Source organism: Dendropsophus ebraccatus, chromosome 6 (genome assembly GCF_027789765.1).
Source record: "Dendropsophus ebraccatus isolate aDenEbr1 chromosome 6, aDenEbr1.pat, whole genome shotgun sequence".
NCBI lineage: Eukaryota > Metazoa > Chordata > Amphibia > Anura > Hylidae > Dendropsophus > Dendropsophus ebraccatus.
Window position 1 is genome coordinate 42828300 of NC_091459.1, and position 121896 is coordinate 42950195.

General features: G+C 42.3%; 2 protein-coding genes and 1 long non-coding RNA gene across 5 annotated transcripts; 1 reads left to right on the forward strand and 2 right to left on the reverse strand.

The window, feature by feature from the left end:
* Positions 1-56061: 56061 nt before the first annotated feature.
* TRMT11 (tRNA methyltransferase 11 homolog) lies at positions 56062-101117 on the reverse strand. 2 transcript variants are annotated; one of them, XM_069974887.1, is made up of 13 exons: positions 100860-101117; positions 98782-98847; positions 97634-97707; positions 95112-95193; positions 94664-94756; positions 93922-94056; positions 91692-91848; positions 86678-86758; positions 83643-83807; positions 82166-82235; positions 81120-81251; positions 70457-70577; positions 56063-57321 (listed from the first exon to the last, which is right to left on the reverse strand). In XM_069974887.1, the coding sequence occupies exons 1-13, from the start codon at positions 100941-100943 to the stop codon at positions 57142-57144; spliced, it is 1440 nt and encodes a 479-aa protein (XP_069830988.1). In that variant the 5' UTR covers positions 100944-101117; the 3' UTR covers positions 56063-57141. The 2 variants fall into 2 exon arrangements, with proteins under 2 accessions (XP_069830989.1, XP_069830988.1); XM_069974888.1 differs by lacking the exons at positions 91692-91848; positions 93922-94056; positions 94664-94756; ... (2 more) ...; positions 98782-98847; positions 100860-101117 and adding an exon at positions 91406-91523 and having other exon boundaries at positions 56062-57321.
* On the forward strand, positions 100951-110718 carry HINT3 (histidine triad nucleotide binding protein 3). Its single transcript, XM_069974889.1, has 5 exons — positions 100951-101148; positions 104016-104130; positions 105160-105229; positions 108008-108134; positions 109882-110718. Exons 1-5 carry the CDS (start codon positions 101038-101040, stop codon positions 109927-109929), a joined length of 471 nt encoding a protein of 156 aa, XP_069830990.1. The 5' UTR covers positions 100951-101037; the 3' UTR covers positions 109930-110718.
* An 821-nt stretch (positions 110719-111539) lies between these two features.
* Positions 111540-119620, reverse strand: LOC138794790 (uncharacterized). Of its 2 annotated transcripts, XR_011363500.1 has the most exons (3): positions 119552-119620; positions 119361-119457; positions 111540-113522 (listed from the first exon to the last, which is right to left on the reverse strand). It is a non-coding gene; the product is annotated as an uncharacterized lncRNA (long non-coding RNA). The 2 variants fall into 2 exon arrangements; XR_011363499.1 differs by lacking the exons at positions 119361-119457; positions 119552-119620 and adding an exon at positions 118240-118325.
* Positions 119621-121896: the final 2276 nt, after the last annotated feature.

Genomic DNA, 121896 nt, shown 5'->3' on the forward strand with positions numbered 1-121896 from the left:
AACTCTTTCCCAACTCTTTTCAAAACTCTTATATATAAAACACATAAAAATAAATAAACATTATTATATATCATAAAATATAATAAAACAATAGTGTCCCCGTACTGTGAAAGGTGCAAATAAAAGAAGCCAAAAAGCATCTGGTAGCTTTGGGGAGCTGCACAGCAGAGCTATATCAGTGCAATCATGCTGATTGGTTCCCTCTAAGGCCAAATTTCACTATGTCCTTAAGGGGTTAACCAGAGACCTTCCTTTTTCTATCATGTCTTTTTAAGAGTCTTTCCACATGAGCTAAAACAAAGCTGAGCAGAGTGGAAATCTGTGAGTAGTGTAGAATTATGTGTATTTTCCATTTGCAGTATTATACGAAAAATGTGTGGCCTTTGTAATAATCAGTCAAATAATGAAATTATTCATAGAACAAAGCTTCTAACATGTCTTCTGTATTGGGCTTTTTAGCCCTCGGTGTTGGTGAGAGCTACTAGTTTTCAGAACACAGGCCAAGGGAAATAAACATAATCCTTGAAAGTATGTAAAATAACATTTTCTCACAGCTCAAAATACTTTGACATAAATATTCCACTGTAAGGGATTCAGAAAAGGCCCAGTATAATTGGCTTCATTAAGATGACAATAACACGTACAAAATGGTCAAAAGAGCTATAATAGATGTTGGATTTTAATAAAAAGTTATTAAATGGTCGGCTATTTAACCTTTTAAATGCTGCTGTCAAAACTGACGCTGTTAAAAACTAAATGCTGTTAAAAAGCGATTAATAGTCCAGTGGCGGGATTGACCACCGCAATGTCATCCATTATACTTACTGGCTGGGGCCTTAGCGATTCTCTGACACTAAGGGCCCTATTCCACCGGACGATTATCGTTCGCATAATCGTTAACGATTAACAATCTCAAACGACCGGTATTGCAAAAGACCTGAAAACGTTCACTCATTTCCATGGAACGATAATCGTTACTTATGATCGTATTTGCGATAGTTTTCTCCTCGCTATTTCTTCGCTATTGCGTTCGTATCTACTGCAAACGAGCAAATGACGTCTTATTCAATGCGAACGATTTGCGAATGTTTTGCAAACGAGCAACGATAAAAATAGGTCCAGGTCTTATAAAGAGATCAACGATTTCTCGTTCGGTCGTTAATCGTTAACTGGATTTCAACCGAACGATTATTGTTAAGATTCGAACGATTTAACGATAATCTGAACGATAATCATCCAGTGAAATAGAGCCCTAACCCCGGCTTGTCGATTGCTTCAGGGACTTTTCAGAAGCTTGAAGCAATTGAGCACAGAAAACATTGATCACTGCAGTCCATAGGTACTGCATCGATCCCTATGAGCAATCATGGTATTGCTTATAGGAGTGGTGGAGTGTTATTACATATGGGAGTGTCACGCTGAGGTCTTCGTATGGGTTCCTGTGCTGAGACGGTGCCGACAGTTTGCCTTTTGTAGCTATATTGCTTATAGGAGTCCCCTAGGGGCACTACGAATTTGTGTTTAAAAAAGGTTTTTTAATAAATAAAAAACCTCTTCCCTTATTAAAAGTTTAAATCACCCCCCTTTTCCGATTTTATAAACACATAAATAAAATAACAAACATATTTGCTATCGCCACGTGCAGAATCCTACGAACTATTAAATTATCAATCTCCTAAACTCGCACAGTAAGGGACGTAAGAGCAAAAGTAACGCCATAGTGCAAAATTGCTGATTTTTTTTGTCACATCACATGCAGAAAAAAACGCTCAAAAAGTCGAATATACGCAAGCAAAGTACCGGTAAAAAGTGCCTTGCTTTAGGGTGAAAGTTACACATGCAGTGTGAAAATAATAAGATACTAACTATTGAACACATAACAAAGCTTTTGGCGAGTTTCCTATGTGTAGTTTTGTCTTACACAGTGCCAGGCATTAATCTGATTTATAGAAACCCAATGTAGGGATTTCTTGCTAGAACTCTACAGGCTCCGGTTCCTGCACATTGCACTAACACTCAGATAAATCTGATAAAAATAAAAGTTGGACCATGTGTTGTTTTCAGTCGGTTGGAATATGAAAAGAAGAGAAATAAAAGGTCATTGGAAGAATAAAACCGCAATTGGTAATTTTAGGGAAAAAATATACATAAAATCATACTTTATATGCCGTAGCACATAAACATTGCTTACTTGGACAGTCTGCTTGCTTGAAATCAGTGGACCTCTAGGCAACCACAGTCCTTGGAATCTGCCAAGGGCTCAGCTAATGAGCCTAATATATCGTACATTCCCTATCATGGACACACACAAAGTTTGCTATATAGTTACCATACTTGAGAAACATAATCCACAGAGTTTGGAGCAATTGTTTCTGGAACATTGCAGCAGAGAACACACATTACTGGGATAAATGAAAAGTGAGAATGTTCATATCCTTATATCCAACAAAGAACCCTTTTTGTCTTCTTATTTACACATTTACTTCAATGAACTGAGCTGCAAAATCACACCCAAAAGTGGGGCTATTTCTGGCAGAAAGCGGCCATGTTTTTCTAACTCTGAATAAGCCCTAGTGGCCAAAATGAAAACTGCAAGAATGGAATTAGAATACAGACAGCACAAAGGAAAATTTACAAAACCATCATCACAGGTTCTCAAGAAATATGTTTAACATATAAGCGTGATTTGAACAATAGGCCATTTTTTATTGACATATTCCCTTTAAGGCTGTGTACTATGTAAGTATTTTGGACAGTATTTTTCAACCAGAACCAGGAGTGGATTTATGGAAACTCTTCTAAAAATGAAGATAATGGATGACCTAAGAATCAACAATTTGATAGATCCAAACCAGCATGGCTTTACTGAGGGCCGATCATGTCAGACTAATCTCATTGATTTCTTTGATTATGCCACAAAAGTGCTGGATGAAGGTGGTGCTGTGGATATCGCCTATCTGGACTTCAGCAAAGCCTTTGATACAGTTCCCCATGAAGAGCTGATAGAGAAGTTAGAGAAAATTGGACCTAATCCCTGGATAGTTCAGTGGATTTCTGGTTGGCTGAAGGATAGATATCAGAGGGTTGTTGTTAATGGTGTATATTCCGAGCAGAGACTGGTTACAAGCGGTGTGCCACAAGGGTCTGTTCTGGGTCCTATTCTTTTTAATATGTTTGTAAGTGACATAGGAGAAGTTTTGGTAGGTAAAGTTTGCCTGTTTGCTGATGACACAAAAGTGTGCAATAGAGTTGATATTCCTGGAGGTGTCAGTTATATGGAAAATGATTTAGCTTTGCTAGATAAGTGGACCATACAATGTAAAATAATGCACTTGGGGAGGAGGAATCCTCTATCCAAGTATCATATCAGCAGTACTGTTTTGGAAAAGACTTCAGAAGAGAAGGATTTAGTGGTAGTGACTTCTGACAGCCTTAAAATGAGTCACCAGTGTAACCAGGCGGTGGGGAAAGCAAATCGTATGCTGGGGTGTATAGCTAGAGGTATACCCAGTAGAAAGAGGGAGATTGTAATCCCGCTGTATAGAGCTCTGGTGAGGCCACATCTGGAATACTGTGTTCAGTTCTGGAGACCTCACCTAAAAAAGGACATTGATAAAATAGAACGGGTCCAAAGACGGGCTACAAAAATGGTGGAGGGTGTGAGGCATAAACCATATCAGGAAAGACTTAAAGATTTGAATCTGTATAGTCTGGAGGAAAGAAGGGAAAGGGGGGACATGATTGAAACTTTTAAGTATGTTAAAGGACTAAATAAGGTTCCAGAGGGAAGTGTTTTTAGTAAAAAACTGAACTCAAGAACAAGAGAACACAGTAAGAGGTTAGCTGGGGGAAAGATCAGAAGCAACATGAGAAAATATTACTTTACTGAAAGAATAGTAGATACTTGGAACAAACTTCCAGCAGAGGTGGTTGGTAAATCTACAATAACAGAATGTAAACCTGCCTGGGATAAACATATATCTATTCTAAGATAATAAGAAGGGAAACACTAAAAAGGGCAGACAAGATGGACCAAGTGGTCTTTTTCTGCCAACAATCTTCTATGTTTATATGATTGAAAACACATTGGTCTGGTGGCCCTTGGATGTGTCACAGAACATCAGAGACGAGGTCATCGTCTCCAACTGCCCCCCAAGTATGGAAGTGAGCGACCAGAGGTACAATGACATATGCATAACTTGAGACATAGGTCACTGGTCTGCTGCTCAGCCAATCCAGGGCACAGAACATTATCCTAAACAAGGGTGTAATCAGCTAAATATCTATGACCATTCAGCCCATGGATCTAAACAGACATTGGCCCAGATGTATTTTTCAGACAGATTTTGGTCTCAGACAGATAGCAAGTGGTGTTGAATAAGTATGCACGGCCAAGCATAGTGCTCGATCATGCATTGGGATGCTCAGGTAAAGGTGGCCATACACCATCAATAACTGACAGCCGAACAATGTGAATCTAACTGCAGTGCCCCAGACCCCAGACCCCATTTGTGTTGCTGCTGAAGTGTACTTTGACATAGCACAACAATATGCTAACGCTTTATTCATTGTCTTTCTTGTGGTTCTGTGTATATTTATGCTGTTTCCATTGTATTCTATTCACTGAAAGGTAGTATTTTTTGAAGAATCTGCAGGGGTTAACTGAGTGTCTTTGATATTTGCAGTTTAATAATGCCACCTTCTTGCAGAGCCATTATGTCTGGGTCACCTCCCACTTCTGGGCCTATCTGGGCCTGCCAAAAGTCTATTCATTCCTCTGAGCCAGTGGGCACTCAAGTTACCTCAGGCCTTTCTCCACCAATAGAAAGACAACCCCTAGAGTCTATAAGTGATTATACGGGTCTAATAAGGGTCATGTGCTGTCTGTTTAGACAGTGCTGTGAGTTAGTGAAGTTAAGACTGCTGTTTTCCTGAGGTCCAGAGCCATGCTGTACTAAACACTTGAGGTGTAACTACCACTGAGGCATCACCTGTCCTTGCTGCGAGGTCCATCATCTCTAAAGTGTCTTAAGTCAGGGGTTGGAGAAGTTGTAGATTGCCGAAGTACCCCCAAGCTCCGTTGTTCGTGCAGCAGCATTGCAGGAATTTCCAGTGAGTACAGTTTTCTTCATGTCTTATCCTGCAATCAAGCCAAGGATGTAAAGCGTTTTATCATCAAAGTCTAATCCTTACCGGACTGAGCATGTAGTCAGCCACAACTTAGCTTAAGTTTTATCAAGTATTCAATTCCACACGAACAAATTCCCGGCACTCCAACCGCACTTCAAATGCAAAGTGATTTATTCATGATCAGAGGTGCACTAACATACACAGAGTCAGGACGCGTTTCGGCGTTACCGCATTTCTCAACTGCCTAATACACACTGGAACGCTATAGCCTTCCAGTGTGTATTAGGCAGTTGAGAAAGGCGGTAACGCCGAAACGCGTCCTGACTCTGTGTATGTTAGTGCACCTCTGATCATGAATAAATCACTTTGCATTTGAAGTGCGGTTGGAGTGCCGGGAATTTGTTCGTGTGGAATTGTATTGGTATCCACGAGCACCGAGTCACAGAGTGCCGACAATTGGGTTGAGAAGTACGTTATCAAGTATTCAATCCTAAAGACTGTTACATTTGGCATGCTGATAAATAGCAATTCATTTTTCTAGAAATTTGCATCATAGCAGTGAACTACCTAGACCCCTAGATTAGTGTGTGTATATACAGTATATATATATATATATATATATATATATATATATATATACTGATGTACAGACATCATTGATGCTTGTGTGACACTATAATTATTTTGTGTGTATATGAGTGCTTTTTGGACCACCAAATTGTCTCTAACCATCTATTGTAATGGAAATGTTTTGTCATGTCTGCCCATACATTTTACTTTACCAAGTTAGGCGTGGAATCTGATATTCCCTCAAAGAGTGTTCACTAAAGTGTTACTAATATTATCCTTTTCACTTGTTCTGCCATGTACTTGCCACTACCGCTATACGAGGCAGTGATCCAAAAGAACAGCATCCAACACACACACATATGTGCACACTGCACTGCTTGGAAAAAATCATTCTCATAAAATTAAATGGAGAATAAGCTCATTTTGATTATCTGCTTGCCAAAATCTAATGAAAAAGTAAAAGCAGAAATCAGTTTTTATTGCTTGTGAAACATGCAGAATATCCAGTGCATGTAACTCATTTTAATTTGCTAGCAAATTATATTAGAAAAAAGACAGAGCAATGTAGAGACCTAAATCCCTCTGCTGAAATTGGCTGCCTGTTACAAAGCAAAAAGGTGGGATTTCAGCGAGGAGGGGAGCTGTTCTTGTGGAATGTTTTAGACATGCAGTTCTAAGCTGTCTCCAGGGGGAGATTTATCTAACCATTCACAGAACTCAGCAAGGGCCATAGAGCCATCAATTACTTAATGGTACTGCTCAGCTGAACCTTAGCATCCAGGTACTGTTAGGAATGTGACTTTGCGCTCCTCAGTCCATGTCGGGCGGCCAAGGAAGCGCTGAGTTTATGTCTGCTGTTGCACTGGTTTTGTGTCTGAATTGTGTTTCACTTCTCAGCCACACCTGCCTGGCCTGTCAGACTTCTGGCAGTGTAGGGGTTACTGCACTGCTAGGTCTGTTCAGCTGAGCTTGATGCTGGGATCTGGGCTGCTCCAATCAGCTGCTGGACCTGGTCTTTTTTCCTGGATAAAAAGCAGTCAGATCCTCAGTTCCCTGCTGATTATTAGTTGTTACTAGTCCCAGCTCCCCTGCTCCTTTCCCAGCGTTCCCTGTCCTAATCCCCTTGCTATTGCTCTGCCCGTGTTCTGACCTCTTGCTTGACTTTTGACTATCCGCTCTCCTTCTGATTTTGTACTGCGTTGTCTGTTTGGTTTTGACCCTGCTAGTTGACTATCCTCCATTGTGTTTTGTTTGTCTGTCTACGTTTTGTGTATCCACCTACGCAGTGTAGGGACCGACTCCGTGGTTGTCCGCGACCGTTTAGGGTCGACTGAGGCAAGTAGGCAGGTGACAGTGGGTGGGTTCAGATCTAGGGCCCACTGTCTTTTGTCTTGTCTACGCCTGCCAGTCCTGACAGAATAACCAGCCATACCATTTGGGATTTTTTTTTTTCCCATGGATCCAATGAAAGCGCTGATGGAACAGATGCAAAACCTGAACACTTTGGTTCAGGGACTTGCTGAGCGGGTTCAAGAACAAGAGGCTACACCCCGTCAGGTGACCATGACAACCCCCACACCTCCAGAACCACCTGTTCAGCTCCCTGAAAAATTCAAGGGAGATAGGAAGGATTTCCGATCCTTCAGAGAGGGGTGTAGACTATTTTTTCGGCTCCGTCCTCGCTCTTCTGGGGATGAGAGCCAAAAAGTGGGAATTATCATGTCCCTTCTGCAAGGCCCACCGCAGGAATGGGCATTCTCCTTACCTCCCAATGCTATTGAGTTGACTTCAGTTGATTATTTTTTTTCAGCCCTAGGGCTGTTGTATGATGACCCTGACCGGACTGCGGTGGCCGAACGCCAACTGACCTCCTTACGTCAGGGTAAGAGACCAGTAGAAGACTACTGCGCAGAGTTCCGGCAGTGGTGTATCCCGTCCACCTGGAATGATTCTGCCTTGCGGTATCAGTTTCGGCTGGGTCTTGCGGACCAGTTGAAGGACTTGCTAGTGGCCTACCCCCCTCCAGAGACCTTGGAGGAAACCATGACCTTAGCTATAAGGGTTGATAGACGTATGCGGGACAGACGCAGGGAAAAGGGAACCTCTGACTCGTTCAAAGCCCCATCATCTGTTGCTTCCTTCTCTAAGTCTTCTTCTCCCCTGTCACTATCTCAAGAAGAACCGATGCAAATTGGAGCGACAGATGCTAAGACCCGACGGGCCTATCGACTACAGCACAATCTGTGCCTATACTGTGGCAAGGCCGGACATCGTGTACAGGAATGTACATCCAGACCTGGATCACCGCCGGAAAACTCCAGCGCCTGAATGATTGTCGAGGGGGTCATTCAGGCGCACAGGTACCGCTCGATATGAAAAATAAATTAATGGTGCCCATTTCACTATTTTTAGGTGAAAAATGTATTTCTGGGTTTGCCCATGTGGATTCTGGGGCATCTGCTAATTTTATTAATTCTGGGTTCTGGTCCTCTCTGGGGGTATGTCCGCTTCAGCTTAAGTGCCCGCTGAGTATTACTGGAGCGGATTTTACCCCATTGGCTCAGGGTAAGGTGAAATATATAACTCCCTCTCTTGATGTAAGGGTGGGTTCTATTCACTTCGAGTCATTGGAATTTTTAGTTATGGATAATTTGTCTTCAGACATTATTCTGGGGTTACCTTGGTTGGCACAACACAACCCATCATTTGATTGGTCCACCAGGGAATTGGTCAAATGGGGATCTAACTGTGCTTCGCATTGTGTTGCGCTGAATGTTGCAGATTGTTCTCCGGTTGAAGGAGAGATCCCTGAGTTTTTGTCAGATTTTGCAGATGTGTTTGATGAAAAAGCAGTAGATGTCTTACCGCCACATCGCCCATATGATTGTGCTGTTGATTTGGTTCCAGGGTCCAGGTATCCGAGGGGAAGAATTTTTAATTTGTCTAGGCCTGAGAGAGAGGCAATGCGTGAATACATCAAAGATAGTTTACGTAAAGGCCACATTCGCCCTTCTTCTTCTCCTATGGGTGCGGGATTTTTCTTTGTGGGGAAAAAAGATGGGGGCCTGCGCCCCTGTATTGACTATCGCGAGCTAAATAAAATTACAGTGAAAAACCAGCACCCTCTTCCTCTTATTCCTGATTTGTTTAATCAGATTGTTGGGGCTAAGTGGTTCTCCAAAATTGACCTGCGAGGGGCCTACAATCTGATCAGGATAAGAGAGGGTGATGAGTGGAAGACCGCTTTTAATACTCCCGAGGGGCACTTCGAGTACCTTGTTATGCCCTTCGGATTATGCAATGCGCCTGCGGTCTTTCAACACTTGGTAAATGATGTATTTCGTGAATACCTAGGACGATTTGTAGTGGTGTATTTGGATGACATATTGATTTTCTCTCCTGACTGGTCCTCACACATTTGTCATGTCCGTAAGGTTATGGAACTTTTAAGACAAAATCATTTATTTGCAAAATTGTCAAAGTGCCTGTTCGGCGTTCAGGAGGTTTCATTTTTGGGGTACAGAATCACACCCAATTCTTTTTGTATGGACCCTCTAAAAGTGTCAGCTATTGAAAAATGGGAGCGCCCTAATTGTCTTAAAGCATTACAGAGATTCTTGGGGTTCGCTAACTATTATAGAAAATTTATCAAGGGTTTTTCTGTAATTGCTAAACCCCTAACTGATCTAACTAGGAAAGGGGCTGATTTGGTACACTGGACTCCTGAAGCCGTTCAGGCATTTGACAAGCTTAAAGGATGTTTTTCGGTGGCTCCGGTCTTGACTCAACCTGACTTCGAAAAACCTTTTGTGATTGAAGTGGATGCCTCGGAGGTGGGGGTGGGAGCTGTTCTTTCACAGGGTCCAGAGACACTCACCAATCTCAGACCTATTGCTTACTTCTCTAGGAAATTCTCCAAAACTAAATGCAACTACGACATAGGCAACCGGGAGCTCCTTGCCATAAAATGGGCATTTGATGAATGGAGACATTTTCTAGAGGGGGCTAAGCACAAAATCAAGGTCCTAACTGATCACAAAAATCTGGTGTATCTAGACAAGGCTAAGCGTCTTACTCCTCGCCAGGCTAGATGGGCTCTCTTCTTCACACGTTTTGATTTTGAAATAACTTTCAGACCTGGTTCCAAAAATGTAAGAGCTGACGCCTTGTCCCGTAGCTTTGAGACCAGCAATGTCCCTAGTGGGGAATCAGAGACTATTTTAGCTCCCGGGGTTGTGGTAGCCATTCTACAGCCCGATCTTGCTGCCCAAGTGGTAGAGTCTCAGTCCCTGGCCCCTAAGAACACCCCTGAGAATAAGCTCTTTGTTCCTCCTAACCTTCGTTTAAGAGTACTGGAGGAGACACATTGCTCAGTGTTGGCAGGTCATCCGGGCATAGCTGGCACTCAGTATCTGTTATCACGACATTATTGGTGGCCCTCGTGGGCTCGTGATACTAAGTTGTTTGTAGAAGCCTGTGAGACCTGTGCCAGGTCCAAGGTACCTCGCAGACTCCCCGAGGGTCTGCTTCAACCCTTACCACTGCCTGCGAGACCTTGGACTCATGTCTCTATGGATTTCATCACCGATTTGCCCCCTTCCAGGGGGAAAACGGTGATTTGGGTCGTCATTGACAGATTTTCCAAGATGTGTCACCTCATTCCTCTTAGTAAACTCCCTAACGCTCGTACCCTAGCTTCCCTGTTTATTAACCATATCTTGCGTCTGCATGGGGTCCCTGAAAATATTGTATCCGATAGGGGCGTACAATTCGTATCGAAATTCTGGAAGGAATTCTGTGGTCGCTTAGGTATAACTTTGTCTTTTTCCTCCGCCTTTCATCCGCAATCCAATGGTCAAACCGAGAGGGTCAACCAATCACTGGAACAATTTTTAAGATGTTTTGTTGCAGGGTCACAAGACAAGTGGAAAGAGTACTTGCCTCTAGCTGAGTTTGCACTTAATAACCGAGAAAGTCAATCCCTCAAGATGTCGCCATTCTTTTGTAATTTTGGGTTTAATCCTAGATGTTCTTCAGTACATGCTGCCGAATCTGTTAACCCTTCTGCTGAAAAAATCTACAATAAACTGTGCACAGTTTGGGCCCAGGCTCTTCAGAACCTGGTTAAAGCCCAAGAAAGTTTTAAAAAACAATCTGATAAAAAACGTATATCTGGCCCAGAATATATGGTGGGGGATAAGGTATGGCTCTCTACTAGAAACTTAAGGTTAAAAGCCCCGTCTGGTAAACTTTCTCCAAAATACATTGGTCCTTATGTAATTATGAAAATCATTAACCCTGTGTCTTATCAGTTACAATTACCTAAGAGTTGGAAAATACATGATGTCTTTCATAAATCACTGTTAAAGAAATATGTTAACCCTGTGTTGCCGTCTACTTCCCCTGCTCCCTTGGTCGTCCAAGGTGAACTGGAATACGAGGTGGAGAGAATTCTGGATTCTCGTTGGGTCCAGAGTTCTCTACAATATCTTGTACACTGGAAGGGATTTGGTCCGGAAGAACGGACTTGGGTGGCGAGCAAAGACATGCATGCACCTCGTCTGGTTAGACAATACCACATGCGTAACCCTTCCAGGCCGGGTCCTTTGGGTGAGGGTCCTGAGGCCCCTCATAAGAGGGGGGGTACTGTTAGGAATGTGACTTTGCGCTCCTCAGTCCATGTCGGGCGGCCAAGGAAGCGCTGAGTTTATGTCTGCTGTTGCACTGGTTTTGTGTCTGAATTGTGTTTCACTTCTCAGCCACACCTGCCTGGCCTGTCAGACTTCTGACAGTGTAGGGGTTACTGCACTGCTAGGTCTGTTCAGCTGAGCTTGATGCTGGGATCTGGGCTGCTCCAATCAGCTGCTGGACCTGGTCTTTTTTCCTGGATAAAAAGCAGTCAGATCCTCAGTTCCCTGCTGGTTATTAGTTGTTACTAGTCCCAGCTCCCCTGCTCCTTTCCCAGCGTTCCCTGTCCTAATCCCCTTGCTATTGCTCTGCCCGTGTTCTGACCTCTTGCTTGACTTTTGACTATCCGCTCTCCTTCTGATTTTGTACTGCGTTGTCTGTTTGGTTTTGACCCTGCTAGTTGACTATCCTCCATTGTGTTTTGTTTGTCTGTCTACGTTTTGTGTATCCACCTACGCAGTGTAGGGACCGACTCCGTGGTTGTCCGCGACCGTTTAGGGTCGACTGAGGCAAGTAGGCAGGTGACAGTGGGTGGGTTCAGATCTAGGGCCCACTGTCTTTTGTCTTGTCTACGCCTGCCAGTCCTGACAGGTACTATTTTAAGAGTAATGCTGCGTTTACACGGAACGAATTTTCGTGCAAATTTGCGGATTCCTACGATAATCGTACGTGTAAACGCAGCGAACGATCGAACGACGAGCGAGAAATCGTTCATTTTGATCTATGAACATGTTCTTAAATCGTCTTTCGCAAAAAATTCACAGATCGTTCCGTGTAAACAGTCATTTACCGATTTTTCCTATGTGCGAGATAGGCTTAAGCGATCGCAAAACAAACTTTCCGTACGATATATCGTTCCATCTAAACGCTGATCTTTATATATAAAAAATCGTAACTTCGAAATAGTTAATCATACGATCGGGCGAATTATCATTCCATGTAAACGCAGCATAACTCTGGGTAGTTATCTATGGGTCCGTAAAGGGGTTAGTGGAAAAAATACCTCTCAGTTCGTTTCTCTTGTATCCATTGCAGGTGTCAGACTGACAGACTGAAGCTTCTTAAAGGGGTACTCCAGCGTGGGAGCACTTTTGCGCTGGGACCCGGGAGGAGGCGGCCGAGGGAAAAGATGTCCACTCACCTCCCCGGTTCCAGCGGCGGGTCCCACATCGCGGCGCTCCGGTGCCCGATTCCCGGCCGCTTCCTGGTGTCTGACGCGTGCCTGCGACGTGACGTCTCAGGTCCACTCAGCCACTCAGTGAAGGAGGCGGGATCCGTTTCAAGTTCGCTCAGATCCCGCCTCCTTCACTGAGTGGCTGAGCGGACCTGAGACGTCAAGTCTCGGGCCCGCGTCAGACACCCGGAAGCGGCCGGGAACCGGGCACCTAGGCGCCGCGATGTAGGACCCGCCGCCGGTCCCAGCAAAAAAGTGCCCCCACGCTGGAGTACCCCTTAGTTCACATAGTTCCATCAGCTTTGTCCATAAGCCCCATTGCGGCTTGCCCATTATTGTTAGGACTTGAGCTCACTGGATTTTTTTTTGATTCATTGGTTGTTTAGATTCTAGCTATTCTTTTTATCTGTCCTTTGACCTTTTCATAAACTGTTCCTATCATTAAAAAAAAATTATAATTTAAAACTTAAAAAAAACAACAACTTTTGACCCATAGCAGAGACAAAATCTCTAGATATATCTGGGAGAATAAACAAGTAAGGGTATGTCCACCCGGATCACCCACCACAGATTCCGGCCGCGCGCATCTCCACTGGTCCCATAGGCTTCTTTCTATGGTTCGGCAGATTCCGCTGTCCGCCCACAGATGAACCCACTCATTCTTCAGGAAGACGGTGGACTCTGCCAAAACAAAGAATGAAGCCTATGGGACCAGTGTAGATGAGCGCTGCGGCGAGCTGCAGAATCCGTGGCAGGTGATCCACCGGGATTCTGTAGTGTGGACATACCCTTAGGGCTATTTCCACAGAATGTATGGATTGGGAAAGCCCTGTAGTGGACTCTTTCCCTGCCCGGAAAAAATCAATATGATGCCAGGAGCAGGGAGAGTGTTTGAATCTCCGCAGCACTTTATGGACACAGCTGCGTGGCTGCCTGATTACAGTGCCATAAAGATTCAAATACTTTCCCCGCTCCCGGCATAATAGTGATACATGATGCCAGGGAGGGGAGAGTCCACTACAGGGCTTCCCTGTCTGTAGGATCTATGTTTCAAAGAATGTGGGAATAAGCCCTTAGGCTGGGGCTAAGTGACGGATCACTGTCACAGTCGCAGAAAATTCATCCCTTGAACTGGGGATGAAGGACCCTATTCCACGGGAAAATTATCCTTTGAAAAATCGTTGGTCGCTTGATAGAATTTTGACCTATTTTTATCGTTCATTGTTTGTAAATTGTTCATGCATCGTTCGGTGTAATAAGACGTTGTTTGGCCAAACGCAGTAGCGACGACAGGACGACCGCAAGAACAATCATAAGTAACAATCATCGTCCTGTGTAATTGGGTGAACGATTTCAGGTTGTTCGCTATAGCTGTCGAATAAGATCGTTTATTGTTTACCCCTAGACGACCTTGGACGTAGGGTTACGTCATGGAAGTCTGTCCCCAGACGACCCATGACGTAACTCTACGTCCTGGGTGTTTCTCCCGCTATGAAGCGCGCTCCGGAGCGGAGCGTGCTTCATAGGAGGTGGGAGCCGGCTGCAGTGAGCAGCCGGGACCTCACCGGTAATGACACGCTGCAGCGATCGCGCTGCCGCGTGTCATTAACCCCTTAAACGCCGTGGCGCGACTGCGGCGTTTAAGTGTAAGTGACAGGGGGAGTCCCCTGTCACTTACCGATCGGGACCCCCGCAGTGTGACTGCGGGGGTCCCGATCGTTGAAACGGACCACCGGAGGTCTCTCACCTGCCTCCGTGCGGTCCGATCGGCGATCTGCTACACTGAGCCTGCACAGGCAGGCTCAATGAGCAGAGCACCGATAACACTGATCAATGCTATGCCTATGGCATAGCAATCATCAGTGTAGAAATCAAACTAATCTATGTACAAGTCCCCCAAAGGGACTTCAAATGTGTAAAAAAAAAAAGTTCAAAACACTATTACACTACCCCAAAACCCCTCCCCCAATAAAAGTTGAAATAACCCCCCCCTATCCCATTATATAAATAAAACATATAAAAATAAATAAATAGATAAACATACAATATACCGTAGCGTGCGTAATTGTCCGATCTATTAAAATATAACAAGCGTCATTGTGATCGGTGAACGGCGTACACGAAAAGAGGGGAAAAAGTGCCCAGATTACCGATTTTATGTTACATTATATATTTTAAAAAATCTATAAAAAGTGATCAAAACGTCCGATCTTCACAAATATGGTATTAATAAAAACTAGAGATCATGGCGGAAAAAATGACACCCCATACAGCCCCGTAGGTGAAAAAATAAAACCGTTTTAAGCGTCACAATAGGCCCATTTTATTAATATTTCATTGCCAAAAAAAAGGATTTCATAAAAAAAATACATATATAACATTAGAGAATCTGTGTAACCTGCATATGGTTGTGTTCGGACTGACCTATAGAATAATGGTATCATGTCGCTGTTACCATATAGTGCATTACGTAGACACAGGAACCCCCCAAACGTTACCATATTGCATTCTTTTTTACAATTTCACCTATTTATATCTTCATAAATAATATATTTGGAATTCCATCATACATGTTATGGTAAAATGAATGACGCCATTACAAAGTACAACTATTCCTGTAACAAATAAGCCATTACATGGCCTTGTAGATAGAAAACTGAGAGTGCTAGAGCTCTTAGAAAGGGGGAGGGAAAAACGAAAACACTAAGATCAAAATTTGCGCGGTCCACTGGGTCATTTTGGGCCTGGTCTTCAAAGGGTTAATCGTCGGAAAATGTTAGAAGATCTGCTGACAATCTAAGGCATATGGGGGAATCCAGACTGTCCCCAGTGACAGATGTCAAAGAAACCACAGATCAAGCAAGCTGCCATGTGTCCGGCAGCAGCTAGTCCACCTTTTACCTGTTGAACAATAATGTTCAGTCCAAAGCGTCTCTTGTGTATTGCTGCCTTTAATGTCACAAAATGGGAACATAGTACAGAATGGTTCCCCTTTATAGTACACTGAACTCAAACATGTTTTTTTTTTTCACTTTGGAGATTTATAAGAATGTTTTTCCAATACAGTTTAGTTCAGTACATACATATTATAACATACATAAAGCATAATAAGGTTTGAATGGTATCACTCTCTTATTGTACTGTGGTAAGAGTTTTATATTCGCTATTTCAGTGGATGTCTGCCTTATGTAAATACAAAGTGTTAGATCGCCCCCTGGCTGTGCTCAGAATGAAATATTGCATGTTTATCATAGCATCTAGCTAAATAACAGAACAAATTGTAAATTTCTGGTCATGATGACCCTGTTTTTGATACAAACAATATCTTGGCACCTTGCTGTATTTTCCTATCATAGGTTAATTTATGTGTCCAAAGGTAAAACTGAACAGCAACAAATGAAAGCGAAAGAGATGTAACAGGCATCAACTATCCAAAGAACATTGCTACATAGGAATGGATATTCATCACACAGTAATGCTAATCTATACATTATTATTGTTTATTTCTCAATGTCTATTTAAATGAAAAGCTAGAAGTAATACTTCATATTGTGTAATGCCATAGTGCAAACAGTGTCAGTAACATCCACAGTACCCTCCAGACTGTCCAGCTACATAAAATTCCTACTTGCTCCAATCTCCTGCCTTAGGCGGAATTCACATGTAGTATTTTCATCAGCACCGAGAATTGCAAAGGCAGAAGAGCAGATGGTGCTACTAATAGAAGTGCTGTGGGAGGGGAGTAAGCAGGGTGGGGGGGCTGAGGGAAACCAATGCATTCTGAGACTTGTAGTACTGAGAATTTCTACTTTCTCCAATCTCCTGCCTTAGGCTGTCGGAGGGCTGAGGGAAAGCAATGCATTCTGAGACTTGTAGTACTGAGAATTCTTACTTGCTCCAATCTCCTGCCTTAGGCAGGATTCACATGTAGTATTTTCATCAGCACTGATAATTGTAAGGGTAGAAAAGCAGACAGGGAATGAAAGCAGCATATGCCTTTTATGTGGTTAAGGTATGTCTCTTTATACAGCATAGAGCAGAAAAAGATATGGGAATGGCTTGTCACAGTTAAAGTCTCTTAAAATGTCATATTTGCAGTAAGACAGACTGAGCTGGTAGAGTGGTGGCCACTGGTCTTGTAGTCCCCCAGTGGTTTGGGTGAGAGAGGGAATAACATGTGTAAGGTGGTTCTGACACACAAAAACACAAAAAAGTAACAGCTTACTGCTTACTGGAGTACTAATGTAGGGCCAGCTGGGAGAAGTGGTACTCTAGGGACAGTATGGTATCACAGTAACATGAAAATAGTAGTTCTGAGTGAAAATAGTTGTTAAAGGGGTTGTCCGGCGATAAAAAATTATTCACAGAATAACACACATTACAAAGTTATACAACTTTGTAATGTATGTTATGTCTGTGAATGGCCCCCTTCCCCGTGTCCCACCCCCCCCCACCCGTGTACCCGGAAGTGTGGTGCGCTATACATTACCTGTCACGTGCCGACCACGGTCTCCGATCCTCAGCAGTGACGTCTTCTTCGGGAGCCCGGCGGATCTTCCCGAGTGCCGGCCGCTCAGCCAATCGCGGCTGAGCTGCTGATGACGTGGCCGCGTCATCAGCAGCTCAGCTGCGATTGGCTGAGCACAGTTATGCTCAGCCAATCGCGGCTGAGCTTCGGATGACGCTGCAGAGGGTGGCCGGCACTCGGGAAGATCCGCTGGCCTCCCGAAGAAGACGTCACTGCTGACGATCGGAGACCGTGGACGACACGAGATGCGGTGAGTATAATGCACCACACTTCCGGGTCTAGCGTGGGTGGGGGGAAACACGGGGAAGGGGGCCATTCACAGACATAACATACATTACAAAGTTGTATAACTTTGTAATGTGTGTTATTCTGTGAATAATTTTTTATCGCCGGACAACCCCTTTAAGTCCTCTCTGTTCCTCCATATAGTAGTTTGGCCTTCTGTGTCTCCATATAGTAATTAGGCTCCTCTATGTCTCCACATAGTAGTTAGTCCTCTATGTGCCCCTATATAGTTGTCAAAATGCTATGTCCAGATGCCAACTGGGAATTATTAGGAACATATGAAACCCACATAACCATGGTTATGAAGTTTGTTTTTTCACTTTGTTTTGGAAGGGTTGTTTTTACACTTTAATGATGTTTGTATGCTCATTGGAAGGAATCAAATCTCTAGTAATGAAAAAAAAAACAATAAAACAGACTAGTAATAAAAAGAAGGGATAAAACACCAAATAAAAAAAGGCCTATACTATTACAGAATGCCAGAAAAATGGCAAAGACAGCTGAAAGTTTTATGAATTTTTCTTGTGTTTTTTAGACCAAAAAAGACTAAACAAAAGTTGTCTTTTGGAAGCCTTAACTTCAATCTTCATGTCAGCTTCATGTTCCAAACACTGTTAGATATTTGTTAGGGCAAGGAGACACATAGTACCTTTTGTATATTTGTCTGTGCTTCCAGAAAATAGAAAAATGCAAGTTTGAATGCCTCCACAGGAACATTAATGGATTCTGCATGGTAGCACTGATTTGTCCATACTAAAAATCTTTATATAAGCCAGGTTAGTGGTGAATTTGCTTCAAAGTGATGCTTACAAGACTGGAGATCCAGTTCAAGTTACCTGCAGTGACAGCCAGCAGTTACACTTTGGCTGAACCCCCCTCCCCCTTATTTAGGTAGTTTCCCCCAGAAGGTAAAAGATTCCCCTATTAGGTAGATGTCCCCAGTACATAAATAATCCCTCCCCTAATTAGTTAGATAATCCCTTTATTAGGTAGATGCTCCCTGTAGGTAGGTAAACCACCCCCAACTAGGTCGAAGCCCGTAGTAGGTAGGAAATTCCCCAATTTGGTAGATGCCCCAAGTGGGTAGACAATTTCTCCCATTAGGTTAATGCCCCCATTACCTAAGTTACAGTATATACCCATTAGGTTAAAGGCATAAGTATGAAGGGGATCCCACCATTAGGTTAAACCCCCCAGTAGGTAGATAATTCCCCCATTAGGTTTACACCCCTAGAAGGTAATCCTAGTATGGGTTAACCCCCCCCCCCCAATACATAGATAATCCACTCCCATTAGGTAAATTCCCCTACTAGCTAGGTATTTAAAAAAAAATGCAGATTGGTAATCCCCCATTAGGCAGCTCAAACACCAAAATACAAAACAATAAAAGTCCCACCCTTCCCACCACTCCAGCGCTGAGGTCAGGCCTTCCTCCTGCGCCACTTTGTGCCCCATCAGAAAAATTTGGCGCCAACAGAAATCAATAACCCAGCCCCCCTACACACTCTACGCTACAATAGTATGCAGTATGCTCTTAAGCTTCCCCTACTAGGGTCTGCAAGTAGCAAGAGAGTTATAATGTAAAGGGGATCTGTCACCCCACTTGCATGCAGTTTCTTCAGTTGGATAATGGTCTCAGTACTCAGTCCGGGCATGGACCATTATTAGTATGCATGGTGCAGGAACACAAGCTGGAGGAAGGAGGGAGGGAAGGGGCACTTGAGCAGCTTGCCCTGCCTTCTTGACACTTACAGGACAAGTGTTACTGACATAGTTTGCTTTTATTTTACTTTGTGTGTCCAACTACTCACACTATGTTAAAGATGGGCTCCAGACATAAAAAAGACAGTGCCAATCATCATGACATAATTTTTATTCTTCTGCCTTCATTTGATGTGAAAAGTACTTATTATTATTATTATTATTATTATTATTATTATTATTATTATTATTATTATTATTATTATCATTTAAATAATAGAAACTCCTTTACTAGCAGCATGGACAGACACTATTTCATTGTTTTAAACACTACCATGCATTTCAAGCATTTTGCATCCGATTTGTTATTCTATTATAACATGCAATTTTTTTCTGGTCTTTCTCAAGTCCTATAAAGAACCCTATTGGAAAAACTTCACACCCAGAGCATGCTGCACAAAATAAGAAAAATTCAAAAAAGCCACAAACAATGCGCTGTGTGCGGTACATTTTATATTACATCATAGATTTCAGTGCAACATCTAAGCATAGCACTTTTAGTTAATAATAAATGCACACTAAGGCTATATTCCCACTACATACTGCTCAGACAATGACCGTTGTTGTCAGAAAATGGACGGAATTAATGTTCACGATCATTCATTCCGGCCGTTATTTTATGATAAATGTCTATGCATTCAGTATACTGTGTGGGATATTTTGTTCCCTCTATGTATGTGGAACACTGATATTTCAGTCTTGGTAGCAATTTTATTATATTTTGCTTTTTTTATACTTGATATTCAGTTATCACCTATATTGTGATGCAGTCTTGCTATTCAGACAAGTACTGTAGGTTCTATAAAGCAACAAAGTATTACAGCTGCACACAAAGAAGAGGCAGACAAATACAATCTCAGATTTATTGTTAGTAGTACTCTATCTATCTTCTGTAAGAATACTGTGAAAATACTAGGTAGACTTACTAGAAACATAGAAATATAAAAGATTGTTGGCAGAAAAAGACCACTGGGTCCATCTAGTCTGCCCTTTTAGTGTTTCCCTTCTTATTATCCTAGGATAGATATATGTTTATCCCAGGCGTGTTTAAATTCTGTTATTGTAGATTTACCAACCACATCTGCTGAAAGTTTGTTCCAGGTATCTACTACTCTTTCAGTAAAATAATATTTTCTCACGTTGCTTCTGATCTTTCCCCCAACTAACCTCTCACTGTGCCCTCTTGTTCTTGAGCTCAGTTTTTTTTACTAAAAACACTTCCCTCCAGAACCTTATTTAGTCCCTTAACATACTTAAAGGTTTCAATCATGTCTCCCCTTTCCCTTCTTTCCTCCAGACTATACAGATTCAAATCCTTAAGTCTTTCCTGATATGGTTTATGCCTCACACCCTCCACCATTTTTGTAGCCCCGTCTTTGGACCCGTTCTATTTTATCAATGTCCTTTTTTAGATGAGGTCTCCAGAACTGGACACAGTATTCCAGATGTGGCCTCCCCAGAGCTCTATACAGCGGGATCACAATCTCCCTCTTCCTACTGGTTATACCTCTAGCTATACACCCCAGCATACGATTTGCTTTCCTCACCACCTTGTTGCACTGGTGACTCATTTTAAGGCTGTCAGAAATCATTACCCCTAAATCCTTCTCTTCTGAAGTCTTTTCCAACACGGTACTGCCGATGTGATACTCGGATAGAGGATTCCTCCTCCCCAAGTGCATTATTTTACATTTGGAAACATTAAACTTCAATTTCCAATGTTTGGACCACATATCTAGCAAAGCTAAATCATTTTCCATATTACTGACACCTCCAGGAATATCAACCCTATTGCACACTTTTGTGTCATCAGCAAACAGACAAACTTTACCTACCAACCCTTCTCCTATGTCACTTACAAACATATTAAAAAGAATAGGACCCAGAACAGACCCTTGTGGCACACCACTTGTAACCAGTCTCTGCTCGGAATATACACTATTAACAACAACCCTCTGATATCTATCCTTCAGCCAACAACAAATCCACTGAACTGTCCAGGGATTAAGTCCAATTTTCTCCAACTTCTCTATCAGCTCTTTATGGGGAACTGTATCAAAGTCTTTGCTGAAGTCCAGATAGGCGATATCCACAGCACCACCTTCATCCAGCACTTTTGTGGCATTTCATCCATCAGCATGCTATCATAGTTCTCACTTTGCCCAGGAGGCCTATAGATAACCCCTGTCCTAATAACACATCCCTCCTTGGACTGCATGCAAACCCAGAGAGTCCCCAGCTCTTTATATGTATTTTGGATGAGTGTCGATTTAAGACTATCCCTAACATAAATGGCTTCCCGCCTCCCCTTCTCTCTGCTCAGTCTTTCCTGTAGAAAATATATCCCGGTATAGCTATTTCCCAATCATTATTAGACTCTTTGAACCAGGTCTCTGTTACAGCAACAAGGTCCAAATCATCTCTAGACATAATGGCCGTCAGCTCACAGATCTTGTTTCCTAAGCTGCGAGCATTCGTACACATTGTGCGAAGATTACTAAGCTTCATAATACCTTTATTCCCAACTTCATCTACTGCACCAATAGCATCTTCCTTACCAACAATAACCGCACCAACCATTGCATCTACAGCACCAACAACTGCATCAACTATACAGCCATACACAAGGATTCTGGTATTGGTTTTATATACTACTCACCTGCCCGAGCAGTACAGAGTCCTAGTCAATAACCAATGGCCTGCATTAGCGATGTGGTGATTTCAACATCTTCCCCTGTCTTAGCTGGTGTGAGCTCACACTCACAGCTACTAGCGCTGGCAATATATAAAGCGGAATTCTTCTCATTCTTTTCTGTGTGGATAAGAACATCCCATTTATTTAAACTTATCTGCAGATCTTTTAAGGTAGCATGTTGGCTGATCTCTGCAAGTGGCATATACATCATACATCATGTGGAAAACAGAAATGTTCCCTCCAGAATAGTCTACACTTTCCTGGAAATAAGTGTACATTCAGTCCCAGTTATAGTGGTAAGGATTGATTTACCATTCCCTGTGCTAGAACATATCATGGCAAACTCTGTAAGTCACAGTAATAGTATACAAAAATAATATTGATTCAAATCATCTGAAATTTACATCTCCACATTCATGGCTTATGGGAGATAATAGTTAAAGTGATACAACAGCATTTTTTTTTCAAATGAACTGGTGTCAGAAAGTTATATAGATTTGTTATTTACTTCTATTTAAAAATATCTAGTCTTCCAGTACTTATCAGTTGCTGTATGTCCTGCAGGAAGTGGTGTTTTATTTCCAGTCTGACAAAGTGCTCTCTGCTGCCACCTCTGTCCGTGAAAGTTCCTGTCCAGAGCAGGAAAGGTATTCAATGGGGATTTTGCTACTGCCCTGGACATTTTCTAACATGGACAGAGGTGGCAGCAGAGAGCACTGTGTCACACTGGAAAGAATAGACCACTTCCTGCAGGACATACAGCAACTGATAGGTACTGGAGATTTTTAATTAACAATTTATTGTCAGTCAAGATTTCCTTATCAGCAAGAGAATAAGCAGACTATATTAGGAAGACACATTGGGGGAGATTATCAAACATGGTGTAAAGTGAAACTGGTTCAGGTGGAATCTGATTGGTTGCTAGGAGAAAGTGAGGCAGTTTCACTTTACACCATGTTTGATAAATCCCCCTCATTGTCTTATTATGTGATGACGGATATCTCAGCAATGATTCCATCAAGATAAATTCATGGTAAAGTGGTTATACCACACACACATGCCGGTCACAATTTAAAGTGTTTTTTGGTACTGTTTCCAGTAATCTACTAATAAGATGGAGGTCACAGCCACCCATGGGTTTGTTAATATAAATATAGGGGAATATTTATCAAAAATATACGCCTTTTTTTTGGAGTGGAAAAGTCGCAAAACTTTGAGCAACCACATAGCTGCACAAAAGTTTGCGACTTTTCCCCGACATACACTGATCATGCCTACTTCAGGTTAGGCATTACAGAGTACAACTGTTCCTGAAAAAACAAGCCCTTACATGGCCCTGTAGGTGGAAAAAGAAAAGAGTTATGGGTCTTCGAAGGCGAGGAGGAAAAAACGAAAACGCAACAGGGACAATTGGCCCAGTCCTTAACGCCATTTCAGGCTCTGTCCTCAAGGGGTTAAGTTAAAAAAAAATGAGAGTCTTTCAGAAAAACTCCACAAACTTCCTGACGAAACACCAAACCTGGAGCATGCTATGTTGTTGCAAAATTACCACAGACCCAAAAACACAAGTGATGAAAAACACCTCACAAAGCATTATAGGTAGAGGGTTTTATATTTCCTAATTGATTTTCAGTTAAAATAGAGAGAGCTTATTTTTCTCCCCCAATTTTTATTTTTCAGGTAAAAACAAATATTTTGTGGTTCTTAGAAAGTGCAATTTTTTTAAATTAAATAATGTATTAACATATATAAGCAAAAAATTTTTATTTCCTAGAGCCCGTAGGCAGCATAATAACAAATGGCTTAAAGTACAACCGAGAACAAGCTAATTAGCACTTATTATGTTTTTTGTTGCATTTTTGATGCATTTTTTCCAGGATTTTTGCCATGAATTGCACCTTTTTCTTAAAATAGTGCAATTTTTTCCACAATTTCACAAAATTAATGGCAAAAATACATCAATTCGTGGCAAGAATACTCGATACGTAGCAAAATTTGTGGTAAAATTATATATTAAATGTAATGTGTGAACACAACCTTAGGTATTTACCCTATAAAGCCAATCACCAGATCAGTAGGCAGTATGTTTAATATGGTGCAATTAGGCATGATTACTGGTGGGAAGTTTGTGCTGCCTACGGACTACGGAAATGAAAAGTTCAGTAAGTAATTTTTTTTTCAAGATCATCCAAAGGCAGCACAAAAATTGTACTTGAAAGTGGGTAGAACACATGAGGCCAGCTGAAGCACTCTATTCCCATAGTTTGAGTCTCCTATTACAAAAATATGTAGCCTGTCTAGCTGACAAATGTAGAAGTAAATGACTTTTCCACACATATTTTATAGGGGCAAGTGTTGGTGATTGACTGATGGTATTGCAGACATAGTTGCAACAAGGAAATAAAAGTTGGATTATGGACGAAATCGGCAGGTCCTAGAATGGACATGAAGTTTGGCAAATAGGGCCTATGTTTTTAAGAGTTATAAAAAAGATATTGACAACTTTCTGTTACTTCAGAGCGCTGTGCAGGAAGCCAGATAGGGGAAATTTGGTTGTAAGTGGTGGTGAATGCACTTTAGCACCATGACCTATGAGTTATGCACCTATCACCAAGTTCCTGGAATTATTGTCCTGCTGCGAAATAAGCTTGTGCTGGACGACATCATTTATTATGCTTATTTGAGTTTTGTAGCTACATTAGCTATTAAAATGTGTTAAACCAATTAATTCTATGGGTTGGAAGAATAAGTGAATGGACTGTCTCACTGTATTCTTTTAACTGCCAAATCAAGAAGACAAAAAGGCAAACTGAAAAAAGTCTAGAGGAGTGTAGTCTGCCTTGCCAAGGATCATACCCGGCAGAGCCACTGCCCTCATTACTAACCTTTCTTCTCACAGGAACAGAGCACCAGCACTCGCACCAGCACTCGCACCACTGCATTGGGCATTTTTTTGACCATTACAGGAAATTTTTCGTTTTTGTACTGAAACCCTGATGAATCCAATACTTAGAGGAAATACATTGAGAGGTACTACAGAGCTAGTACAGGGACTGGATAACGGGTTAGACCGGGGTAGGGGCCACCTGTACCCTGCCCCTTTGATGCAAACACCACTGCTAGTGTGAGTGTGACTATACTACTCATTGGGACTTTATGATAACCTTAACCTCCCTTTGGGACTACGTGGCTCAGCCAAGATACTTCATATAAGTATTTCTGCAGAATAGGGTGAGAATTAACCTTTGCCTTCACTTATTTAGTTGGCTGTGCAATATTTGAGTGCTTCCTTGTTCAGTTAATGGATTAGTATTTATCAGGTGTCTTGTGTGTGTTTTTGTGTGGTGTATATGTTTTTAGGATACTTAAGTAACAGTTATGTTTCATATTGTACTCCTTTTTCTGTGATTTGATTTTCTGGCTGTCAGGAACCGGACAGCAGGACAAGACAACACAGTGAGCCCTAAGCTCAGCCCCGCCCACTGTCCTCTACCTATTTGCCACAATCCGCCCTAAGATGGCGGCGAGCAACTGGGCGTCATTCTCTGCACTGGTTAGGTGGGACACAAGGACAAGACAGACAGACAAAACACAATAAAGAATGGTCGACAGTCCGGGTCATAACAATCGGGCAGCAAAAGTACAAAATCACAATCCAAAGGCAAGGTCAAAAAACAGGCAGTATGGTCAGGGGCAGGCAGCAAGCAGGAAAGGTCAGAAATACAAAGCAGAGTCAGAATAAACAGAGCAAGAATAGCAAACACAGAACCAGGCAGAGACAAGCTCAATATCCGGCAAAGATATCCCAGACTGAGGTAGTTAGATAGGAGGCCAGGGTTCTGATCCAGAACATAATTGGACCAACCCCCTGAACTTTAAGCACAGACAGCTGAGAACAAAACAGATCCACTGGCAGGAAGACCTGTCAGTCACAGCAGAACCAAAACACAGATTAACCCTGACATGGCCAGACAGAACTCAGCAGGTAAAGTCGGGTGTGTCTATCAAGGTGAGCAAATAACCAGTGTTCACACACTACAAAACAAAACACAGAAACAGAATGCAAGAAAATCAGCACCTTCTCGGCCGCACAGCATGAGCAGAGGGACGCATGACGCTCCGCAAAGATACCTTTGTGATTTGTGTGGCCTTTTGTGATTTACCCTTCTGCCCTATGACTAGATGGCAGATCTGTGAATTTCATTGCCTCTTGTCCTCTGACATAAAGCCCATTCCGGTAGGACCGTTTTGCCCTTATAAAGGGGCAAGTAAGAAGGGGTTCTGAAAGGCTGTTCCACTTGGCTAATTTGAACAGAAATATCAGACCAAAAATTTTTTTTACATTAGTAATAAATAGAGTCACAAAGAAAAGGTTAAGGCAAACATGACTTTTGCTTTTTGAGTATCCTTATTATGAACCATTAATGGTGAAAAATTAGAACACATTACCTGTTACGAGTTATGGGCACTAGATTACATGTGACATGTTGATCCAGGGATTATTCTGATTGCCATATTGTCGGGAAGGAATTTTCTCCCTGTGATGGGGCAATTGGCATCATCCTCATGAGGGAGTTTGCCTTCCTCTGGATCAACACAGTAGGGTTAGAGATTGAACTTGATGGCACATTGTCTTTTTTTTCAATCTTTTGGCACTAACACAGTTAAACAGTTCAGCAAGTTTGCTTATCATACTTAGCTGTCAGCTCTCCCCCGGTGTCCTCATTCTACAGCCTCTGGTGTTCCCCACGGCTGCCTCCAGCCAATCACTGACTGAGACGGGACAGCGCCAAGGCCAGTGGGAGTGACAGCCCGCTCAGCTCAGCTCGGCTGAGCAGGCGATCACCCGTGGAGGCAGCTGGAGACACTGGAGACCCGTAGGTGGACCCCGGGGGAGCGTGGACAGGTGAGCATACCCTTTTATTGTTTTTTTATGTGTATTAAATTGTGCAGATTCCATCTTTACGAACTCCTTATGAACTTTGCAAAAAGTTTGTAACTAATCTTGGTTCCTAAGGTTCAGATTGCTCATCTCTATATTTAAATACTATGTAACATGATGAGGGATCTTAAGTAAAAGTCTTTGTTGATGAATATGTCAAGAAGTCAAATGTCTATAATATATATATTTTTTTTTTAAAAAACACCTCTAAACAGCTACATCATTCGATGGTTTAGTATCTGTAGCTCTTACATAGAATTATTTGGTAGGGGATTTTTTTTTTTTAAAGGAAGTAAAACATAATCTTCTTGACCTAATCTCTATGTCCACCTTAGGTCATCTGGTTTGGACAAATAATTAAGTGAACCTTGTCGTGTGAGACTTGGTGAGGTGAACTCAACCTCTCTTATCATTTTCCATCTCAATGTCTACCAGCTTTACGAACTAGAAAGACTTATTTTTCCAAGAAACAGATATTACTGATAACAACCTAGGAAATGAACATATGGCTCTACTACAGCTGTAGACAAAGGCCTGTATTCACCAAGAGCACTAATGCAAACCTCCCACAAGCTTCTACTACTTTGAAGGTAGTTAATATCTTCTCAACAAGGTTCTCTGCTGTCCATACCTATTTGCGTCACATTGTATGAAACTGATTAGTGAATGAGTCCGCACAGGTATCATTTCTGTTCACCTCTGCAATCAGGCTAAATGGGTGCCAATGGATACGCGAACTGACCTGCATTCTGTTTCCAGATTGCCAGGGCCTCTCCCATCCACTAACGGGTATCATTTTCATTAATGTCTATACATATTCATCTTAAGGATGTACAGTAAGCTGGACACTCTCTTCCTTGATGTCTGTTTATCCATGATCAAAGCCCTCTGATAGATGTAAATAGTTGCCCCGGTAGAACAGCTGGCCAGGAGAGCTGGTTGCAATTATACGAGTCTGGATCTCATTTATCAGAAAGGATTTGCTGGAAGCACTGGGGCACCCATCCTCTTTTTTTTCATCATTAGAAATAGCCACTTATATGAACAAAGTGTTTCTTTTCTTTCTTTGTCTAATTTGCTAAAGACGATCTGGGATGTTGTCTGCTATTAGTCACTATGATATGAGTCGAGCTATAATTGGGTGATTTATGAATTGCATTTGGGAAAGCTCTCAGTAATATTCCATAGATTTCTTTAACACAAGCAATGTGTACATTTTCGACATAAGGTAAATAACCTGTGCCGGCCATTAACAGTAACGTCAAGTATAATTACCCAGTAACCTGTAGGACATGTGAACGGTGCCGAGCAGTAACCAACCCAAGTGCTGTAATTTATTGCACTCTTTGCTAACACTGCTCCCCCAGGAATAAACTAGTGTTCTTACAAAAATAGAAAGCAATTATGAGCACTTCATCTCAAAAATGGAGATCGGCCTGCCCGGGTAGGTTTGAGGCTTGAAAACTCCATTTCTGGGATGAATTATAATTGAAATACATCAGCGGTAATTAATCTTTTCTTCAGTTTAAAAACATAATATTCCATTAAAATGAGTTAAATTGAGCGTTTAATCATTCCCATTGGCTCCGCACCCTTCTGGCTAAAATCATACCTTTCATTGAAGGACTGGTTGAAGTATATGGACTGGAAATGGAGCTTGTATAAATGTTTTCTTTTTTTCTTTTTTTTATTTCTTTTACTTACATTGCTGAAGTTTTTCTAACCGGTTTGTCAAAATCATTTCTCCACAATAATTTTTCTATTCTCCTTAATGCAAGTGTACAAGGCACAGCCTAGAATTTCTGACTAGTAGGCAACTAATATGCTCGGATTTCCAGGTCCTATAGTAATTAACATTAGAGATAAATCACAGTTTCTTTTATACGTGTCCTCTGTCTATGATCTGTTCCTGGCTTTGTATTTATAAATTGTAGTTAAAAACCTAAATGTGTGAACACACCCTTACGTCTGAACACACCCTAAGATTTTGAGTCTGCAATCCGCAAAATTTGTGCACCCGTAGTATCATCCATATCATATGTAATTTTTGCTGATCTGTAAAAGTGGAAAGTGCGGATGTGCTTTTTTTTGTAAGGTCCGCAACACCTCAAAAAATACGGATCCACATTCCGTAAGTTTGTCCATAATTGCAGATTTGTAATTACAGACAAATTTAGGATCCATTGATTTCATTTGGGCTGTTCACACTGTCCATAGTTTTACGGATCCGTAATCCGCAAAATTACTGATAACCTCTAGAATGGACAGTAATTGCGGCACAGATTGTCCCATAGAAATCTATGGGAGCATTTGTATTTTCTTCCGATCAGTAATTTTTACAGAAGAAACAAATTCAAATCCGTAAAAAAACCGTCATCATTTCACACCATTTATTTAAAGGGGAACTCTAGGTAGAGGTTAAAAACAAAATGAAACTTCTGCAGAAGCATATAGCATTACTTACCTGTTTATCCCAGTTTTGAAACTACCAAAAATCCATTTGTTTGGGGGAGTTTTGTTCTTTATTGTGTTTCTATCCTGGTTTAGCATTTTCTAGAATGCAATGCTTTCCCTCAGCTGATCATCACAGTCCCCCACCCATCACAATCAGTAAAATTAGTGCTGCACCTATTTTCATTCAGAGATAGTGAATCACTCAGGGGATTGGGGGATCCAGCCAAGCCTCCTGTGAGATCACGCCCTGCCCCCTGTCTGCATCATCAGCCTGTCCTCAACAAACACACACAATGTGAGACAGAGGCATGGAAGATTTGTCTCCTAAGGTGGGAGAGCAGTGGGAGCAGGAGACAATGTGGATTGGCACAGGGGTCATTTTTCTTCACTTCCTGGATTTCTATCAGTTACAGAACCATACAGATACGGTAATACATTGTATAGACAAATCTATATAAATTTTAATGTACTTTTAATAGAAAACAAGTTTTTCTAATCCGGAGTTCCCCTTTAAGTATCACCCTCCCCTTCTTTGCTGACCTGGAAAAGATTACAGATGCATTATGGACAATTTCTTTCTGGATTGTGGACAAAGATTGCGGATGATTGCAGATGTCATATACAGTCCTGAATGGCTACTGAACGTGTGAATATAGCCTTAAAGGACTTCTCCTTTAAGGGGTTATGGATGGCAGTTGTGTAATATGGCCATATTTTGGTGCCAATGTGACGGCAGAAAAGGCAGCCATAAAATGACCAAAAAAGGAGATTGTGGGAACATACAATTTGTCCGGATAGACCAGTAATTATATGCCATAAAGCATCGCTGTAGTGTTGTAAACAAGGACTGATGATGAAGATTTTTTTTTTAAGCTAATTTTATTTTTTGGAGCCTGTAAAACCCTTTCAGCCCTGCAAATAACTACACCACCACATAACAAGGGTGAAGACGTTTATAGTCCTGGGTGGTGGTTTCAATCCAATTGACCCACCTGGCTTTTCCCCAACCTGCTCTTATATAATGCTTTATAAACAATGATCTACATGATGACATAATTAGCTAAAACCACTAAATGTAACAATTTAGCAGGGAATTACAGTGTAATTGGTGATTCATAATGAGCAGAAGGGAATACACTGAAAAATCACATAGCCATTTAACGTTGGTAAGTGCCGTATCAGTATCTATAATATATAATCAAAGACAACTGAAGCTTGTAGCTCTGACCTATAATTACTGCAAGTTGTTGTATGGATGTCATCTCCTAATGTACCAATGTAACCATACAGCTTTGAGGACCCTGATTGGAAATGAGGGGCCAGCTGTATTAGGCTTATCCTCGAGTATTTTACTCTACGTATGAATGAGCAATTCATAGCTAACCTGCAGTTCATTATGAATCACCAACGGAAATAAGTATAGTGCTCAAATTTTTTTTTGTATGGTTAGAAATATATTATTATTATTTTAAATGTTGTTGTTTTTTTTTAATATCCATTTGAAAATTTATTTAAATAATAATGATGATACGGAAAATCATATGCATATTTTATACCCACAGTTATCCTAGATTAGGTGTTCATTAGATCTACCCTTCTGGGGTGTATTACCAAAAACACTGAAGCCAATTGCCGTAAGGGACAATTTCTGTAACAAATTATTTTATTTATGGTGTTATTCTTAACCAACTAATTTTATCCTATTATCTAAGGAAGAAAAAACATGTATGCCCTTTTATGTATATATGTTGTTTTTACCTTTTGCATATGTTAACATTTTAAGTTCCCTTTCCTTCTTTTTTAGAGGCTACATGTACTTAAAGTGTCACTGTCATTTCAGAAAACTTTTGACCTTGCATAGAGACATGTCAAAAGTTTTGATTGGTCTGGGTCTGAGTGTTCAGACTCTTACCGATCATGTTCTCTCCCCGCTCTGTAAAAGAAAAAGAGTTTGGCTCCATAGACTTACAATCATAAGTCTGACTCTTTTTTTCTAACACAAAGTGAGAGTGGACCACACTGCAGCACGTTCTCCAGATCGGTACAGGTCTGAAAACTCAGACCTGGACCAATCAAAACTTTTGACATGTCTCTATGACATGTCAACAGTTTTCCTAAATGACAGCGACACTTTAAGGCTGTGTTCACACAGTGTAAAAGTACAGGCATTGTTGCCACTGGCAACAACGGCGGTACTTTGTACGGTGTGGAACACTGCCTATTCTTCTATGGGATCCCGGCCGGAGCTAATACACAACGTATTCGCTCCGGCAGGGATCCCATGCAGTGCCGCAATGAACTGACATGTCATTTTTCTGCGGTTGCAATTCAGTGAATTGCGGCTGCAGAAAGACCTGTCAGTTCACTTAATGAAGCAAGCGGCTCCGGCCGCTTGCTTCATTGTGTGCTATAAGAGTTCTGATGCAGGCGCATGCTGATGCGCCCTCATCAGAACACTGCAGCCGGAAAGATCATCTGTCCGGTACTGCAGCATCGGCCGGGATGATCTTTGCAGAGACCAGCCGTTCCATGACCCGGCCAGGTCACAGAACGGCCGGTCTCTTACGTAATGTGAACATAGCCTAATCCCTTAAGTTGCAGCTGCCATTTAAAATATTTTTGCAGAAATCAATAGTACAAGAAACACTGTAATAGGTTTATTAGGCAAAAAAAAGCCTCTTTCTATACACAAAAAGCTGTTTTGCAGCCTCCCCTCTGACTTCTTATTTGTTTATTATCAGCCAATATGGTCTACAATACAGAGGAGCAAAGTGAAGACGTGTTTGCTGAGTGCATTGTAACTTATGGAGGGGGAGGGGCCGAGGGTAATAAGTGAGCAGGAAGAGGAGACAAACAGCCCTGCAGGTTGGAGGCACATTAAACGATTCACAGATCTGAAAGGTCAGTGCGGATCTGGGAACTTTGTTAGATAGGATTGCAGGATGATGTGCTGTGCAGGGCTGCCTTTTTTGCCCTCCGTGCTCACTCATCCGTGCCCCTCCCCTTCCCCTTCCATAGACCATAATGGACTCAAAAAAGCTGTTTCTCAAATGAGGGGCAGGCTGCAAAATAGCTTTTTGAGTACAAAAGGAAACTCTTTTGCTTAATAAAACCTATTGCAGAGTTTAAGGACCAAGTGACTTTTTATTTTTGCACTTTTGGTTTCTCCTCTTTGTGTTTAAAAGGCCATACCACACAATATCTTATTTTTTGCAACACCAATTGTACTTTTTTTTTTTTTTAATTTGTGGCAGGTGAGTTAATCTTTACCTTGCACACCGTGTCGTAAAACTAACACGGTAGCTATATATTACTGAAGTCAGTGCGATTACAACAATAGGCAAATTTTATACGCGTTGCGTTGTGAGCCCTCTCTATACCTCCTTAAGGAAACATCGGCATATGGGTACATCATGTGCCAATAAGAAGTTAGTGGTTTTGTCCAAAACAGACACACCCTTCTCCCCAAAAGGATTCAGTAGCCCCAGTAATGAATTGATTATTGCAGGTCCAGTTGGTGAATGTCTCAACCTCCAGCTGTTCGGTGCATGAGATGCTACGGTAAGTCACACATTGCCTTGTAATAAAATGTAACATTGAATTTAATGAGCAATAATGTAACTTCTACCAGCTGCTCCCTGCTCTGGCTGAGAGAAGGGGAACCAAAGTGGCTTCAGATACGCTCATCTCTAGTTGTGTTGCAATAAGCAAAAGTAAAGACTTACATAAGCAAAATATTGGTGTACTAAGCCTATTGGGATGGGGAGAGGGATTGTTGTGGCTTGTAGTGCACATGCAGTATTTTGGTCAGTCTTTGGTCCTCCCAACACAAAAACACAGAAAAAATTTCAAATGATTACATAATAGTTTTTCCACTCCTAGTTTAGTTAAATAAATAAAAAAAAATGCTGACCAAATACTTACCAAAATTCTTTGTGTGAACCCACACAAAGCTTACAGATGACGACCTTTCTTTTTGCCATATAAAAGGTAATTATTGACTGTGAATATCTATACAAAGTCATAGTCTACCTGTTGGTGTATGTAATCTTGATATTCTGATTTATAACACTTTGTCCACTTCCCTAATATGTGATTACCTATGTAGGTATAATTTTCGCTGTTTGGATAGTAACAATTGTGTATGTAGACACAGCAGTGCTCCTCTATGGACAGAATAAAGAGTTAGCAATCTGATACAGAACGTGACCTTTTACCATTCAAGCAACTGAAACATTTTCTCAACAAGAAGACAAAATTTATCTTTAGAAAGAAGAAGGTGATACTGAAAGAATCCTGCTGGTTCAGTGCGGGAGACTTCCCATACATCTCCATTCATTTCCCACGCTGTAAAGCAGCATCCTGCAAGGACAGCTTAGCAGTATGCTTGAAATGTTGTGACTCCTTTATCCGCACCTTGTCATGGATCCACTGAGTGACAGGGCAGGCTGTGAATAGTCAGTTATCTCTACACCAATGTAGTGTCAACAGGTTTCTAGATTTCACATTTGGCTGGACTTGTAAAGTTATGATCTGTGCTGGCAAAATATTTAGTGAAAATGTATTATTTGTAATACTCAATCTTCAAACACATTAATTTTATTAAAATGAATTTAGTAATAGACATTATATAGTGTTAGTATACATAAGACTATTGTCAGGCAAGTATTCATGTGTTCTGAATGTAGGTGGGGAAGGGGGGGGCTACTGACACACCCCTCTAGCAATGGATTATCTACAACATACTGAAATTCAATATGACCAACCTTGCCTTCTGTATGGGTGTATGGGGATAGTTAAAAGGCCACCATATACATTAGATGGTCGTCCAACACATGTCTAATCTGTATAACACAATAGGAGAAAGCATAGAGCACTCACTAGCTCATTTTATAACACCTTTATGAGGAAATTTAGCAGGTCAGAAGAACCAAAGCTCATAAGAACAATATATATATATATATATATATATATATATATATATCACCACCCCCTCGCTGAAGTGCTTTACCCCTTAGTGCTTTAGGTACAGGTTCTTGGCCATATAATAAACAGGCCTCTCTGTGTTCCCACACAGTAGTTTGGCCCCTCTATGCATCCATATTGTAGTTATGTCCCTCTGTGCCATAAAAATAGTAGTTACTGTAGGTCCCTCTGTTCCACTCATATATTAGGCACTTCTGTGTAGGTGGGCCCCCAGTAGGTAGTTACCCCATGTAGCTATCCTCCCAGGTGGTCTGCACAGTATGTAGACACCCCCCTTGTACCTAACCCAACTCCATTACATAGTATCTCCCATGATTTCCCCTTTTATGAAATCACCCCCAGTAGTTAGTATCCCCCATTTAGGTATCATCCCTCCTTGTAAGCATCCTTAAGGGTAATTTTCCCTTGTAAGGCAGTATTCCCCATGTTGTCACGACTTGTTGTCTTTGTTTGTTCCTCTGTATCCCCCCCATGAAAATAAATAAGTTGTGATTTTACTCCATTCAAAGTGCTGGATTACTTGCTTTATACTTATTTGACTCTGTTCTGGGTTTTTCCGTGCACCGTTTGGAGGAAAGGAGCAGGTGAGCTGACCGACAAGGTTTTGATGGTATCCCCCATGTTGGTAACCCCCCACGTTTTAAGCACCCCCCTCCACAAGTTGGTAGTATCCTTCTCTGCAGTCTTAAATAAAATATTTAAAAAAAAGAACCATACTCAGCCCGCTCTTGCGTAGTCCCCCACCATCTCCTCTTGACCTACACTGCACAGTGCACAAGTGATGTCATTCAAGCAGCAGAGCTTAGTGGATGAGCAGGCATAATACTGCCCGAAGCCACAAGGGTGTTTGGCAGGGCGGGGGATTGGTGCTGCCAATCACAATGACACATTTAACTGTAAGCATTCATTAACTCGCTTACAGTTAAAGAGGTAGACTCAGCACTCTGCGGGGCAGGGGTCACTCTAGCTTGCGGCCCACCAGGGGATTCTTCGGTTCCTGGTGGGCCAATCCGAGCCTACATACAACTACAATAAGCTGTAGCTAAACATCAAATACAGACTATCTACCATGTAACATGCCCGTGAACTTGTATTTTAACTTAATAATCCCTATCCATAGAGTTTATTTTACTGCCTAATATATCACTGTACATAAAGTCTATTTCATCATCACTTCATCTATCAGTCAAACACTAGAAAATAAATAATCTTATATATTAAAAGTCCTGGGTAGATGTTGGGGTCTGCTCTCTCAGGAAATATCAACAGGGCTCCCAGAGGTTATAACACAGTGTACAACTGACTTTACCCAGACTCAGTTTTTCCATAGGCCTGAGCCAGTTGTAGACTGTGGGATTATACACTCATAGTGTATGAAACCATCTACTCCCCAAATATCACAGCATTTATTTTATGGACATTCATCTTTTCTTTGAACCACATAGAAAGCCAGTGAAAATCATTACCGTCTTTGTAAGCTAGTTCCATGAAAACACTATCAATGGAAATTAGGTCATGTGCCCAGAGAGAGCACTTGCCATGTCAGGGTCATCCAAAAGCTTGTCAGATTCTCAATAAGGCTGCGCCCTACCATGTAATTTTAATAGAATAAATTCCACCATAAAACAGTACCATGGAGGGAAGGGCGATATTTTATATGGCCACTTTCTTAGCCATTATCCTTAGACAAAATAAGTCATTCGAGTCCTTGATGACCGACCCCAGAGGTTTGTAAAACAGCTCTACTTATCAGCAACGTTCCACGTTGTAAACATGAGTTCCTTTTTGGGCTAAGCTTAACAGATTTCCAGGTGGTTCCTGCTTGTAAAAAGAAAATTCAGACCCAGGGCGGTCCATTTTAACAGTTCCCAGCTGCTATAAAACTGTTTTATGAAACTAAAAGCTAAGTAATTTATATTCACAAAGCAAAACTGACCTGACTTATTATGACTTGGTGACACATTAACACAGACGTTATGATATTTAGATTGTTTCATGACCAATACAAAGCTAACTGAATGCATCACCGCTAGTTCCCAATGTCTCTTCCAAACCGCAGGGATTAAAAACATAGAAGCAGGATGTGAAGGAAAAGAAGGGAGTGGTAGGATAAGAGGCAAGACAAGAAATGCCGAAGAGGGAAAGGTGGCTAAAAAGCAAGGATATGGAGGTGTGATTACTTACAAAACATGGTCTTAGAAGGTACTTTTTAACGATGAGTAAACTTTTCAAAAGTTTGAAAACTTTGAGGCAGGTGTTTAGCTGTTTTGGTGCGGTTCAGCAAGTTCGCTTATCTATACTTACCTGTCTGCGCTCGCCCAGTGTCCTTCTCTGGTCTCCAGTGTCCCCTGCCTTCAGCCCGCTTAGCCAATCACTGAGACAGTGCCATGGCCAGTGTTTGGCTGGGTGGACTGTCACTCCTGTCTATGGAATGACAGCCTGCTTAGCCAATCACTGGCCCATCTCAGTCAGTCACTGATAGACTGAGTGGGCTGTCAAGACGAGAGTGACAGCCTGCTCAGCCATTCTCTGGCTGCAGCACTGTCCTGTCTTAGTCAGTGATTGGCTGAGCAGGCTAGAGGCAGCTGGAGACACCTAAGACCTGAAGGAGGACACCAGGGGAGTGCGGGCAGGTGAAAATACCCTTTTTTTTTATCTGTGTTTTATTGAGCAGCCAACATCTTTCCCAACTTGGTACCAAACCTTTTGCAAAGTTTGGAACAAATCTCAACTCGCTCATCTCTAGTACTGATCCATGCAGGTATGCAGCTGGTACAGAGCTTTTAAAGCAATACTCCCTGTGAAACAGTATGCAAAATAGCTTTCCTCCTGTCTCTCTGGTGCCCCTTATAATATGCCACCCTGTACATCAATCCCTGACCCTATAGCTCTGATAAAGCTAAGAACCATAATTGCAGGGCAGCTAACTACAGTGCTTGTGGCACTAAATGTACATATTATTTTCCACAGCTTTAAAAATAGCAGGCTACAAATGTTTGAAACCAATGAAATAGTGTTACACACTTTGTACTTTTTATTGTCTTTAAACATTTGTAGCCTGTTTAATAAAGATATTTTACACAACATATTGGGTGTGCACTATGCACTTTACACACTGTAGTGTTTTTTGTTTTCTTATTCAGTTGTTGAGCATTTAGAATACTCATAGCACCCCCTAATTTTTGTACTATAATATGGTGGCACCCATCGCTCCCCATCTATAACATATTATCTTATACGGCCATATTTTTTAAATAATAATATGCAGTTATTGAAGTCAATGGGAAATTGATACGTGCACATGCTATATAGGATAATGGCCGTAATTCATCACGACCATCCAAATAATGAACATGCTCAATATTTATTATTAGTTTGCAACGCCCTCCTATTCCATGGACAACAGGTATATACAGTGTATATATATATATATGTTACATTTTATATATCATTAAGTTTAACCATTTCGAAAATCATCATTGGCATAGTTGCCAACATTTGAAATTTTTTTCCAGGGACACTTTAGCGTTCACAACAAGGGGTGTGGCTTATTGTGGGTGTGGTCTCGGTGGGTGTGGCCTATCATGGGTGCGGTCTTGTCACCAGTGTTTTGTTTTGGTTTTTTTTTTCAGAATTTTCCAGTTACAACTTTACAGTCACAACAACACAAAAGGATGAGGGGAGTAGTAGCAGTAGTAGTAGTACAGGAATAGATGAGGGGTGTAGTAGTAGTAGTAGTAGTAGTAGTAGTACAAGAACAGATAAGGGGTGTAGTAATAGTAGTAGTAGTACAAGAACAGATGATGGGTGTAGCAGACAGGAATAGATGAGGGGTGTAGTAGAAGTACAGGTATGGATGAGGGGTGTAGTAGTACAGGAACAGATTAGGGGCAGGGATGTAGCTAGGAGTCATGGGGCCCCATGAAACCTTGAAAACTTGGTAGCTGGGGTATACTGTTTTTTCCTCCTCGTGTTTAAAAGGCCATAGCGCTTGCATTTTTTCACCTACAGACCCACATCAGCCCTTATTTTTTGTGCCACCAATTGTACTTTGCAATGACAGACTTTGCATAAAATATGCTGCCAAACCAGAAAAAAAATTATATGCGCTGTGAAATTGAAAATAAAACGCAATATTTTTTATTTGGGGGGGGGGGTTGGGTCTACGCCATTCACCCTATGGTAAAACTGACATGTTCCTCAACTCAGTACGATTACAACGATACGTACCTTGTATAACTTTTATTTTATTTGATGGCTTTTAAAAAATTAAAACCTAAAATTGCTCTTTTCCCATCCTTATAACGCTTTTATCCTTTGGTCTATGGCAGGGGTACTCAACAACTTTTAGTGAAGGTCCACTTACCGGGGTGTTTTGCGAGGTTAAGGTACAAGCTAGACATTAGTAGTAAACGTGTTTTGTTAACTTTTCACAAACATTGCTGAACTACTTACATACAGAATTAATACTTATTAGTGGGATACTCTCGCCAGCCCTTTTATAGTCCCCCTGTGCGCTCCTCCAGTAGTATATAGTCCCCCTGTGCACTTTACCAGTAGTTTATAGCCCCCCTGTGCGCTCCGCCAGGAGTATATAGTCTCCTATGTGCTCCCCAAGTAGTATATAGCCCCCCTGTGTGCTCCCCCAATAGTATATAGTCCCCCTGTGTGCTCCCCCAGTATATAGCTCCCCTATGTGCTTCCCCAGTAGTATATAGCCCTCCTGTGCGCTCCTCCAGTAGTATATAGTCCCCCTGTGCACTCCCCCAGTAGTACATAGCCTACTATGCACCCCCAGTAGTATATAGCCCCCCTATGTGCTCCTCCAGTAGTATATAGTCCCCCTGTGCAGTCCCCAGTAGTATATAGCCCCCCTGTGCGCTCCCCCAGAAGTATATAGACCCCCACTTTGTGCTCCATAGTAGTGTATAGACGCCCTGTGTGATCCCCCTCCCATATAGCCCCCCTGTGCGCTCCTCCAGTAGTATATAGACCCCCGCTGTGTGCTCCCTAGTAGTATATAGCCCCCCTGTGCTCCCCCTCCCATATAGCATAAAAGATTAAAAAAAAAAAAACACTTATACTCACCTGGGCCCAGGCATCTCCTCTTCTCTTCCTCTCTTGTGGCCACACTGCAGCGGTCACAAGAGGCCACTCTCCCCTTGTCCTGGCGCTGGCGCTCCAGTGACGTCACTCAAGCACTGGCACCAGAGAGCCGACTCTTGTGACCGCTGTGGCCACAAGAGTGACTGACAGGGAGGAAGCCAATGGCTACCTCTCTGTCAGTGCTGCTGCGCGATAACTATGAGCGCTCGTTATTAACGATCATAGTTACTGTGCAGAGCGCAGCAGCAGGGATCCAGACAGCTGGCCTCCACGGTCCGCCAGTTGAGGACCCCTGGTCTATGGAGCAGTGTGAGGTGTCATTTTTTGCGCCATGAACTGTTCTTTCTATCCGTACCTTACTTGCGTATATACAACTTTTTGATCACTTTTTAATCTCAATTTTTCTAGATTTGATATATTATAATATAATTTAATAGTTCGGCAATTACGCAAGCGGTGATACCAAATATGTTTATTTATTTATTTAGTTTTATTTATAAAATAGAAAAAGGAAGTGATTCAAAATTTTATTAAGGGAGGGAATTTTTTTTATTAATAAAAAAAAACTTTTTTTTCCCACTTATACATTAATAAGAAGCCCCCAGGGGACTTCTATATACACAGTACTGATCTCCCATTAAGATCAATGCTGTCTATATAATAGAGCACTGATCCATTAGATCAGTGCTCTATTGGTCTCATCTGCTGCAGACGAGATACATGAATTGCAGAGCTGGGATCAGCGTCATTCCAAGTCCCAGTACAACAGATCCGTCCACTAAACACCACGGATGGGGCTATGGAGGACTTTTAAATGCAGCTGTCATGTTTTTCCTAATTAGTCACACCAGCTAATAGCCACGGTCCCAGGCTGCAGAAAGCAGCCGGGATCAAGGCAGGTTCAGAGAACGATTGCAGCCTAAAGCTTTGCCTGTCTAGGCATGATGGACATTGTAGTTTTGTAACAGCTAGAGGGCCTTAGTTTGACATCCATGGGTAAGGCTGCCTTTACACAGAGAGAATTTTGAAGCCAAAGCCAGGAATGGACTATAGACAGAGAACAGGTCATAAAGGAAAGACTGAGATTTCTCCTCTTTTCAAATCCATTTCGGGCTGTGGCTTCAAAAATCTGTCAGATAAATCTCTGTGTAAAGGCAGTCTTAGGGGCCCTATTACGCTAAAAGATTACGTGACAGATTTTTTTCAGCCAAAGTCAGGAACGGACTATAAACAGAGAACAGGTCGTAAAGATAAGACTGAGATTTCTCCTCTTTTCAAATGCATTCCTGGCTTTGGCTGAAGAAATCTGTAAGATAATCTGTCAGACATCTTTTGGTGTAATAGGGCCTTTAGAATAATAAGGCTGGGTTCACACTGCGTTTTAGCAATCCATTTTTTTCATCCGTTTTTTGAAAATAACGGATAAAAAACGGATTGCAAAAACGTATGCATTTGTGTGCATCTGTTTTAATCAGTTTTTCCATTGACTTCCATTATAAAAAAAAACGGATCCGTTTTTTTTGACGGACACAAAAACGTTGCTGACACTTTTTTTTTTGTCCGTTAAAAAAACGGATCCGTTAAACGCATGCTAAAAACGCAGTGTGAACCCAGCCTAACCTGGAGGATGAAAGCATTCTTGCACTTTTCTGCTGTCTGAAGGCCGAAGCTATAATTAGGTAGTGGATACATTTCCACATTCTATAGCTATCACTATGTTGTATATAAGGTCAGGTAGGAACAGTAAAGGCGAATACACATATAAACACAAAGTGCTGTCAGGACATTAATAAATCCGTCCAATAAGTTCCTTATTACTCATTTCAAACCATATAGGAAGTTCGTTAACTTGACATGTAAAATCTGACGCTCCGATTTTCTAGGAAACAGGCAAGCGGTTGCATCTGCTGTAACCAAAATTTGAAACTGGAGTGGAGCGTCCTTCTATTACCTCGTAAAGTAACACAAGAGCTGGACCCACCAAACACTAAATGAAAGAAACATGTGCAGACAGTGACAGCTTTTCAACAGAATACCACAGCAATGATTTAGGTTTATAGCCAAACATACGTATTTTATAAGTAAGCTCTCAAGCATTGTAAATTCCTTACCAACATATGTATGTTTATCTGACATGACTTCCTTGTAGTGTAGAGCAAGATGAATTGTTCTAGGCTCATGTGTCAAGCAGTGGGTTTTCCAATAGAAGATGGTGAAAGAAATGCACAGAGCTTATAATTCTTCTCAACGACCACCATATTAATATGAGTTAAGAGAGATATCCTTTTTGGACAACGTTATTTCAGGAAATTCCTTTTCCCTACGAGTATACTGTTACCTGAAATGAGCTCTAAATTTTGGCCACTCAGTACCCAACGGGGGAATATAGATGCTTTTTTTTTTATCTGCCTGTTTTGAGTACTTGCCCAAAATTTGCATAATCCGGGATTTGTGTGCAATACATCATTTGCACAATAGCAAAAAAAAAAACATGCAAACTGTTGCAAGCCTATGGTTAGTAGCAGGTGGATTTTTTTTTTTTTTTCAAATATTCTGCAATTATTTTATACACATTTGTGAATATTTGTTAAATTAGTCCTATTCTAATGGGTAAAAATATTTAGAATAAAAATTGCACTTTTTAGACTGGATAGTAAATGTCCCGCTATGTTCTCAATACACTTAAACAGATGCATAAAATCACAGTATCCAGCGAGCGATCTTCATAGACACATAGTAGAAGTAGGATTGACTTTAAACATATCACCATTAGAGCTGAGTGAGCATGCTCGACCACTTTGTGCTGCTTGGGTGCTCAAAATACAAAAATCTTGTTGAAAGGCTACCTTTCAACAAGCTTTAAAGGGAACCTGTCTACATGGAAATGCTACCTAAACTTTTGTGTTAGAGCAGAATTGCGGAGTGGATTGATATATATCTTTATGGAAAAAAATTCCACCACATGGCTTCCGCTTGAAGTTCTGCCCATCCCAGCGAATTCCACCATCCGCCCAAAGACGTAATTCTGCTTGAAGTCTTCACATGTATTCCGTAGTGTGCACATACCCTAACTTATTGATTGAATCAATTTATTAATTTATCCATTGCAATCTCTGATGTTTCCAGGCCAAAGAGTCTAGTAGTCCATTAAGTGACACCGCCCACTGGACTCCTTACACAGAATGATCAGGCATTTCTATCAACATGTTACAAGTTATACAGAATCTTTTCAATCTGCTCAGTTCTTCCTGCTCTATAACATGATGTACATATAATAGATGATGCTGTCTTGGTGAAAGGTTCATTTTAAGGCTCTGCCACTGAATGGCTGACCGGGCTGGGAACGTCACGTCTCAAGCACACGTCACAGACCAGGAGGCAGCTGGCTAGCAGACCAGAACAGTGCGATCCGAGACCCGGGCGCTGGAACCGGGGAGGTAAGTGTACGTCGATGCCTTCATCCACCTCCTCCCCGGCCATACACAAAAAAGACCCTCAGCCCAGAGTACCCCTGTAATCTGTACCTGTCATTGAAAAAAAAAAATATATGATGTCATAGAGATGTATCAAAAGTTTTGATTGGTCGAGGTCCGAGTGTTCATACTGCAACTAATCAGAAGAACAAGCCGGGATGAGTATGCACTTAGCATGTTCTCTCTCGGCTTTGTGTCAAGTGACCAGTATAGACTCAATGTAAGTCTATGGGGCCATCCTGGTCTTACAGACACAAATATAGTAAAATGTCATACAGAGGTGATGATCTTAGCTGGCAAGTGTATTTGTCGTGAATCATACTCACATCCTACCAGAAAACCACATTATTTCCTTTTTTTGTGTTTTTTTTGTTAATCTTCGGTCCAGGCAATGATCCAGTGGGTGTATTACCATGGGCAGGGCATGAAACTAATTTCTGTACAATATTAAACTCCTACATGTGGATATAAAAATATTTGAAATGGTGAATAACATATTATTTTACTGTGCTGCGGGACTTCACAGTACACAAGGAGCGTTTCTGAAGACAAAAGGTAACCCCAAAAATTTCCATTCAGGAAAAAAAGTTAAATAACATATTTTTTATGATTTATAAAGTATGTTTGCAACACAGACGCACTTACATTAAAGTTTGTACATTTCACATGTGATCAGTAAAAAAAAGGCAAAGCTCACAAAGTCACCAGATGTGATATCAGATGAGATAATAATAAAAAAAAATGTAGAAACTATAATTCTTTTAAAGGGGTATTCCGCCGAAAATGTTTTCTGTACATAATAAAATATGTATATAAATAATCTCTTAAATATCTCACTTTGTAATATACACTAACTAAGCTTTTTCGGCTGTTTTTTTTCCAGGTCACTCATCCCATTGAAATGGCAAATAATCTTCTGGCCGTCTACTCCGTCTCATTTCCCTTCTTCCCTCAGAGACATGGGCGATGTGGTCTTCCCTGTTTCAGAGGCGGGTCTGGCCTGGTGTGAGGAAGCTTGTGTCTAATGTCAGCCCTTGGTGGAAGGTCCTCCAGCCGTGTATCCAGTTCAGCCATGCATATGCTGGCATCACAATGAACCCTAATGACAAGGAGGCGCACAGCATGCTGGGAAAAGTAAGTACCTGTCCGTCGCCATTTTTAACATAGTCCAAATTTCATAAATGCTTACAATGGAGGATGACAGTGTCCAAGAAGCATGAGGGAAGGGTCTTAAAGGGGTTATCCAGCGCTACAAAAACATGGCCACTTTTCCCCCTACTGTTGTCTCCAGTTCAGGTGTGGAGTACCTCTTTAATCACAGGAGGCATTTTTACCCCATACACTAAGAAATGTATCACAGAAATGACTAAACTAGATCTCTGGTGATAGGGTATGAGCACTCTCTCCTGCTGGTTCCTGATCCACGTGCTGACAGTCTACCTGGGGTGATTTTTTTTTTTTGTTCTCTGGTGAACTTTGACAGGCTGCCAGAGGTCAGAGCATGGCAGGAAACCTGTCAGCTACAGTTATACAGACTAGTAGCTACTCGGGGATAAGGACACTGGAGACATTTGTATTTAGCAGAGTGGAGCGCAGTAATTAAACTTATTTGTAAAGTGTGGTACCCAAGGGGGTAGGGCAACTGATGGTATGTTGTAAACTAGCTGGGTGTTGTAGTTCCTCTGTGATGTCATGTGGTAGGGTGGTGTTGCTAATCCCATGTCTCTTGTGTTAGGGCTAATGCAGACGTCCGTAGAATTCCTTCCATACACGGACAGTGTTCTGCAGACTGGACCTTTGGAGCGCCCAGCATCATGAATAATTAATATTTTGGGAGCTCCAATACATTTTGAATGTTCGCACTAGTGTACCGACACAGCCGCACGGCTATGTACGGACGGGGTCCTACAAACGTCTGCTTTAGCCCTTACTCAGAGTCCCAAAATAGCTGTTTGTAGGTTTGTAAATTACTTCAATTAACTAAAATAAAAAAAACTCAAGCCTTCCAGTACTTATCAGCTGCTTTATGTCCAGCAGGAAATGGTCTATTCTTACCAGTCTGACAGTGCTCTCTGCTGCCACCTCTGTCCATGACTGTGCAGAGAAGGAGAGATTTTCTATGGGGATTTGCTACTTATCTGGCAGTTTTGTCACAGACAGAGGTGGCAGTAGAGAGCACTGGAAAGAATACACCACTTTCTGCAGGACATACAGCAGCTGATAACTACTGGAAGACGAGAGTTAAAAAAAAAAAATTACAAGTCTGTATAACTTTCTGACACCAGCTGATTTAAAAGCACTTTTTTCCCCACTAAGAACTAACTCTAATATTAGCCACATGAGAGTTAATGCAAGAAAGTCCTTGAGGAACTGATACCTCTCCTGATATGCCTAAACTTTCCTCTCTGGACTGTAGGCAGTCTGGGCCGAAACCTAACTCCACACAATGCTGTGATTTCACTGTGTTCATGGCCCAGATCTGGTAGATCTAACATGGATCAAAATTGGAGGTTTTCTTCTGTGCACAGTCTGCCATATGTGTGACCGACCAGAACAGGAAGTCCCAGGGTGAATACAGCTGTGGCACATGTGAGCATGTTGTCCATCTAGAACAGTGCTTCTCAAACTGTGAGGCGGGCCTCACCAGTGAGGCGCCCCCTAGTTGTTGGTGAGGCCCAGCTGGGGAGCCAGTTTTCACAAAAGTAACTATGATCTGCACAATCCTCCAAAATCTCCATTTTAACAACATTATTAATTTATTTTGTACTTTTTTATTAGTATATAGAGCTTGGGAGATGGGTGAAAGCTAGCCCTAGCATTATTTTGAGCTTTTAAATGTACTTTTACCACAGATGGTGAGGCCCAGCATCCTCTTGGTCAGTCTGGTGAGGCCCAGGCATTGCCTCGGTCTGTTGAGTGAGGCTCCAGCAGAAAAAGTTTGAGAAGCGCTGATCTAGAAGCTTGACAATCTTAAGAGGACCATGCTGCTCACTGAACATCATCTAGAAAGGTAGACATGGAGGTTGGAGAAATAAAAGTAGCTCCGTTAATGTAGTTAGAGGGACTGGAAAGGTTTCCAAGAAAGGGAAGGCCACTTTTGCTCCTGTATTTCCAAGTAAAAATGCTAAATTGAGTGATGATGCAAGGTCTTAAGTCTCAGAAATGGCGACCCTAGTGGATCCTCTCTTCCTAACAGCTGGGAGAACAGTCAAGCCTGCAGTGAGGGGGGGAAAATGTAATGCAGGTAGCCCAATGATTGGCGGTCCCCCAGGGTTTGACGTGTGTCAGAAAATCCACTGATAGCAGCACTCTGATGTAGTGAAATATATCTAATGTTTATTCATACCTCCCAACTTTTGCTGAGAGGAAAGAGGGACAGTCGCGGCAACGCACCGCGCCCCCTATAGCCACGCCCCCATAACCACGCCCCCATAGCCACACCCTCATATCCATGTCACCTATTACCATTATATAAAAAACAAATATTATCACCACATCGTGACTTATACCCCCCATACCATTACTACATAACATCCACTATACAAAGACCAGTATCTCCACTACACTGACCCATATGGAGGTAGATACAAATGCTGCACAGGCTCCTTACACCACATACATGATTAAAGTACAGCTACAGTCAGTGACTCACAGGGGGCGTCTTCTCTGATCGGAATTGCTCACTTTTTCTCTTCTTCTCCATTTGGTACAGTCCATTAAGAAAACAACTCCTGGCAATGCCTCGTCCCTGAAGAATCTGGCAGACAAATATTTTAGGCTTTTTGCTTTTGCACCATCCTCACCATCTATACAAAGTCCCCATCTATATTGCTCTGCACTGTAACAGTGCTCACTCTATGCCACCCTGTAGTGTTTAGGCCTACTGTGGACCCTCAAACAGTACTTAGGCCCCTCTGTGCCCTCATATAGTAGATACACCACCTCTGTGCCCTCTTATAGTAGATACACCCCCTCTGTGCCCTCATATAGTAGATACACCACCTCTGTGCCCTCATATAGTAGATACACCACCTCTGTGCCCTCCTATAGTAGATACACCACCTCTGTGCCCTCCTATAGTAGATACACCACCTCTGTGCCCTCCTATAGTAGATACACCCCCTCTGTGCCCTCCTATAGTAGATACACCACCTCTGTGCCCTCCTATAGTAGATACACCACCTCTGTGCCCTCCTATAGTAGATACACCACCTCTGTGCCCTCCTATAGTAGATACACCCCCTCTGTGCCCTCTTATAGTAGATACACCCCCTCTGTGCCCTCTTATAGTAGATACACACCCTCTGTGCCCTCTTATAGTAGATACACACCCTCTGTGCCCTCTTATAGTAGATACACACCCTCTGTGCCCTCCTATAGTAGATACACCCCCTCTGTGCCCTCCTATAGTAGATACACCCCCTCTGTGCCCTCCTATAGTAGATACACCCCCTCTGTGCCCTCTTATAGTAGATACACCCCCTCTGTGCCCTCTTATAGTAGATACACCCCCTCTGTGCCCTCTTATAGTAGATACACCCCCTCTGTGCCCTCTTATAGTAGATACACCCCCTCTGTGCCCTCATGTAGTAGATACACCACCTCTGTGCCCTCATGTAGTAGATACACCACCTCTGTGCCCTCATGTAGTAGATACCCCACCTCTGTGCCCTCATGTAGTAGATACCCCACCTCTGTGCCCTCATATAGTAGATACCCCACCTCTGTGCCCTCATATAGTAGATAAGCCACCTCTGTGGCCTCACATAGTAGATACCCCACCTCTGTGCCCCCCATAAGGAGATAAGCACAGGGGGCACAGAGCTGGTGGGGATAGGCACAGGGGCACTGAGAGCTGGTGGAGATAAGCACAGGGGGCACAGAGCTGGTGGAGATAAGCACAGGGGCACTGAGAGCTGGTGGAGATAAGCACAGGGGCACAGAGCTGGCGGAGATAAGCACAGGGGCACTGAGAGCTGGTGGAGATAAGCACAGGGGCACAGCTGGTGGAAATAAGCACAGGGGCACAGAGCTGGTGGGGATAGGCACAGGGGCACAGAGCAGGTGGAGATAAGCACAGGGGCACAGAGCTGGTGGAGGTAGGCACAGGGGCACTGTGAGCTGGTGGAGATAGGCACAGGGGCACTGTGAGCTGGTGGAGATAGGCACAGGGGCACTGTGAGCTGGTGGAGATAGGCACAGGGGCACTGTGAGCTGGTGGAGATAAGCAAAGGGGCACAGAGCTGGTGGAGATAAGCACAGGGGCACAGAGCTGGTGGAGATAAGCACAGGGGCACAGAGCTGGCGGAGATAAGCACAGGGGGCACTGAGAGCTGGTGGAGATAAGCACAGGGGCACAGAGCTGGTGGAGATAAGCACAGGGGCACAGAGCTGGTGGAGATAGGCACAGGGCCACTGAGAGCTGGTGGAGATAAGCACAGGGGCACTGAGAGCTGGTGGAGATAGGCACAGGGCCACTGAGAGCTGGTGGAGATAGGCACAGGGGCACTGAGAGCTGGTGGAGATAGGCACAGGGGCACTGAGAGCTGGTGGAGATAGGCACAGGGGCACTGTGAGCAGGGGAAGGAGGGGGGATAAGCACCATGTACTGCTGAGGGACACCTGACAGACCCCCAGACACCCCCTCCCCAGGCCTCCCCGGAGCACACACCACTGCTCTGCTCTCCCTCCCTCCAGGCTGATGCAGGTCATGTGCTCTGGACCCCGGCAGCCTCCTCCTCCGGCCCCGGGACGTGACCCCAAAATCGGGACCGTCCCGCTAAATCCGGGACAGTTGGGAGGTATGGTTTATTAATCCAATGTGCAAAAACAAATGTAATATTGCAATCTCTATATGAGGTCCTTCTCAAGCATCTCAAGATATATGATATTAAAGATTTCTTTAACCCCTTAAAGCATAACTGTCGTTTCAGGGTCATTTTTCTGAAAACAATAAATATCTATAGTACAAGCGATTGTAAGAAACTCTGTAATAGGTTTTATTTACCAAAAGAGCTTCCTTCTGTACTGAAAAAGCTGTTTTCCTAGCCCCCCCCCCCCCCTCACTTCATAAGAAGGAGGATTTCTGTGTCCATTATGCTCTATGGAGAGGGGAGGGGCTGAGAGGAGGGAGTGAGCACAGAGGAGAGAGATATCAGTCCTGCACAGCACACACCCTGCAATCTTCTCTCACCAAGTTCCTAGATAAGCACTGACCTTTCTGACCTCTGAATCCAGAGTTTTAGGTGCCCAGAGAGTCGACAAACAACTGACCTTCATGTCTCCTCTTCCTGCTCGCTCATCTTCCTTAGCCCCTCCCCCCTCCATAGGAATATAATGGACACAGCAGAACCAGTATTCACTGGCTTCTCTGTAATGAAGACATGTTTGTCTGATAATGCACTAATAAGTAGTTAGGGGGGAAGCTGGGAGATTGCTTCTTGAGTACAGAAGGAGGCTTTTTTGCCTAATAAAACCTATTATAGAGTTTCTTAAAATCGCTTATACTACTGATTTCAGCAAAAGAAAAAATGACAGTTACGCTTTAAGGACCCATGACCTATCCATACATCATGGCGTCCCTATGAGGCTACAGAATGTGAGCCCTCTCTGTACCATGCCACTTCCAGCTGCCTGGGACCGCGGCTACTAGCCGTCACAGCCCGATTAACCATCTAAATGCCGAGGTCAAAACTGACAGCAGCATGTAATAAGCATCCCGCTGGTCTAGTGGCAGATGGGCCTCTCACAATGCGATAACATAACTCTGTATATAGAAATATAGAATGTATATCCCCCTTCCTTTCATTGGTCCCCCCTCCCTTGGTTGAACTTGATGGAAGAAACATATACACGTTATAACTCAGCCTTATGATAATTTTACACAGAATATATATATATATATATATATATATATATATATATATATATGCTGGGACACTACAAAGTACCCTCCATTACAAATTAGCGCAACTCAAACATGCCCTATTGTTTGGCATTCGGTTATCGGTGGCTGGATGTATGCAGGGAGTCCTGCAAAACCTGTATACATCCTATGGTCATATCAAGGACCCCTCCTACGGCTGCATCTAACGTCTTCATTCACTGATATTTAAATACAGCACGATCGGTTTCAAGCATGTTTGAGTTACGCTCATCTTTTATCAAATGTGTGGCTGGTGCACATAGGGGAAAAATGTTGCCGGTAAAAGTAAATCATGGTGAAAAGCTGCACCAGCTCAGTACTAGTGTGGATTTCTGTACCTGCCGTATGGCAGCACATATACTGATATACTGTGTCTCTCAGTAATCCGGCATGGACCATGGGAGAGGGCCTTTGTGTTAGACTTGCATACTTGTACACCAGTTTTCATAAATACCCCACTGTATTTGGGTTACCTTTGAAAATAACAAAAATCTATTTTTCAAGTGGGTGAGTTTTGACAAGTACCAAGTAGTCCTGTGAGTAATTCAACACCCAGAAGTAGTACATAAGCTGCCAATTACATGGCGGGCAGCTAGGAAGGGTAGGTGGAACTAGTGGCCAATGGAGGGAGGGGGGTGAATTAAAACAAACAATTTAATTTTGTTTTCTACTGCTATTCCAATGCAGTGTCTAAGAGGCTTCTAATGCTGCATGACACTAATATACACATATAGTATATGGATATCACATTACATGGCATTACAGCAGAGCCAAAAATACATTACTTCAATCAGAAAGATGGTGGGGCTCCTACCTTGGTCCCCCCTGAAGTGCTTATCCTGTTAACATGAGGCAGAAAATCTCCTTTGTGAACAATTTGTTGCATATTGAAAGTAAAGTTTTTGCCATTCCCTAATGTTCAGGTAGACCACATATGGACCTGACGTTTTTCCTTTGGAAGTTGCTGGATTTTAGATTAAAACCTTCTTTAACCTTTAGGACTTACAATTGTGTCTCCTAACAAATTAATTTGTTTTTGCAAATTTGATTGATTTGCAGTTATTTCATTGACTTCGGTTTATGATGACGGCCATTTTACATTCATGAGATGGATGACTGAAAAGTTGTACATATGCCATGACAAGAGAATGTTTATTTGCAACTGGTCAAATAAGGACATTATGCCTTTGGACGGAAACCTTTGATCATGGATGTCAAACTGAATTTTTGGCAGGTCATTTCTGCAAAGCAATAGAAACAATGTGTCAGGTTCATGGTGAGTTTCCGTACTGACTGTTTAGGTTTAACACAGTGAAGCAAAGCTCAAAAGGTAGCGGTTAAAGTCAGTATATTATGTGACTTTTTCTCATTTACTGAGTTTCTAAAAAGATCTGAAAAGCGGAAGTGAACGGCAGATTAGAACCACCTAATGCCCAAGTCTAAACATTCACTTTTTCAATTATTTCAATAATCAATGAACCAAGGGAAAAAATATCCAAAACTGGCATTTAAGGGGTTATCCCATAAATGATGGCCTAGCCTTAGGATACGGCACTGATATTTTATTATTAGTGGAGGTCTGTCAGAATTCTCTACAGTCAGCTATGACTAAAGGGGCCATAGTGCTTTAGCAAGTAATGTGTCCTCTTTGTTGTTTACTAGAGATGGGGGCAACTCAAGCATGCTCAAATCTGATCGCTAGGCATTTGATTACCGGTGGCTGAAGAAGTTGGATGCAGCCCAAGGAAGTCTAGGAAAACATCCAATCTGCAGACACTGTTAGATAGCTGTTAGGTCAAGAAGACCCCCCTCCTCCGTGCAATAGGTCAAAGACTTCTTCAAGCTCCTAAAAAAGCTGCAAGCTGGAATATTTCCTCTTACCCTTACCTGTGGAAGTGCCTCACTAATCTTGAGTGAAACATCCTATGTACAGGGGAGCAAATTTACAGTACTAGTGAAGTGCTTTGCTAGGTTCGGCTGTTGGCTAGTCAGCCTGCTGCCTTTGGACCTTTGGTGCTGCTCTGGGTTCCTGGAAAAGCTGGATCCAGTCCTGGTAAACTTTGTACAGTTTCCCAGGACTGGATCCACCTTTTGCAGGCACCCAGAGCGGCACAGCATTCAAAGGCAGCAGGCTGACAAGCCGATGGCCGAGCCTAGCAAAGCGCTTAATTAGTACTGTAAATTCACTCATCCCTAATCCTAAGCATTGGTACGTTGGAGTGCCAGCATCCTCTGCCCCTGAGCATTTAATTTTTTTTTAAAGTACTAACCACTAGAGATGAGTGAACTTGCCGAAAGTTTGGGTTCACACAAACCCAAATGATTGGCATTTGAATGCCACTGCCTGGAGAAGGTTGATGCTGCTTGAGGATCGCATGGATACAGCCATTCGTAGTGCACACTACATGATAGCTAAACAATCGATGCAAGCCTTTTGCAGGACAGTATTACTTAGCATTTCAATTTAAAGTTGGACCTCAGAATATCCCCAGTGGCTTTTAAAATATAGCTTTTATTAGTCATTGCCAATTACTTTGAAAATGTCAGTGATAACGGACGAAACATGTCAGCATTGTGGGTAATGTAAATTTTACCTTGCCGCTGCAGAATTTGGATAGATACTATCTAAAGATTGATACTTATGTTCTTGTTTGGGGAGGGGGATTTTGATGTGAGCATATACAGAAGTCGCTCAGTTAGGTAAGGGAGCACGCCACCTCCCTTGTGGACAAACACACCCGAATGGTGGGAGAGCTCTCAATCGGTACCTACACTCCTCACCTTGGTGTCGACACGGACGTGTCCACTTGTCCTAAAATATATACTCCACAATGAGCTTATTGTTATATCCCTTCTAATAGTATTTATCTAAACTAAACTAACAGTGCTTTAAACAGCTGAGAAGGCTTCCTTAGCTGTGTGAACAGAAGATTAACCCCAGACGGAATTCATCCAGATAGCACTGGTAAAAGCCGCTTAGTAGCCAGAAACTCTTACTCTGGCAGTCATTAGGTATCTCTGCCCAGAGAACCAAGATGTTTGATCACTGCAGCGACATTTTAAACACACTCCATTCACAATAGGGTTGTTAATATTTTAAGGCATACTAATAAAAGCTATATTTCAAAAGCCACCGGGGAAAGAGGGTATATTCTGAGGTCCAACCTCATATTGGAATAGCATTATATGATATCTGGCTCCTTGTATCGTATTGCAAATGGCTGAAATTCTTGCTGGATAAACGTTGCATTACAAGCTAAAGATACAAGGTCTGCTAATTTAAACCAGCTATCAATGTGCAAAGCCAAACACTGTTTACGAAGTTCAGAAATTCGGGCTTGACATTGATTAGGCTGTTATATTTGATTGTCTCTGCATTCTCAGATGATATGCAATAGACTCAGTGATGTAGGGCCTTAAAACTAAAAGTTCCCAAATAGTTCCCCATGTGCCAAATACAACTATAGGACAAAGGAAGGACTGGAATCAAATCAGGAGTTTGGTCGCAATTATTGCTGTTAAGGGTGGTGCAACCAGTTGTTACATCGAAGCCCCGCTTTTATTTTATTTTAATTTTTTTTTTACTAATTAAAACCGGATAATTAAAGATTTTTTTCCTACTCTTTCATTGTCTGTATAATATTTTGGGGGCAGCCATGTTGCCTGAGCGGCTGCCTATCCTGTGCGATGAGAGCGTGCTTTGTGACCAAACATATATGCAGCAATAGAGGACATGTGAGTGATGTGTAAAGAAAAGAATGCCTCCATAATGTGGCATGCAATAACTCTGAATTCCCCCCCCCCCCTCTTAAGGTTTTTATTGCAAAAGCAAAACACCACTGTATAAATCTGAGATACATTATGGGCCTAAAGCTAGATATGGATGATTTCAAATTTGCTATACAGTTTGTGTGCATGTATGGGCCACTACTGAGCACAGCTTTGGCTGTTTTAGGGAGGATTCACACATTCCATGCACAGTCCATATATACAGACAATGTGCCGCAGAACAAATTTGGAGCTCTTGGCATCATGATGCCGGGATCTCTGAATCAGTTTAAATCTTTGTGCTACTGTACTGACTCAGCTGCATAGTTGTGTCAGTATTGTAGAGCAAAGATTTAGACTGATTTGGATCTCCTGGCATCATAATGCCATATGATGCCAGTAGTTCTGTGAATCCAGTCCATAGACCATCTTCCGTGTATAGACTGTAATTACATAACATGTGAATAGCCCCCTTGGAGATGTGGAAATTATTTTAGTTCTAGCACTGAGCTGTGACTAAGCCTGAACTTGATATTTTTTTTCCATAAAGTTGATTCTGATGTTAAACCTGGGAATTACATAAATACTTAAGGGAAGAATATACCATAAGCGGCAATATACATGTGCAAGTCTCTGAGAAATTCCTGCACATCAGAGGCTACCCATGTGGTAGCTTCATAAATGTAGGAGCAGAAATGAACTAAAATACTTTAACTTAAGTGCAGTAAATTGCGTAAATTGTAATAAATAAGGCACAAAGGGAGGCCACGCTAATTGTTTGCTTTGGGTCACGCTCCCCTTTTCTACCCACTTGGCGAGCGCAGCACAGACTGGGTAAAAATCAGAAAAAATGTTGTGCAAATTTTCAACTTGCTAATTTTACCCAGTCTGTGCTAGGTATAAAAGGCCTTTTCTTTGGGCCGATTATCAGCCAGGAGTTCTACTTGAAACGTTGCTTCAGACGATAATTTGCCCATGCAAAAGTTATTGCAATTAGCCAAGGTAGAGAATGCCCAATCCTAAGGTGATCGCATCTTTTAGACTGATTTATAATTAAAGGGAAACTCCAGGTACAGGTTGAAAAAAATGAAACTTCTGCAGAAGCATATAGCATTACGTACCTATCTATCCCAGTTTTGAAACTACAAAAAATCCATTTGTTTTGGGGGTTTTGTTCTGTATTATGTTTCTGTACTTCCTGGTTCAGCAGTTTCCAGTCCTTGCAACAGCTGCTTCTGGCCAGTCAGAGATGGTGAATCACTCAGGGGATTGGGTGATCCAGCCAAGCCTCCTGTGACATCACACCCTGCCCCCTGTCTACATCATCAGCCTGTGCCCAGCAAACACACACAATGTGAGACAGAAGCATGGAATATTTTTCTCCTAAGGTGGGAGAGCAGTGGGAGCAGGAGACAATGTGAATTGGCACAGAGGACATCTTTCTTTACTTCCTGGATTTCTATTAGCTACCAGTGTGGCAGAACCGTACAGATATGGTAATACATTGTATAGACACATCTATATAACTTTTAATGTGCTCTGCTGTGTGATCCAGCACCCAGCTCTCTGGCCGCCGGTAGTATCTTCGGGCTTCTGCCTCCTCTAGAATGATTGACAGCCGAAGGAAGCGGGGGCAGAATTCCGGATCAATCAACAGTGCACTAGGTATGTACCGCATGTATGATATGGAAACTTACAGCATGGATATACTGTATATCTGTGCTGTCAGTTTTCATGGCCACACAAACCATATAATGATCATTGGTACTGCTCGTCCGCTCAATTTTTGCACTGTGTAAAGGCACTTGCAAACAAGCGTCATGTCAAGCAGTGTAAAAAAAAACAAAAAAAAACTTTAAGGGGTGAGTGAATTTACAGTACTAGCAAAACTAGTTTGCAAGTTTGGCGATCAGTTTGTCAGCAGTCTGCGTTTAAACTCCATGCCGCTCTGCTCCAGGTGCCTGGAAGAGATGGATCCAATCCTGGGAACCTGGGAGAAGTTTCCCAGGACTGGATCCAGCTTTTCCAGGCACCCAGAGAGGAGCGGCATGAAGTTTAAAGCAGCCGGCTGACAACCTAAATTTGCTCATCCCTAATCCTTGATAATTTCCCTCCTCTGTGATTTCAATCAGGTTAATAAAGAACAATCCACTACAGCTTTCAGTAAAGGTGTTATTATACTCCTATACCACAACATAACTACACTATCAACTAAATCTCAAGGTATTTATTTACATCCAGTTTCGCGATAAGAATTGGTTTTATAGACAAACAGGAATACCTGTAAAAATCCACCTATAAATCTGTGCATGCATATTACACAGAAACTCTTGGCTGTTTGCTGAAAGGGTCTAGTTTCCAGGAACATTTCATTCTTTGTGTTGTTTTTGCCATTTTCCCATGCTTACCCAGAATACATCATTAGTACATGGTGCAATAGTTTAGTCCTGTCCTGTGTGAGGAAGGGCAAAAGGTCTTACTGACCACAATTATTAGTGATTCATCTTTACAGTTATCTTCCCAAGGGTGACAAGGTAAAATCAGCAAAGTGTTAGAACCAAATAAAAATAAAGAGACATAAAAGTCTAAACACGGATTCAATTTCAAAAGAGAATTATCAAGAGGAGCCATACACCTATTTATTATGGCTCCACAAAAAAAAAAAAAAAATCTTCTAGGTTGTGAGTAATAAAGGGAAAAAAAAAACAACAACATAAAGTCAGCTGTCTTAAGAGAGCGGTGGATAGTAGGAATGTAAAAACAAATGAAAAAGAACAGATGAGCTTCAGATGTGGACAGGCTCAACAAAATGCCATCGCCCTCCAAAGCCTCAGTCCAAGTCCTCTGGGCTTAACATTACCGGCCAGGGTCAGACCAATAACAAACCACAAAGGGTCCCTGCATGCAACGCTGCTGTAACAAGACAAAGCAAGCTTGTGTGTGTTTAATGTGTATCAATTACAAACAATAACAAATGAAAGCAATCTCCCTAATGAGGGACACTTCATCACCCTTACATGTTAAGAACAGATTCCAGAGGTTGGAGACTGAAAAGAAAACAGTGCAACTTCCTTCTGTGAAAGACAGACGCGGCAGCCAGTGAGCTCCGGCTCTGTGGCCACTTAGCGGTGCTAATTCCCATTAAAAAGACTATAAATACAGAGCGCAGGTTTATATACAATAAAATACGAGAATGTAAACCAGAGACCTCGCACAGTCCTCCAAATGAATATGAAACCGTTCTATGTTAGTTTAACCCCTTCATAACCCTTCACGGTGGTGGTCACAAAACACAAGGTCAAAGGCAGGTGAGAAGTCCTTTTGCAGATGGTAATAAGAACACTTGGTGAGCATCGTCAGCCATGTTGTTTCGTTCTTGCTGCTGTCTGTATTCACAGAAAATACAGCGAACATGCTTCCCCCCCCCCGCTCATCGATCCTGAGGATCAACTATCCGTCAGCAGTAGAGGGTGGAGCATGTGCGTCCACACACCTGTCAGTTATTGTAGCAGATGTTAGGGAAGGTATTAAGGGAGATGGCTCATTACACCTCGAGAGCGTGGAAAGTTTTTCATAATCATTTGAGAATGAGAGACTGAAATCTCAGCCGCATCCATGAGATGCAAAATACTTAAAATAACATAAAACACTGGACATCAGACACCCTGCTGCTCTTGTGTAGAACTGAAATCGCTGCAGTTTTCTTCTCTGGCTCTGGCTCGTTCGCCTCTGGCAATTCTCTTCGCTAAGCCGCTAAAATACTTCTCACGGAAGGAGTTGTGACCTTGATACAGTAAATGCTGTCCATCCTCCAAATGTGCGTATTGGTCCTTGTCCTGATCAAGAGAGTGCACAAAAAACATCAGGTTATGACCGTAATACAATAAATAGAACACGGCATGACTCTTAGGCTGTTGTTTTGTTTGTAATTGTGAATCTGCAATTACAGACAAATTTAGGGCCCATTGCTTTCAAATAGGATGTTCACACTGTCCGTATATTAACAGATCCTCAAAAATTACTGACAAGCTCTAAAACGGACCATAAATGTGACATAGATCGTTCCAGAGAAGTCTATGGGAGCGTCCAGAATCTTCGCGGATCCGTAATTCTTAGGACCAATTCACACGTCAGTATTTTTCAGTCCTTTTCCCGGACCAGGAAAAATTGAATATATTACAATACTTCAATTTCAATGATGCTATTCATACATCCGTTTTTTTTGCGGATCCACAATCCGTGAAAAAAAAATTAAAATTGGACAGGTTGTAATACTGCCTGTAATTACGGAACGGACACCCCAATAGAAGTCTATGGAGAGCACAAAATTTTCGGAGAGTACATTGGAATCCGCAAAAACATCCGTAAAACCATCCGTATCACGGATCCGTTTTTTTTTTTTTTTTTTACATCACCAAGCTCCTCCTGCCAGAAATATCCTGCCTGATAGAAATGACTATAGAATGACCCCCAGATGACCAGCTGACCTTTTTGGGGGGTTAGGACAACTACTGACATAATTTTTGCCATCCACTCTTTTTTTCTTTACTACACACCTTTTTTTTTGCGGATCCGCAAAAAACAGATAAAAATATGGAACACAATACGAATGCAAAACGGATGATTTTTTTGCGGATTGTGGATGAAAAATAGAGGATCCAGATTTTCATCCAGAAAAAACATACTGACGTGTGAATAAGGCCTTACAGATTAAATGGCTGTAACGTCCACAAATCCTTAAAAAAATACGAATGAGTAATTTTGCTCATGAACAAAAAATACATGTTACACATGCAATCTGAATGAATTTTTTACAGATTATGGCTATGTTCGCACACAGTATTTTAGCTCACTATTTTTCCACCAAAACCAGGAGTGGATTGTACACACAGAAAGGCTATGTTCACACACTGTTGAAAATAAGTCATTTCATTTTTAACAGCTGTTGTTTTTAAATGACGGCCATCCGCTCAATTTCAACAGTGTGTGAACAGATCTTTTATGTGTTTTGGTTGAAAAATACTGAGCAAAAATACTGTGAGTGAACATGGTGCTGAAAAACTACTGAATTTGTGAAATGTAGCCTTATTCAATACAGTTCCCAGAGATTGTATGAAGTTGTTTCAGTCCCTCATCTGCACTGCAGTACAGTGCACTGCAGAATTACTCCCAAACCCTTTTCCGTGCATGGTCCTTAAATGGGTATTCCACTTTTCATATGTTCCTGCCCATGCTGAGACTAACAATTTATTCCATACTTACTATCTATTATAATACTATCTATTATAATTTTATCTATTCAGTCTCCTTCCTCCAGAGCTGAACTGCTGCCTTCTGCTTAACACACAAAAAACTGTGTAAGAACTACTCTCTCCATCTCCCCCTCCTCCCTTCTGGGACGGCTGATGTAAACAAGTCTCTGGCAGGCTTTATCTGCAACTTACTGTAGCTTTCTTTGTAATGCTGGGAGAGTTAAACTGAGGTCATGTTACTGATGAACTCACTGTGATTATCCCTCCCAGCATTACAAAAAAGTTACAAAGTTGCATATAGGGACTTAATTATATCAGCATCTGAGAAGGGAGGGGAAGGAGGGAAAGACAGAAAAACTCACACACAAATTTTTGTTTCTATAGCAGAAAGCAGCAGCTCACAACTGGGGGAAGGAGACTGAATAGATAATAACAAGTAGGAAAGAAATTGTTTGCCTCACCATGGGCAGCAACATATGAAAAGTTATGTTGGAGTGGAATACTCCTTTAAATATGGAAGGTGTGCTACAGAACATAAATCAGAGCTCCATTATTCACATAAGCAGATTGTTCCATTTTTTGTTAAAAAAATAATAGATTATAATAGTGATATGGTTCTGACTCTAGTACAAAGGTCTAGTAATGCTGTATCTATGGGGCTCAGACGAACATACGGCTTCTAAGCAACCGGTAGGGAAGCATAGGTGTAAGGGTGTGTTCCTCAGTCTGAATGCACCCTAAGGCCACATTCACACAGTAATTACAGATCTATTTTCTATATAAAATAGAACAGTAAATAAGAGACATAATACAGATTTGTTTTAGGTCACATGCCATGAAAATACATGAAAATAATATTTTGGCACACTTCATTAATATCAAAAATGCAATACAATAACAAATACTAGGGCAGGCTGTATATCTGAAATACAGACATGGGAATATCTGCACCGATCTACAATAAGGGGGCATTCTCACGTTCCAAGCTCCACTACATAAATATGGATGATTCACATGTTCCAAGCTCCACTGCATAAATACGGATGGTGTGCAATAGAACAGAGTTTGTCATCATGTCTCATTATGGTGCCAGGAGCTCAGAAACTGTTGAAATCTTTATGGTACTGTACTGACACAGCCACGCCGCTGCTCCTGGCATCTTGTATCATTATGATTCCAGAAGCTCTGAAAACTCCAGATCCCGTTCCACTGCACACCGTCCATCTTAACGAACCTGTTAGAATCTAACATTGCCGCTGCTCCCGGCATCACGTATCATTATGATGCCAAAAGCTCAGAAAACTCCGGACCCCGTTCCGCTGCACACCGTCCATATTTACGGACCTGTCAGAATCTAGCAAATCACACAATGATTTTCAACTGTCATTATTTGATACTCTAAACCATGGCTGTTGTTTTGAGTATTAAATAACGGCCGTTGTCTAACATACTACGGTGGCTGTCATTACAATAATGGCTGCTGATAAATTATTCTAAGTTGTGTCCGATATGGCTGCTTTTTCACACCCCTTTGGGTGTGAACAACATAAAATAACAGCCGCTGTTCACTTAATAACGGCCACAAATTAATGACACGAACATTAATGTTATTGTATATTGTGTTATTGTGTGAACTAACACCCATTGTATTTACAGGCTGTTATTTTAAATCAAAATGGCGGCCGTTAATTTAGTGTGAACATGGCCAAATATAGCGCTCATACCGAGATTTGAAGGACGTTATATATCATATTCATAAATTGGAAACGTCAAATATGTAAGTAAAAAAAAAATTATAATTCAAAAGGGCAAATAAGTGAAATATGGGGCTTGTATGTGGGTGGCCTCGGTCTTCTTAAAGCGGAAGAAATGCTGTTACATGGGGTAAGTTGTAATTGGTATTCGTACTTTCAATAGGTTATTATTTCTTTAATTTCCTTTATTGGTTCTCTTGACTATCAATCTAGCAACTGTACATTTGGTGCTTAGCAAGTAAGATAATAATCTACGCTTGTGGACAGAAAATAAGTACCAGGTGTGAGGCGGCAGGAACCACTTCAGCTAACAACCTAAAGCAGACAGAAATATACAAGGTCCCTTGTTTAAACTTCTTATAATTGGGAGCAAACAGTCATCGACCGGTCCAAAACAAACGCATTCGAGAGAGCAGATCTTTATTGCTTTAGATTAAATTTAAAAAAAAAAAAAAAAAAAAAAAAAAGAACCTCCTAGAACCCAAGCGACATAATTCCCTGTTTAGTGGATTAGGAGGAGAGCTGGAAACCAAGTCCTGAATAACAACTTTATCCTGCAGTCAAATCAACAACTGTGAAATTAGAGTGCGAGGGAGGATCGCCGCTGGGAGCCAATTCCAAAGTGTGTCTAAAGATTCGGATCTTGACATAAAGCAGAAAAGAGGGTTTCTATACTAAGTGAATGGTTTCCAAACAATGTGGTGCAAACAAATGCTTAAATCTACTGCAGTTAAGTAGTGCAGTCAATTACCAAGAGGGTCATACAAATCTCCCTCCTTTCACAGCCAAATTAGGCTCTGGCAATGTAAAGAGGGTTAATGCCTCCGAGCATGCTGGCTCCACAAAGCACATCTGCAGTGCCAAGGAACGCCATGGTAGAAGAGATAATAAGTGCAATATTACAGGATTATGGTATATACAATGGCTTAGAGAAGAATGCCTTACCCAATCTACTCTTTACTCTTCATCATTAAGATGCAAGTCACAGGAGCAAACCCCACAAGATTAACCAATATAATGACCCCATACAGTGACACTGCTTACACCAGCATGATGGATGAGCTGCCCTGCAATCTATCTGGAGAACAAGCGTGCCCAGGTAACACATTGGCATGTTCTGCACACATAATAAAATATTACTTCTGATATTCCTGCAGCTTTAAGTAACGGAGCCTCATAAAGAGAGCCTGTACGGCAGCACAGAGAGTTCCTATAGTTCAGTACTAAGTGGCGGCTCTGGGTTCCGTCATATAATGTCTCAATATGACACAGTATTATTTAAAGTGGTATTCCCACCTGGACATTGATGACATAACCACAGTGTTTGATGGATGTACGTCGCGCCTCTGGGACCTGGCCTGATCTGGAGATGGAGGCCCCTCTAGCCCCCTCTGCCTGGTTGCGGAGTCAAGCCTGCCACTTTACATGGGTTGCACAACTCCTATAGATGTTAATGGTATTTGCACAATTAGAAGGACATTGCAAGCTACAATGTTTCTGTAACTCTTGAGTGTAGATGTATAACAGTATGCTTCCAGCTACTTCTAGTGGGGACAGCACATAGTCAACAAGGTATCATATAAAACTAAGGCCATTTGCAGGACCCTGACCACTGTTGGTACACATCTTAGATTAGTGAAAAAAATAAATCCTGTTCCTTAGCCTTTGATTATAGTTGCAGTGCAGTAGAGTGCTGAACCATCTGAACTGGGAAAATAAGACCCCCATTTGATTACCGGTGAAAAAGTTGGATGCAGCCCTAGGAAACATGAATACAGTCAGAAACCATAGGCTGTATCTATGTTTTCCAGGACTCCCTAGGGCTGCATCCGTCTGCCACCACCTGTAATCAAATGCCACTGGTTCGGGTTCAGACGGACCTGAGCATGCTTGAGATTTGCTCATCTTTAGTTATTACTAGAATACCCTATAAAGGCCTATTCCATCTGAGACATTCATGGTATATGTACAATATGTTAACATCTCTATGGGACTCCCATTAAGACTTTGTTCTTTGAATTAGAAGAATGCAGCTATACTTTGACCTGTATATCTATGCCTGAATGTTTGGGACCTGCACAAGACAGCATCTCAGGCAACAAAATAATTCAGTCTTTGCTATAAATTTACAAACAGGTACCGAGACTCTAAGCATTAGATAATACTGAGCATCTCAACCACGTGCAATATACTCCCAGTACACTGAGAGTATGAGATTCTCTGTGCAATAGAGGACTGGTAAAGTTTCATCTGTGCAATATTTTTTTAAGCTGACAGGAGACACTATATATAATATGTATAGTATAATAATATATATATTCACATACACACACACACACACACGTGCGCGTACTTTCTGAGCAGAATTCTAGCAGCCATTGCATCGATGTACTGTTTACTACATGGTGGTTAAAAACTAGAGATGAGCGTGACTCAAGCATAATTGAGTCCAATTATGTGGCATGTAAATACTGGTGGCTGGAGTACTTGGATGCAGCCCTTGGGAGGCCTGGAAAACATGGATACAGCCTATGGCTTATCTCTAGTAAAAACACAACAAGGGAGATTTTTAAAGCAAGTGAAAGGAAAAGGTCAAATTACTGCTTAAAGTGACACTGTTTTCCATTTTGACTGCTCTCCACAGGTGTAAAGGGTAAATGTTACAGCTTTCATTACTTATTTTATATCACACCTCATGGTGCTTGTTCTGGTAAAAAGTTGTTTTTATCACCTGTGAATTGGTACATGTGGGCGGGGCCTTGCAGTCTATGTGCCACATCGCTCCGCCTCTAGCGCCACTTAGCCCAGCCCCATCCATAACGGCATCGCCGCATAGACCCCACCCCCTCAACAGCCATTGGAAGGGCCAGCCTAAAGCTCTAGGCCCCACCCCCCTAAATTGTCCCACACCAATGGCCACTGAGGGGGCCTATGCGGCGATGACGTCACAGATGGGGCGAGGCGATGTGGCACATAGGCCGCAAGGCCCCACCCACATATACCAATCCACAGGTGATAAAAACAACTTTTTACGAGAACAAGCACCATGAGGTGTAATGTAAAGGGTACTATCACAGAGGCGTATCACATATTTAAAATATAACTTATTGTTATTGCGTAAAACTTTAAAAACGCCACCAACATATACATGTGTGTGGGTACACTCACACTCTGGTCGGGTGTACCCCACAAAATGCCAGAAAAATTTCCTATATGGCACAATCTCCACACATGAAGAACAGACAACCCAATACAAAAACCAAATTCATAAATAAACCCAACGCGGTTCCCCGTCTAGCCTTGACAGCGGCCATCACCACATTGGAGCAGCGTCTTATCTACGCGGGTCGGACCATAGACCTTGCGCCAGCCGCAGGGGACATAGTAAGGGGCTCAGTTGAGCCACCTCCTGTTTGTTTAATTTGTTATGTCCTCTTAAATCTGTTTTGTTGCATCTGACACTGTTGGGAGAAGAGTGCGTTACTGTGTATTGAATTGCGGCGCCGCTGCATTTGTCCCATATTGACTGTATCATACGGAGTCAGTGCTGTTAGTTAACACCTAGGTAATAGGTCTATAGAGGTGTTGACATACATACACACGGAATTAACCCCTGACGAACCGTCAAGGATAGATGGGGAAACGCGTTGGGTTTGTTTATGAATTTGGTTTTTGTATTGGGTTGTCTGTTCTTTGTGTGGAGATTGTCCCAAATAAGAGATTTTTCTGGCAATTAGTGGAGTACACCCGACCTGAGTGTGAGTGTACCCACACACGTGTATATGTTGGTGGCGTTTTTAAAGTTTTACGCAATAACAATAAAAGTTATATTTTAACCCTTTGAGGACCAGGCCCAAAATAACCTAGTGGACCGCGCAAATTTTGATCTTTGCGCTTTCGTTTTTCCCTCCTCCCCTTCTAAGAGCTCTAGCACTTTCAGTTTTCTATCTACAAGGCCATGTAATGGCTTATTTGTTACAGGAAAAGTTGTACTTTGTAATGGCGTCATTCATTTTACCATAACATGTATGATGGAATCCCAAATATATTATTTATGAAGATATAAATAGGTGAAATTGTAAAAAAGAATGCAATATGGTAACGTTTGTGGGGTTCCTGTGTCTACGTAATGCACTATATGGTAACAGCGACATGATACCATTACTCTATAGGTCAGTCCGATCACAACCATATGCAGGTTTACACAGATTCTCTAATGTTATATATATTTTTTAATGAAATCCTTTTTTTTGGCAATTATTAATAAAGTGGGCCTATTGTGACGCTTATAACAGTTTTATTTCTTCACCTATGGGGCTGTATGGGGTGTCATTTTTTCCGCCATGATCTCTAGTTTTTATTAATACCATATTTGTGAAGATCGGACGTTTTGATTGCTTTTTATAAAAAAATTTTTATATATAATGTAACAAAATCGGTAACCGGCGCACTTTTTTCCCTCTTTTTGTCTATGCCGTTCGCAATGATGCTTTGTTATATCTGCCCGCACGGAGGCAGGTGAGAGACCTCCGGCGGTCTGTTTTAACGATCGGGACCCCCGCAGTGACACTGCGGGGGTCCCGATCGGTAAGTGACAGGGGACTCCCCGTCACTTACACTGCGGCTGCGGCGTTTAAGGAGTTAATGTCACGCTGCAGCGATCGCGTGACATTAGTGGTGACATTAGTGGTGAGGTGGCGGCTGCTGATTGCAGCCGGCCCCCACCTGCTAGGAAGCGCGCTCCGCAGCGCGCTTCATAGCTCAGGACGTACCGGTACGTCCAGGGTCGTCTGGGGACAGACTTCCAGGACGTATCGGTACGTCCTATGTGATACGCCTCTGTGATAGTATTTAATTGAACGTATCTTGGCCCCCCTGATTTGCACTGCTGCCATTATCTGGGTGGCTGGTCCGTGATAGATTTTTTGTGATGTAAAGGGTAAATGTTACAGCTTTCATTACTTATTTTATATCACACCTCATGGTGCTTGTTCTGGTAAAAAGTTGTTTTTATCACCTGTGGATTGGTATATGTGGGCGGGGCCTCACGGTCTATGTGCCACATCGCCCCGCCCCATCCGTGACATCATCGCCGCATAGGCCCCCCCCTCTCAGTGGCCATTGGTGTGGGACAATCTAGGGCCTAAAACTTTAGGCTGGCCCTTCCAATGGCTGCTGAGGGGGGTGGGGCCTATGCGGCAATGACATCATGGATGGGGCGGGGCTAAGTGGTGCTAGAGGTGGAGCGATGTGGCACATAGGCCGCAAGGCCCCGCCCACAAATACCAATCCACAGGTGATAAAAACGACTTTTTACCAGAACAAGCACCATGAGGTGTGATATAAAATAAGTAATGAAAGCTGTAACATTTACCCTTTACAAAAAGCCACACCCATAAGGGTGTGTAAAGGCAGCCATGGCAAATATAAACATGTATCAGCGGCCGTCATTGCAATGACGGCCGCCAAAGTATGTTAAACATGGCAGTTATTTGATACTCAAAATAACGGCTGTGGTTTTGACGACTGTTAAAAAACAAATGTATGAACATAGCCTTAACCTTCACAATGGCCTTAGGAATAATAGGGCAAATATTCCATTTTTAGCCTGCACAATGCATAAGGGCTTATTACCATGTACTGTGAAACGGCACAGTTTCAGCCACACAGCTGCTTCAACACTTTCCCTGCTCCCGGCATCATAGTGATACATCATGCTGGGCGGGGAAAGATTCCACTATAGGGCTTCTCTGACCGTGCTGTCCATTTTTCACAGAACGTGGGAATAAGCCCTTACACCTTCACAATACACCTTATATTACACCTACAAAATACAGTTGTACTCAAAAGTTTATATACCCCGGCTGAATTTTTTGCTTTTTTGTTTGTGGTTGGTAAAGATATGTATTGTCAAACTACTGTGTTTTCTCTTATTAAATCATAATGACAACCAAAACATCCAAATGACCCTGATCAAAAGCTTACATACTTTTACAGTTCTTAATACCGCGTATTGCCCTCTCTAACATCAATGACAGCTTGAAGTCTTTTGTGGTAGTTGTGGATGAGGTTCTTTATTTTTTCATATGGTTAAGCTGCCCATTCTTCTTGGCAAAAAGCCTCCAGTTCCTGTCAATGATACTGAGGTCAGGAGACTGAGATGACCACTCCAGAACCTTCACTTTGTTCTGCTGTAACCTATGACCTGGTCGGCTTGGCCTTGTCTTTTGGATCATTGACACGTTGGAACTTCTAAGTACGTCCCATGTGCAGCTTTCGGACTGATGAGTGCAAATGGGCCTCAAGTATTTTCTGATAACGTGTTGCATTCATCTTCCCTTCAATTTTGACCATGTTTCCTCTGCCTTTGTAGCTTACACATCCCCAAAACATCAGCCATCCACCTCTGTGCTTTCATCATAGGCATTGTTGACACCTCTTCAAATGTTACGTTTATGGCTGTGGCTAAAGTTAGATTTTGGTCTTATCACTCCAAATGAACTTGTTCTAGAAGTTTTGAGGCTTGTCTTTGTGCTGTTTGGCATATTGTAGGCAATACACATTGTGGCATTTGCGCAGTAATGGCTTTCTTCTGGCGACTCCACCATGCAGCCTATTTTTCTTTAAGTGCCTCCTTATTGTGCATCTTAACAGTCACACCGCTAATTTTCAGAGATTTCTGTATGTCAGCTGATGTTATCTGTGGGTTTTTCTTTGCATCCCAAAAATTTTGGTGGCAGTTTTGGACGAAATTTTTGTCAATTTGTTTCAAATTCTGTGCATGTTATCAGACCGAAATCAACAGGTATGTGACCAGGGTCATTTGAATATTTTCGGTTGTCATGATCGACCTGTCATTGGCTACAGCAGAACAAAATGAAAGTTCTGGAGTGGCCATCTGAATCTCCTGAACTCAATATTAAGCCAGTCTTTTTTTTTTTTTTTACTCCATACACATCCATCGATCAGCCACAACATTATACCCATATGTGTGGTGGCTGAGGCTTTCCAAAAGAAAATGACCTGTCTCTATAGAGAAGAAATACTCTAGGACAAGGCTTCATCCTAGCACGGCAGAAGATATTCATAATGAAAAGGAATTCATTCATAGCTCTTCTGTACCCTAAAGCAGAGCGTGCAATGTGAAGTCATGGTGTCAATGTGCAAAGTATCTGAAAACCATCTGGTCTGTGAATTAGAAGCACCTGCCCGTTCGCCTGCCAAAGAGCAGTAAGTCATTAGTCTCCGAGCTACAATCAGGTGCTGTAATACAAACACTTAAAACCACAAAGAGATGCTTAGCTAAACAGCCAATAATAAAATAACAAAACGCCAACATAGAATATTAGAGCAGAAGGAGCGCACCAACCACAGGTGGTCTGTAAGGGGTTAACAAGAAAACTAATGAACGGTGTGGACTGAGGCGGCTTGATGTAAGAGCTGCCCATGGATGACAAACAAAATACAGAGAGAAAATAAACAAGTGCCAAGGGTTTAAAGGGGAGGAAAAGACGGCAAACTTTTTGTTTGTGCCAAAATCAACACAGTTGATCTGAGGAGTAACATGCACAATTTGTTATGTTAATGTTGGGGCTGTTTCTCATTCCCGCTCTTGTTTTATCCCCCTACAGGCCGGGATGTCGCTGGTTGTGCACATCATAGGTGCTGGGCGACACTGCGGTGGGATCCATCAACACGTGATGTTTTGACAAACCAAATATAAGCTACAGATGGTCAAGCACGGTGAACAAGGTAAGAAAGCAGCCATCTGAGGAATAAAGTAGAACAAATTCCATGTTGGTGCCCTGCTCAGCAAACCTCATATCGCTTCCATCTCCACTTGTCAGCAGCTCAAAATTGGATCTCTCAAGGAGTCATCACATGGCTTGGTTTAATAAGAAAATGTGCAGACATGGAATACAGGGATCTGTGAAGAATAGCAGGTGCTGCTTAGGGCAAAAATATTTACTAAGCTTAAAGGGGTTATCCGGCATTAGAAAAATATGACCACTTTCTTCCTGAGACAGCACCACTCTTGTCTTTAGTTTGGGTGTGGTTTTGCAACTTAATTCCATTACAGTGAACGGAGCTAAATTGCAAACCACATCTGAACTGGAGACAAGAGTCGTGTTGTTTCTGGAAGATACTGTGGTGGGTGAAGATAAAGGTGTAGATTAGGGATGGTCCGAACCTGCCGAGGTTCGGGTTCATATGAACCCGAACGCTCGGCATCAGATTCCCGCTGTCTGCCCGCTCTGTGCAGCGGGTGGATACAGCGGGAGGACCGCCTGGAAAACTGGGATACAGCCTATGGCTATATCCAATTTTCCAGGCGGTCCTCTCGCTGTATCCACCATCTCCACGGAGCGGGCAGACAGTGGGAATAATTTCCGAGAGTTCGGGTTCGTACGAAGCAGGTTCGGACCATCCCTGGTGTAGATGTCTACTAACAGGTACTTATAGCATTCACCATTCAAGAATGTTGGTAAGATGACCAATGGTCCTATGTCATTTCAGGTAAAAATTCTCCAGACCATGACACAGCAATCACCAGTCTGTTGAACTCCAATGGTGTATTTATAGGACATGGATTCACGCGGTTTACACCAGATATGGATCTGGCCATCTGTATGGTTCAGCAGGAAATGGCTTTCAGTCTTCATCCAGTCTTGGTACAATTAATACCATGGTTTGGAAACAGCCATTAACTGTCCCATCAAGAGTAGAAGAAATACTCGCACCACACCTCCGAGCCCCAACAACCTGCCTAGGGCCAAAGACACTTGTCACCACATCCACTCGGAACGTTGTACTAGCTTATGGTGCCTTCAGCAGGAGCACCAACCTGGTTGGAAGTGTTACTTACATGTAGCCAGTTGGACACACACAGACCCCAATCATGAACTACTACAGGATATCATTATAGGAACGCGGGTCTCCGGCAATATCAGGTAAAAGCGCCGGTTTACCGTGCTCGTTGATATTTGTGTACAGTACACATCATAATGTACTACCATGAAGGAAGTACAAGTGTTTAGGCAGAGATTGTGTATATATTCTTGCTGAGGATTTGTGGAGGTATCTTGAATGGCATATACGTATGGACACATGAGATCTTGAATAGTATGGTAACTTGGCTTGAATCTCCATTACAGTTATGCATGCACCTTAGGGCCATGTTCCCACTGGGTAAAACACCGGCCGCTCTGTGACCCGGAAGGTATTCAAATGCTGAACAATTGTACTCATCTCTATTAGTGACCTTGTAGATGGGCTAAAGAGTTTAAATATTTGCAGATGATCACCACAGAGGATGATAATAAAATATTACACAGGGATTTGGGGTAGCTGGAGTCTAAGCACCAAAGCACAAGCGATCAAAAAATTAATTTAGCCAAAAAGGTGTTTGGTTTTTGTTTTTATAAATAACAGTGAATTTATTTCCATTCAAATCCCATGGACACAAGTGGTACGGTTTCTGAAAATAAGAATCCTCATACAACCCCTTTAGGGTTAATTTACTGGAAAAATTCATGGCAAAAACTGTACAACTGGAAAATGCATTCAGTACATGATGGGGTTGTTTCTAATGCATGTGCATGGCTTTCAGCAAAATCTGTTTAGCATACCTGCTGTATGATTCACCCTAAAGGTCATTCTTTTGCAATCACTGTGAATTCTCATGAACTCGATGTAATACAAACGGATCATTTAGAATTACTAGAATGAGAGGCATCGGACTGAACGATCAGTGTGTTGCACATGCTCAGAAGGAAGAACGCAAAATAAAAGCTGAACACTTGCTGCTGATAAGCAGTACTGTAGTACTATTAATGTTAAAAGTTGTTCTCACCTGTTTAAATAAATTGCATTTTTGTGCAACATGGGGGGGAAAAAAAAAAAAAAAAAAAAAAGAGAGAAAATATGTCTCCTCCACAGTGTGTGCCCTCTCTAAGCTCTCTCACCTCAAACTCCTTCACCTTTTCCATTGTTATCAGGCGGCGAGACGTGTGGCTGGAAAGCATCTGTTCACAGTTACTAATAAGTTTCAGGCATGGGTGCCGGGGTACAACCTCATTCGTATATCTGGAGGAAAGAAAGAGGGCTGGTGAAATCAGCAATGAACCACAAAGAATTAACTTTTCAAGAACATTTCACATTCAGATCAGTAATGTTCAATTGCGCATTAACATTGAAGCGTACATGTCACTATTTTATTTTATTTAAGCAATAACCAAGAGTTATGATCGCCAGCAGTTTTGCAATATACTCACTTTTTTTGTTTTGTTTTCTATGTTTAAATAAAATTTGCTCCATGCTCCCTCTGTGCCGATATTTGGTCTTTTCGCTGTTCAAAAAAAAAGGGACCAAACACCGGAAGTCCCAGTCCTTTGGGCGCTCACACAAGGAAAGACGCCTGTTCATCATGAATTAGGGCAATTATCTTGGGCTTATTATAGTATTAACTTTTTTTATTTATATTATCAGCTCTGCTTACCAGGAGACACTGCTCTTTGCTATGTAACAATTCAGTCAGTATAATATCACTGTGTGGTTACAGAGGTAGGAGAGCTGACCATACAATGCGAGAGGATTCTCTGCTACTGAACTGTACACATGCGCAGTGAAGGTAGACCCCTATTGCCCAAGGGTATATTGCAAGACTGCTTGCGATCACAACCCCTGTTGATTTCTTAAAAATAAATTAAAGCCAGCACTGGACTACTATCGGCACAGTAAGTGACAAATTCTCTTACTACATGTAATGTACATAGTATATCAGAGAGTTGTAGAACAATAAATAAGCATTATTTACTGGACAGCTAGGATAACCCTTTAAAGGGACTCTGTACCCACAATCTGACCCCCGCAAACCGCTTGTACCTTCAGATAGCGGCTTTTAATCCAAGATCTGTCCTGGGGTCCGTTCGGCAGGTGATGCAGTTATTGTCCTAAAAAACAACGGCCGGGACTTAGATTGTGTATGCATTAGGCTGGCACGCCCTCTCCGTCCCTCCTTCCCGTGTTCCTCATCATTAGGAATGCTCAGCTGTGTGAATACTGAACATGGGTTGGATTGTTAAGGCACCTGTGCAATGTTCAGACAGGAGAAAATGTTCCAGTGGCATTCCTAATGATGAAGAGGATGGGAAGGAGGGACAGAGAGGTGGTGCAAAGTTAGGGCACAGATACTCTAAGCCCCGGCCATTGGGCATGGGGCTGCAAGTTTAAAAGTTGTTTTTTTAGGACAATAACTGCATCACCTGCAAAACGGACCCTAGGACAGATCTTGGATTAAAAGCAGCTATCCGAAGGTACAAGTGGTTTGGGGGGTCAGATTGTGGGAACAGAGTCGCTTTAAGTGGTCACAAAGGTTGCTGTATTCCCTGCAGCCCTATCAAATAACATTCACTTTTATAGGGAGCAATCCTGATAATAACATACTATTATGAGGCATGTCGTGGATTTTTTCAAGTGACTCCAGACCAGAGATCCAGTTGTAAAAATGTAAAATTATATATACATTTTTTCCTTTCTGTGGCTGGATCAGGAAATACTATGTAGAATTCTTTTCGATAAAGCCTGTGGTGTAGTTTTAGGTTCTTCCTACGCTGGAGAAGATATATCTATACAAGGGTACTGGACTAATAATACATGTATTAGTCGCCATGCTTACCATGTTTACCTAATATGGAATATACTGCAATAACCTTGAAAATCATCAAATACAGATGCAGTATATCATTCTTTCCAGTCTGACACAGTGCTCTCTGCTGCCACCTCTGTCCATGTCAGGAACTGTTCAGAGCAAGAGAGGTTTTCTACGGGGATTTGCTACTGATCTGGGTAGTTCCTGTCTTGGACAGATGTGGCAGCAGAGAGCACTGTGTAAGACTGGTAAGAAAACACCACTTCCTGCAGGACATACAGCAGCTGATAAGTACTGGAGGGCTTCAGATTTTTAAAATAGAAGCAATTTACTAATTACTAATCTATACAACTTTTTGACACCAGTTGACATGAAAAAAAAATTCCTTTTGTGCAGATCCAATACTTTTCTACAAAAAACCCAATATCCTAATTCATTCTCTGAGTCTAAACACAACTACTCCAGGACGTCACTTCTCAAGAGTGGGATTTTCTGTCTGTTAAATGTGTAAGCTACGTCAGAAGCCGCCATGCTTGTCTCCATTCTAATGTCTGCTCTCTGAGGCGGCTGACTGTATGTTCTGAGCGTCCCTAATCCAGACTGATTCCTTACTCTCAGCAATAAACCAGAACAAGCATCAAATCTCTTTAGCCGGGTCTGTCAAACAATATTAACTTCTAAAAGCTGTTGAAAATGAGTGTTTGGGTTCATAATATGGCAACGTGTCTGGAATAGAACTTCACGGAAAATAATCCAATTGCTGCCAAGTTTATAATTAATATAGAAATGACACGTCCTGTACGATGGCTTTCCTTCTATGTATGATCCTGAATCCACCACTGTGTGAGAAGTGTTACAATTCTAGTAGATCAGCTCAAAATACCTTATATAAATCTAACAAAGTTATAAACCAACAGTCCATCCGCAGGTAGGTCATGTATAAAACATTCTTGTTTCCATGAAACGTTCACTTGGCCTAGGTTCCCTTTAGATTGGCTTTTATAACTATTTTTGGTAACATTATGGGCGATTCACGATTTAAAGCGACTCTGTACCCACAATCTGCCCCCCCCCCCCCCCCCCCAAACTGCTTGTACCTTCGGATAGCTGCTTTTAATCCAAGATCTGTCATGAGGTCCGTTCGGCAGGTGATGCAGTTATTGTCCTAAAAAGCAACTTTTAAACTGGCAGCCCCGTGCCCTACGGGAGTATCTGTGCCCTAACTTTGCAACACCCCTCCGTCCCTCTTCCCCACCCTCTTCATCATTAAGAATGCCACTGGAACATTTTCTTCAAGATGAACATTTGCACAGGTGTCTTAACGACCCAGCCCATGTGCCACCCTCTCACAGCTGACGAATAGGAGGCAACCTGCCTGGAGCATTCCTAATGATGAGGAGGGTGGGGAGGAGGGACGGAGAGGGTGTGCCAGCCTAATGCATACACAATGTAGGCCGCTCCCGTAGGGCACGGGGCTGCCAGCTTAAAAGTTGTTTTTTAGGACAATAACTGCATCACCTGCCAAACGGACCGCAGGACAGATCTTGTATTAAAAGCAGCTAGCGGTTTGAGGGGAGGGGGTCAGATTGTGGGTACAGAGTCACTTTAAATCCCCTACCCCCACCCTTCTCTTCTGCCACTCCTGCGCCGGGGAGCTATTGGCTTCTTGTGGCCGGAGGTGCAGAATGATGCCTGCAGCCACAAGAGTGTCCTGCTACTTAACCCCTTGTGTGCTGCAGCATGTAAGTGACACAAAGTTCCGCCTAAGCTAGTACAACAGTTTTATTTATTTTTTTTATTGAATTTGCCACTAAAAAAAACAAAAAAAAAAGTGATCCCATAAAATAAAACACCCAAAAAGCTTATAGGTGCACTCACTGATCAGTCACAGATTGACAGTTTCCCTATGCTGCTCATAGCGCCAGATCCACATTTTTATAAATGATACCACATTTACAAAACTACTTCTCCCAGCATGCATTGCACCTCAGAACCAACTGCCAGGTACCTGTCTTGCAGTATCTGCCCACCACTGTCTCAATCTGCTTCTGCTTTGCACAGCATACACAGTATCTACCTATCTACTCATCTACATAGATGAGAGAGAGAGAGATAAAACAACAGTGTCTCGTTTCCTGTGCGCTACTCAGGAGAGGCTGTTTTCCTGCTCTTGGTCAGGTGATCACTGTGTGATGTCAGTGGTGGGCGGGGCATGAGGCATTACAGGTTGCCTGGGAACAGAAAACACAGCAATTATGATTTCTGTCTCAAAAGGGAGGGAAGGACAGAGGAGTGGAGACAGAGTGGACCAGGCAGTAAAGATTTTTAGCAGCTTCAGGGTGTGATACTGGATGTGCTGCAGACAAACAGACCAATTTGTGTAATAGAAACCTATTACAGACAAACTTATGGGTGGGGATTGAATAGGGGTAACTGTTTCTTACCTGGAGTTCCCCTTTAATGCCCTTAAAGGAGACCTGTCACCCCCCGTGCTGGGGTGACAGGCTCCCGGCCCCCCGTTACAGCCCCCTATACTCACCTGATCCCGCCGGGTTCCACTTCCTGATCCGGTCGGGTCATGGATATATGAGCGCCCGAAGCCTGGCACGCGCGCTCACAGGAGAGTCAGACGCTCATAGAGAATGAATGGGGAGTCCGATGCTCCATCGTTCTCTATGGGCATCGGACTCTCCTGTGAGCGCGCGCGTTGGGCTTCGGGAGCTCATATTTCCGTGACCAGACCGGATCAGGAAGCGGGACCCGGCGGGATCAGGTGAGTATAGGGGGCTGTAACGGGGGGTAGGGAGCCTGTCACCCCGGCACGGGGCGTGACAGGACCTCTTTAACGACTGCAGACGTATAGTTACGTCTTGCGGTCGTTAAGGGAGTTTAGAGCGAGCCGCGCTATTCAGAGCAGGACCGCGGCTATTAGCGGGAACGTGGTCCGATCGCCGTGCCCGCTAATCAGATGCAGCTGTCAAAGTTGACAGCTGCATCAGATTACCTTCCGGAGCCGTTCCCTGGTGTCTAGTGGGACGTTGTCCTGGAGGAGCGATCCACACATCCTTTACCGTCCAGGGTCTGCGCCGTAATGGCGCTAATCCCGGCTCGGCATTCGGTTGCTTCTGGCTGCAGCAGCCAAAAGCAATCGAGTGCCTATCTCATCGATCTATGCTGTATATCTATACAGCATAGATCTCAATGAGAGATCAGTGTGCTTATACTAGAAGTCCCCCAGGGGGGCTTCTAGTATAAATGTAAAAGAAAAAAAAAAGTGTTGTTGTTAATAAAAAGCCCCCTCCCCTAATAAAGTTTGAATCACTCCCCTTTCCCTTTATAAATAAAAATAAACAAACATGTTTGGTATCGCCGCGTGCGTAATCGCCCGAACTATTAATTTATCACATTCCTGATCTTGCACGGTAAATGACACCTCACACAGCCCCATAGACCAAAGGATAAAAGCGCTACAAGTATGGGAATAGAGCGATTTTAAGGAACATATTTTTGTTAACAATGGTTTGAATTTTTTACAAGCCATCACATACAAGAAAAGTTATACATGTTACATATCGTCGTAATCGTAACTACTTGATAAGTCAGTTTTACCCAGGGCAAATGGCGTAAAAACAAATACCCCCAAATAAACAAAATGTGGGTTTTTTTTATTTAATTTCACCACACTTATTTTTTTTCCTGCTTTTGCAGTGTACTTTATAAAAAAAATTCATCCTGTCATTGCGAAGTACAATTAGTGGCGCAAAAAATAAGGGCTCATGTGGGTTTCTAGGTGAAAAATTGCAAGTGCTATGGCCTTTTAAGCACAGGGAGGAAAAAACGGAAACGCAAAAACGAAATTGGCCCGGTCCTTAAGGGGTTAATTTGAATAATCACTCAGCCCTTGCCCATGCAAAAAAACATGTTTTGGAATACTGAAATCTGATTTATGTACCAAAGAGTATTCTGGAGACACTATGGGTGCAGTGGACATGTTCATGGATATGGAAATAACAATGAAAAACTGCTTTTAGGGTATAAACCCACACACCGTATACGCAGCAAATACGCAGCAGATTAGATCTAAATAACTGAACACAGCATCAAATCTGCTGCGTATTTGTTGCGTATCTGCTGCGTATACGGTGTGTGGGTTTGTACCCTTACATAGTTTTATTGCCCTGTACCTAATGTGATATAATCTGCTGTTATATGAGAGCATCAATGGGCTCCATCACTAAAGTGATGTAAAAAGTGAAATAAGAATTTCTGTAACTGTTACAGTATGGTTCCATAGTCATTGCTTTATGCGTCATACACAGGGAACGCAAGGTGAAAGGCCACTATTGCCATCAGTGCTTTGTGTAATAAGGTTAATAAGATATTACATGAAACTATGTCAGCCAGAAGTTATTACGGCCGGAAGGAGTAAATCACTTTTATCTCCATTACTATGTATGTACAGCTCCGCCAACCTGCATGTGGTTTATCTGTCCGTTCTGGAACTACTTATCTACGGAAGAAAACGGTTTGATTCTTTATGATGCACATAAAACTTACTGTCCCTGAAAGAGACTAAAGGATATCTGGCAGCAACCAACATGATTCTAGTCTGAAAACGGCAGCTTAGTAACCTAATCACTTTTTATAAGGTTTCATATACATGTACATTAGGTCAATGTCCATGAGGAAATGTAAGGCCATTACTGCTAACAAGCCATGTCTACAGGCTTTAGAACTTAGAACATGATTTATAATTTACTTCTATTTAAAAATCTCAACTCTTCCAATACTTATCAGCTGCTGTATGTCCTGCAGGAAGTGGTGTATTCTTTCCAGTCTGACACAGTGCTCTCTGCTGCCACCTCTGTCCATGTCAGAAACTGTCCAAAGCAGTAGCAGATCCCCATAGAAAACCTTTACTGCTCTGAATAGTTCCTGATATGGACAGAGGTGGCAGCAGAAAGCACTGTGTCAAACTGGAAAGAATACACCACTTCCTTTAGGACATACAGCAGCTCATAAGTACTGGCAGACTTGAGATTTTTAAAGGGCTTGTCCAGCAAAAACTTTCTTTTAAATCAACTGGTATCAGAAAGTTATATACATTTGTAATTTACTTCTATTTAAAAATCTCAAGTCTCCCCATACTTATTAGTTACTCTATGTCCTGCAAGAAATGTTTTATTTTCAGTCTGACACAGTGCTCTCTGCTGACATCTCTGGCCGAGACAGGAACTGTCCAGAGCAGGAGAGGTTTTCTATGGGGATTTATAGAAAACCGAGATAACGTTCCCGTCTCAGCCAGAGGTGGCAGCAGAGAGCACTGTGTCAGACTATAAATAAAACAACATTTCCTGCAGGACATACAGCAGCTAATAAAGTATGAGAAGACTGGAGATTTTTTACTAGACGTAAATTACAAATCTATATAACTTTCTGCTTTGAAAGAAAAAGTTTTTCGCTGGACAACCCCTTTAAATAGAAGTAATTTACAAATCTATATATAACTTTCAGAAACCAGTTCATTTGAAAGAGAAATAAAATTGCTGGAGTTCCTATTTGAAAAGAACCTCTCATGTTGAACATTATGACTGATCTGATCTAAAAGGTAACATTGTCAGAAAAGATTTTGGAAGCTTGTATTTTATTATTTTACACCCCTGCTCATCTTATGCTTAGGAGTCAAGGGGGTGGTCCCACTCAGTGACTGACAGCCTTCTCCTATGACAGCTGTTTGGGTAATCATAGTCAAATAACCGATAAGGACCACCCACTGGACTCCTAAACAAAGAAAGAGCAGGGATGTGAAATACTATAACACAAGCTATAAATACTCTTTTCCCACAATCTGTTCAGCTCTTTCTACTTCTACTACGTACAGGTTTTCTTCAAGTAAACAAACTCCCCATTGAAACAACCTTTTGGGGAACCCTGGAAAAGCAGAGTGAGCTTTCACAGTTCCAGGGGAAAATTGTAAAAATCTTACAAATGTGCACATGACTTGCAGATAATAATAATAATATTATTATAATATTATTATTATTATTATTAATAATAATAATAATAATAAAATGTATTAAACTCTGGCCTTTACATAGCAGCCACGGAAAAAGTGTATATGGAAAACACTGGATGTTTGCTCGTAACTTTACTTTCTTTCTATTTAACCCGGGACGATGTATGCAATCCACTGTGATTTATCTTGTAGCGTGTGTACGTGTCAGTGAGTGTTTTTGTTTACTCTTCAGGATGTAAACCGATCATACGACATCTAAGGTGATCAAAGACGCAAGATAAAAAGGAAACCTGGTGTTGACACCGCTACAACAGTTACTGTCAGCACAGCAAAGAGGATCAAGTCCTGTGCCAAGAAAATAACCCTCCCCCCCCCCCCCCCCCCCGCTCTAACCCTACATAATACAAACGTAGAAAGTAAAATTTCTTAAAAGGAGCACTTTGGCGAAAAAATGTTTCTTTCAAATCAACTAGTGTCAAAAAGTTATATAGACTTGAGATTTTTAAATAGAAGTAAATTATGAGTCTTCCAGTACTTGTCAGCTACTGTATGTCCTGCAGGAAGTGGTGTATTTTATCCAGTCTGATACAGTGCTTCCTGCTGCCACCTCTGTCCGAGACAGGACCTGTCCAGAGCAATAGCAAATCCCCATAGGAAACCTTTCCTACTGTGGACAGTTCCTGTCATAGACAGAGGTGGCAGCAGAGAGCACTGTGTCAGACTGGAAAGAATACACCACTTCCTGCAGGGCATACAGCAGCTAAGCTGATAAGCACTGGAAGGCTTAAATAGAAGTAAATTTCAAATCTGTATATATTTCTATCATTAGTAATCTGAAAAACAAAAAAATTCACTGGAGTGCCCCCCTAAATCAAGTTACTGTACTCCATAAGGGTGTGAACATACCCCAACTTGGTGAGGTTGCCATTACTGATGAATCCTGTGTTATATCTGGATCAGTAAAGGTTGCTGAACAGTGGCAACTTTCCTCGCTGTAGACAAAACACTAACACAATGTAGAGCAGCGCACAACATGGCGATTGTATCAGTGTGTGAGCTCAGTAAGGGTGGCCGCACACACTGCACAAGGGTTACAACTGGAAGAATGCTAAAAATGCAGACACAACAATGATGTCCGTGTGAGATTACACAAGTCATCTACTTTCCAGCTTATCTGTCATACAGAGATAGATGGATGGTGCTTCTCACTAAAGCATTGCCTGCCACTCACTGCTGCTTTCCATATTCTTCTCAACAAGTACAGTAATAAACTTTGCTTGGACACAAGGACAATTTACAAAATTAAACTAAAAAGGTTAAAAAAAAACAAAAAAAACAGGTGCACTGTAACATTTTTAATTCTTTACAGCTAGCATAGGAATATGCTGGCCTTCAGTAAGTGGCTGCATGACTGATCAGCTTCTACAGCTTTTCATAGGCAGACTGTACTAGCAGATGACAGAAAAATCGATCAAATGACTGCTTTCAGGCATCCCCTAGGGGGAATTAAAAAGTGTGGAATAAAAAAAAATAAAATAATTGGCAATATATATAAAACCTATAAAAACCGCCACCCCTTCCAATTTTTTAAATATATGTTAAAAAACAGCAAAAGCACATTCGATATTGCTGTGTGCGGAAACAGCACAGTGAGTAGTAGATAGAAAAAAAAAAGGCCAAAACTGTAGTATTTTGTTGCCATCATATCCTACAAAAAATGGAAAGTGATCTAATGGTCCGATCTATGGATAAAAACTATACATTGAGCGCCAATAGAAAGAAAAGGTAAAAAAAATTTAAAGTAGTAAAACATAACGGAAACTACAAATCGGGAATTGCTAATAAAAGGCCAGGCTTTCCTAGTGTATTGAATTCTTTTAGCTTGTTTAACAAAAAAATAAAGACAGTCAAGATTGAAACTGAAAATCCCCCCCCCCCCCCCCCCCCCCAAGTTAGAAAAAAATACTGAGACCCTGACCGCCCAGCCCTAGGTCCTAGTCTAGCCCCCTACTTTACAGAGTGTGCTTAACCACAGCATCACAAAGTTCTGAAACTTTCCCTTAGTGTTTTACTGACTCACCATTTTAAGAGGTCTATAAACAGGAACATCCATGTTATCCGGAGGCCTTATCACCACGTTCCATGCACAGTTTATAGGAACTCCCGGCATTATGTATCAATGTGACACTGTGAGCTCCGACACACTTTAAATCTTTGTAATCCTGCACTGACACAGCAGCACGGATACATGATGCTAGGAGTGATAATGCACACCGTCCATGTATACGCTGTACATGGTTTACTACAACTATACCCACTGCAATTACACACTGCAATGGAACGATAATCAGCCCGACTTGGCCAATTATCGCTGTGTGTAATAAATACAACGATCAGCCGATGACAACGATTATTGGCTGATCGTTGACATAGGTTTGAACTTATAATTGTCGGGTGCCGACCACGCATTAGTACGTGTAATAGTGGTGCATGGCCGGCAACTGCCGATTTACATTACCTATCCATGCTGCAGGGCTCCTCTTGCGGTCTTCTTCTCCCTGGGTCTCGCGCGCTCTAGCTTCAGAGCGGCCTGTCTGAGCTGACAGGTCGCTTAGCCAATCACTGGCCGGGGCCGCCGCGGCAGTGATTGGCTGAGCGGCCTGTCAGGTCAGATGGGCCGCTCTGAAGCTGGAGTGCGCAAGACCCAGGAAGAAGAAGACCGCAAGAGGAGCCCTGCAGCATGGATAGATAATGTATAAAGTTAAGCAAGGGCTGCAAGAACATCGGTAACAATGTCTATGCAGCCCTTGTTAAACAATAATCGGGCCGTGTAATAGGCCCAGTAAACGAGCGCCGATCTGCTAGTTATTACAGTTATTATCGACCCTTCATCAGCCCATGTAATACTACCCTAAGTTACTTTAGAAAGACTGGAAATACAACAAGATATAGTGACACTTACTCAGGCCTGTACACAGGTAACCAGTAGACCAACCTCCCTCCTACAACCAGGAACTCAGCTGCAAAGTTCAACAGATCCAAAAATATATCGCTTAAGTGATAAGTCAGCTGGACAGGAACGTGACTTTCTGGACTGAAAGGAAAAGGAAAAAGAAGTGATATTTTGCAACTTACCAACCAAAAAGCTATAATACATTAATTAAATTTTGCACAAAAACAGGCATTTCACAAACTTTGTGACTTTTCTCAAATGTTAAAACTGGTGTAAATCATTTAATAACCCACCTTCGCCCCAACATGTCTGCTCTCACCTTCCTATAAAACAAATGTCCACTATTAACTTAAAAGGTCTTAAAGGTGTCATCCAAGATTAGAAAAGGCAAAGCTACTTTCTTGCACAGACAGCGCCACCTTTGCACTCAGGTTGTGCATGGTACTGCAGTTAAAAGTCATTGACTTCAATGTAACTGATCTGCAAAACCCACCCCCAAACTGAGGACAGGAGAGGTGATTCTAGAGAAAAGCGGCCACATTTTTCTAAGCCTGGACAACCCCTTTAAATGAGAGATTTCACATATTTCTGGAGAGCACAAAGGCTCAGGAGATGCATCAGAGTCGTCATTCTCGGAGGCCTTGGCGATAAAGACTACTAGAACTCTACTGACAGCCATGTTTAGCCATCTAGAAAGTGACTGAATCCTATTTTTATTATCTTGGCAGGTGAGGACCTCTTGGAGATATAACACCCTCACCCTCTTAACGTCTCTCTCTAACAAATGGTAAACACATTCAAGTGGTGAAGTTCCCAAATATTACAGACAGATGCAAACAAGTGTATCCATATTTAAATTTCCTTGCTGGTACGATCGTCCATCACACTAACCACGCTCTTACATGCTCAGGTTTTGTGTTACAGCTTTTAAGCCATTACCAGGTGTAGATCCCTACGGGACAGAAGGAAGGACAGACACAACTTCACATATCCATGCTGAAAAAGTGTAAGAGCCAGGGGGCGACCACTGACAGGTGCACCGATATAGGACTTACAATTGGTCCGTCTTCATGATCTCTTTTTGTGTGCCGGTCTTTCTAGTTGACTCTCGAATGCCATATGGAGCTAAAGATGGAGAAACAGTAAGTCAGTAGACTGATGATAGGTATAGGATTTATAAAGTATAGCACAACCTTGACTTCCTTTTCTTCCCTTGTAAGACTGCATGTAATGGCTTTGATTTTCAGTCAGCGTGCAAAGACAAGGTCAGGGCTAGGCCAGAAAACAGCTCCGCACTAGGAGCAGGATTATGAGCATTTCCAGCTGTGATGCAGACTTATCCTTATTATGTCTCCCACCAGCACCATTTAATATATGTGATTTCACAAGACAAATACGTCACCAGCTAAAGACAGGGCCTGGCTTCGGGTGAGAGTGCACAAGACTCATCGGTGCAGCTATGGAGCGCTTTACAAGAATACAGGGTTAGCTGCTTAGCTGTGACACCTTTCACCTCACATAAAAACTATTAACTATTACCTGCTCGCCAAGCACCCTTACAGCCAGGACGTGGCTCACAACTGCCTCACATTCCCATAATTCCCAACAACCTATGGTGTGAGATGGGGAACTCTGGTTAAGAAAGAGTTAACCCTGTTCAATCCCCACCGATATGATAAGTTTGTGTGTATTAGGTGATAGATCACATGATCTCTGTCTCTTCTGTAGCTAGGCAAGCTGTAACACCTCATCTGTAACTCCGCCCACCACTGAAATCACACAGTAGTTACCTGGCCAAGGAGAAACAACAGCCTCTCCTGAGTAGTATAGGGGAAAGGAGACACTGTGGTTTCATCTCTCTAATCTATTTACCTATAATGTAAAACTAGGATCATCTGTAAACGTTTGAATGTGGGGCTAGGAGCAGCGTAGACAAGTAGGAAAGGAGTCAAACAATCAGTGGGAGATCAGTGAGTGCACCTATATGCTTGTTGGACATTTTATTTCTTTTATTAGATCTCTGGAGTTCCCCTTTAAGGCTTGAGCTGCCAGGTAGGTCACCAATATAAACCATTCAAAAGGCAGGGGCTAGACTTTCCATTTAAGCATAAGAACTGTAGACTATATAAAAACGAAACAATGTTTTAACAGAAGCCATAAGTGCACAGAGGTTAGCCAGCAATAACATATGTTTGGTAAGGATCCTGGTTTATTGGTCTGACAATGTATTAGATATGATGGAGAAAGAAAAGCAGGCAGCAATCAGATATAGCCTAAATGGTAACCCAGCAGATGACTTCCTATACAGACCTGTATGTGCTACTGTATGCTAAGCAATGCTAGGTCTTATCACAGCCATGACATGTGGCCACCTGCTGTGTACCCTCAGACCTGTGATGCATACATCTCAGGGTACACAAACCAAAGAAAGATTTATGGACAACATATAAAATAAGAAAAAAAAAACAGCATTAACAATGTGGCGTGCATAGGCTATGTGGCCTAACTCTTCCTTCCATCTCTGTTACTTACGGTCTGTAATGATCGCATCAAACAACGGCCCTTTTCTCCAGATGGGTTTTGATGCATCGGACACGAGAATATCCAGATAGTGTTTCTCTAATCCGTACTGGCGTAAATTGGCCCGTATATTCTCATCAGGCCCTCTCCACTTCTGGTTCATTCTAGTTGCTTTACCTGGGAGAAAGGAAAAGCTAAAATGTATTATTTCTAAATAAGGGATGTGTGGCGGATAACAATGCATCTAAAAAGGCCACACGAATGATCCAACCAGATTCATCAAGTCTTGTGAAGGACTCCGAGCAGCACACGTTTGCTGCCCATCGTAGTGGTCTCTGCCATCATTATAAAGTATATGGGGGGTCTCCCAAGACTCCACCTACAGATGATGTCAGTGGATAGAGAGTTACTAGGAGTGATCAGTCAGCCAATAATAAACTCAAGTAAGGGTCCCTTTAAACAGAAAGATTATCTGACAGATTATCTGCCAAAGATTTGAAGCCAAAGCCAGAAAGACTATAAACAGAGATCAGGTCATAAAGGAAAGACTGAGATTTCTCCTCTCTCATTCCTGGCTTTGGCTTCAAATCTTTTGCAGATTATCTTTCTGTGTAAATGGATCCTAAAAGGGCCTTAAGTGTATGAAGCAAATTAATAAATCTGGCATCTCTGACGGGTTTAGACCAAAGATTTGCTGTCTCACTTTAAACCAACAAGTGTGAAACTTTTGGTGCCTTTTAACAGAAGCTATGGAGCATTTTACATAAGCCACATCCTTAAAAGGGGCACTTTAAGGATTTCTTTTTCTTTCAAACCAACTGGTTTCAGAAAGTCATGTAGATTTGTAATTTACTTCTATTGAAAAATCTCAAGCCTTCCAGTACTTAAAAGCTGCTGTACGTCCTGCAGAAAATGGTGTATTCTTTCCAGTCTGACACAGTGCTCTCTGCTGCCACCTCTGTCGATGTCAGGAACTGTCCAGAGCAGTAGTAAATCCCCAGAGAGAACTTTCCCTGCCCTGGACAGTACCTGACATGGTCAGAGGTGGCAGCAGAGAGCACCATGTCAGATGGGAAAGAATCCACTACTTCCTGCAGGACATACAGCAGCTGATAAGTAGTTGAAGATTTTTTTTTAATAAAAGTAAATTACAAATAAAATTCTCTCACACTAGTTGAATTGAAAAATTATTTTTTTTCTCCACATTAGCCCTTTAAAACGCATAATAAATGTGGTGCAAGTCACGTAAGAAGCTAATTATAAAGAATTGCCCAAATTCTTGCACGTTTGCAAGAGTAACTTGTGCTCCCCAGCTACTGACAAAGCTGCTGTCCAGGACCAGTTGTAGCAGATTAGCCATGTTCTGTTAATATCACTTTAGCATGAAATAGTCAACGCAGCGCTTCAAAGCTTGAATGTAACCAATGTTTCCCAATGTTCTGGCAGTAATTATTGTGTACGGTTCATGACAAACACTAAGGGCTGAAAACGACACAATACTGAGGTTTTTCTATGCAAACTGTAAAAAGATGGTAAAACTATTAAAGGAGAAGTCCGGCCAAAATTATTTTTTGATATGTTATTACTTATGGAAAGTTAAACAAATTTCTAATGTACATTAATTATGGGAAATGCACCTATACTGCTATTTCCCTTAATTTAGTAGATCATGGAGTGTTAGAATTCTCTCAAAAGCAGTGACGTCACAACGAAGGGTGTAATTCCTCTGGAGTGTCCAGCAGGGGGCGCTCTATATGTAGAAGTCTATGGGACTTTATTGTTTCTAATGTAATGTACAGTGTGCTTTATTGAATGAATACATCTATGGAATACTATGAGGAACAAGTGTCCTTGCTCCCTAAAGTATTCCATATACGTATTCAATCAGTACATTTGGATATCCATCACAGTAACCCCGCCGAACCGCCGCCGCCCCCCACCGCTGCACTTGGCTATATACACTGAACTACTACTTCCATCACCTGCTCATAGTATGAGCAGGTGATGGGAGTAGTAGCTGGGTCATGCCTGCCACCGCTGATGCCACCGGGAGGAGGGGGAGCCGCTTATCACACAGGGGCTTCTGTGCAGCCATCATGCCCCCTCCGCTCTCCCCTCCTCCTTTTTCCACGATCTGGGGAAACTTCCCCCTATCCCAGCTGACTCCCCGCCTGGCCGCCGCTCTCCCCCCACACATACCGACTTCCAATGTCCCCGGCCGGCACGTGTGGGAGAAGACTGTCAGTGCGGACACCGGTAAGAGCAGCGGCCAGGCATGGAGTCAGCGGCATCAGCGGTGGCAGGCATGACCCAGCTACTACTCCCATCACCTGCTCATACTATAAGCAGGTGATGGGAGTAGTAGTTCAGTGTATATAGTCAAGTGCGGTGGCGGCAGCGGTTCGGCGGGCTTACTGTGATGGATATCCAAATGTACTGATTGAATACGTATATGGAATACTTTGGAGAGCAAGGACACTTGTTGCCCATAGTATTCCATAGATTTATTCATTCAATAAAGCACACTGTACATAACATTACATTAGTTTACATAGACATCCATAGAAACAATAAAGTCCCATAGACTTCTACATATAGAGCGCCCTCTGCTGGACACTCCAGAGGAATTACACCTTTCGTGACGTCACTGTTTCTGAGAGAATTCTAACACTCCATGATCTACTAAATTAAGGGAAATAGCAGTGTATGTGCATTTCCCATAATTAATGTACATTAGAAATTTGTTTAACTTTCCATAAGTAATAACATATAAAAAAATTATTTTGGCCGGACTTTTCCTTTACAACCTCATAAAGGAATCATAAGTCCGATACTTTATTTTAGCTTTAAATTTAGATACTATTAGGACAAAGGAGCATTGATTCCCTACAAAGCACCAGACGTGGCGATGTACTGACACAGCAAGAGCCTAATAGAAATGGGTTCAAATTCCTGACAGCATTGCTTAGTGTGACATACATATATTCACTGACGTCATAAGTGAAAATGCTATAAGGTATTGATAAAAACAGAAGGTGTTTACTCACCCCGTCCATGGACTGTGTTGTAATCGATCTCAGTGCCACATACATATGCCCCAAAGTGAGCACACGGTACCAGAAGACCCCCTAGAAGGAATCAGTCCACAGTCAGCTACATGGACCACATAGGCATGTCTAAATAGTGAATGGTGACTATGATAATAGATGTCAGGATCAAGTAGGTGGACTATCACAAAGGACACAGTATTCTACCAATAGGTAAAGCAGTTATCGATTAAAAAGCCATAGCTGTTTTTTAAAAAAATCAAAAAACAAACAAAAAATAAATAAATAAAACACAGCACTACAGCTGTCCTCAGGGTGTGGGTGGTAGTCCAACATGGCTCAACTCAAACTGAGGCTGCATTCACAAGTTCTGTGAAGTTGTCCGTGCGCACCGACAATTTTACAGCCCATTGCTTTCTATTGAGCTATTCGTGATTGCAAGGATCGGTGATCCGTGCCGTTAAAAATAGGACATGTCATTACTTGGAACGGACACATGGAAAGGATTCCCCATAGAAATCAATGAGATCCATGTTTTATGTAATTAATGATATCCCCGCCCTACTAAAGCAAACACTGAGCAGGTGCAAAACGGTTAGGCTACATTTACACGTTATGTGAAATTGTCCGTGATTGCGGATCTGCGACCATGGACAATTTTAAGGGTCCTTAAATCCTATCTATTCAGTCTATTCAGAAGATCCGTGCCAGGAAAAAATAGGACATGTCATAACTCGGACGTGATCACGGCATGGATTAGCCAATAGAAGTCTATGGGATCTTGGAAAATTGTGGATCAAATCAAAGCAAACTAGTCAAACTTTTTTTTCTTTTTTCGTTTTTTACCAATTCAACATTTTATGTGGATGTGGACGGAGATACGGAAGCACCAGGATGCAATTACAGACCAAACTGCACAGATAACAGAGTAAAAATAGCGGAATTTTATGCAGACCCGGAAAAACAGTGAATATGTGAATAAGGCCTTAGAAGCATGAGCGGCTCACTGCTAGAAAAAAGCACAACTCGAGCATGCTGAGGTCCGCCCGAACCATGTGAACCCTGGTGGCTGAAGAAGTTGGATGCAGCCCTAGGGAGTCCTAGAAAACATGTTGTAGCCATGTTTTCCAAGACTGCCCAGGGCTGCTTGAATCTCAAACATTTTTTAAAGGCAAAAATGAGTCTTAAACCATGGGAATATGGAAGAGGGTTTTTTTTTTTCCAGACATTTTTTTTTAGGTTCTAACACAGCAAACACTACTGGGTAATCTGCAACCAGCCATCTTTTGTGAAATAAATGAGCCCAAAAATGTGTGAAAAACATCACACTGAATGTAAACTGACAGACGTTTTACTGTTGAATTCAACAAAGTTCATTGGTACAAAAAAATTATGTTTTTTGAGATGTAAAATGGACATACGTTAGACGTTTTATATCTCAAAAAACTTTCCAAAATACCATGCTAATGGTCACCTGCACTAAACAAGGACTCTAGTAGTAGCATATATAAATCTTTATCTGCTTGCCAATCAAGAATACCCCTTTGAATCCTGCTCCATAAACTGAACACAAGCTCAGTATCATTTATGGCTAAGGGAGATGTAATAGTCGAATACACTGAAGGAAAAAAAAAATCTTCTGACTTACTTGCTAGCTATTACCCTGAAAAAACCTCAAGACTGTATTTATATACTTTATGTATGCTTCCTTGTTGGAGCTGACTGTCCCATCGGCTTGTTTGTTGTAAAAATTGAAAACCTCACAATAAAAATTGTAAAAAAAAAATACATAAAGAATGGTATCAACTAACACCAGTTGACGGCAAGACTTATCCTATACAATGCTGCCCTCTAGTGGAAGTCTCATGGTAATTAATTTTTCTATTCCAAACATCTTAATTTCTTTATTTTTAAGAAAAAAGAACTACAAATTGTGCTGAAATTCCTACATTTTCCAGAACTGCACACAGACAGGGACATTGTAAGGAGTCAGCTGTACCAAGCAAGGGCAGTTGTTTATATGTGGTAATCGTGTTAAGGGAGACTAGTCAGACTAGTTCACCCCATTGTGAGTACTCTGTGATGTCAAAGACATTTTTCACATTTTGGTAATATAAACTTATTTTTAATAATGTTGATTTCCCATATAACCCCCCCCCCCCCCCCAAAATTTCATATAGCATCTAGAGGGCTCACCAGCTGTCAAATATGCAAATTCTGTTGGTCTCCTTAATAAACAGATAATGGGGGTGGGCTGAGCAAGTGTTCACACAAGGCGGAAGTTCACATGACTGCATCAGCAAGCATCTACACTCTGTATGTACTATTAACATAGAAGCTCCCATCCACTCAATAACATACTAATAAGGTGAGACTTACACCACTGTAAACTATTTCCCCTGCCTGTGCTCAGCATGGAGGGATGTCTGTGAGGGGGGTGACAGCAGGAGGAGATTGAGGATGCCGTAATGTACAGTAGTTATAGGTCTGTGTATCACTGAGCTGTGCTCCTCCTGCTCTGCGTGACCTATGGCTGTCTGCTTAACTGTGTTGCTGCTCTGGGGAGGTCTGAAGGCACCAGCGCAGACTACAGCACATGTATCATAGAGCCAACCTAGAAGTTAAATAAACTTAACTGGGGCAGAATTAGATCATGAAGGATGATTTTATTGATTTGTATATGTGCTAGGCAATTAAAATATACAGTTATATGCTTATATTATATGCTTATAGAGTGATAGAATACTGTACTGTAACCCTTACTGCACTCCTCTACTGCCTTTACTTGGCAGGCTGTGAGGGCAGATGACATCACTTCCTCCTCTCCTGTCCTTACTTGGCAGGCTGTGAGGGCAGATGACATCACTTCCTCCTCTCCTGTCCTTACTTGGCAGGCTGTGAGGGCAGATGGCATCACTTCCTCCTCTCCTGCCCTTACTTGGCAGGCTGTGAGGGCAGATGACATCACTTCCTCCTCTCCTGTCCTTACTTGGCAGGCTGTGAGGGCAGATGGCATCACTTCCTCCTCTCCTGCCCTTACTTGGCAGGCTGTGAGGGCAGATGAGATCACTTCCTCCTCCCCTCCCCTTACTTGGCAGGCTGTGAGGGCAGATGACATCACTTCCTCCTCTCCTGTCCTTACTTGGCAGGCTGGGAGGGCAGATGACATCACGTCCTCCTCTCCTGCCCTTACTTGGCAGGCTGTGAGGGCAGATGACATCACGTCCTCCTCTCCTGCCCTTACTTGACAGGCTGTGAGGGCCGATGACATCACTTCCTCGTCCCCTACCCTTACTTGGCAGGCTGTAAAGGCAGATGACATCACTTCCTCCTCCCCTACCGTTACTTGGCAGGCTGGGGGGGCAGATGACATCACTTCCTCCTCTCCTGCCCTTACTTGGCAGGCTGGGGGGGCAGATGACATCACTTCCTCCTCTCCTGCCCTTACTTGGCAGGCTGGGGGGGCAGATGAATAAGGTTAAGCAGAACACAAAAAAGGGGGATCTCGGAAGGATCACCAGTGATGCATTAAGGAAGACAATACCTAGATTTGCTCTTGGTGGAAATACATATTTTGACATCTTGTCAAAGGTCAAGACAGTAATTGTATGGCCAACTGGTTCACAAACACAATCCATGCACATACACTCTACTACAGACATATTCCCTAATTTTAGCTTCACGTCTGAGAACCATTTACATTCTCCCTTTGATAGACGACCATCCCCAACCTGCTTAAAAGTGCAAGACAAATGTACAATTTCTGCTTTCTTCAGTTTCCCAATTGTACAAAGATATTTTGTATGAGTAAATCTGAAACTTATGGGTGTTCTTGCAGGAGACGGCCATCTGCTTAATCTCATTACAACAGATCACTGTTCCATTGGAAACAAACCAGCTTCCTTTGGCTGGGTTCACATGTGGGATTTTGCTCAGTATTTTTAGTCAAAACCAGGAGTGGGTCCAAAACCCAGAAAATTTTTCCATAATGGTTTTTCCTCTGTCACTCCTGGTTTTGGCTAAGGCACTGACCAAACAGATGCTAAAAAAAAAAACGAACACAAAAAAAGCCTTGTACTCACCTTCTTCTCTCCAACACCCTCCACTATCACAAAGCTCTGGTTCCAACCTCTAAGATCAGCAGATGGAATTGCCTGCTCAGCCAATCAACGGCTGAGGAGGAAAACACCACTGTGGCCGAGCAGCCAATTCTATTTTTCAAATTTTACAACATAAAATGTGAGGTCAACGACAAGGAAAAGAAAAAAAAAATTAAAATAAACGATACCATACCATACTTAAAGGGGAACTCAAGCTATTTTTTTTTCTTTCAAATCAAATGGTGTCAAGAAAGCTATATAGATTTGTAATTTACCTCTATTTAAAAATCTCAAGTCTTCCAGTACTTATCAGCTGTTGTATGTCCTGCAGGAAGTAGTGTATTCTTTCCAGTCTAACATAGTGCTCTCTGCTGCAATCTCTGTCCATGTCAGGAAGTGTCTAGAGTAGGAAATGTTTTCTATGGGGATTTGCTACTGCTCTGGACATGTCCTGACATGGACAGAGGTGGCAGCAGAGAGCCCTGTGTCAGACTGGAAAGAACGTCCTAAAGGACATACAGCCGCTTATACCAAAGTGCTGACTGTTACATAGTTCTTGGGGAAACTATACACATTTCATTTCATTTCCAGGTGATGGGTTTATTTTAACAAGCAAAAGGCAGGTCACCTTTGTGGGCAGGGATTGGCTGAGCGGGCAGTTCCTGAGGGATCGGTGTACCACAAGATCCAGGAAGCATCGGTGAGCGCTGGGGACCAACAGCATCAGAGGGCTTTATTTACAGATTTGTATAAAACTTCTGACTCTGTGCTAGAGAAACAGGTTGTAATAAGAGTCATAGCGGTGGGTAAGACGCCCTATTGTACCTGTACTTTTGTCAGCACAAAGCTGCAGACAGGTCCACTCACAGGACATGGATATAACGCCATTATAATTACAATATGGTTAACCTTACCAGTACCAACAAAGGGGTCGAACACAACATCATTGGGCTTAATTCTTGCATGATTTGCCATAATGAAAGAAAGCCCTGCGTCCATGCTGGTGTTCCCGATAAAGTGCCTCTTTTTCACACTGTAAGAATTGATCAGATCCCTTTGCCCATCTGCGATCTTAATAATGGAAAATAACATTGTCAGTTCTCTTTCTCTGGTCATTTTATTGTCATTATCATCACTTAGGGGGAGATTTATCAAACATGGTGTTAAGTGAAACTGGCTCAGTTGCCCCTAGCAACCAATCAGATTCCACCTTTCATTTTCCAAAGAGTCTGTGGGGAATAAAAGGTGGAATCTGATTGGTTGCTAGGGGCAACTGAGCCAGTTTCACTTTACACCATGTTTGATAAATCTCCCCTTTAGTTCCCAAACCAATTCCAAGGGCCCTATTCCACTGGACGATTATCGTTCGCATAATCGTTAACGATTAACGATCTCAAACGACAACTATTGTGAAAGACCTGGAAACGTTCTCTCATTTCCATGGGACGATAATCGTTACTTAAGATTGTATTTGCGATCGTTTTTTCTTCGCTATTTCTTCGCTATTGCATTCGTATCTTCGCTATTGCAAACGACCGAACGATTTGGGAACGTTTTGCGAACGAGCAACGATAAAAATAGGTCCAGGTCTTATAAAGCGATAACGATTTCTCGCTCTGTCGTTAATCGTTAACTGCATTTAAACTGAACGATTATCGTTTAGATTCGAACGATTTAACGATAATCTGAACAATAATCGTCCGGTGGAATAGGGCCCTAAGACTGACAGATAGACAGAGACAGATGGATGTGATGTTTTTAGGATACACCCAAATGTTTGATAGGACTTGTGAAGACACAGAAAGAGTGTGTGATCTTTTCACTCCATCTCCACTCTGATCTCTCTCCTCCCCCTCCCTGCTGAGACAGCTCATGTATAGAGAAAAAAAAAGTATGCCTGGCTGTCTCTGCACTCTGTGATGTTGGGAGGGTTAATCTGAGGTCAAGTTCCTGGTGACCTCATTGTGATTAACCCTCCTGACAGAGTGCAGACAGCTGAGCACACTGTTTACATGAGCATTCTTAGAAGTGAGGGAGGAGGATGAAGATCAGAGCGGAGACCAGCTTACACAGTTTTCTGTGTCTTCAGCAGAAAGCAGCTGGCTCAGGACTGGGGAAAGGAGACTGAGAAATAAAAAGTATGGAGCAAATTATTAGTCTCCAGGAGGGGGGGGATGATTCAGCATGTATTTTATCTGACCGAAATACCCCTTTAGGCTGGGTTCACACACAGTATATTTCAGTCAGTATTGTGGTCCTCATATTGCAATCAAAACCAGGAGTGGATTGAAAACACAGAAAGGCTCTGTCCACACAATGTTGAAATTGAGTGGATGGCCGCCATATAACGGTAAATAACTGCCATTATTTCAATACAATGGCCGTTGTTTTCAAATAACAGCAAATATTTGCCATTAAATGACGGCCATCCACTTAATTACAATATTATGTGAACAGAGCCTTTCTGTGTTTTCAATCCACTCCTGACCTGACATGAGGACCAAATACTGCCTGAAATATAATGCGTGTGAACCAAGCCTTAAGGTAATCTTATTTTGAGGTCCGGTCGGCTCTAATTATTATTCTCAAAATATATTGTGCCTTTTGGTAAACAGGTACAACCCAAGTATACACCAGACATAAAAATTATGGGCGCTCCCTCTGCCCTCTTTTAACAGCGATTGACCGCTGGCTGCTGTATATTTGCATTCATAGTAGTCTGTCAGTGACTGTGTAAGGAGTGCAGGGGAAGCTCTCTCCTCATGAATAAAACAGACTCAAACTATAAGTTCAGTGTATTTCATAACTGCCCCTATAAGACAAGTTGCACAGTATTTTTAGTTCTCTTTTAACTAATAGGACAGCAGACCAATCCCTATAATATTCTGGCCATAGTGTTCCTGCCCCTTTAAAAAAATTCTTACATGTCGCACAGACATGTCAAAAGTTTTAATTGGTCTGGGTGTGCAGACCTTCATCAATCAGATGAGTGTGTCACTCCCCGACTCCAGGAGATTGGCTCCAATGTAAGTCATAAATAAGTGCCATACAATTGCTGTCCATAAGGTGTCAAACCGTTTGATGAAAAACATACATACATTAAATGATGTTAGAATTATTTTTCCATTGTTTTCTAGTACTCACCCACCGGCCAAAGTAGATCTGCAGAGGATCATCGGGGGCAGTATTTGGGTCTGGTCCATAATCCTCTAGTAAGTAGAATATATGTTCTGCATTTTGTAAACTGACTTTCCCTTGAAATGGCATGAACTCCAATGCCTGTGTTCACAAACAAGCCTTATTAGATAGACACAACATAAAAATTAAAGAACTAAAAAAGCAAAAACTAAATTGCTAAAAATGCACAAAAAATATGTGATTTGTTGATAGGCCACTCCAACCTTTTTTTTCCAAACTAATATAAAAGGTGTGGTTCTTGGAAACCCTTGTCTATTGCTCACCTCCCCCAAATAGAGGTTCTTAATGCGGTACACTTAATAGTTTTAAAATCAACTGCTGCCAGAAAGTCACTTAACTTCTATTAAAAATCTTCATTCTACAGTAATTATCAGCTGCTGTATGTCCAGCAGGAAGTGGTGTATTCTTTCCCATCTGACACAGTGCCCTCTGCTGCCACCTCTGACACAAGACCTCTCCTGCTCTGGACAGTTCCGGTCATGGACAGAGGTGGCAGCAGGGAGCACTGTGTCAGACTGGACACTTCCTGCAGGATATACAGCAGTTGATAAGTAAATTACATAACTGTATAACTTTATGGCGCTAGTTGATTTGAAAATATTTTTCGCTGGATTTCCCCTTTAAATTATAGCCACATTCCCATTTTTGGGCAGAAGAAAACAGCTTTGGCAATGAAATGACTACTCACATCAATCTTTACAATCTTTTCCTTCTGTGTTAAAGTTTTATTGAAGCTGTGGATGCAAATCTTGTATGTGGAATTGGGCTGCAGATATGGGACCTGAATGAAAGAATGAATCAGTCATTAATAAATAAGGTGTATAAGGTGTAGTCTCTCTAGAGACTAAACAGGCAGTAGACTGCAGTTTGCAGGGAAGTAAGACAACTAGTAGCCAATAGAGTTGAGCACACTTGCAGCACGCTCGGGTTCCGCTCAAAGTTTGCTCAACTCTAATGGCCAATATTTTATGGCTTTTTTTCTGGGTAAGAAGTCATTTTTGGCAAATGAAACCACTCACTAATATGTCAGGAGTCACAAACATAATCAAATAGAGGAAAGGTGTTTGAACAGACAGTAAACATTACAAGGCAAGTTACTATTACACTATATATAGTCATCGTCTGATTTTTCATACCATTTTTTCTAGAGGATAGCCCTGGATTGACTGCTTGAGCTCGTTCAGGCATTTCCCATGACCCCATAACTCAAAGAGTGATCTAGAGAACAAAAGAAGGATTCGACTTAGCCAGTGCTCTAATTCCATATAAAACTTTGTTAGATACATTTTTCCAATTCATCAGCATCAAAGCGTAAACTGAACTTGTGAATTAAAAGAAAAGTCCCATCAAATTCAAAAATGGCAGGCGGGGGTTGGGGGTCTGAGAAAATAATAAGTTAACTCAACAGTCCCCGTGCCTCCCTAGAGCAGCTCCTGAGTAATGCTGACGGCCGCTGGATGTAGTTTCTAAGTGAAAACCGGGTATGTCACGTACCCGGCTCTTCCAGCTGCAACTTCACAGCTCGGCTGAGTAATTTCCTGGTCAGCCAGTCTCACTCCAGTCACTGATTGGCTGAGTGGGCAATCACTTACCTGGAGACGTGACTTTGCAGATAGAAGAGCTGCAGGACACTGGCGGCTGTCTATGGGAACCAAAAGAGGCACTACGGGGTACAGGGATAGGCAAGTTTAGTTTAATATTTTCCCCACACACCCCTGTTTTCCTCCCTTTTTGAATTTGGTGGGATTTCTCCTTTAAATAGAGATTTATTAACATAAAACTTTTAAACTTTTAATTCCATTCTGAATTCTGTAGAAGTCGTCAAAATGGGCAGACCCAATGAGAACTGTAACAGTCCCTCGCAGACATGTCTTTAGGTATCCAAAGACCTTTAATTACTGTGGACAGCTATCTCTCCCGTCCTACCCTCATCCTTCCCATACACAGGAATGTTCGGCAAGTCCAAGCGTTCCTGACTTCTGTAGAAGGTGTAAGCCACGACCAGACAGGCAGCATCTTATGTCTCCTAGAACAAAGTGGTCAGGCAGTAATTTTTTATCATGCCCAACTCCTATCCCTACCAACATCAACAGAGGTATAAAGTGTACTTTCAACATATCACATGGGCTTTTTAGAGTCCTGTTGCCAGGACTACTAGAGAAGCAGACTACTAAGAGAAATGTCCTTTAGGTGTCCAACTCTAACTTTTTAGCCGCCTTTGATGAGTGGTATACAGTATAAGCTATATACCCCAAGGGAGCTGTGTTGGTGTGTTCACACAGTCAGGTTTTTAATTACAATTACTAAAGCCAAAGCCAGGAACAGGTCATAGACGAAGGACCGGTCATGAAGGAAATAAGGAGGAGGAGAGAGGAGAAATCTCAGTCTTTCCTGTATGACCTGTCCTATATTTATAATCTGTTTCCGCCCTTGGCTTCATTAATTGAAACTAAAAACCTGACTGTGTAAACACACCCTTGATATGGGACTATTATCTGGTAAATGGGAACGCTCATTACGCATTATCGGCCTGCATAAAAGGGTCCTTGGATTTGCGGTTCTAGGATGAAAATTCTCATCTAATACCTGGAATAATAGAAACCATTAGACCCCACTTAAAAGAATTGTGGACGCTTTTACAGTCCAAAAAAAACACTGATCAGAAAGCAATTCATGAGGCTTTCAGAAACTGTAAAAACGTTTTCTCCCTCTGTCTTCTGGTTTTGTAGGCTCGATGCTGGGGAAGGGGGGAGAGAGCAGCCTCTTGTGACTGGAGGCATAATGCTGCCTCAGACTAGAACAGTGATTGACATTGCCGGGAGCCAATGGCTCCCGACCCTGTCAAACACAGTGCCACATTTACTGTATGCACTCGATACTCCTGCACGTACAGTTAAAGGGCCAGCGTCAGCACCCAACGACACTTGCTCGGGGCCAGCACCGGAATTCCAGACAGTTTCCAGAAGTGCATCCAGAGCTGTCTGGAATTCTAGATGCCTCCATAGCATTCTATAAGGCGTCCGTGATGGAATTCTGGACAACTATATGCCATATAATTCCAAGGCCTATTTTCCGGCACGGGCACCCTTTAGGTTGGGTTCACACAACGTTTTTGCAATCCGATTTTTGCAAAAAACGGATGAAAAACTGATAGAAAACAGATACAATTGTGTGCATCCGCTTTGATCTGTTTTCCATTGACTTCCATTATAAAAAGAAAAAAAAAAGATCAAAATGGATCTGTTATTTTGAACGTACACAAAAATGTAAGCGACCTCATTATTGTGTCTGTTAAAAAAAAAACGGATCCGTTTTGATCCATTTTTATAATAAAAAGTTGATGGAAAAACGGATGCACACAATTGCATCAGTTTTTTTCATCAGTTTTTCATACTTTTTTTTGCAAAAAATTGACTAACAGAAACGGATTGCAAAAACATAGTGTGAACCCAGCCTTTGCAAAAATCCTAAAGTTTGTTTGTGCCCAATAGAACCCTATGGGTCAGGAAATTTATCTGGATTTCCTAAAAGAAATCTGGAAACATTTTCCCAACTTGTGAAGGGGCCTTAGGTATGTGTGTGAACAAAAGAAACTACTATTAAATAAGTGAAGTAATCTGATTTGGCAAGATGGAAATAGTTATTTACCAAGCCTTACTTTGCACATACAGTCCGGCGCATTATTTTTCTTGCCAGGTCTTCACATGGGATGTTCAGAACACAGAAGGGAGACTGGGAACCAAGTGAGGAAAGAAAGTTAACAGAACATCAATCAGAAATGCTAATGCTACTAAATTATTTGTGGCCTTTACAAGAAGCTCAAATACACCGCTGCACATCACTGTGATTTTATGTCGCTCTTCGCCCTATATTCCTAAAGGAGGGATCACTTGCTAGAATAATTAATCTTATGAGACTGATCGGCAGTGCAGAAAGCTAGAATAGCCATGTTATTCTGCACAGTGGTGGCAGCCACGCTATACAGTAAATGGAGCCAGAAGCAGTGGGCACCATACACAGCACAGTGTGCAGGCCTAATGCAAACAGCTGCTATTGAAGTGAACAGGAGTTGTAATTAGGAGTCTGAGTTATATTCTATTCTAAGCTTTGATTGTCCATCTCCAAGAGGTGTGCCCTGGGCTGGAATGCCTCCCCCAGCTTCCTCATCCACCCTTTGAGTGACAGAGGAAGGTGCCACTGACCCACACTGCAGCACATACACTATAAGATTTACACATGGCCTGATCCAATCTATCTTTCCTTGCAGAGCAGCCACAGACATAAACGATAAAGGTATACACACCTGTGTAACAGTGTCCCTGTCTTAGCTGACTGATCACAATGGCTTATGGTACTTTTACACGGAGCGATAATTCGTCCGATCGCACGATTAACGATTTTGAATGAACGATGTGTTTTTTATAACGATCAGCGTTTAGACAGAACGATACATCGTACGGAAAAATCGTTTTGCGATCGCCTACGCCTATCTCACACATAGGTGAAATCGTTAAAAGAATGTTTACACGGAACAATCTGCGAATTTTTTGCGAATAAGCAACGATAATTTGAGAACATGTTGAAAGATCAAAATGAACGATTTCTCGCTCGTCGTTTGATCGTTCGCTGCGTTTACACGTACGATTATCGTTCGAATTCGATCGTTATCGTGCAAACACAAACGATAAATCGTTCCGTGTAAAAGGACCATTACCCTAGTGATATACTCTCATGTGAATAACCCCTGATACACCAGCAGCAAATGAAAAGAAGCAAACTGACAGGTACACGTATAACACTACATACCGTTTCATGGTCCACTTGAATATTATTCATATTGCTGCCATAAAGGGAGAGAAGAGACCGGATCTCCTGTGTGGTGAAGGATGATAAACAACATAGGTTAGTATTAGCATCAATAACAGGATCTGCAGCAGATTTGATGGCGCAGATTTGAAGCAAATCTATTCTAGGCCATCAAATCTGCTGCGGATCTGCTGCAGATTCAAATCTGCACCATCAAATCTGCTGCAGATTCTGTATGTGTGAACGCACCCTAAAGCTGGGTTCACACTATGCATATTTGAGGCTGTATTTGATCCTCATGTCAGGTCCTCATAGCAACAAAACCAGGAGTGGATTGAAAACACAGAAAGGCTCTGTCCACACAATGGTGAAATTGAGTGGCTGGCCGCCATATAACATTAAATAACGGCCATTATTTCAATATAAAAGCCGTTGTTTTAAAATAACAGAAAATATTTGCCATTAAATGACGGCCATCCACTCAATTACAACATTATGTGAACAGATCTTTTCTGTGTTTTCAATCCACTCCTTGTTTTGGTTGCTATACAGCCTCAAATATACGTAGTGTGAACATAGCCTTAAAGTGTACCTGTCGTTTTAAAAAACTTTTAACATGTCAAAAGTTTTGATTGGTCTGGGTCTGAGTGCTCAAACCATACCGATTGTAAGATAGAGAGGGGAGCACAGCTGCAGCACGTCCTCTCCATGCTCCGAGTTTAGAAAAAATGAGTCGGAGACTGCACCTCCATAGGAGTTCATTATAAGTTTGACTCTTTTTTTCTAACCTCGGAGCGGGGATAGGACGTGCTGCAGCTGTGGTCCTCCCCCCGCTCTATCTCCCGATCGGTATTTGTCTGAGCACTTAGACTCGGACACGTCAAAAGTTTTTTTTATAACGAAAGGTACACTTTACGGCTGTATACGGTATATGTTGTACTAAATAGGAAAACTAAACATAAAGAACCCTTTAAAGGGGGTACTCCCACCTCATCTAATATACTTGTAAGGTTCACCAAGTGAAATATGTTTGCAAATACATTCATTTACCAAACTTTCCTCCTTCTGCTGATATGCTGCTCTTTCCCTCCCATGGTTGACAGCTTGTTGTCTAGTTTATCAACCACCGCTCTGCTCTAAAAGCAACGGTCTGGCTATTATGTACGCACCTATTTTATACATATTTTATCCAGTATATATACACTATGTATATCAGCCAGACCACTGCCTTTAGGGCAGAGCTGTGGTCAGTTACCTAGACAACAAGCTGTCAACAATGGGAGGGAAATCTCAATAGATCAGTAGGAGGCGGCAAGTGCTAAATAAATGAGTGAACAGGAACATTTCTGTTTCCATCTAAATGCCCTTGCACACTACAGAAATCATGCGGATAACTTGCCGCGGATTCCATCGCTTCCCCCTTGAGCTCGTGCTTAACGTTCCACCGGTCCCGTAGACTCCATTCTATGGTCTGGCGGATTCCGCCGTGCGTCCAATGGCATGTAAGTTCTATGGGCGGATGGCGGAATCTGCCTGAGCCTATGGGACGGCCGGATGTTCTAGCGGGAGCGTGCAGGGAATCCACTGGAGGTCATCCATCCGTTATTTCCGTGGTGTGCGAGGTTGAATATCCAGGACAGAGCTGATTGCCGCACAATACTCTCCTGTGTGAACAGCGTGCTGTAATGTTATCAGCCAGCACTGTGCTATCCTGACCACCACATAGACCCTGTTGTAGTCAGTGTGGCGATCAGGACACTGGTAGATGTGGCTCAGCCATTCTGCCATTGTTCTGCCCCTATGATGGACATGTCACACATTGTGCTGAGGCTGATCAGTGAGGGCGCCACCTCGTGGCCGCAGCCGGTAAGACATGATGGATGAGGATTACAGGTAAGAAGTCAGTCATTGTCTCTGGGTTTTCAGCATCTGACTGTAACAATACAATGTTACCAGTCACTGAGGGGAAGGAAACAGCATGCAGCCTCCATGAGGGAGCTGTGTCAGCTGGTATCACGTGACTGGCGCACACTACACGCCGGCTCCTCGGGCGCTATCCTCCCCTGCCCACCCCTCACCGGCAGCCGGAACTCGCAGTTCTCCTGGGCCAGGAGCAGCAGGTAGTTCTTCAGGGCAGCGCCGCTTCTACAGGACAGCGCCATCTTTCCAGGTGACGTCACGAGGGCGCAGGAAGTGCAGGGGGAGGGGCGGAGCCGCGGGAGGGCGTGGCTGCGGCTGTCAGTGCGGAGCGCGGAGATGTCTGCGGACGGTGAGCAGCAGCCCGGTGCCGGCACCTATGACAGCAAGTGCATCTTCTGCAGGATCTCCAACAACCACGAGGGCGAGGCCGAGCTGCTGCACTCTGACGTAAGTGAGCCGGGCGTGACGTCACGGGGAGAGGAGCTGGCATCTCACTGCGCCTTTTGGGAGTCCCATGAGCTGGTGTGGAGAGAGTGCTGTTAGCTGGGGCTGTCCAGTAATAACATAGTCCCCCAAATGTCGCACAGTGTCATGCAACACGTGACCCCAACTTTATAGATACTTAGAAATATGGGGTTTTATAAGAAAAATGAGTTAATTGTTCCTTTCTGAATGTGCATTGTGCTCTGGACAGTTCGTGACATGGACAGAGGTGGCAGCAGAGAGCACTGTGTCAGACTGGAAAGAATACACCACTTCCTGCAGGGCATACAGCTGCTGATAAGTACTAAAAGGTTGACATTTTTTTATAGAAGTAAATGACAAATCTATATAACTTGAAACAAATAATGGTGATCTATAGCGCTGTAGCTGGTACAGGGATATTTGGTCACACAGCAATGATAATCAAGCAATGTTATGTGTCATATGAAAGGAAGAAACTGTGATGTAAAAATAAACTACAAATGGAAAATCACAATCAGGTGGATAGTTAGTGTGTAGCTATGTTGTGATCTCAATAACGGTATACTGGTGCTACACGTAATAGTGCCCGAGTGTTCTAGTAGATTAAGTGTTGTGGCAACGTCCTACCTGTGTTTCACAATAAATTCCTTCTATGATGATCGTGCTGGAAAATTCATCTTGCGAGTTATAAAGAGGAAGAATCCTTGCTGTCGGGGTTGGGAGCGAGCCCCGGCCGGCGGCTCTGCTGCTACCAAACACCCGGCACGGTGAAGTAAGTTCAAAGGAGTCCACGTTTAGGTGACGTCACTCTAGTGGATACGGAGGCCGATGTGTGGCAAAAAGACATCTAAACCGTTTCAGCGAACTTGCGGTCACCCTCGTCAGAGATCTGACGAGGGCGACTGCAAGTTCGCTGAAACGCGTTAGATGTCTTTTTGCCACACATCGGCCTCCGTATCCACTAGAGTGACGTCACCTAAACGTGGACTCCTTTGAACTTACTTCACCGTGCCGGGTGTTTGGTAGCAGCAGAGCCGCCGGCCGGGGCTCGCTCCCAACCCCGACAGCAAGGATTCTTCCTCTTTATAACTCGCAAGATGAATTTTCCAGCACGATCATCATAGAAGGAATTTATTGTGAAACACAGGTAGGACGTTGCCACAACACTTAATCTACTAGAACACTCGGGCACTATTACGTGTAGCACCAGTATACCGTTATTGAGATCACAACATAGCTACACACTAACTATCCACCTGATTGTGATTTTCCATTTGTAGTTTATTTTTACATCACAGTTTCTTCCTTTCATATGACACATAACATTGCTTGATTATCATTGCTGTGTGACCAAATATCCCTGTACCAGCTACAGCGCTATAGATCACCATTATTTGTTTCAATTGCTATACACTATTATAGAGAACTCGGAACCCTCCAGATCTATACAGCAGCATAGTGGCCAGGTACCTGCAGTGCAGCGCCGCATAGTGTGAACTAGTAGGGAACACACATTTATTTAATTAATCTATATAACTTTCTGACACCAGTTGATTTGAAAGAAAAAGAAGTGCGCCCAAGTACCCCTTTAAATTCAAAGGTATAGAATATAGGCATGCCTCAAAATACTCCTCCAAAAAGATTCATCTACAAGATCCACCAGTTTTATTCCATTTGTGACTTTTTTTTCCCTTTATTTTTGCACCAAGCATGTTTTTATAAAGTGGGTGGGGCTTAGTGATAGGAGGTGTGGCCTCCCACAGCCTAACAAACCACTATATCTGTGAATGCCCCCATAACCCTATCATCCATCCACTAACATTGCCAGGCCTTTGCATCATAAAGCCGGGGCTACACAGTGATCATGGTCGCCATAGGGGTGAACTGTGGAGGGTTGGAGGCACACAGGGTAAGGTCAGATGCACGGTGCTCTGTAACCCCATCTTATATACTGCCGGGATTAGTTCTCCTGGAAGTATAGAGAACACGTGGGACCAAAGGTCAAGGTACAGTGATCACTACAGACTTGCTAAAGAAACATTGTTATTTATTAATTCGGTTCAATGACATTAAAGGACAACTCCAAAAAATGCATTCAAATCAACTGATGCCGGAAAGTTATACAGATTTGGAATTTACTTATTTAAAAATCTCAAGTCTTCCAGTACTTATCAGCTACTGTGTGTCCTGCAGGAAGTGGTGTATTCTTTCCAGCGTGACACAGTGATCTCTGCTGCCATCGCTGTCCATGGCAGGAACTGCCCAGAGCAGTAGCAAATCCCCATAGAAAACCTTTCCAGCTCTGGACAGTTCCTGACATGCACAGAGGTGGCAGCAGAGAGCACTGTGTCAAACTGGACAGAATACAACACATCCTGCAGGACGTACAGCAGCTGATAATTACTGGAAGACTTGATTTTTTAAAATAAGTAAATTCCAATTTTGCTGGAGTACCCCTTTAACTTCCAGAAACAGCACCATGTGCCCACAGGCTGTCTAATATTACCATATTCACTTCAGCTGTGCAGACCTGCAACACCAGACACTGACAGTAGTGGCGCTCTTTTTAGAGTGGAAAATCAAACCCTTTTTTTTTTCTTTTTTTTTTTTTAAATCTCTTACAACCTCATTGAAAACTTGGTTAGGATTAGAGACCAGTGAATTTACAGTAAATTCAGGTTCGCTCACAAACCTGATCACTTGGCGTAGGAAACCAGTTGCCTCGAGAAGATTGATGCAGCCTTAGGGCTGCCTGGTAAACATGGATACAGCCTATAGCCTAGTTGTTATCCGACCTAGAAGAATTGTCAACCACAGGGACTAAACACTAAACTTGTTTCTGTTCACAGGAGGAGCTGGCCTGCTTTAAAGACATAAGACCTGGAGCACCCTATCACTACCTGGTGGTACCCAAGAAACACGTAGGGAACTGTAAAACCTTAACAAGTGATGATGTGCCATTAGGTGAGATGAATGTAGACGTGTAAATAATATGTCACTATCTTCTATTACTAGTTAGAGGACAATTCTAGCCTGGCGTTGTGGAAACCCAGGGGGTGTTTAGCTGGGCAAAATGTATGTACCGCTGGGGCACTTGTCACAGTGGGTAGGAGTGGTATGTGCCCACCCCTGGATGTACCAACAAACACTTGTTCATGCAGGTGTAAAGTAACCAGAGTCTCAGGTAAACTTAAAGGGGAACTATCAGCAGGTTAGACGAATCCAACATGTTGATAGCCCCCTATTATGCTGGAGAAAAAAAGGAGGAAGGTATGTCTCTTAACTTTATCTGCGATGCAGTTAGTTGTTTGCTCCATGGTCCAGTAGGAGCACGGGGGTACTGTTAGGAGCACTGACCCTAATGTACTCAGCTAAGTGGTCTTTACAGAAAGAGTACCTATGCCCATGTGTATGAACCTCTGCCTAATGCTGTCTTTCGGCACAAAGTGACACAGAATCAGGAATATAGGCCCACCATGTCGGTAGAGCTAGCTGTCGGGGTAACCTCTAAGGAAACCTAGCTAGCAAGTTGCAGTGGAGTTTTCACCTGAGCTTCACTCTCTCTTTAGGGTGCCTTCACACATGACGGATCCGCAGTGGATTTCTTTCTGCGAATTTGCAGCGAGATCCGCTGTGGGTCCCTGCCCTGTAAAGTCTATGAGCAGACATACTGGCAGCAGGATCCACTGCGGATCAGTCATGTATGAAGGCACCCTTGGGCTCTAGCCAGAAATAGCTAGAATGGGGTTACCTGAAGAAATATAAAAGAAAATCTTTTGGAATGAGATCCCATACAGGGGACCTGGCCTGCGGACCAGGCCCTGGAGAAAGAACCCACAGTAGGCACTCTCTCTCTCTCATACACTTTTTCTCTCAAAGAATGCTGACTGGAACTGGTCCAAACTAGTTTACCTCTGCACAAAGATGCATACATAGGTTCTGTTGTGTTTCCTGTTGTGTTGTGACATCTTGCTGCTGATCTTTTTCTTGTAGTTCAGAATATGGTGGAAGTAGGAAAGACCGTATTGCAGAAGAACAATGTGACTGATCTGGAGGATATAAGGTAACATAAGATTTACTTCCTATAACTTCTGCTTGCTCATTGTGGTCTTTTGGTCCACGTTCACACTGTGTAGATGGGTTAATGTAACTGTATCTTCCGAGCCCTTCCAGCTCTTACTACTGCACATGATTTAAATGAAGGTGCTGTCTGTGTTCTGCATAGATAGAGATGGATCTCCGGCACAAAAGCTGCTCCGGTCATCTACTAAACACACTGTCTAGACCGGGGACCCTCTGTTCATGCTGTAATAAAGTGCATGGAAACCTCTGCTTCACTCTGACAGTACTAGGCTCTTTTCTACCTAGTTTACTATTAGGACTCTCAATAACAAAAGGATACTTTGTGTGTGTTTGTTTTTTTTTTTTTTTTGGGGGGGGGGAGGAGGCAATGTATTGATATATTTGATCAGCTCTCTACTGACAGAGCCTGGCATAGACACACCTTATAAGTAGAGCGGTCACGGCATGTGCAGAGGCCTAGCTAAGGCCTCAGGCTACTGTGAACACAAAATTGCATATTCAAAAACTGTTTAAATGCCACAATCGCGGCATTTAATCATTTAAAAGGGGGAATCCAGCGATATATTTTTTTCTTTTAGATCAGCTGGTAAAACAATGGTATATAGGTTTATAACTAACTTCTATTTTAAAATCTTCAGTCTTCCAATATTTATCAGCTGCTGTATGTCCTGTAGCAGGTGGTGTATTCTTTCCAGTCTGACACAGTGCTCTCTGCTGCCACCTCTGTCTGTGACAGGATTGGTTTTCTATGGGGATTTGTTACTGCTCTGGACAGTTCATGTCACGGACAGAGGAGGCAGCAGAGAGCACTGTGTCAGACTGGAAAGAATACACCACCTCTTGCAGGACATACAGCAGTTGATAAGTACTGGAAGACTACAGATTTTTAACTAGACGTAAATTACAAATCTATTTAACTTTCTGACACCAGTTGATTTGAAATAAAAACTTTTTAGTCTGAGTATCCCTTTGAGGGACCTACATATGAGTAATGCATGATGTCAGTCATTAACAGTAGGTGTGGCAGCTGCAGAGAGCAGGCTTGGGGCACTTAGTGACAGAGAACATGGTAAGCACTGGGTAAGGCGCACCATGTTCTCTGTAGCACAGCTGTGCAGCTTTATATACACTCAATGGGGGAGATTTATCAAACATGGTGTAAAGTGAAACTGGCTCAGTTGCCCCTAGCAACCAATCAGATTCCACCTTTCATTCCTCACAGACTCTTTGGAAAATGAAAGGTGGAATCTGATTGGTTGCTAGAAGCAACTGAGTCAGTTTCACTTTACACCATGTTTGATAAATCTCCCCATTGATTGCATCTAGTTTGCAATATTATCACATTTTATTTTAAAGAAAAAGACAAAGAAACCTTTCATTTGCTGATGCCATTGAGTCCACCTAGGTTTCCTTTATGGCAGATGGTAAAAGGTCTCCTCTATTGTGTCAGGAAACCTTTTTCTGATGCAAGAGACCTAGGATTCTGTTATTTTTATCATTAAAGTAAGTGAAGAAAGAGATGGCGGCATCCAGCATCATCCTTTCTGCTTGTTTGGATCTACTGAATCAGAAGTGTGACATTTCTTCTTTGCATAGTGCCAATGTGGTTTCAGCAGTTCACGCCATCTCTTGTAGTCAGGGTGTTAGGCCTCATTCACACCTTCCGTGCACAGCCCATATGTACAGACAGAGGGGATCATTCTCAGGCTACGTTCACATCAGCGTTTGACCATCTGGCACCATTCCTTCTACCTTTTCCGTTTTGGAGTAAGCAAAACGGAAACTTGCAGATCCCTTAAAATCCCCGTAAATTCCCATGATATATTGGTGTGCTCAGTTTGCCCTAATTGTGCTCCGTTTGCATGCAATCCGTTCAAGATCCGTTTTTTTGAACGGAAAAAAAAATAGTGTTTGCAGTATTTTTCTTTCTGTTTAAAAAAAACGGATCACTAACGGGAAGTGCACTTCCGTTTTTGTTTTACATTGTAGTCAATGAGGACGGATCTAAACGGAAGGTATTTCCGTTCACATCCGTTTGTTTTCATCCGTTTTTGCACTGAGCATGCGCAGAAGCAGCAAGAAACCAAAGAAGAAAAATGAAATGATAGAAAAACGGACGCTGACTGATGCAAACTGATGTACAAAAGTCAGTTTTTTTAAGCCAAAATACAAACGGACCATTAAAAAAAGATGAACATTTTGCAATCAATTTGCATCAGTCTGCTCATCAGTTTCTGCTCATCCGTTAAATTAATATGGACGGATCAGTTAGAAAAAAAGAAAAACGCTAGTGTGGCCGAGCCCTGAATTGAGTGGATGGCCGCCATTTAATGGTAAATAATTGCTGTTATGCCGTTTTTTTTAAATAATAGCCATTATTTGCCAATAAATGGCGGCCATCCACTCAGTTTTACCAGTGTAAGAACATGGCCTTTCTGTGTTTTCAATCCACTCCTGGTTTTGGTTGCAAAATACTAAGCAAAAAGTTGCATTGCACACAGTCTGTATATATGGGCTGTGTCCATATAATTTAACTGTAAAGCCATGAATATATCCTGTTCAATATATAGAATGACATAGGCAGCACATAGATATAAACATACCTCCTTCTGCACTTCATTTCTCCATAAGGGCTAAGTGCACTAGTTCTGAACATCCCCCTGTGCTATTCCTATTCCCTGCATTGCTTTCTAAGTGCACTGTTACAGTGTTTGCTGTTGTTAAATGCATATTGATTTTTTTCCCTTTCTATTGTCAGGTTGGGTTTCCACTGGCCTCCCTTTTGCTCAATATCCCATCTACATCTTCATGTTCTGGCTCCAGCCAGCCAGCTGGGATTTCTCTCTCGAATGATTTACAGACTGAATTCTTACTGGTTTATTACGGTAAATGCCCAACCTGTATATTGTACTTACTATAGAATATATATAGGATTTAAAGGGGAACTATCAGCAGGTTAACCTGCTAATAGCTCCCTATTGGTCACAGGGCGCTGATGATGAATGTATGTCTCTTACCTTCATCCTTGGCACCGTACTTTTGCAGTTTGTAATCCTGTGTCAAATAAGGCTTGTTTGGCGCACTGGGGGCGGGGATGGCCACCCTTTCAAATTATTATCAGTGGAGTTGACTGGCTGGGGGACAGGATAGTTTGGTGGCCCCCAGTGCTCTAGACCAGTACTTCTCAAACTGTGAGGCGCCCCCTAGTTGTTGGTGAGGCCCATCTGGGGAGCTAGGTTTAACAAAGTAACTATGATTTGCACAGTCCATTTGCTTTTTGCAGAAATCTCTATTTTAACAACATTATTAATTTATTTTGTACTTAATTTATCAGTATCTAGAGCTTGGGAGACAGGTGAAAGGTAGCCCTAGCATTATTTTCAGCTTATAAATAGACCTCACCGCAGATGGTGAGGCCCAGGCAGCCTCTTGGTCAGTCTGGTGAGGCCCAGGCAGCCTCTTGGTCTGTTGGGTGAGGCTTCAATAGAAAACGTTTGAGAAGCACTGCTCTAGACGGTCTTACTGGATGCCGGATTACTCTACAAACTTCACGGGAACGGCGCTGAGGATAAGACACATTCCTTCATCCTCAGTGCCCCATGCACTATAGGGAGATTCGTCTAACCTGCTGATAGTTCCTCTGTACAAACACTTTGCAAGGTGTTTGTACAGTAAAATTAATTTAGTCTCAGCCGTTTGCATATCAGTATATATTCAGTGAAAAAAAAATTATTTTGATAGATAGCTTGCAAACAGAGGTAAATGGAAATACCTCCTGTTTAGTTTCAGCATCAGTGACAATAATGTAATAAAACGGATGTGCAATTTCCATTCGTCTGCTGTTTATTTTTGGACGGAAAAAAAATTTGTGCATGAACAATTTTTATGTACGTCCAGATAAAAGACAGCAACACTGACGGATTTAATGAAAACAGAGCAATGGGCAGTATGACAGATCTGCAAGGTTCCGTTTATCTGTTATCAAAACAGAAAAGAGAAATGCAATTGAGGTGAAGGATAAAACTCTGGTGGGAACCTAGCCTCACAGTTGTTTCATAAACATTGACTTCTGTTTCAAACCCAATTCTTTCTTATTTGTTTTGTTGCGCATTTTAAAATTTTCTAGATCTATTTCTTTGACATCTTCCTTGGTTTACCTTTATGTTTTCATTATAATCTTACCATCTTGTTTATACATGCACCAAATTTTACACACACAGCTGACTGGGAACAACCAACATCTTTTCCACACCCTATGCACAGAACTATGGGTACCTTATAGCACAAACACTCCTTTGTGTTGGGTAAAGGAATGTTATAATCCTCTCTTGGGGACAAGTTTTAAGTAGTTTTTATTGAGTTGATGGTTGGTTGAAATGTAAAACATAATTTATTTTTACACATAATGGACGTCCTTCTTGTACTGCTAAGTGCGGGCAGTAGCAGGAAGTGACAGAGCCACTGTACACTCAAAAGGGGAAAAGGGTAGTCAAATAATAAAAAAAAAAAACTGTTAAAAATCACCAATATAATAGCAATAAAGAGTATAATGACAGTTTATGTACCGGACGAGAAGTGACAAATTCTCTATAATTATATATTGTCATTATTTTTTTTCTTATTTCTTTGCAGGCTGATCAGCTTATTGAACGCCTTCAAGCAAACGTGCCCACTAGTTGAATTTCCAGCACCTTGTTGTTCTCCAGTTTCATTCCAGTTGGCTGGGCCTGACATTCCCAGTCCATAGAAAGAGATGGCTTGTATGATATATTATTGATGAATGCTGCTTATTTATTGTTTGATTGGATTTCAGGTTGTGAAGTATTAGGAAGTAATATTAACCTCTTATAGTACATGTCGGAAGTAACTGTAAACTGCCTATAATATACTTCAAGGTGTGAGCATGTGCGGTTCGGGCAGTTAGAGTAATAGTTTATTCAGGATATATAGGTTTAAACTAAGGGCCCTATTCCACCGGACGATTATCGTTCAGATTATCGTTAAATCGTTCGAATCTAAACGATAATCGTTTGGTTGAAATGCAGTTAACGATTAACGACCGAACGAGAAATCGTTGATCGCTTTATAAGACCTGGACCTATTTTTATCGTTGCTCGTTCGCAAATCATTCGCATTGAATAAGACATCGTTCGGTCGTTCGCAATAGATACGAACGCAATAGCGAATAAATAGCAAAGAAAAAACTATCGCAATTACGATCATAAGTAACGATTATCGTTCCATGGAAATGAGTGAACGTTTTCAGGTCTTTCGCAATAGCAGTCGTTTGAGATGGTTAATTGTTAACAATTATGCAAACGATAATCGTCCGGTGGAATAGGGCCCTAAGGTGTCGCCTATCTCCAACCCCTATTAGGGAGTATGAATCTAATAGAGAGGTGCCTGGTGTAAGGATTGCAGGGATGGACGACTGATTTTAAAGGGGTTGTCCGGCGATAAAAAATTATTCACAGAATAACACACATTACAAAGTTATACAACTTTGTAATGTATGTTATGTCTGTGAGTGGCCCCCTTCCCCGTGTCCCACCACCCCCCACCCGTATACCCGGAAGTGTGGTGCGCTATACATACCTGTCACGTGCCGACCACGGTCTCCGATCCTCAGCAGTGACGTCTTCTTCGGGCGGCCAGCGGATCTTCCCGAGTGCTGGCCGCCCTCTGCAGCGTCATCCGAAGCTCAGCCGCGATTGGCTGAGCATAACTGTGCTCAGCCAATCGCGCCAGAGCGGCTGATGACGCGGCCACGTCATCAGCTGCTCAGCCACGATTGGCTGAGCACAGTTCTGCTCAGCCAATCGCGGCTGAGCTTCGGATGACGCTGCAGAGGGCGGCCGGCACTCGGGAAGATCCGCCGGTCTCCCGAAGAAGACGTCACTGCTGAGGATCGGAGACCGTGGACGACACGAGATGCGGTGAGTATAATGCACCACACTTCCGGGTCTAGCGTGGGTGGGGGGAAACACGGGGAAGGGGGCCATTCACAGACATAACATACATTACAAAGTTGTATAACTTTGTAATGTGTGTTATTCTGTGAATAATTTTTTATCGCCGGACAACCCCTTTAATGCATGTGTTCCTGTATTCTACTTGCAGTGTTACTAGCATATGGGACATTGATGGCCGCAGCTCTTAGTTCATACAAGACAGTTTATTCCATTTGCATTCAGAAAATCTAATGATTTGTTTAATGCATCTGGAATGTTTTAGTGCATAGCAAAGGCAATACATATCACAAATAGTACTGACAGATAGCGACAAATGCCTTATGTTTAGGTTATTAAGTTTATTAAGAGATAAGGTGATTGATAGTGCGGCCCTTTTATAGGTATTTTAAAGATCCCTTTTAATAAACACCAATTGACTTGATCAGCGCTAGTGTCAGGCTGTAATCTTCCCCTATAATATGAGCCTTTATTAATGCAATTTGGAAAATGAAGAAGGGGTTAACATTAGCATGGATGGTGGATTACAAACAGACCGACCCTTCTATTGAATTAGCAGAACTGACCACCATAGAAAACCAATGTGTTCCGTTAGCTATACATCGGCGGTACAGGTGTCACAATAGTGACTCCAGCGGTTTTCTACATGGTAGGGAGCTACCTTGCTAGGCATGACTTTCTCACCAGGGTTGGTGCTAGATCTAATAAATTTTCAACATATACAATGAACATTTTGCTTTGTTTTTTTTAATACCTTATTTATTTTGTAAAATGCTGAACACCAATATACTGAAATAATATACTTTAGGTACTCCTTTGGTCCACTCCTAGCCCATCAGAACTGTCTGAGCTGAGAAAAACACAGGCCCAGATTTGTTGTACTGTTTAGATTTTATCTCTTTTGTTAACTAAGTGTACTAATTTGCTACAGGAAAATTGTGGTTCCCCAATAAAAAGTGGTGCCTTGCCATATTATCAGGCTTCAACAGACCAAGGGGTAATCTGTAGAAAAAAATGTTTACAAATCAACTGGGTGTCAGAAAGTTATATAGATTTGTAATTTACTTCTATTTAAAAATCTCAAGTCTTTCAGTACTTATCAGCTGCTGCATGTCCTACAGAAATCTGTATTTTCTTTTCAGTCTGACGCAGTGCTCTCTGCTGCCACCTCTGTCCATGTCAGGAACTGTCCAGAGCAGGAGAGGTTTTCTATGGGGATTTGCTGCTGCTCAGGACAGTTCCTGTCTCGGACAGAGGTGGCAGCAGAGAACACTGTGTCAGCCTGAAAAGAATACTGTGATTCCTAAATAAAAAGTAGTGCTTAGTGCTCCAATCAGGTTTCAACAGACCATTAACAGAGATATTATGATACAAAAAAAAAACCTACAGTAATTTTTTCCAGTTTGACATAGTGCTCTCTGCTGCCACCTCTGTCCATGATCAGAGCTCTGGAAAGAATACACCACTTCCTGCAGGACATACAGCAGCTGATAAGTAGTGAAAAACTTGAGATTTTTAAATAAAAGCACATTACAATTCAACCACTTAGTCTACAGGCACAAAATTCCTACTTCAATGCATATTATTATTCTATGAAAAAAGGTGGGTAAGATGGTGCCAAATATATTTTAGAAATGTAACAAACAGGTATATGGCCTTACAAAGCTGCTTTCTACAACTACAAATCTATATAACATTTTGACACCAGTTGATCTAACTTATTCATTGTGTATTGGGCAAATGTTTAACCGTTGTTTTAATCGTTCGTATTGATTTTCAATACTTACAATACAATTACTCATTATATTCTAGCAATGTAATAACAACATGGTCGTCTCTTCCTTGCCATAGCATCTCCCCTTCAAAGTGCAGCAGTCCATGTTTTCTGGCTCTTAACAAAACTCCTACCAGTTTATTAGAAATAGTCACATAGGTATCAAATAGCTTCCCAAAGGTGACTGTAGTCAGTCCATCTTCAGCAGTCACCCCTATGCTTCTTATGACCAGACACAGTTCCTGCACTTCTTTTCCGAGGTGCCTGTGAGCGTCTTTACCTCTCTTCTCTGTGAGGGTACCAACTTTAGGCCTGCCATACTGTGGGTCCTGAGCGTCAGGGCGGGCAGTGCCAGGCTCTATAGCATTGCTGAACGGGTTCTGTTTCTGATAATCTACATGCTCCTTTGCCCAGGATTGCCATGTCTTTTTCAGATCACCCACAGAGCTGTTCACTTCATTCACCTCTATTCTTCTTTTCAGTCCGGATTCACCCATCATGTGCTCTGCAGTAAATGTCTGCTCTGTGCACTGCAACACATGGTGGATATTATAAATGGAAGAAAGGACAACCAATCGACATAAGTGGGCACATTGCATTCATCATCCATGTTGTATCTAATATCTATCTATCTATCTATGTATCTATCTATCTATATATATATATATATATATATATTAGTCAGACGGGACACCATTTATATCAGTGGAAAGCAAGAACACTTATCATTAAAAGCATTTTCTTTCAGGGCCGGTGAGAGTGAGGGCAAGTAGCCAGGATACCCTTTAGCTGCAATAGTGCCTGTGAGATGAGGGCTGGGGTGCACCAGAAGGAGCCTACAACAGTGAATCTCACACTGCTGATTGCTGCTGGTGGTCGTTCACCTCCCATAGTAACTACACTGCATGCTGCTAGTTCCACCTTAAGGCTGGGTTCACACTATGTATATTTCAGGCTGTATTTGGTCCTCATGTCAGGTCCTCATAGCAACCAAAACCAGGAGTGGATTGAAAACCCAGAAAGGATCTGTTCACACAATGTTGAAATTGAGTGGATGGCCGCCATATAACGGTAAATAACTTCCATTATTTCAATATAACAGCCGTTGTTTTAAAATAACAGCAAATATTTGCCATTAAATGACGGCCATCCACTCAATTACAACATTATGTGAACACAGCCTTTCTGTGTTTTCAATCCACTCCTTGTTTTGGTTGCTATACAGCCTCAAACATACAGCCTCAAATATACGTAGTGTGAACCCAGCCTAATGGTGCGTTCACACCTACAGGATCTGCAGCTGATTTTCTGCTGTGTTCAGTTATTTAACTGAAATCTGCTGCAGAAAATCAGCTGCAGATCCTGTAGGTGTGAACGCACCCTAAAGAGAACTTTAATGGCAGCTCACTAGTTAGCAGGTTACCTTTGCCTCAAGTGTCAGAGGAGGGGTTGCTGCACAATTTCACTTCTTGTACTGTAATCAAAGAGTCAAAGAGGAGTTGTGGTGAAGCACTTGTGCCGCACTCTGCTCCCTCTTCCTCAGCGCGTGTCTGCTGCTCCTCTGGTGTATGGTGCCTGCGCGGATGGCAAAGACAGGAAGCGTGCAGACCGTGATCTTACCAGCACATGCATGAACTGTCTGGACAGTGCGCGTGGCCCTCGACAGTAATGGTACAAAGATGGAAGATAATGCCAGGGAGAGTGGAAGCCGGCCGCCACTGAATATTCATGGGGAAGAGGACGAAGTGGTGAGGCATGCTGGAGTGCAACACAAGCGCTTCACCACGACTCCTCTTTGACTCTTGATTCTAGTACTAGAAATGAAATTGTGCAGCATCACCTCCACTGGTACCTAAGGCAAAGGTAACCTGCTAACTATTGAGCCACCACTTAATGCACACTGTTAAAACCTCAGGATGGGTCCTGACAGATTCCCTTTAAGAAATTACTTTAAGCTCCTCAACAAACCCTTTTTCCCCCAGCTCACCCAAGACTCTGACCTATGATAGCAGCTCAGTGCAGTGCACAGTGACATGCTTTACCCAATCAGACCTTTGATGTGTCTGTGTGACAGCAATCATTTTCTTGAAGGAAAGTGGGTTGGCCCCAGTACCTTACAGCCGCCAGGCACAGCTCTCTGGCGCTGTACCCAGCCGTCTCTGGTAGAGCGGTAATTTCAAAAGCGTGTAGCCACACTGCCTCTGCCCTCTTCCTGTGTGGCATCCAGAGTGCTGCGCTCTGCATTAAGTTCCCAGCACACAGGCTGCCAATCAAGCGTGAGTGGCTGGGAAGAGCATGGAGGCAGCATGATTACATGCCGCTGCGGCACTGCCCCCTTGCCCAGTTACTGGGCGCCAGGATGGATAATTAAAGATCAAGGTTTTGAAATTGCTGCCCTGCCGGAGTGTGACAGGCACAGTGTCAAGAGAGCTATGCCCAGCAGCGCGCTCTGCGGGATGATTGACAGGCAGAGAGGCCAGTAACGGACCTCTCTGCCTGTCAACCATTCCCGCTGAGTGCGCTGACAGGCAGAGCACTGTGACTAGACACGGACGGGGAGCCGCCCAGATGACTACTTCCCTGCCCGTGTCTGAGGATCTGCGGCACATGTAAATAACTAGATGAACAACCAATGAAACTGGCCTATTACTGGTAAAACCCCAGGCTGTCTAGTAGCGTACAGTGTGATACTACATGTCCTCTGCTACTCTACCTGTACCAGCTTGAGCTGCTCCTTTGGGCACCAGGTGAGGGATCGGCTTCATTTTATTTTTCTGGGCCCCTGTGTGATCTGTACAGGACTCTGAAAATGCTACTATCTTCTACTTAGAAAGTAATTTACAATCTCTAGTAGCTCTTTCTGACTGTTGTATGGAAGGATTTGCTTTACCCATATTAGTTATCTGCTTATTTTTCTTTAAAACTTAGTTTTTTTCTCATTTTGGGGGGACAATTTGGGGGATTCAGAACCAGTTACCAGTTTTTTCATAGAATTTTGGTCATAACATACAATGGTTTCAACAAACAATGGTCGTCATGGAACTAATAAATATCGTACGTTGAGGCACCACTGTATACTGCTAAGCAATAAAAAATGGTTACCAGTAGAGGGCACTAGTGCAATGTCTGGCCTATTCATGCACAATGTAAAAAAAATGGTTGAATTTCTATAAAGAAGTTCATTGCTGGTCTAAAATGTTACTTAAAGGAGAATTATCAGCAGGTTAGACGAATCTACCCTGCTGATAGCTCCCTAATGGGCATGTGGCATTGAGGATGAAGGTACCGTATTTTCCGGCATATAAGACGACCGGGCGTATAAGACCACCCCCCAACTTTACCAGTTAAATAGAGAGTTTCTGATATACTCGACATATAAGACTACCTTTCTACCAACACACACAAAATAAAAATTTGTAAAAATTGGTGTGTTTTTCTGGGTACAGTGCCACCACACCTTATCTCTTTTTTCCATACCCCTGCAGCTTGCTCTGCTCTTCATACGGTCGCCGCATACGGCGAGTATACAGCCGTTTTTTAGCTCCTCTTACCATATGCGGTGACTGCATATTCTCTAGTTCAGTTTCAAAGGTTTTTCAGCACTCCCTATAAGACAACTAAGGGACGTCAATGAAAAATACAAATCCCATAGACTTTGGTAATCCATACCAGGACATGTCCTATTTTTATTACCGTATGGATTACGGATCTGTGAAAAAGTGGAATGTGTAAATAGCAAAATAGAAATCAATAGGCAATAAGTTGATCAAGAATAATGGACAACTTTGCAGGACAAATGAATAAGGCCAAATCAGCAGTCCGAATTCTGCCCACACCTGTAATGACTATATATACAATCACAGCCGCTAAGGTGATGATAAGGTGCAAAAGGGGACTCCTTCCTCTATGTATGACAATTCTCTCCCTTATAACCCTTCTGCTTACTTACCATTTAAAGTGAATCTGTACCCACCCCAGTACCACTCCACAGCCTTCCTCAACCCATGCCCCATCCCAGGATTTGTCTTATTGTGCCGTTATTTGGGGGGGCCTGCAGCAAATTTCTTTTTTTTCCCTAACTTTCTTCTATGAAGACATGTTCCCTGGCTGGACTTCCATCTTCAGCAGGTCTAGGGTATAGATTTTGATTCTGTGCATGTTTTTCCCTAAATATTCCAGGCATGGAATAAGGAAAGCTATGGAGTGAAGAGGCTATGAAGATGCTAAAGGCCTCATTCACGCGTCCGTAGTTCTGTCCACAATTGTGGACAGAACATAGGACCAATGCATCTCAAGGGCCCCATTCACACATCTGTATGTGTTTATGGGGCCATTATCCATGCTGCAAAAAAAAAAAAGAGACCGGTTTCAGTGCAGACCTGCATTACAGATGTGTGAATGAGGCCTAAGTTTGCACAATAGTTTTAGTACATCTCAGCCACTGCATATAAGCCCAGCCTAAAGACAAATGTGGAATATTATGAGAATTCTCCTATCCCTCCATTTGTCAGCCATTGATGTTAATCTGATAGCAATCTCAAAGTATTGTGCACATTACACATCACAAAGCTTCATACAGCATATAAGCAGCTAGTAACTCTTAGTAGAGTATTATACAATACTGAACAATGTCTTTCTTTTAAACCAGTTTCTGCAAATGCATGCAGCACGATGTAGCAGAGCTGAACTGTGGCACAGCATAGCGTGTTACATAGTTTGACAAAGAACGGCACCTAATGCTGCGATCGTTTAACGATTTTGAAGCAACAATTTGGTTTTTATAATGATCAGCGTTTAGACAAATAAATCGTTAGAAAAATCGTTTGAAAATTCGTAAAAAAAATTTGTTATTGTGATTGTTTTTAAGATCGCTTAAGCCCATCTTTTACATAGGGTAAATCGGTGAAAGACTGTTTACACGAAGCGATCTGCGAATTTTAAGCAAACAACGATTTAAGAACATGTTGAAAGATCAAAATGAAGGATTTCTTGCTCGTCGTTTGATCGTTTGCTGTGTTTACACGGTACAATTATCGCTCAAATGCGATCGTTTATGCGAAAATTTGAACGATAATCGCTCCACGTAAACCCGCTGCATTACTTTAACAATGCATAATACACTCCTACATAATTAATCCATTGCATTCAGCCCTGCTACATCTGCACATATATAGAATATTTCCTGATCACTCTGCAATCACTGCAAAATGATACAAAGTGCATAGGACTTGTGTCCTGTATCCTCACCAGGTTTATGTGAATGCGTAAATGTCACCAGGTTATCCCCATAGTAGTAAGAAGAATAGTGAGCAGACTGGCGAAACATACCAGAAGCCTGTGCAGCTGGATCTCCTATTATCTCAGTTTACCTGACCCAGCAAATATTAGCAGTCATGTGCTCTCCATAGCCAATCCCTGCCTTATTCCATCCCCCAGATTACATTGCTATATATAGAGATTTCCTTGGTTTGGGAGAGGCTGCACTTATTTCCTCCCACAGTGTGTATCTTCATGCAGATAGGGAGAGTAGGAGGACAACTCTGTAACTGCAAGAAGAGAAGGAAGGAAAAGGCAGCGGAGTAGCAGATTAGGTTGGATTATGAATGACACAAATGTACTGTTATACTTTGTATTGTAACACTGTACAGTGAGACCTTGGATTACCAGTATAATTCATTTCAGGATTATGTTTATAATCCAAATCACTCGTATATCAAAGCAAATTAAAATGCAGACGATTCATTCCACAACCCAGAAATAAAGTAGGCAATATGTTCGGTATTAATAAAGAATATTGTATCAGCAGGGGCAGACACAGATTGTTCAGGGCCCCTGTGCAAAAAGTGTTGCTGCCCCCCCAAAGGTAAAAATGCCACCACATACCTTCCCCACCCAGGAGCATATAAAACTATGCATATGTATAGGCGCTCAACAATTTCACCTTTGTAGTGTTTTGTGCAAACATTTGAGAGTTTTCTGCCTAAATGTCAGGCTTTTTATACATGCTGTATATACACACACACAGACGCACCATTAACATATATACAGATACACCACTGACACACATATATACACTAGAATGTGATTACACTAGTGCTGACTGCTCACCAATGTTCCGTCTAAGCTTCAGCCACTGCTGACCGGAATGGCAAGTGAGCTGAGCAATGTTCAAGCAAAGTTGGGCAAACCAAAAACCTAACACAGGAACATCGGTACCTTAGTCTAATGTATGATAGCAAATTAACTCTACTGAAACAGTCGGTGTACATTCACATGGATATCGGTTACAGATTTGATGCAATAGTTAGAAATTTAGATGTATTGGTTTACACAGCATCAGATTAGTGCAGTTACATCCAGCGACTCACGTGGGGCGTCTTCTCTGATCAGTTGCTCATTTTTCCTTTCCAACCAGGCTGGGTTGTCTTGAAGACTTCTCCTGGCCACAAAACCTCTCTCCAGAATCTGTAAGAGAAACATTTTAGGTTCCTTGCTCCAGCACATATAGTAGTTAAAGCGACTCTGTACCCACAATCTGACCCCCCCAAACCGCTTGTACCTTCGGATAGCTGCTTTTAATCCAATATCTGTCCTGGGGTCCATTCGGCAGGTGATGCAGTTATTGTCCTACAAAACAACTTTTAAACTGGCAGCCCCGTGCCCAAAGGTCGGGGCTTAGATTGTGTATGCATTTGGCTGGCACACCCTCTTTGTCCCTCCTCCCCACCCTCCTCATCATTAGGAATGCTCCAGGCAGATTGTCTCTTATTCATCAACTGTGTGAATACTGAACATGGGCTGGATTGTTAAAAGAGAAGTCCAGCGAAAATTTTTATTAAAGTATTGTATTGCCCTCCAAAAGTTATACAAATCCCCAATATACACTTATTACGGGAAATGCACATAAAGTGCTGTTTTTGACTGCACTTACTACTGCATCAAGGCTTCACTTCCTGGATAACATGGTGATGTCACGCCCCGACTCCCAGAGCTGTGCGGGCTGTGGCTGCTGGAGAGGATGATGGCAGAAGGACACTGAGGGACACAGGGCACTGGAAGGACACTGAGCATCCCTCTGCCATTATCCTCTCCAGCAGCCACAGCCCGCACAGCTCTGGGAGTCGGGTCGTGACATCACCATGTTATCCAGGAAATGAAGCCTTGATGCAGTAGTAAGTGCAGGGAAAAACAGCACTTTATGTGCATTTCCTGTAATAAGTGTATATTGGTGATTTGTATAACTTTTGGGGGGCAATACAATACTTTCGCCGGACTTCCCATTTAAGGCACCTCTGCAGAGCATCCAGCACAGGCCGCAGCTCCTGTGTGAGGCGTCTCCTCCCCCGACCCGGCCTGCACACAGCTGAAGAGAGAGTCCCTGTAAGTGCTGCTGCTGTCTGCTGTCTGTACATTGAAATGGAATAGCTTTATAGATTACATTAAGGGTAGCTTCACATGTACCGGATCCGCAGTGGATTTCACGTTTGCAGCAAAATCTGCTCTTTTCATTCAAATCTGCTCTTTTCATTCCACTGTGGATATGTAACCCAGCCCCTTTAACCCCCCGCAGCCCGGGCCCGGAGCATACATTACCTGCTCTGCGCCAAGGCTGTGTGTGCACTGATTGGCTGATGGGGAGCGAGGGAAGTTGGGAGCCTCACACACAGGCGGCGGGGGGACAGAAGGGGCCAGGTCACATGCTGGCAGCGAAATGAAAATTCCGCTGTGGGTATGTGACCCCTTCAACTTCACACTACCAGAATACGTTTCATACAAGCTAGAATCGTGCAGCATACAGGTTTGGAATCTGGAGGCGTGGCTTATGTGTACAACTGCCAGCCACAAGATGGCCGCTCCTGTGAGCTGTTTCCATGGTAATTTCTTTACCTTATAATGGCAGAATTTACAGCCCTAATGCTTCCAGGGGTGATTTGTTTTTATTGTATGGTTAGATTTACTTCTTCCCTACTGTAAAATGACTATGATATTTGGTAATAGTTTAATAACATAATTAGGGAGTGCTTATAACTACTTCTCACTGTATGATGTCACTGTATGACATCACAATAGCCAACAAGTCTCTCTGATGTATTTGTTGGGCTATTGTGGTGTCATATAGTGACATCATAAAGAAGAGCTGACAGATATAGAATGTTTTGCTGGATGTCCTCTCAGTTGCTCGCTGTTTGCTGTATCGGCTACAGTGCGCTTCTTTCTCTCCCTTGCATTTAGCAATATCGGAGAATTATTACTGATATTGAAGAAGTTAACAATTGGCTGGTTCGGCTTTATGGCCTTCCTGCTTCTGTTCTCTGGCATAGATGCTAGACCATTGCCAACGGACACAAGCCTGGAACTGGAGACCCCCCAAACTATGGAGATTATACCCAGATCCTCCCTAGAAGAGCTAAAAGAGGGGATATGGGTACTAGGGAAAGCGGGTCCTCGTGGTCCTGGCCATCCTGGCAGTGATATTATGCATATGTATGCGTTTTATTTGGAACATATGCGAAAGATACAGGGATAAAATTCCTGATGATAAAATTCTGGACCTTTGCAAAAAACCTCAAGTCGGCAGCAGATAACAAATCGGTAAGTTGGAATTATTGATCAATAAGTAATTTATTCTTTTCTTTTATATGTTAATATATCTATTGAGGATTGAGGGCGCAAGAGCAGAGGGGTAAAATCTTATTTATTGATTAGTATTTTTTTATTGCAGGATTGAATGAGAACAACTTTACCAAAGATCAATAGAAACATCAGAATAATTTGTTACATATGGATATGCCGCCATCTTTAATCTTTCTCTTATCAGATCTTGGCGCATTTCTTGTCTGTGAAGATGATAGCTACAATCACTGATGCTTTTTACGTTATACAGTGTAGCTGAGGGAGCAAAAA

Excerpts from the sequence above, each read along its gene's own strand:
- TRMT11 (XM_069974887.1), bottom strand. The coding sequence starts at position 100,943 with ATGGCGCTGTCCTGTAGAAGCGGCGCTGCCCTGAAGAACTACCTGCTG. Across the intron at positions 91,849-93,921 it reads AGATCTACTTTGGCCGGTGG|ATCGCAGATGGGCAAAGGGA; the intron begins GTGAGTACTAGA and ends TCCATTATTAAG. Across the intron at positions 86,759-91,691 it reads CGACCCCTTTGTTGGTACTG|GGGGTCTTCTGGTACCGTGT; the intron begins GTAAGGTTAACC and ends GATTCCTTCTAG.
- HINT3 (XM_069974889.1), top strand. The coding sequence starts at position 101,038 with ATGTCTGCGGACGGTGAGCAGCAGCCCGGTGCCGGCACCTATGACAGC. Across the intron at positions 105,230-108,007 it reads ACTGATCTGGAGGATATAAG|GTTGGGTTTCCACTGGCCTC; the intron begins GTAACATAAGAT and ends TTCTATTGTCAG. Across the intron at positions 108,135-109,881 it reads ATTCTTACTGGTTTATTACG|GCTGATCAGCTTATTGAACG; the intron begins GTAAATGCCCAA and ends ATTTCTTTGCAG.